Source organism: Anolis sagrei, chromosome 3 (genome assembly GCF_037176765.1).
Source record: "Anolis sagrei isolate rAnoSag1 chromosome 3, rAnoSag1.mat, whole genome shotgun sequence".
In the NCBI taxonomy this organism is placed as follows: domain Eukaryota; kingdom Metazoa; phylum Chordata; class Lepidosauria; order Squamata; family Dactyloidae; genus Anolis; species Anolis sagrei.
The window spans coordinates 185,371,568-185,493,463 of NC_090023.1; the positions used below are offsets into that span (position 1 = coordinate 185,371,568).

At 39.4% G+C, this 121,896-nt stretch overlaps 2 protein-coding genes across 3 annotated transcripts; both read left to right on the forward strand.

The window, feature by feature from the left end:
- The first annotated feature begins 25,355 nt into the window (after positions 1–25,355).
- On the forward strand, positions 25,356–87,410 carry TBC1D12 (TBC1 domain family member 12). 2 transcript variants are annotated; one of them, XM_060768735.2, is made up of 14 exons: positions 25,356–26,241; positions 43,843–43,966; positions 53,428–53,484; positions 61,647–61,762; positions 63,467–63,549; positions 66,824–66,941; positions 68,629–68,735; positions 70,389–70,469; positions 72,576–72,670; positions 77,198–77,269; positions 78,545–78,673; positions 80,900–81,009; positions 82,997–83,255; positions 85,742–87,410. In XM_060768735.2, the coding sequence occupies exons 1-14, from the start codon at positions 25,550–25,552 to the stop codon at positions 85,808–85,810; spliced, it is 2,112 nt and encodes a 703-aa protein (XP_060624718.2). In that variant the 5' UTR covers positions 25,356–25,549; the 3' UTR covers positions 85,811–87,410. The 2 variants fall into 2 exon arrangements, with proteins under 2 accessions (XP_060624718.2, XP_060624719.2); XM_060768736.2 differs by lacking the exon at positions 53,428–53,484.
- Positions 87,411–91,271: 3,861 nt separating this feature from the next.
- NOC3L (NOC3 like DNA replication regulator) lies at positions 91,272–121,480 on the forward strand. Its single transcript, XM_067465730.1, has 21 exons — positions 91,272–91,354; positions 94,583–94,787; positions 95,690–95,813; positions 96,970–97,127; positions 97,207–97,275; positions 99,067–99,194; positions 100,532–100,693; positions 101,775–101,868; positions 103,926–104,101; positions 105,844–105,972; positions 106,737–106,868; positions 108,626–108,706; positions 109,115–109,215; positions 111,260–111,332; positions 111,705–111,768; positions 112,831–112,902; positions 114,582–114,763; positions 115,995–116,123; positions 118,491–118,588; positions 120,008–120,092; positions 121,020–121,480. Exons 1-21 carry the CDS (start codon positions 91,346–91,348, stop codon positions 121,149–121,151), a joined length of 2,403 nt encoding a protein of 800 aa, XP_067321831.1. The 5' UTR covers positions 91,272–91,345; the 3' UTR covers positions 121,152–121,480.
- Positions 121,481–121,896: the final 416 nt, after the last annotated feature.

Here is a 121,896-nt window from a genome sequence, read left to right on the forward strand (position 1 = left end):
GGCGGAGACCTGGGCCTCCATTGTCAGCAGAGGGTCCAAAAGGACTCCCAGACTCTTTACCAATGATGACGGGCGTAACGCCTCGCCATCCAGGGTGGGCATTTGAGTCTAGCCAAGTGATAATATGTGCAGGAGAGGCATTTTTAATCTATCAGACCACATTCACAAGGGCTTGAATCCAGCGTGAAGCCAGGGCCCCCGAAAAGGAGCCTTTAGAGAAATTTCCCTCATTAAACAGTCTTTAGGAGGCTTGAGCTTGAATATAACAGTCTTTTATTGATGAACAAACAGGAATGGTAAAGCTTTCTTGGTAAAGAAACCAGTTCTCTCAAACATGTCCACAGGGAACAGGCACTATCTTCAATAACTTTGTTCAAAGGAAAATTCCCTTTTCTAGCTCCTCCCAGGCTACTGTGAACCTAAACCTGACTGATTTGAATCCACTACCGGCTAAACTGCTTCTCAGAACCGAGCAGACGTACCAGCAGGCCTGTTGTCACTTAGCTGGAGATCTTGACGATTAGAGCTGTTATTCCCTCCTGAATTCCTCAGGGCTATAAGGCTGTTTCCCTGGAACCTTTGGGTATCTTTAGAGGCTCTTAAGACTGTTCTCCCCCAGGGAAGTCTTAAGGGACGAAGCCTTTGTACAGGAGGACGTCTGTATACATCCTCTGCAAAGACTTCCTTTGCTGAGACTAACTGAAAAATGGCCCCTTCCCTCCAAAAAACCAGAGAGGGGCGGGACCAGGGATCCTAACTATTATTGACAGGTGGCTTGCCCTATGAATGCAGCCAAAGGAAGCCACCTATATGGAAAGTCCCTGCAACTTAGGACTATGAACAAACACTCAGTGCAAAGCACAAAATTGGAGCCCCTGGAACAGCCGTTCCAGAACATTTCAATCCTGGTGTATTATTATTATTATTTACAAGATTTCATGAGAGGGGATTTGCTATTTCCTTCTTCAATGGTTGAGGAAATTTGACTTGCCCAAAGTCATCCTGTGGATTTGCCTGAATGAGCAGTGATTTGAACCTTGGTCTCCAGAAGTCTGGGCTGAATAGATCACCCACCAACTATGAAAGGAACTCAGAACATTCATTTGTTCTCTATCGGCCTCTGGTGGCAATTTGGAAAATTACATCGAGTGTACACATTAAAAACAAAGAGAGGCCTGATAGTTTTTAGAAGAAACTTTCTCCACAATTTGGTTTTCCACCCCTGCGTCAAGTTTTCCCCCTCTATGTAATAAACAGGAACTATAATGCAGACTGGACTTGTGAAAAGAAGCAAGAATAGTGGTGAGGGAGAAGAAAAACAGCAATAAATCACTTTCTAGTTTTCCTATTAGGAAATCTAAGCAGTATACGATTTTTACTTCTTCATAGATTTGTATTAAAAAAAACTCTAAAATTATAACTGTAAATAAAGAACAACACTCAAACACAGGGGAACTCCAGACAAGAAACAATCAGGGCCAGCTAATCACCTCTCAACAAAGGATTCTCCCTAAAAACTGTCAGGCTATGAAATGGTAATCAAGGTGGCTAATTGAAACATTCATACCTACCTCCAACAGACAAGAGTTCTTTCTCCCACCCTGGATCTTCCACAATTTTCCTAGTTAAAGGTTTTCCTCTGACATGAAGTCCAGTCGTGTCTGACTCTGAGGTGTGGTGCTCATGTGCATTTCTAAGTCGAAGAGCCGGCGTTGTCCGTAGACACCTCCAAGGTCATGTGGCCGGCATGACTGCATGGAGAGCCGGGGCAGCCTCCCTTGGCTGGCTCACGCTACCCATCAGGCTCGCGTAAAGCATGCGAGGTGCTTTACGCGCGAGTAGGCCGCGCAGATGCTGCCCATCGGGCCTGACAGATAGCGTGAGCCTGCCAAGGGAGGAGCAGCCCCGCGCAGCCTACTCGTGTGTAAAGCACCTCGCGAGGTGCTTTACACATGAGTAGGCCACGTGGAGCAGCTGCCCTTGGCTGATAGCGTGAGCCAGCCAAGGGAGGGGCACTGTGTGGGGGGGCGCTCCTCCTCCACGGGCCAGATAAGTGCCCTTGGCGGGCCAGAAGTGTCCCGCGGGCTGTAGTTTGGGGACCCCTGCTATAGAGGATATTAAGTATGTGAAATTGCATGGGTATCAGGAACCTCCGTGTGATAAGTGATTTAGAGTTTGGATTTAAAAATAAACTTTTATTTCTATTTTCATTGAAAAATATCATTTTTGAAAACTTGTGTGTGGATAGGGTTAGTAGGTGTCTTTTATTACCAAAGATGCCCTCTATTTGAGGATTAGTAAACATTTTATGCTGACTGAACAAAAAGAATAGATAGAAATTTCACTCCAATGGTTATAGGAGCAGGATCAATGTAGAAGTCATGACTTATTATATCATTCCCTTCTAGCCATGCCATGGGCTTAAATGGAAACTTGTGCTCTTTCATGTATGAGATTTCTTGGTTAAGAGGTCAGATGGGGAGAGAATGGAATATTGGGAGGGTGATTGACAGCCCATCGGAAGGGAAGAGAAGGCAGTTGGTGGTCGACAGTTGGTCAAGTTAAACCGTCATTAAAGAACAGGGAGGTGGAGGAAGGAGCGAGTGAACACTGGTCTGTATCACCTGATCCTCCTTTCTTCTGGAATGGCAATTCTGTGAAATGACATTCAAGTGTGATGACTGCCTTTTCTTGATGCTTGAATTACCATTGCAGAACTGTCACCATCTCACACACCAACACAGCGGGAGAAGCTTTGGAAGTAAGTCCTAGACAAGAGGGAAAAACTTAATAATATACAGGAAGTGATTCGACAACTAAAATGCAAGCTGAAAGACCAGCTAATATCGATGCTCACAACTTTGGAGTGGAGGAGAAAAAACCAGAACAACCCCTTAGAAACCCTTTTCACCTGGTGCAGCAAAATAGGTCTGGACATTTAGTTATCACAGAACAACATTGGGACAAATGTCAGAGTTGTAAAGCCATTTAGCTCCTTATTTACCAAGAACTCTGTAAAAGATTGAACTGTCAGATTTGGAAAATTGTCAAAGAAAATACAAATACACTGAACTCTGGATAAAAATCGAAAGTTGACTCACTGGGGAAAAAGTGGTTGAGATCTACGACTTGGGACCTGACCCATTAAAGAAGAAAATAGAGTGAAAGCCAATGGCAAGAGCACAGAGAAGCGGGATGTGGATACAGATGGAGCTTTCCCTTGAAGATTGTGGGACGGAACAGGGATGGGGCTTGGTGGCAACAACGGGACAAGAATTTACTGCCATTTGTGTGAAGATGGGAGTGAAAATCCCTGACTGAGGGAAAAAGGAAAGCACAGAAGTCTGCTGATGTTCCTGCAAGTTGGAGGAGGAAGTGCTAATGGGCAAGGCCACAGAAAAGAAGAAAAGGCCCCATCTTGAAGAAAAACACTGCAGTGGCTGAGGCACCATCAATCAACTATCAACAGGGGAATGTCTAGAAATTAATGAGGACTAAATCTTGTGATAAACAAAGGGATTTAAGGCATTTTTCTTTATTTTTTGGAGGGGTGTGTTTGCTTGTCCTATCATGTCTAGGCAGGGTGTCTATTCTTGCAAATCTATGCCACTGCAGATTTGAGTAGCTTCAGACCAAGATCTTTCATTCACATGTCCAAGTCTTCGGCAGCACAAACAGAAACAATAATCATATTTACAATTCTTTGCAATGCCAGCAAATCTAGCTATGCTTCTTCCATCCAATGCTACCTATCCTGCTCCTTCCTTGTCCTAGCAATGGGCTCTTCCTTCCTTACCTGCTCTTGTGATGGCGCATCTGGCACCACTTGTATGTAAATGCATAGTTGAATTGTTTGGTTATCTACAGCTTTCTATCAATGTTGTTTTGCATCGGCTGAATTGCTCCCCCAGCTCAATTGTTTGGCTCCACCCCTTCCTAGGAAAGAGGTCAGTGCTTTCTTTTCATTCCACCATCAAAAACAACTCAGCAAATGGATGTGAGAAAGGCTTGGCTCTAAGCCCTCAGTCAAGTCATCTCTTACCACCAATTCTTAAGTTTGTACTCTTAAGATTCATACTTCATGCCCAGCTCACCTGTACGATGTTGAGGAATCTTAAGCGCCTTCAAACCAGTCCTTTGGCATCAAGAGGAAGACTTTGTGCCTTCAATATAGGTCATTGGACTGTGGTTGTGAATGTTCCGACTTCATAGCCATTGAGAAAGAGGGAACTTGGAAGCTTCTCAACTGGAAAACTCCTTGGACCCAAGACTCCAGAGACTGTAATGTATATTTTCTTTGCCCCCCTTTGAAACATCAAGTTTAATGTCTTAGAAAGATAACTCCTTGTGAATGATATCGAGCTCTTTTGGGGGGCTCTCCCAGCGGGGAAGATCCCGGAAGACCGCTAAGGGGGTCTTGTGACCTTGGTGAGCTGCCAGCAAAAGCCAATCCAGAGCGCAAAATATTAGGAATTAATCTCACCAGAGGCTGAAGAGGTATCCAGCGACCGAAGCGTTTATTTCTGCGATTCAGCTGAAGAGGATGCGTTACAGGGATAATTCCACCATAAGCATAACATTACAGTGATTTTTTGGTATATTTATACAGACAAAACAAAGGAAAGTCAGTTTGAAAATCCCGCCCGCCCTCTGTCAGCTTGCTTTGTCCTGATTGGCTAGCCCCGGAACAGCTGGGAGGAGGCTTGGCTGCATGTCCCGCCTCTCCTCCAATCGCCGGGTGCTGCCGCCTCCAGGGGGCCAATCGGAGCTCTCCTAGCGCCTCTGAAGATGGTCCAATCAGCAGCCAGGAGGCGGGACATAGTTTGACAGTTCAGGAGGGGCGGAACGCCCGGGAGGCATCCGCCAGCTGATCTGTGAGCTTTTGTTCTTAGCGGCGGGGTGGCAGACGGGAGGAACAAAGAGCTTCCTGATTCCTTGATTGAAGATGTGTGGAAATATGAAAAGGGGCTGTTGATGGCATTTGGATCTCAAAACTCTGTAAACAAGGGGACCCTGAAGACAAAGGAGCTGCACAAATGCCATGGGTTGGGTTAATCAGTCCTTTTTTCCGGGTTTTGATTGACTTATCTCTTGGCCCATTGTCTGGCCTCTGAAAATGAGCCCCGAGATAAGACCAACTCTGGCCCATGCAAATGTTAATATGAATGGACTTATTTTGAGGAAATGGGATTTCCCTCAACAGTAACCTCAGGTCACATTCCTTTTCTGGGGGAGAGTTCAGAGGGGAAAAGGTGGGGAAGAGAGCAAGGGTACATTTCATAGGCTTCATCTTATACACATTACAAGTTTTACCTTCTTCATATATTTCATAAATGAATCCCCATCCCCAACCCAGCAAAGTTTATTAAGGGCAATAACAGTTGATAATAAAAGTATTTCATTCCTGTCAGAATTATAGTCTCCTTGGTGAGGGCACACACACAGGCAGAGGCTGGTGCGCTTCCCAAGAGGAGCCTGGTTCGGAGTCCGTATAGAGGGTCCAAGATGATAGGGCATGAAGTCAATAAGTGAGGGCAAATGAGTCCGAAAAGGGTTTTCAAGCGGTGAAGTGTGGGGCAATGTCCTTCAGAAAACTGCATCTCCCAGCTGAGGCCTGGGACCCGTCTGGCCCCCTCCCCGGGGCTTCTGCGGGCGTCCTCCGCGGGTCCCAGGCTGCCAGGATCAATGTGGAGCAAGCACTGCCGCGGAGAAGCGGAAAACCCAGCCAGACTGACAATCAGCTGTTTCTCTGCAAGATAAAATACTTAAAACAAAACTAATTTTTTCTCGGGTGAAGGAGCCCAAAACGAAGAAAAGGAGATGACAGTCAGTCTTAGAATTAGTCATAGAAAAATATAAAATTAGAATGGCGCCAATCCGCCATCTTAGGTGTTTTCGCGGATAGGGGGGTTTGTAATGGCGGTTTCCGTATCCGCGATCCAGCCGAACGCAGATTTGGGGTCCGGGGGGCGCCTGGAGGCGCCTCCCGCGGGCTCACGGCTCTCCGGAGCCCCAAAAGAGGGTTTATTTCCATGTTATTGAGTTAGAGGCAAGAAAGGATACAAAGTAACATGCGGGAAGATAAAAAGTTGCGAGTTTCAAGTACTTTATTGGGGCAAGATACAAAGTAAAGGGAGGGGAAAAGCTAGTAGAAACTGCAGGCATTCCTGGTCTTTGAGCTAGCGGTTGGGGCGCATTTCATCTGTTGGCCCCAAAGGCTTGGTCCGGGAACTGCGGAACTCTCCGCTGCAACTCATACCAATGTAAAGGCGGGGCTTCCCGCCACGCTCGAGCTCATGAACAATACAGCCTATTTCGAGTTATCTATAGTGTCTTGATCCTTGAGAGTTCCAGTTCTCTAAAGGAAGGCAAGAAGCAAGATGTCACGTCTATGTTTCTTTCACTAAGATCTATAGCCCCCAGGCGCGAAGGCACAGCTCTTGAGGAGGTTGCTGTCGGTTTCTCATTTGTGGTCTCCACCTTTACAACCCAGCCCAGTCTGGGGCTGCAGGGAAGGAAAGGGGGCTTGAATGGCAATGTTGGGTGTCTTATTTGTTGTGAACCGCTGTGAGTCGCCTTCGGGCTGAGAACAGCAGTATATAAGTAAGGTAAATAAATAAATAAATAAATAATTCTGCCTGCTCTTGAGGCAAGGAAGGAAGGCCCCTCTAAAGCTTGGATTGCAAGGAGGAGGAGGCAGCCAAATCCAGCAAGTCAGAGAAAGTGGGGGTTGGGGATAGCTCCATCACATAATCTGGATGGGTCTCTCATTCATGAGTCTGCCATACATTGAAATCGACCTGATGGAAGTTAACAACAATAGCTTTAAAACCTCAAATTGTGGACAAAATAAAATCTATGAAATTTCACATGTCACCACTAGATGGCGGTCTTGGTTTCTTTAAAGGAGACCCCCTTATTTTTAAGGGACAGACTTTGTACTGTATTTTAATAATCACTTTCCCTTCTGTGCAGTTATTCATATATGTTAGGCTTTGACATGTAAAATTTCTCTGTTCCAAACAATTTTGGATCTATGAAAAAGTCAAAGAAGAGGGGAAAATAGTTTTTGTGTTACAATCTCCCAGGCAAGTATTTTGAAAATAATGTTTGAAAAAAGTACAGCAATCAAAGTAACTTTACAATTGCATTGAGTGTCATTTCTGAGGGTCATCTAGGGGATTTTTCTATTGGGATGGGGAACAAAGTCACGTAGATAGGTATGTTGGCACATTTTGCATGCATAGTGTATGTACTGCAGTTAAAACACATGTACATTTTTACATGTGCCCACATTTTGATCATGGCATCACATGCAATTACACTTAGGCCCCATCTATACTGCCATATAATCCAGATTATCAAATCAGATAATCCACATGATATGCTTTGAACCGGATTATATGAGTCTACACTGCCATATAATCCAGTTCAAATAAGATAATCTGGATTTTATATGGCAGTGTAGAAGAGGACTTAGAAAACTTTGTTAAATTGAACAGCAACTTGTAGATGCATATGTGGAGCAAGAGACAAATATTAAAATTTAGAAGAAGATGATGGATGGGAGAAACCACGAGGAATCAACACAGTAATTAATGAACTAGCTATTTTCTAGGTTCACCAGCCTTATTCTACACTGACAACTATGTGATAAAAAGTACTCTTAACGTCTCGAAACAACATGTATATTATGGGACTGGACCACTTTGCAGGACTGGTTAATCCACAGTCACTTAGACACTCTGCTGTCATGCGCTGGGCCTATAATAATTGTCTTTTGAACAGGACGTGCTCTTTGTGCCCAGCGGGAAGCCAGGTTGCCTTGGCTGAGAGGCCCTAAGGATTTTCCTATACAAAAGTCTTTAGATGCTTGAAAAGTTTAACAAAATCCTTTATTATTGCTTAGATCTTCAACAATTTAAACAAACACTTCTCAGATCTTCAACAAGTCAAACAAATGCTTCTTAACTTGCCCAAATGGACAGGTAACTGGCTTCTTGAACTGTTTTTTTTTTCTTTAAAAGGAAAACCCTTTTTAACCCCTCCCAGGCAATCTGCTTTCTATGCTTGCTGGTGTGGGCTCTACTCCCAGCTCCAATTGCTTCTGGTTACCCGAGTAGACCTACCAGCCAAGGCTTGTAGATTCTCCAGCTGGAGTTCTTTTGGATCTTTTCCACGAAAGATGTGGAGCTGTTTCCCCCGGATGCTATGAGAAATGAAGCTTGTCTACAGATGGAGCTGAGCCACGTCCTGTAGCTAAGCTTTCCACTGTAAGACTGAACTAAAAATGGTTCCCTTTCCCTCCCAGAGCCTTGGAAAAGGGGGTGGGACCAAAACTTAACAATGATAGAGAGGTCATTGGCCCTATAATTGCAAACCAAGGGAAGCCACCTTACTGCAAAATGCATGAAACCTTGGAATATATGCAAACACTCAATAGAAACAAAATGAAGCTGAAGCTCCTGGTACAGCCATACCAGCACAGACACAGTCACTTAGCTACTTCAAATCAAGTTCGGTAATGATGGGTTTTACTAGCATATGTCTGGGTGGGATTTGTGGGCCAGCAGACCATAGATGATGGGACTTGCAGTGCGTCCACTCACTTCCTGAAACCATTGCAACCCACATCAATGACTGTTCAAGTCCAAACTTGGCACCCAGAGCCCCCATGACCCATTCTACATCTTGGTGTCGCTTGGAGGAGGATGGACCATGGATGATGGGACTTGCATATGGGAGTTGTAGTTCATCTGCACCCTCTGAACCCAGCTGACATTGGATCTAGACTAAACTAATGAACAAGTCCAGAATTGGAAAGATCTGTGTTGTTGCTGTTTGGAGTGGGGTAAGGGACACATACACTCCTACCCAATCACTGCTGTGTTAGACTCCTAATGTATTTGTGTGTGTGTGTGTGTGTTTGTATACACACACACACACACACACATGAATGGTGGGAGTAACAATTGCTTTCAAGCTGGGAAGAGTGACATGAAGGCTTTTAAATGAACCAGGAAGTTTGTTCTGAAGGAAAAGGGAGTGCCACTTATTGTTGTAATTTAATTTACTAACAAGAACTACAGAAATACTGTTGGAGCTGGTTGCTTACAAAAGAAATGGCCAGAACAGTACATTCAGTTTTGCACATCCTGAGCTTCTGCATCCACAAATTCATTTCTGGCTTGAAAACATTTGGCGGGGGGGGGGGGGGGGGGATCCAAAAAGCAAACAGTGATTGTGCTGTACTGAATTCAATGGCAGTGGGTTAAACCGCTGAGCTGCTGAACTTGTTGTCTGAAAAGCAAACAGTTTGATTCCGGGGAGCGGGGTGAGTTCCTGCTGTTAGCCCTAGCTTCTGCCAGTCTAGCAGTTCAAAAACATGTTAATGTGAGTAGATCAATAGGTACTGCTCCTACGGGAAGGTAATGGTGCTCCATGCAGTCATGCTGACCACATGACTTTGAAAGCTTCTACGGACAACGCCGACTCTTCGGCTTAGAAATGGAGATGAGCTCCAAATTAAAATTAAAGAAAGGCAACAAGTACAAAACAGGCAATGGAAAAAGTTACTGAACTGCATAACATAATCAAATTGCTTTCCTTTAATATTGCAGTAGGTAATGGAAATGAATTATCTTTGAAAAACGAATCTTCTAAACTCCTTGAAGACAAATATTTCGATAGCTGACACTTTCATGACTTTTCTACATATCTCGATCAAGCCAAAATGTTTTCCCCTTGCACTCTTTATTAGAAGTGAATCCATAGTTTTAACATAAAATAATTTCAAAACCATCTGGCCAATATTTTGACTTATAAGAGAGTAATGGAAAAAGCAATAGTAGTGAAATCAGCTTAATAAATTTCTTCTGGGGGCCCTTCCACACAGCCCTATATCCCAGAATATCAAGGCAGAAAATTCCATATTATTTGAACTGGAATATATGACAGTGTGGACTCAGATAACACAGTTCAAAGCAGATGTTGTGGAATTTTCTGTCTTGGTATTCTGGGATATAGGGCTGTTTGGAAGGGCCCTTGGTTAGTGTGTTAATAACATTTATTTTGCTATACATATTTTTGAAATTAGAAGTATAGTCTTGTAAGCTGCCTCTAAAGGGCTATGGCAACATTGTGGTTTGGTTTTTAAAGGTGTTCTGCATATGACTATACCTTTGTTCTAAGTAATTAAGTGTCCTGTTAAACCCAGTTTCACATCATCTCTAAACGGCAGCCGTTTCGGAAAATGGACAGCATACCGGGATTATCTGTTCTTGTCTTGCTGGGAAACACTATAAGATAAGAGGCAATAACTTAAGTTGACTAACCATAAGATAATGTGATGCTATGGTCGAGGCCCCTTTCGACACAGCTGAATAAAATCCCACATTATCTGCTTTGAACTGGAATATATGGCAGTGTGGACTCAGGTAACCCAGTTCAAAGCATACATTGTGGGATTTTCTGCCTTGATATTCTGGTATAGAGGGCTCTGTGGAAGGGTCCTGAGATGTTTCTCTCTCTCAGCTTGGAGATGTTAAATTCAGAAGTGTTTTATTTAGGGAGGGGAAGAAAAGATTTCATATGGTTTGAGAAGGTTTTCTTATGATCGGTCATAGTGGTAATTTCTGTCTTTTTCTTTTAAAAAATTAGCTTTAAAAGAAATGTATAAAATCACACTGAAATCACCAGTGGCACCCTAAAAATATACTTGAATATATATATATATATATATATATATATAATTTTTTTAGAAGGAAAACAATTACTTCTCATTACCGTAGTAAGTAAATAACTTCTATTATGTTATTTTGAACTGTTTATCTTGTTACTTGTATACTTTAGTGGTAATTTCTGTCTTTTTCTTTTAAAAAATTAGCTTTAAAAGAAATGTATAAAATCACACTGAAATCACCAGTGGCACCCTAAAAATATACTTGAATATATATATATATATATATATATATATAATTTTTTTAGAAGGAAAACAATTACTTCTCATTACCGTAGTAAGTAAATAACTTCTATTATGTTATTTTGAACTGTTTATCTTGTTACTTGTATACTTTATGTATTTTGTTGTGATGTAATTTTTTGTTGTTTTGAATTTTATTTTGCAGTATTGTATTTTCAAGCTTGGCCTCATGTTAGCCACCCCAAGTCCCCGCTGGGGAGATGGTGGAGGGATATAAATAAATAAATAAATAAATAATAATAATATTATCCCATTTCCCAGAATCATAAAGTCTTCTCTTTGAATTTTCAAGTCCTTCAGCCTTGCAGTTCCATTCCTGCTACTGTTACGTTTGCTATTACACAGCCCAATATTTTTTTCTCTGTGTCTTGCATTTTAGGCCTGTTCCTGGGGTTATTTGGGGTGCCGATTCAGAAAATTGCATTGGATAGACCACATCAGCTTTAGTTTCTTAGATGTGGCTATCATGGTTTTCTATAGGCGAGCAGATGAAAACTGATATGGTATATGTTCTGTATCTCAAAATCTAGACCTGATAGGTGGAGACTAGTGCCATTTGTGGAACCAGCAGATCAAATATACCGAGAAACAGAGCTAACATTTCAAGTACCGAAATGTGTGTTGGCCAGTGCTATTAATCTTAACAATTTCACAATTTAGTAATTCAAAGAAATAACTGAAGGCTTCTCTGCTCTCTCTAATTTTCCAAGGCCCCTTCCACACTGCCCTTTATCCCAGGATCTGATCCCAGATTATCTGATTTAAACGGAATTATATAAGGCACCTTCCACACACCTGTATAAAATCTACACTGAACTGGATTATATGGCAGTGTGGACTCAGATAACAGTTCAAATTGTGGGTTATCTGCCTTGATATTCTGGATTATATGACTGTGTGGGCCCTGGGGATCCTTCCACACAGCTGAATAAAATCTCACATTTTCTCCTTTGAACTGGGATATACTTAGTGTTGATTCAGATAACGCAGTTCAAAGCGGATATTGTGGGCTATTCTGCCTTGATATTCTGGGTTATATGACTGTGCGGAAGGGTCCTATGTTAGCTTCTATATAGAGGAAGAGTAAGGGTGCCATTTTTTTCTCAACTCTGGGCAATCAAATATTATGGACTGGCTTTGTAATGCTCCTTCTTCCCTTGAGTGACCTGACTCACACTGCCACGAGCAATGTTTGGGATGGACACAGAACAGGCAGTGAGGCTGATGAATCAGCAAGCACAAATTACTCCTTGCTGCCATATGAACACAGTTTAGAGGAGTCTCAACATTCCTCTCCTGTTGAACGGAGGAAGCTCATCCTGTTCCTTAGTGCTCTAGCTGATGTTGAACACGAATTTGGGAGGCCCTGCTTAAGCAGAGACTGGCCAGACCCAAAAGGAGGATCCGGATCACCTGGTGAGACAGCAATCACCAAGAAAGATTTCCCCCTAAATTTCCCGAAATAAAGTCTCGCCAAGTTGAAGGAAAGCCACCGAGATTTATTTCATTCCAGCTGGAACAGATGACAACCACAGTCCTCTTCCAAACAAGCCAACATCACTACTGGGCCGAGAAATACAATATTTATAGAGCTATCAAATTCAAATCTCCTGGGTTGCCTTCTCGCTGATTGGTTGAAGCATCAGTTGGCTGGGAGGAGCTCCAATGGGGGCCCTGGCCATGCTTGGGCTGCTCAGTCAATGAGGTGGGAGGGAGGCAGGCAACAGGGAAACAATGAAGAAATGTCTAATTGACTGGATTACAAATGACCGGTGTTTGCCAAGCGACCAAGCGATAGCTTTAGGCTCTCAACCCTGGTCAGGTTTATTATCCTGATCCTTGAATTGACATCTTTGTCTAACCCCGAATGGCCAGTTCCTTTGTTTTATTTTCCTGCGATACTGATTTCATTTATGAAGTTGAGATTGGTTTCGGAAATCAGGATGTGGCACAGCAGGGAGGGGGTGACAAATCCCCGGTTCCTCGCAGAGGGGACTCATATAATCCAGATAATATTGATTTCTCAAATTGCTGACAAAAGAAATAAAAATGTGTTATGCCAATTCTTTGGAGTGCTTTCTCCACTGACATTTTCTCTGGCCATTGAGAAAAGCCTCTGCTTTTGCCTTCTACCCATCTGTGTCTAATTTGACACACCGGGGCCCCAAAACCTGTGGCTTTAGCAGAGCTGAAATCACTCAACACAAGGATAAAATGGGAAGGAGAAAATCTTGGATGCAACCCCATACAGAAAGAATTTGGAAAAAACGTTTTAAAAGCCTTATTTTCACAGGGCTTTCTAATATATATATATATATATATATATATATTCCAAGCACATTATTTTCTCCTATGAATGAATAATTGCTGTCCTGTTCCCAGAGCCCAGAAGAGGATAGTGCAGTTGACACTGAGACAAGCATAGTTTTTCTAAAGCCCCTGATCAGTTAGTTAATACTCAATCCTTTAAGAAGGAACTTCTGATTCATAAATCATGTGCTCAGACCTCAGCCACTGCACTGCCCTCCAACCTTTGTGTGTTCAGAGGGCTGTTTTCAGTTGGGAAATCCAGCTGTTTTCTACCTCTCAGAATGGAATTAATGCTCTGGGCCCATAGTCCCAAACACACAGCCTCCAAAAACATCTGCTTCTCCAGGGTGCCTTTGAGGCTTGAAATTCCACATTGTGGAGCAATTGTTTTCTTTGAACAAAGCCAGAATTGAGTGACCCTATCTGCAAACAATTTTATCTCCTTTTATTACTTGGCACCGACAATGTGGTTCATATAGGAAAGGCTGCACTAAATCTAAAGATAAAAGGGGAATGAATTGGCAACATTTGAAGACTAACATTTTGACAAATTATTTTGTGATTTGTAGGTCAAAGTCTTTTTATTCTGTTTAGAAATAGGAAACCAGTATTAGATTTAATCCCTTCAGTTTTTTTTACCTTTAAAGGGCAATTATTTTTCCCCATTATACCAAGGTCTGGTACCATAATTGTACCCATTGGCAACAATTCTTTTTTTCCTTTTCTGGAAACTTTCCATGGAGTAGAGGCTGAGGTTTGTGGATAGGCACTGAACCTTGGTCTGCTACTGTAAGTGGTACATTTATAGGAGAACAGCGTGAGAAGACAAAACAGTAAGGAATTTAAAATTCATGTGAGAACTTAATACTGCTGCTTTACCAGCCTTGAAATAGGATCTGTACACACTGAGGCATTGTAGCATAAGACACACTAGATCCTATCAAGAGACCATAGTGATTAACAAAATCAATAATGAATGAGTTGCATACGTATTGGTTATTCAAGGCTGACACCAAAAAAGATCTCTAGTGTCCCAATTGAAATGCTGTTCTGTGGATCATAGGAAGAAGAGGGGAACAGTCATAAACAGGCCATTATAGGGAGGAGTAAAATGAAGGTGCAATAGTTAGAATAGTATTTGAATGACAGAATATGTTGGTCCTCATCCAACATTTCATACTTTTCGACATTTACGGAATGGGGGACGTGTGGCTCGAGAGCAGTATGTGTGAAAAAGATCTTGGAGTCCTCGTGGACAACAACTTAAACATGAGCCAACAATGTGATGTGGCGGCAAAAAACAACAACAATGGGATTTTAGCCTGCATCAATCGGAGTATAGTGTCTAGATCCAGGGAAGTAATGCTACACATCTATTCTGCCTTAGTTAGACCACATCTGGAATATTGTGTCCAATTCTGAGCACCACAATTGAAGAGAGATATTGACAAGCTGGAACGTGTCCAGAGGAGGGCAATTAAAATAATGAAGGATCTGGAGAACAAGCCCTATGAGGAGCGGCTTAGAGAGCTAGGCATGTTTAGCCTGAAGAAGAGAAGGCTAAGAGGAGACATGATAGCAATGTATAAATATGTGAGAGGAAGTCACAGGGAGGAGGGAGCAGGAACAATGGCTTCAAACTACAAGAAAGGAGATTCCATCTGAACATTAGGAAGAACTTCCTGGCTGTGAGAGCTGTTCAGCAGGGGAACTCTTTGCCTGAGAGTGTGGTGGAGGCTCCTTCTTTGGAAGCTTTTAAACAGAGGCTGGATGGCCATCTGTTGGGGGTGCTTTGAATGCAATTTTCCTGCTTCTTGGCAGGGGGCTTGGACTGGATGGCCCATGAGGTCTCTTCCAACTCTATGATTCTATAATTTCACAGATGAAAACTGGTGCACGTATGGCCAAGTTATATGTAGAGGAGAGGATCATCAAGATGACAAAAGTTATCAATGAGGAAGCATACATAAGTTAGAGGCTTCAGCAGTTTGCTTTTGTCTGAGTCTATTGGGAAGGACAAGCTTCTACTCCATCTTATCGTCTCCTTTTAGCTGCAGTAATTGAGTGCGAACTTCTTTCACACTTTGAATTCAGCTGCAGCAATTGAAATACACTGAAAATGAAGGGGGAAAGTGAGACAAAGGAAGAGAAACTGAGACATTTTAAGAGCAGCTCCGAAAATGGGAGAATAGAGGATTAATTCTGACTGTCCCTGTGAATTCAGAGCTGTTGAAGGATATTATATTTGTCCTGCACAACTGCAGGTCTTAAGGGAAGTGTGCTGTCACCTTTTTGCCTCAAGTAAGGTCTACTTTGAAGATCTGCAAATGAGCTGTACAATGGTAAGTGTGCATCACAGACTGGACTGGCAGGTGAGTGAAGAGCTGGGGTGAGGTGACAATCAATGCTACCATAGACATGTCTTACGCACAAGTAACTCCTACTAGCAGCCTGCCAAGTTCATGCCCTACCTGAAGGTAGCCTTTCCAAATGATATTTTTCCATTCAGCATAAATATGCAGTTGTTACAGATCTGTTAAATAGAATCCAGACATTTGTTGCAGGGATATTGCATTTTCCTGGCACTCAAGCTAAAATATTTCATCATTGGAAAATATTTTTAAAATCCTTTGCTAGCTTGATCATTATGATTATGATTGTGAATACTATCCAACCAGGGCTATCCATTCCATTAGGCCAAGTGAGGCAGTTGCTCCAGGCAACAAATCTGGATTGTTATAAAAAGACAGAAAAATTGTTTTCATAATATCTTTATTGCCTGGAATCGGAAGAATCGCTTGTGAGATTTGCTGCTCTAAGTGCCAAAATACCTTCAGTTAATATACACCTTACTCGGTTGAACAGGCATGTGGCACAGGGTGATCTTTGCTACTTATGGTCGTTTATTCTCACAACAACTTTTATCTCATAGGGTTGTTGTGGCATGATTGTTTTGGGTTATAATTGGATGTTGCTCTACATTTTCCCAACCCAATGGATTGTTTGTTAAAGCATGTTGAGGAGGAAGTCTCACACTGAGTATGGCTGATTACAGTAATGAGATAGAGTTGTTGTGGCAGGTTTGTTTCTGAAGGAAAATGAATGAGTAGTTTAAGGTCATCCATTTAGTGTAACTTAATCTGGGGCACGTCTTTGTTAAGGCAGCCTTGTCCCAGGTTAAGCCAGACCAGCACCATGCAGTGTGTCGCTGCCACTAGACTAATCTAATTGCACACCGACATAAGTGGACAGTGCTTCCCAACCTTTTTTTGACCAGGGACCACTTTCCAACATTAGTACCAAAGGATTACAAATCAGTTTTTGGTCAACTTAAGTTTCGGATTGTTATTTGGGGTGCTAATTCAGAAAATTGCATTGGATAGCCCACATTGGATAGCTCTAGTTTCTGATACAGAATATATGCCATCCAGTAATCACCATTGTTCACCCACAGAAAGCCATATTTAATAATCTAGAGCAGATGTGGTCTATACAATGCAATTTTCTGAATCAGCACCCTAAATTACTCCAAGAACAGGCCTAAAAACAAAGACACCAAGGTGCCCCCGCTTCCAGGCACCACATGAAAAGGCTCCACTCAGGGGGAGAGAAGAGGAGGAGAAGCAACAGCCAGGAGGCTGAGAACTGGGAAGCCCTGGCCTGTGAGCGTTCCAGCTGGAGGTCAGCTGTGACCAGCAGTGCTGTAGAATTTGAAGAGGCACGAATGGCTGACGAAAGAGAGAAACATGCCAAGAGGAAGGCGCGTCAAGCCAACTCCGACTGGGACCACCTTCCACTTGGAAACCAATGGGAGAAGATGTAGATCAATAATTGGGCTCCACAGTCACCTACGGACCCACCAACAGAACACCGACCTTGGAGGACCATCATCCTCGGACTACGAGGGATTGCCTAAGTAAGTAAGTAAGTAAGTAAGTCCTAACAGGGACCTCTATAACTGAGTCAAGGTGAATTAAAAAGAGCATAACAATGGAAAAAATTAACTCTTGAGAACTGTTTTCTTTGAAAGGAACTGAATGCTTCCAGCTGTGAAATATTTAACTTCCAGACTCTGATATTTTATGCCAAGTTCCACTCTGGAATGCACTTTTATGGTTGAGTTATAAACCAGTGGAAACAGAACTCAGTAAAATTAAATGACACCATTCAAAAATGACAAGGTAAGAGATCCAATGAAGGATAAAAAGGTTCTTAGGTAGAGTGTGTACAAAATAATAAGGGTGACATTGAGTTTGTCATACAAGATTGACTTTAGACAGGATAAACTTGTTTTGCCCTCTACAGCAAAGTACTCTCTGCAATGTAAAAATTGTATGAGGAAAATATTCAGTTGGCTTGACAGCTTGAACAAAATATCCTTTGATCCAAAGCATTTGTTTTTATTCTCTCTCACTCTCAAGATATTTTAGAAAATCATATAAAATAGGACAGGATTTAAAGTTGTAAGTCTGCAATCTTCCGTAGGCTCTTTTAGAATAAGTCTTTCTTACCCCTAAATAACCAGGAGCAACAGTGGTGCAATGGGTTAAACCCTTGTGCCGGTTGAACTGCTGACCTGAAGGGTGGCGGTTTGAATCCTCAAGACACAGTGAGCTTCCATCTGTCAGCTCCAACTTCTCATGCAGAGACATGAGAGAAGCCTCCTACAGGATGGTAACACATCTGGGCACTCCCTGGGCAATGTCTCTGCAGACCCCCAATTCTCTTACACCAGAAGCGACTTGCAGTTTCTCAAGCCACTCCTGATACGAAAAAAACCAAACCCTAAATAATATATATAATGTGATACTCTAAGGTTCCTATGGCAATGAACTTACTTTTCTAAACAAAATTCAAATAATTTTTAAAATGTCTGATGGTGGTGCAACAAGTTAAACTATTGAGCTACTCACTTGCTGACCAAAAGGTTGGTGGTTCGAATCCAGGGAGCAGAGTGAGCTGATAGCCCCAGCTTCTGCCAAACTAGCAGATCGAAAACATGCAAATGTTATTAGATCAATAGGTACCACTTCGCAGGAAGGTAACAAGTTCCATCTTGTCTCCTGCATATGTCATCAGTTGGAGACCCCTCTCCCCAGCGCCAACCGCCGCTCTGAGCCAGAGTGAAGACAGGGGAGGCCAGGGGACAGTTCCACCTTGTCTTCTGTGCTATGATAATATATAATATAATATAATATAATATAATATAATATAATATAATAATATATTGTATATACATATAATATTTATATTATAATTTAATACAGTATAATACTAATACTATAATTATATATTTTATATTAAATGTAATATTACTAATAATATTACAATATAATTGCATAGTACAATATAGTGATGTATAGCCCTGATATTATACTGTTCTAATGGTATAATGTATTGTATATATGTGTGTGTATATTGTAAGCTGCTCTGAGTCCCCTTCGGGGTGAGAAGGGTGGCATATAAATGTCACAAATGTCGCAAAATAACAGCACTCCATGCAGTCATGCCAGCCACTTGACCTTGGAGGTGTCTATGGACAACACTGTTTTTTTTGGCTTAGAAATGGAGATGAGTACCACCTCCCAGAGTTTGACCTTTACCTTCATTATCAGTTGACTGTAATAAATGCTATTACTGTTGTTGTCATCTAAACAACAATTTATCAATATTTGTTTTCCCCAGTTTAAAAACTGTACCCCCTCCCCAAATCAATGAACTTGGGATTCTCAATTTCACCTACTCTTGTTCAAAAACCAAAAAATCCTCCTCAAAAGCATTCATGGGTTGCTCTACATCCCAGTATGCATCCAACCAAATATAAGTCAAGATAAAGGGTTTGCTATTATTTGCGGTTTTAGGTATCCACTTGGAGTTTTGGAACATATCTCCCATGGATATAGGGGTCCAGCTATACTTCTGCACCATATTATCACTCTTTTTCTTTTATTTTCTCTTTTTAAACCAATGTCAAGGTTGCAAGTTGCAAATCAAAGACAGGTTGAGGGGAAGTTCTCAGGTCCTTTCTCTTTTAAATATATTTGTGAAAGAAAGTGAGACAGTAAGTAAATGATGGTATGTGAGTTTCCCCATCTCGATCAATCCTTGATTTCTTTCACAAAGGCTTCATCATTTAACATTCCATTACTGAGACTTGTACCTTAACAATTACAAATGTCCCTTTAATATTCCATGACATCACAACAATTCAGCCAGTGACCTGTGGGAAATGAAAGGAGAGGTTGCCTGTGCATGGGAAACAAAACAACTTGGTGTTTACAAGCACAGACTGGCTGTCGTTTTATACTTACTCTTCCCAATGGACTGTTAAAGGTTAGGAAGGAGGACACCTCACAATAGTTTCTGATTGCTTACTCTGAGCAGATTTCAATTGTGCATGTGAGAGTTAATGTAATATCATTGGTCTTGGACTTGAACTATTCCATCTCAAGTCCCCACTATGTCATGCCACTTATGACCTTGTCACACGGCCACTGGAGTTGCTCTGCTTAGTTGGAGCCCACACTCCGCATTGTCCAGCTCCTCTTACAATTGATCCCATGCAGGGAAGCATGGAGCATGCATGCAGCGCACCGTTTCCTCCCATGAACTCCAATGGCAACACGGGAAGTGTCCTGTGTTGCTGTGGCGGCGGCATGCACTGGCTCTGCTCTCCTTTACCCACAGATTTGCGCCAGCATCATATGATGAAAGCTGATGGTCTCCATAGGTGACCTGGGCTAAACCGGTACATGCCACTGAATTTAGTCCTTTGTAATGAGGTAAAATGCTTATTGCACATGTGTCAAATTCAAGGCCTGCTGGACGAATCTGGATCGCCATGTGATTTTATGTGGCTCTCCAGATGCTGGACTACAACTCCTATATTCTGCATCATTAGACATCATGACTAAAGCTGATGGGAGTTGTGATACAGTAAGTTCTAGAAGGCTGAAGTTTTTTTCTGTTTGGTCAGGATAGTAGGGTTTGAATTTAGATACAAGGCTTGTGGATAAGATTACTTTAAAATGTCCTTTCACCTTTCCCCAACCACAGAGCCACAAGTGCTGTTGAGTTGCAATTCCCATTATCGCCAACCTGCATGACAGATAATCAGAAGTGATGGGAGTTGTTGTTCAATAACATCTGAAGACCCAAACTGGGTTTATTTATCGTTTCAAAAGCAAATTGAGAATATAGCTATAATGTATAAAAAACCATAAGCAAAGTTTAAAATTTGGCATTATGTTAGATTTCCTTTGACCAGAAGCTGGCCACTTCAAGTCCCTCTGGTGTCACTGTAAGAAGGTCCTCCATTATGCATGTGGCAGGGCTCAGACTGCACTGTAGTAAGTGGTCAGTGGTTTGCTCTTCTCCACACTCGCATGTTGTGGATTCCACTTTGTAGCCACATTTCCTAAGAATGGCTCTGCATCTTTGGTGCCAGAGCACAGCCTTTTCAGCGCCTTCAAAGTTGCCCAGTCTTCTGTGTTCCCAGGAGTGAATTTCTCATTGGGTATCAACCACTGATTGAGACTCCGGGTTTGAGCCTGCCACTTTTGGACTGTCGCTTGCTGAGGTGTTCCTGCGAATATCTCTGTAGATCTTAGGAAGCTGTTTCTTGATTTAAGTCATTGGCATGATATCAAAACAGAGGATGGGCCAGGATTGTCAATGCCTTGGTCCTTTCATGGTTGGCTGCTACTTCCCGGTGGATATCAGGTGGTGCAATACCATCTAAACCAGTGGTTCTCAACCTGGGGTTCCCAGATGGTTTTGGCCTTCAACTCCCAGAAATCCTAACAGCTGATAAACTGGCTGGGATTTCTGGGAGTTGTAGGCCAGAAACATCTGGGGACCCCAGGTTGAGAACCACTGATCTAAACAGTATAATTTCTCCAGCGGTGTTGGGCATAGACATCCTGTGATGATGTGGGATGTTTCATTAAGGGCCACATCAATTGTTTTAATTATGCCTTCCCCACTGGGCATGTGTACGCAGCAGCAGAGTAGCCAAGCGCAAGGGCAGATGTCTTCACTGTGTCTGGTTGTGATCCCCAGGTTGTGCCAGTCAGCTTTTGCATATTATTTCTAGCACTAACTTTTTGCTTGATAATCAAGCAGTATTTCTTGTAAGTCAGAGCATGGTCCAGAGTAACTCCTAGGTTTTTGGTATGCTGCAATGCTGCAGTGGGATTCCTTCCCAGGTAATCCTCAGAGCTCTAGATGCTTGTCTGTTCTTAAGATAAAAAGCACATGTCTGCATTTTAGATGGATTAGGAATCAGCTGGGGTTTTTTTTGTAATAGGCAGTAAGACCACCTAAAGCTTCAGAAGCTTCTGTTCAACTGTTTCAAAATGTGTAAAAGCTAAAGAGCACCAATGACTATGTATAAAAATTATAGTTATAGCATTGTGATATGGTGCAATAATGCTATATTTTTTCTGGTCATAGTTCTAAATGCTAATGTGTTACACAGGAGGGAGGGAGGTTCAGTGTGTGGTAACTGCAAATGTAATCAGGGAAAATCCCAGTGGGCCTAACATTGCAGGAGAAACTCAAACAATGGATACGAATGTAGAATAAATATCAGAATAGATTATATCCAGAGATGTCACTATGGGGTTCTCCAGATGAACCATTGTTTAAAAGAGAAATCTCTTTGGAGAACTGTTTGACTTACAAGGATTTATTACTATTGCATAATGAACAACAAAAGTTAAAGGCAAGAGAGGAATTTATGACAGGTGGTTTTATAATACAATGGTTTGCTCATAGTCACATTACAGAGTGGTTTAAAATGGATAAATATTACTTTGGAATCGAGACAGAAAGCATGTCATACAGATATTTTTGAAAACTCCAGCATATACAGAATACAATCTCTACCAATCCCAAGGATTTTGGCCAGCCTGGACAAGCTCTCCATTGAGAATAGGTATGATATAAATGGAACTCAAAATCCTCAATAAAATATAAACATGTTTAATTTAATGTATTGTCGAAGGCTTTCATGGCTGGAATCACTAGGTTCTTGTGGGTTTTTTCGGGCTATAGAGCCATGTTCTAGAGGCATTTCTCCTGACGTTTCGCCTGCATCTATGGCAAGCATCCTCAGAGGTGTGAGGTCTGTTGGAAGTAGGAAAAATGGGTTTATATATCTGTGGAATGGCTGGGGTGGGGCAAGGAGCTCTTCCCTGCTGCACTTAGGTGTGAATGTTTAGCTGATCACCTTCATTAGCATTTGAAGGCCTGCCTGAGTCTGGGAAAATCTGTTGCTGGGAAGTGTTAATCTGTGCCTGGTTTTTTCCTCTCTGTTGTTTAGCTGTTATAATTTTAGAGTTTTTTAATACTGGTAGCCAGATTTTGTTCATTTTCATGGTCTCTTCCTTTCTGTTGAAATTGTCCACATGCTTGTGGATTTCAATGGCTTCTCTGTGTAGTCTGACATGGTGGTTGCTGGTGTGGTCCAGCATTTCTGTGTTCTCAAATAATATGCTGTGTCCAGGCTGGTTCATCAGGTGCTCTGCTATGGCTGACTTCTCTGGTTGAAGTAGTCTGCAGTGCCTTTCATGTTCCTTGATGCGTGTCTGGGCGCTGCGTTTGGTGGTCCCTATGTAGACTTGTCGACAGCTGCATGGTACACGGTAGACTCCTGCAGAGGTGAGAGGATCCCTCTTGTCCTTTGCTGAACGTAGCATTTGTTGGATTTTCTTGGTGGGTTTGTAGATTGTTTGTATGTTGTGTTCTTTCATCAGCTTCCCTATGCGATCAGTGGTTCCCTTGATGTATGGCAAGAACACTTTTCCTCTGGGTGGATCTTCATCTTTACTCTCGTGGCTTGTTCTTGGTCTTGCAGCTCTTCTGATGTCTGAGGTGGAGTATCCATTGGCCTGGAGAGCCCAGTTGAGGTGGTTCAGTTCATCCTGGAGGAGGTGGGGTTCGCAGATTCTTTCTGCACGGTCCGCCAAGGCTTTAATGGTGCTTCTTTTTTGACTTGGAAGAGCTCTTTGCCCCACCCCAGCCATTCCACAGATATATAAACCCATTTTTCCTACTTCCAACAGACCTCACACCTCTGAGGATGCTTGCCATAGATGCAGGCGAAACGTCAGGAGAAATGCCTCTAGAACAAAAAAAACCCCACAAGAACTTATGTTTAATTTAATCTATAGTGATGCATTATAAGGTGGTCACATTTTGAGAGAAAGAGGTGGAGAATTTTCAGAATTTTCTTAAGTCTGGAAGAGGAAACAAGATTAGGGCTATAGAATCTAGACAGGCTAAAGAAGAAAGAATGTTCTGGAGAGCTGAGGTTCCTACAGTGAGATAATCATAAATAAAGTGGAAACTGTACAGGGCTTCTTTTAATCCTTGGTAACAAGGAAAGATACCAGAACTCAGTTTGAGAGTACAAAACTACAAGGGATCAAAGGATCTCTGGCGATGTTCATTATTTCCTAACACTAAGAATGCCATAGCATTCTTTTGAATATCTGGAATAGAAAATAACCACAAGTCTCTTAGAGCTGTTCCATTAATACAAACAGAATCAAACTGAGTGAAGACATTGGTTTGGAAGAAACAAAAAATGATAGTTCAGGAGAGGTGTTTCTTTACTCAAAGGAAACATGGGAGAGACAATGGGCATAAGCAACTCTCTACAATGTGATAACAAATCTCAGATTGGTTACTACAATGCACTCTACTTGGGGCATCCTTTTTCTCTTCCTTTCTTCTTAATTCTATTTCTTTCCCTCCTTTTTTTCTTTCACTTTCTTTTTTTCCTTCTTTCTCTTTCCTCCCTCCCTATCTTCCTTCTTTCCTTCATCTTTCCTTCCTTCACTTCCTTTATTCTTTCCCCTCTTCCTTCTTGCTCTCCTTCCTTTCTTTTTATTTCCCCTCTCCCTTCTCTTTGTCTTTTTCTCTCCTTCCTTCCTTTTCTTCCTTTCTTCATCATTCCTCTTTATTCCCTTCTTCCTTCCTTCTTTCCCTTTCTTCATTCTTCCTTTCTCTTTTTCTCTCCTTCCTTCTTTTTCTTTCTTTATTCTTTCTTTTTTATTTATTTCCCCTCTTCCTTTCTTCTCTTTCCTTCCTTCTCTTCCTTTCTTCATTCTTCCTCTTTATTTCCTCCCTTCCTTCTCTTCTTTCTTCCCCCTTTCCTTCTCTTTCCTTCTCTTTCTTTCCTTCTTTCTCTTCCTTTCATCATTCTTCCTTTTTCTTTAATTCTCCTCTTCCTTCCTTCTTTCATTCTCTTTATTTCCCCTTCCTTCTTTCTCTTCCTTTCTTCATTCTTTCATTCTCTTTCTTTCCCTCTTTCCTTCTTTCTTTTCCATCTTTCTCTTATATTCTTTCTTTCCTTCCTTCTCTTCCTTTCTTCGTTCTTTCATTCTCTTTCCTTCCTTTCTTCTCTTCCTTTCTTCGTTCTTTCATTCTCTTTCTTTCCCACCTTCCTTTCTTTTCCTTGTTTTTCTTTCATTCTTTCTTTCCTTCTTTCTCTTCCTTTCTTCATTCTTCCTTTTTCTTTCATTCTCTGTATTTCCCGTTCTTTCTCTTTCATTCTCTTTCCTTCCTTCTTTTCCTTTTGTCATTCTTCCTTTTTCTTTAATTCTCTTCATTCTTTCTTTCCCCTTTTTCTTCTTTCTCTTTCATTCTCTTTCCTTCCTACTTTCTCTTCCTTTCTTCATGCTTTCATTCTCTTTCTTTCCCGCCTTCCTTTCTTTTCCTTGTTTTTCTTTCATTCTCTATCATTCCTTTCCTTTCGTCATTCCTCCTTTTTAATTCTCCTCTTCCTTTTCTTCCTTTCATTCTCTTTATTTCCTCCTTTCTCTTTCCCTCCTTCCTTCTCTTCCTTTTTCCTTCTTTCTTTCTTTCTCTTCTTTTCCCAGAGCGACCTGGGGAGGCCGCTGCACCCGAAGGAGGCCGCCTGAGTCTTCCTGGAGGGCCGCAGTTTGCCCGTGCCTGGGCTCGGGTAACGAGAGGGAAGCAAGCCCCGCCCAGAACGGCCTTCCGGGCGGAGGTGTGGGCGCGGCGGCGGTCACAGCGCCGGACCGGATGTTTACAAGGCTGCACTTCCGCCTGCCCTGCTCGGCTGCCGTCTCTATGGTGGCGCTAGGCCCCGCGATGGCAGCGTAGGCGCCTGCGCGAGCCGGGCCCCCTCAGGCCGCTCCTGTCGCAGCGAGAAGGCGAGAGCCGGGCTTCCCCTTCCCCTCCTCTGCCGGCTCCCGCCCGCGCCGCTGGCTCCCTTGGGTTCGGCAAATGGTGGGGCCGGAGGATGCCGGAGCCCCGGGAGGCGGCGGGGCCTTGCTCCCTTCGGGCCAGGAGGAGTCGGCGGAGGAGGAGGAGGAGGAAGAGGAGGGCGAGCCCAGGCCTCGGCTGAGGCGCTACTGGCCCGGGAAGAGCTCGCCCAACGGGGAGGCCCGCGGCCCAGGCCGGATGACCAACGGCGACGCCGGCTTCCTCCTCAGGCCTCCGGCTCAGGAGGCGCCACCAACCCTGGCGCTCCCTCCACCACCTTCCGAGCGCGGCGAGGAGAAGCTCCACAACGGAGGCTGCCTCTTCTTCCTCCCGGAGGAAGCCTCCGCCTCCTCCTCCTCTTCCTCCTCCTCCTCCGAAGGAGAAGAGGAGGAGGGGGTCGGGAGCCTGTCCTCCTCGGCGAGGGCCCTCCCTTGCCTGCCCGCCCTGGCCTTCATGGACATTAACCTCCACTCCCGCAACACCTTCGAGGTGAGCCGCCGACAGAGCGCCCCCGAGCACTTGCAGCAGGCGGCGACAGCGCAGCAGCAGCAACTCCCTCCGCCTCCTCCACCGCCTCCTCCTCCTTCTCCTCTGCCGCAGCAGCCCAGCCTCCCTTCCGCAAGCAGCGCCAATGCAGTCGCCTCCCAGGACGGGGACCGGCTCCGGAGGCTAGGAGGCCTCGCCGGGTCCAGCTTCGCCGACTTCTTCACCAGGTAACGAAGCGGCCTCTCCTCGCTCTCCCTTCCTCCCACGCTGACCTTGAACTTGGACAAAGTCTGGTGTTTTCATCGCATTTTTAAGGGGGCGGGTTTGGGGAGGAAAATAATTAAAAGAATTTACAGGTAATGTTATGTACAGTAGGCCACTAAGTTTGTTCTTAAGTTGAATTTGTATGTAAGTTGGAACCAGTATATATATATATATATATATATATATGTGTATGTATGTGTGTGTGTGTGTGTGTGTACTTGTTCCTGTATCTATATATATATGCAAGTCGGGTTTCAATTAAACAGGTTAACTGAAACTCCATATATATATGTGTGTTGGAACCAGTATATATATATATGTATATATATATGTGTGTGTGTGTGTGTGTGTACTTGTTCCTGTACCTGTATATATGCAAGTCGGGTTTCAGTTAAACAGGTTAACTGAAACTCCATATATATATGTGTGTGTGTGTGTGTGTGTGTATATACACACACACATATGGAGTTTCAGTTAAATTGTACCAGTTTCACTGAAACCCAACTTGCATATATACCAGTACAGGAACAAGTACATATATACAGGAGCACACACACACATACATCTTCTTCTTACTATTACGTTTATTTATATCCTGGTTTTTCTCTCCATATGAAAACTCAAAGCAGCTCCCGACTAAATTAGTGGCCTCTCACCATTGGGAGGGGGAAGCAGCAGGGAGCTATAATATATATGTGTGTGATATGTATATATGTATGTATGTTTGTATTATTATGTTTACTTCTGATTTTTCATTCCATACTGAGACTCAAAGTGGCTCACAACTAAGTTAGTGGCCTCTTACCATTAGGAGGGGGAAGCAGTAGGAAACTCTTCCTCTATATGTATACATATATTAGTATTATTATGTTTACTTATATATATTCTGCTTTTTCATTCCATACTGAGATTCAAAGTGGTTCACAACTAAGTTAGTGGCCTCTTGCCATTAGGAGGGGGAAGCAGCAGGGAACTCACTCTCTCTCTCTCTCTCTCTATATATATATATATATTAGTCTTATTATGTTTACTTATATTCTGCTTTTTCATTCCATACTAAGACTCAAAGTTAGTGGCCTCTTGCCATTAGGAGGGGGAAGCAGTAGGGAACTCTCTCTCTCTCTCTATATATATATTAGTCTTATTATGTTTACTTATATTCTGCTTTTTCATTCCATACTAAGACTCAAAGTGGCTTGCATCTAAGTTAGTGGCCTCTTGCCATTAGGAGGGGGAAGCAGCAGGGAACTCTCTCTCTCTCTCTCTCTCTATATATATATATATTATTATTATGTTTACTTATATTCTGCTTTTTCATTCCATACTGAGACTCAAAGTGGCTCACAACTAAATTAGTGGCCTCTTGCCATTAGGAGGGGGAAGCAGCTTCTTCTTCTTATTATTATTATTTTTATGTTTATTTGTATCCTGCTTTTTCTCTCCATTTGGAGACTCAAAGCGGCTCACAACTAAGTTAGCGACCTCTTGCCATTAAAAGGGGGAAGCAGCTTCTTATTATGTTTATTTATATTCCGCTTTTTCTCTTCATATGGAGACTCAAAGCAGCTCACAAATAAGTTAGTGGCCTCTCGCCTTTAAGAGACGGAAGCACCAGTGAGATTCTTATTGTTAGTAGTATGTTTATTTATATCTTGCTTTTTCTCTCCATACTGAAACTCAGAGAGGCTCACAAATAAATTAATGGCCTCTTGTGGTTAGGAAGGAGAAACAGCAGGGAAAATCTTGTTCATACCTATTGAGGTGGGATTGAGAGAAGTGTCTCTCCTGAAGATATCAGGGCCTGGGCAGATTCCTACAGTCGGCCAAATAACTTGGGACTGAACCGGCTAAATAGCTTGGGACTGAACTGTCTAGGGAAGGGTTAACACCTCTGTAGTGTTTGTTTTGCTGTCTGTGCCCCTGTTCAGAAGGTTTCACTTCACTTTCTGTCCCTGTGAGAATTGGATTTTGAAAAAAATGGCTTGTTGTGGAAACAAGGATTGGTGAGAAAGTTTCAGTGAAGACCTCTTTTCCCCATGATAATTCTTCCAGGAGTTCATTTCCCTCCCAAAGAGTTGATTTTTCTCACTTTCTGTTGTCTCACCTCCAATTCTTAACTATGAATCATTTGCAAAGTCGGATGTTTGTAACTCAGGGGCTGTTTGTAATTGTATTTTCTATATATACTGTATGTGATACAGTGGTATTGTAAATTAAAAATGTAAAGGATTTATTAAATGTCGAAATGCCTTTGTGACTTTTGGCCCACTTGGTAGAATTAGTTGATTTCGGCACCACTTTAATTGTTATGATTAAATGTGATGCAGTCTTGGGAGTTGTAGTATTAGATTGTCTTTTGGCTTCTCTCACAAATAGTGCCAGTACTCACCAAACTGCAAATTCCATGACTATCGTGGCTGAATGCTATGGAATCACATGAGCCCTACTTTCACAAGGTCTTTCACCTTTTCTAACAAGGATGCCAGTACCTCACCAAACTACAAATCTCATGACTGTTGTAACTGCAATGTAGCCCCGGGAGTTTTAGTTTTACAATGTCTTTTGCCTACTCTAACAAAGAATGCCAGTCCCTCACCAAACTATAAATCTTATAACTGACATGGCTCAATGCTGTAGAATCATGCATACTGTACTTTTATAAGGTCTTTGCCTTTTCTAACAAAGAGTGCTGGTACTTAAACTACAAATCTCATGACTGTCATGGTTCAGTGCTATTATTTTCACAAGATCTTTTGCCTTCTCTGTCAAATAGTGCAAGTACCTCACCAAACTATAAATCTCTGTCATGGTTCAGTGTTAAGGAATCATGCAAACTGTACTTTCACAAGGTTTTTTGCTTTCTCTAGCAAAAAGTGCTGGTGCCTTACCAAACTGCCAATCTCATGACAGTCATGGCTCAGTGCTATTGAATTACGCAAACTGTACTTTCACAAGGTCTTTTGCGTTTTCTAACAGAGAGAGCTGGTACCTCACCAAACTATCAATACTGTAGCTAATGACTCAGTGCTATGGAATCCTGTGGTTTGTCATTTGGTGAGGTACCAGCACTTTTTGGGAAGAGAAGGTGACAGCTTGTGAAACTACAGCTACTCCATTCAGCTATGGCAGTTCAAGCATTAATTCCACAGTGTAGTTGCACCCTTTGTGCTCAATTCTAATTCATATTGCAATGATGCAAATTAGGAAAAATTCTCTGATGGATAAGAGCTATTTGATAGTGGAATAGGTTGCCTCAGAGTGTGGTGGAGTCGCCTCCTTTGAAAGTTTTGAAAGAGAAACAGGATTCAAATTGCAGGAAAAGAAATCCCACCTAAACATTTGAAAGAACTTCCTGATGGTAAGAGGTGATTGGTCCTGGAATACGCTGCCTCGGAGTGTTATGAAGTCATCTTTTTAAAGGTTTTGAAACAGGCTGGATTGCCATCTGTCAGAGTGCTTTGGTTTTGTCGTTTTTCAAGATGAAGGATTGGACAGGGTGGCACATGGGTCTCTTCCAACTCTATGATTCTTTGCATTGCTGACTGGAAACAGTCATCATAGGTATACAAGGATGGAGGAAATCTTTTCCACCATAACAAAAAAGACATTTCTGTCGTTCAGAAGTGGCAAGAGGTTAAGAGACATTGATAATACATACCAACAATTCCCGCTTGCATTGTAATTTGCTGCTGCCTCAGTGTAGTGGAGTCTCCTCTGGAAGTTTTTAAACAGACTGGATGGCCATCTGTCAAGGATGTTTGATTGTGTGTTCCTGCATGACAGGAGGTTGGACTGAATGGCTGTTGGGGTCTCTTGCAGTTCTATGATTCTGTGCAGGGGAAGTGTTTCGGTATAGCTTTCCTGGTAGTATATTGCAGTTAAGTAAAGCAAAGCAAAGCATTCTTCAGCCTTGGAGAAATGGAATCTAAAAATTAAAAGGGTAAAGGGACTTCGTGAAAGAAGGAAATGACTTGTACAAGTCGTATTGTTGTAGATTTTTCTCTGCAAAGATCCTTAAGGCATAGAAAGTTTCTTCATATATCTCAGTTTGTTGTTTAATGTATTTATATCTCACTTTTCCTTCCAAGTCTGGGCTCTAATATTTGTAAAGGAACATTAGAGAAGAAGTATTTTTGTCTTGTAGTTAGAGTAGAGTCACTGCTGTTCTTCTTAAACATTTATGCATATTGAATTCTTTCCTTTCAGGGAAGGGTTTTTATTAGGCTCTATTCTTTTAACTCAGTTGTGTCCTATATTGGAGAATATTTGTCTCTAAATATGAGTATTCAGTAATGTCTTAAGGTGTGAGGTGGTGCTGATCTCTTAAGTGAATATGGTCATGTGAACAGGAGATAGGGTTCTATACCAGAAGATCCCTTTAATGGTAGTCTAGTATTCACTGCAGCACTTTGAAAGACATGCCATCATTTCTTCGACCCAGTGGATCCACTGGCTAAGTTTAGTTGAAAATTTTAACTGGAAACTATACAAAATATTATTTTCTCAATGGCAATGTGAGCATTAATATATTGCTCTACTGAGATACTTCTGTAAAATATTGTTGCTATACAGGTAGGTATGATATACTTGTTTAAGCGTAGGCTGATTCTGTCACATCTTGAAGAACACACCTTGATTAAAAACTAGTTTTTATTTGATTGGACTTATCCAGTCTGTCTGCATTTTTCTAGATTGACTACAGTTGAGAGTAGTCATAGAAACAAAGAGTCATTTAACTAGTTGAATGGCAATACATTCAAATAAATTCCTATCTCACGTTTCAGTATTGTGATAGTTCACATACCATTAATGTTAACAGCTTTTGAGACTAAAAACTTTAAATTAGGAATTTCTAAACTTTGGAAGAAAAGATTCCAATCATTGTTTGATTCTTCATTGGGTGTTGTGTTGTCATTTTATGCTATTTGAAAGAAAGTAATTCAGTATTTGGAATTGAAAATTGTTAGAAGCAAACCCTTCCAATTTCCTTGACTATGTCATTGACTAGATTTGAAGGACAAGGTTTTTTTTTATAGAATTCAAAGATACAGCTGTATTGGTCTGGAATATCAATATGCAAACGAATCTTGTAGCACCTTAGAGAACAAAGTTGGTAGCATAAGGTTTTGTAGGCAAGTCTATGAAAGTTTATGCTACCAGTTTCATTCTCTCTGTTTCGAAGATGTTACAAGGCCCCTTTGCAAACTTATTTGTGTAAAGTCTCGCTAGACATACTGTTGGAATGCTTAATGGGCATTGACATTGCTGAAATACAAAGCAAGTAATACATCATTTTAAATTATTCATTTCCTGAACGGGTTTAGTTTCCTCCTCTATCAGTTTTCAAAAAATCATTTGCTACTTGGACAAGAATGTCTTACAGATCTGTCACAATGTCTTCCAGTCAAGTAGTTTGAGGCTGATCTTAGAATTTTTGTGTTACGTGAAGTAATGGGCTAAGATTAGTCTTTTTTCTGTTTCTTCGATTATATATCATGTTTTAGTACACCGTTTATTACATACTTTTAGCCAAAACCTCCTAAATGTCTCATCCGGTCTTTTGCTCAGGCCTAACTTGACTGAAAGAGAACAATAAAGGAATGGGGAAGTGAAATATAATGTGTCCAAATATCCCAGAAATCTTTGCAGTCTGATTATAGCATTGTAATGTCATTTCCCTAAGAGAAGTATTGTTTTAAGTGCTCTGAATTTGACATATTGAGTGAGGTCAATGTTTCTGATACCTGTTGGATGCCACCCATAATTTGGTGCTGATTTTCTTTTGTTTGCCACATTTCAAGTGCTTTTTAAACAGCTGGTCTGGTGCCAGTTGTTGCTTTGACAGGTCTCCAGAAACTCTTCTCTATTACAGCTGAAATGTAGTGTAACTTTCTGTGATAGAAGAAAGTCTGAGTGGTAACTGAGAAAACCACACTTTATCTTTTAAATACAGAAGGTTGTGGGGTTGTATTACTATTTCTAAGTGATGATCTGGGTTCATCTTTGTTTTTGTGCTTCTTTCAGTATTCACCATTGAAACTTTTCCTAAGTATCAACAGAGCCACAAAGAGTAGAATTATATTAGATAACTTACTTGTTTACAAGAAGCTTGTGTAAATGTTCTGAGTTCTTAGAATATAAAGAGCTAGTTGTAATGTGACAATGCTACAAAAGACTGTGCTTATTGCACTTCTGATTTATGTGCAGTAGATTTGTCATGTCCTGCCCATTTTAATATGAAAACTTCATTTATATAAAAGTTTTATTATAACTACAGGTGATGGTGTCAAGTATACGCTTTCAAAACTTATTCATAAAACAGAAGGAAGTGCCACCTTCTGTTGAATTGCCAAAAGTGATTTTTGAATGCTGCTCATACTTCTTTTGGTTTCCTCTCATGCTTTGTAGACATACATGGCTGGAAGAAAATCTCATGGGACTGATTTGCTTAAGCTGTAAATATGTGAATGCTTCTCAGTGTACCTCCAGTTCACAAGTGTTCCATTTAATATGATGATGATAAGCAACAGGTGCAAAGTCATCACAGCATAAATATTCCTGCACCTAATGATGCCTCTTGAAAGAAAGAAATAAGGAATGATAGTTCTGTCTTTTTGCTGACAGGTGGCTGTCTATTCTGATAGGAACACTGAGGAAGAGGAGTAGTTCAGAATTGGTTGTATGTCTTTATTTATTTTATATGCTACCTATTTTCCATTACTGAGAAACGAAACTCAAAGGAAGTGGTATATTATTAAACTCAAAGTAAGTGGCAATGTTTTAAAAATCATACCGCTATCATGGTAAAATAACATAATTTAAAGTCTCATGGAGGAAATGCTGCATCCTGTTCCTCATTAAAAGCCCTCTCTCAGTGATCAGTCAATTACCATAAAGCTACCTGAATAAAATGTTCTTTGCCTGATGGTGGAAGGACAGTAAAGAGATGGGCCAGGCTAAGATAATAGGAGGGAATTCTGCAACCTAGATTCATTAGGGAAATTATTTACAGATGTATGCCAGTAGTACTTACTGAGGGTTTTTCTTGAGCCAGGATTCAAATTCATGACACATGAAATATGACATTAATACATCTGTTGTACTATCACCTAAAATTTACATTGATTTTGCTTCTGGGCAAGTACAGCTTACTGCACACTGCTGCAATTTGAAGTACTTCTTTTCAAGATTACAACCAACTTAGCTTTCAAACTCCATGTCTTCGCAGCCCCCTGTGATATTTCTGTTGAAAATAGTTTTTGTCTTTTGATTTGGGGTTCCCTGCACTTGCTTTTTTTGTTTATTTTGTTTTGGTATCTCTGCAGAATCTTGGGATCTTTTTCTTGTTTGCTGGCATTTCTCTCTGGTGTTTTGAGTGGTGCTGTTTTGGTTGTATGATCTTTGCACATCAGAAATAGATTGGAGTTATTGAAATGTTAAAAGCCAGATTATTTCTACTCATTGAATTTTTACTGTCCTGAGCAAAAGACAGAATGAGATCTAGCACAATTAGGGGAAATAATATATTTGGGTTGTCCTCATGGATGACCTTTATTGGAAGGGAAATGGAAGGAGAGTGACTGAAATGTCCCTACTTGATTTCTTGGTGGCTTTTGTTATTGTTTAGCCTGGTATCTATCTGGCTCAGTTTTATGGGTTGGGGTACTGTTTGGTTCCATTCGTATCTGCAAGGGAGATCCAACAAATATTAGTGTGGCACTGTGCATCAAAGTCCTTTCAGTCTTGCTGTAGGAGACTCGGAACCATTTTCTCTAATATTTAATTAATATCTATATGAAGCCTCCAAGTGTAGCAGTTTGGAATGAATTCCTACCAATATGGAGATGATATGTGGTTTATTTTTCTGTATCTAAATAGAGAATGTTGAATTTGGTGAAGACTGATATTTGGTTGTAATGGTAGGCTTGGTGAATATCAGTAAGCATAATTTCAGTACAGGTTGAGTGTCCCTTATCCAGAATGCTTGGGAACAGAAGTGTTTTACATTTTGAATTTTTTGGGTGGGGTTTTGGAATACCTGTGCTTCCATATATTTACGTAATGAGATATATTGGAGATGGGAACCAAGTCTAAATTTGTGTTTTGTATATCCCTTATACACATTCATATATTCCTGAAGGTTATGTGTATAAGGTATATATGAAGCATAAATAAATTTCATATTTAGACTTGGTTCCCATATTTTTAATAATTTCAGGTATGAAACAGCTTGTGTACACAAAGGCATCAGAAAGCAAAAGTATCATTATTTTAGCCATTGGTGTGGAGAATTTTGGATTTTGAAGTCTTTTGGATTTTGGAGTTTCTGATAAGGGATACTCACCTTTGTTGTTCCCACTTTATAGGATACATTCCTATTTGTTGTCACTGTTTTTTGTTTCTTAAAAAACTTTTTCCTTTGGCTTTTGTCTCCCTTCTGATCTGTTTGGCACTTTCTCATATGTCATATTATTGTGTTTTTATTGGATTGTTTTACAGCACTGTAAATCAGTTTGGTAGTTGTGTGAATGAAAATTAACTCAGAAGTTCAAAAAATGAATTAATCAATAAATAAAATAATGACTACATTGTGATTTTCTGAATTACAATACCTGTCACACATCACACAGTGATTGTGGTTCTCTTTTTAAGGTAGTTTACAGAGCAGTGTTTCTCAACTTGGGGGCTGGGACCCCTGGAGGGGGCGGGGGTCATGAGGGATGTCAGAGAGGTTGCCAGAGACCATCAGAGAACACAGTATTTTCTGTTGGTCATGGGGGTTCTGTGTAGAAAGCCTGGCCCCATTCTGTCATTGGTGGGGTTCAGAATGCTCTTTGTTTGTAGGTGAACTAGAAATCCCAGCAACTACAACTCCCAAAGGTTAAGATCGATTTTCTACCAGTATTCACATTTGGGCATGTTGGGTATTCATACCAAATTTGGTCCAGATTCATCATTGTATGAGTCCACAGTGCTCTCTGAATGTAGGTGAACTACAACTCCAAAACTCAAGGTCAATGGCCACTAAACTCTTCCAGTATTTTTTGTTGGTCACGGGAGTTCTGTGTGCCAAGTTTGATTTAATTCCATTGTTGGTAGAGTTCAGTATGCTCTTTGATTGTAGGTGAACTATAAATTCCTGCCACTACAACTCCCAAAGGACAAAATCAATCCACCCCCCCCCCCCCAACCTCACTAGTATTCACATTTGGGTGTATTGGGTATTTGTGCCAAATTTGGTCCAGTGAATGAAAATCCATCCTGCATATCAGATATTTACATTATGATTCATAGCAGTTCTGAAGTAGCAACAAAAATAATTTTATGGTTGGGGGTCAGCACAACATGAAGAACTGTATTAAGGGATCGCGGCATTAGGAAGGTTGAGAAACACTGGTTTAGAGCTTAGTGTTACAGTTATTTTATAAAAAGAAAACATAGGGGTACTGATACTTTGGATAAATCTAGAACTCATGAATGCAGACAAGATTTTATCATTTGAAACTTTTAATATTTTAAAAAGGCTGTGGCAAACAGTGTTAATTTGGAAGTTTAAATCTAAATATAATTTAGCAGGGCATTTGAAGTATTATTCAAATGCCCTGCAGACACCGAGGACAACTAATTTTACAATAGTAACAGTGTTGCTAAAGTTTATACAGTGTTTAGTATGGAGGGTTGGAAATAGGATTTGGAGCATATAGAAAACATGCCGAGTGATTATACAGAATTAGCTAAAAATCATTGTCAGCACCTAATTGTTCTTTTTTTGAGTTTTTATGAAATTGTTCTAAACCAAAATAATGTACAATATTTCCTTATATTTCATATATGCTCAGTTCTTGTGGGTTTTTTCGGGCTATATGGCCATGTTCTAGAGGCATTTCTCCTGACGTTTCGCCTGCATCTATGGCAAGCATCCTCAGAGGTCTGCTGGAGCTGGGAAAAAAGGGGTTCATATATGTTTTCTTTGTTGTTATTATTTATATATTTTCTGGATTATTTTGAACCAGTAACTAAATCTTCAATTCTAAACATTTGGCACTATAGTATATCCTTTTGAAGATGGTGGAACATCTGAGTAAACCTGGGAATGATACCACTGTAACATGACATTTGAAGGTATTAGATGTTTTATATGTCTAGACCTGCCAACATTGTACTGCAATAAACACACAGAAATCTTTAAAAACCGAATAGTAGTGATTATTAAAATTCACTTTCTCCTACAATTACAGGCCTGTGCGAGAATGGGACCTCCCATAACTTATTTCAAAAGTTGTTAGACCTGAATGTTGGATGTGCAGTTTTACATGTTTTACTGTGCTCCAGCTTACAATTGTGGTTTTTCAGAAATTTTACTGACACAAAGGTGGGCCAAGAGCTGCAGTTAAGCAACTTGGTGGTCTTGTGTCATTGTATTTTATTACAGTAATTCCAATAAACTTAAGCTCCAAATGTATGTTGATTATAAGTGCGCCTTTTCCCTGCTTTTGTTTTAACTTGTTCCAGATTGCTGAAAAATGCTCTGGCTTATCAAAGTCCCAGATCCCTGTACATATGTAAACGTGTGAAAACCGTCCTGTGTATGTAGATGGACAGTAGTAGTAGTAGTAGTAGTAATTATGATGATGACGACAACGAATTTATTGCTTGCCTCACCCTGCAGCTTGAGGAAGAATACAACATCATAAAACAAGAGATAAAATACTACTTCAAAACAGACAAGATACATATAGTTAAAATCCAAGTTAAAATCCAGTGATGAAATACAGATTAAAATACACAATTTAAAATTGACAAGGAATTATATGCTATTAGCTGGGCAAAGCTGAACTTCGAAGTATATACACACACACATGAATGGGAGAGAGGTGTTTATTTATACCTTATTTTTTCTCTCCACAAAGGGGACACATACAGTGTTTATGATGATTATGTATTTTTAGCTATGTTATAACCCTCCTTCAACCATGAAGAGAGGAGGATAAGAAATTATTATTATTACATTATTGTAAGGCTCTGGGATAGGTAGTATAGAAGAGAACCTACCATATATAGTCATGCATAAGTCAGCTTATAATCATGTAGAAGTTGACTTCATGCATAAATCTAGGGCAGGTTTGGGATCCAAAATTATGGTATTTATACAACCCATGGATAAACTGAGAATTATTCCATAGAGAGGGGAAAGCATGAGTATAACCTCAGGGGCCAGCCACCCCTGGTTGTCATAATCATTTCCCTGCCCACACATTAATAAAGTCGAGGTGCTATGGCACAGAGGGTATTGATGCTTCTTTTAAGTTCTTCCAGAACGGGCTAAGCTCTTGTCTTTTGCCACACTACTCAGAGAATGAAATGATTCTTTTTTTGAAAAAAAAAACCCATATTGACCTGTAGATAAGTTGATCCAGATTTTTGGGGTTGATTTTTTGACAAAATTTTTGGACTTATACATGAGTGTATAAGGTTAATAACTTTAGTTAGCAATCTACAGCTATAAGGAATGTTGCCACTAAATAGCCAGGGACAAGTAGCCCGTGGCCTATTGTGCAATACTGTTTCGGTAGGAACCATTTGTTACCACTGATATAACAGCCTAGTGCAGTGGTTCTCAACCTGGGGTCCCCAGATGTTTTTGGCCTACAACACCCAGAAATCTCAGCCAGTTTATCAGCTGTTAGGATTTCTGGGAGTTGTAGGCCAAAAACATCTGGGGACCCCAGATCGAGAACCACTGGCCTAGTGATTAAATGTATTGCTTGTAGGTAGTGGTTAACAGCAGAGGAATTGGGGTTGTGTTCTTGACTCTGAAAAGCACAATGTGGTAGTGAACAGTGGATTGGGAGTTGCCTGCTGATTGTAGGGAGCAGAGCTTCTGATGTACATGTCCCGTGGATGTACATGTCCCGTGGATGTACATGTCCCGTGGATGTACATACATGCACGAACAACTGCAATTAGTGGAATATTGTTCGCAAGAAAAGTTAGAGAAGTACGGTATCCAGAAGAAAATGCCCGTTGATGAGAATTTGGAGAGGTGGCCATGGCACTGACTCTGCAGGACAGACTCATAAGTTTGTCTGTGGGCTATGCATTGCCTGCATGCAGTTTATTACTCTTGTACACTGTTCCTTAAACTGTGAATCCCAACCTCAAATAAGGTCCCCTTAACTTAATGTTGAGGTCACAAAAAAATTGGCAACAGTGAAAGGTTTCTGATTGCCACCCATTTACACAAATCTTTTAGCAACAGCATGCAGTGTTTACAGTGCAGAAAATGATTCAGCTGTACTCCACAAAAAGAAAAATAAACCTGTTTAGCAAGCCTAGCAAATGTTTATTTGTTATCAGTAAATGTGTGGTTTCTATATCTGTTTTATATACCTATATACCTTGGGTCACATAAAAAATTATTGGGTAGAAAGGAGTCGCAAGTTGAAAAGTTTAAGAAGCCCTGCTCTAGTAGAACCAAAGTATGTAAGATGCAGAACTATTTGACAATCACACTCCCTTAATGGCAAGAGTTGAAAAATCTGAATACTTGTCAGTAGTTTAAAATAAAAAACCTTTCTGATTAATGCCAGTTTTAAAATATCCTTTACTGTTTGATGTATGAAGTTAGAAGTATTTTTAGTTGCGGTACATGTTATATCCTTTTCTTTGCTCTCTGGTGACAGCAGTAATTAAGTTTGCATAAGGTATAGATAAACTTCTGAACCTTCTGAAGCAAATCACCAAGGAGTTCCATGTAACCATACGACTTACAACAAACATATAGTTCTGGTAGTTTTGTACTCTCTTTGGTCTTTTGGCTTTTTCTGTGGGTCAGATGCTGTAATTCATTCATGGTGAAATATGATACAAGAAGCTTATGAAGCACTGTAATGGGCAGTATTTTATCTAGCCCAAGTGCAATTGAATAACAAGGGCATTCTTCCTTTGTTACATGTTTGTGTGTATTGATACAGAAGTACCTCATCCTTAACTAATTTAAAATGCATAAGCTGAATGTTTAAAAGTTTTATATCAGTTAAAACTTTGAAGGCCATAATATATAAGTCACCTTGTGGATTTTATATGAAAGCAAAGAAAAAGAGAATTTGGTAATGTTCTTCCTTTTTATGGGACTTCTTTTTATATTTCTGATATTCAAAAGAAGGAACATGGACAACATCTGTGATATGTACCCCTTAAGTCAACAGGGAGTAAACTAATTTATGTTCTATCCAGTGCCGATACCATTAAAATGTTACATTCATATTTAGAGCAGATTACTTTGTAATTCTGTTAGGATTATAATTGGCGTGTAGAGCCAGGGAAGAAGAAATGAAGCCGATGATGATGATGATGATAGAGACATGCATCAACTTCTGATTTTTAAAAATTTCCCATGGAACTTGTCCTTCCTGTTTTACCATGTAAAACAGCCTCACTGCCAGTATGCCCATACATGGGATCGGATTTCTGTAAACATTTTATATTGAAAAATGTGGGTATCAGGCTACATTGACGTTGTTAACTGTTTCAGTGATGTGATTTTTTTAAAGAAAAAGTTGAACTGAAAAAATTCCAGAAAGCATCAAGTTCTCTGAACAATATTTGATTGAATACATTTAGTTTAAATATTATATTGAAGCACATTTGAACATTTATACAGAAATTATTTTATTGGAATATTTGTAAAATAAAAAAGGAAATGAATAAACAAAAAATAACTACATCTGGAAAAAAATGATCTAAAGAGAGCTGCATCCGATATACCTTATATCAACAGCTTTGTTTTGCTGTTGTAGTACTCACTTTAGTATAACCAGAATATTTTATTTCACTAAAGAATTTATTTATAAATAGGCAAGCAATTACATTTTCAAGACACCTGTGTATAAAAACAAGTTTAGCTGCATCTTCATTTGCTAGCACTATGGTTTGACTATGATAGTCTACTTTGAAAAATAATGTGGACATAATATTCCATATTTAGCCCATCTAACATGGCTGATTGCAGTCAGATAGTCTAAGCTCCCAATATAGTTTTTTGATTAATGTTCCCTTGGTGCTTTCTTCTGAAAAGTTGCTGATTTTTCAGGTGGTCATGCTGATGCTGAAAGTTCCCCGTTGGCCCTGACAATATGTGAATCAGAGGCAACTCTGTTCCATAAATGTTGAGAAACATGGTGCAGTATTTTCCTAAGTAGCATGGATTAAGACCCTCATATATGTGTGAAATTTGTTCCCAGTTGGACTGCATTTATCTGAAACTGGAGATATGACTTAACATCATTAAATTAGCTTACATCACATCCAAGCATACTAGAACAGTGTTCCTCTCTAGGAATCTCTAGGGTCCCCCAAAGTAATTCTGTGGTAACACCCAGAAAAAAAACATACCATATTAGGCACAGATGTGTTAAACAACAAATATGGATTATGAGTTTACAAAGTTTTAACTACATACCAATTAAGTTACCGTAAATTAGTATGATAGTCGAATCCTAAAATTATTTAGTGGTCTGTAGCCTATGGAGCTTTCTAGAAACAAATTGTGCTAAAAGGGTGCTTTCATTAGGTTTTGTTTGTGGGTTGTTTTTGTTTTTGCTGAATTTCTGCATTCTTTCTGAGCCCACTGTTTCTCTGAAAGATTCCTCCATGGAGGTTATATGGGACTGCAGAGGAGAATGGAATGGGTAAACATTCTCCCAGTAGTCAAACACATCTCTAGATTGGCACTCTTTCTGCTATAGAAGGAATCCCTCTGTTCAAGAAGGGACTGTTTGGATATAACTTCATGCAGATAGATTTTTAATTGTTTTACTTCATTGGTAGGCTGCCTTAATTCTTTCATGGTTTACAGTACATTACTGTAGTGGTGGTGATGGGATTAAAGAAAATAAATAAATAAATAAATAACCATATATGAAATACAAAAATTTGAAATTTTGACTAAAAGCAGCACGTGACGAAATTGTGACAAAGCTAGTACAAACAACTATGCAGTGACCTAGAAGAACAGTTACTTAAAAAGACTTTGAAAATAAAAGGATCTTCATCTAGCAGTGAAAACATTATAATACAGAGGCCAGGTAAGCCTCGGGCGGGCATTTCACGGAGACGATGCCCCTATGAGTATGGCACAAAATTTTGCTGACATTACTTCCTCTTGCTGTCTTAAATCTTAAATCTTGCTGTCTTAGGTTGTGGGATCAGAGCCATCCTATAGTAGTTTCGCCAATACTTCTGCTAGTAAAACATTTGTGAAAATCAAAAACATTTATTTCCTAGAAAACAAAAGTAATTATGAAAGGTTTAGTTGGAGGAAGTTTCTTTCAGGGCTAGCATTTTGTATGCATTGTGCAATATTTGATGACCCAAGGGAAAAGAGAATACCCAATCAGAAAGGAAATGTAGTTGAACTTACATATCAGTCATGTAAAAATCTAGGCCTTTGTTCTCCTTTTTGGTCTGTATTCTCGTCTTTGTCAGTGCTACTATTAGCTTTGTTCATGCTATCTCTTTAGTGCTAAATTTGTTCCCACACCCCATTTATCTTAAATGTGGAGACGCAGTGTTGAGGTTGTGTACATACATATACTACTAGTAGTCCTTCACTATTGAAAGCATGATTTCTTCAAAACACATCAGCACTGAGGGCAACAGTTGCAGAGCACTATAATTTTGTTGTAATGCATTTATTGTTTAAAAGGACAAAACAAGAATGTGTGTATAGCTTGTATGGTATTCATGTATTCAATAAACAAAGCTGAAGCTGAGCTTGCAGAACAGCCTCTTTGCTGTTAAATATGTATCTAACAGCATATAAGAGACTTTTTTGGTAGCCATCAGACTGTTGTGCAAAATATGGACAAGGAGACTTTGTCATGACTGATTTTCAGAAGAAGCATGTTAATCTTGCAACAGAGAGAATAGTGAATTGCACAACTGGCATAAATGCTTGCAAAACCATATAGGCAATTGCAGATGCATAACCATACTAATTGCACAAAATCAGTTTCATGTTACTTCAGAAGTAACATGAAGTAACATGTTCATACAAGTTGTAGGTATCAAATTTTAGATACTATTTGCTCTCTGGAAGCTTATGCATGTGTTTTTAATATGTATGAGTTAAATGTTAAATGTGAGTGCACCTGAAACTTTTAGGGACTGTTTTCAAATTTCAGGAACCAACATGAGTTAAAACTAGACTACTACATAGTTAATTAACCCTTATATAGCTCATACATATGTATATGGGTAAACACTTATACAAGTACACCGAAGCATTGGTATTTTGCCAAGTGGGACAGCTCTTATTTGCATTTAGTGATAATTGTACTCATACTCAAGTGATAGACTAAGTTCAGTGAAAGTTATCTTTAATGTGTATGATTTATTTATGTTAATTTAACCATGATTAAAACACAACTCTCTGTCATCAACTAGTAAAACTAGAAAATGGGCATTTTTCATTTAGTTCTAGAATGAATAGATTAGAGTTGGATAGACTGTCATTTGTTTTGCTACTATATTAGTAGTTCAGTTTATTGTTTTGTATAGACCATTCACATACAAAAACAAATTCATTCAATTAAAAAGTATAGCACGGAATGAATAGCATATAAATCAAGACTACAGGCAGTCCACAGGTTATGAACTAGATCGATTCTGTAGGTTGGTTTTTAAGTTGAATTTGTTTTTAAGTTGGAAAAGGTACATTTTTTAAGTGTAACTCCATCCAGATGTATGTGTGTGTGTAAGTGTGAGCTTTGAATATCATAGGAAAGGGTTAACATCTCTGTGGTGTTAGTTTTACTATCTGGTCCTTGTTCTGAAGATTTCACCTCACTTTCTGTCCTTGTGATAATTGGATTTTAAAAAACTTAACTTGTAGAAACAAGGATGAAAGTCTCAGTGGAGATACCTTTTCCCATGATAACTCTTTCAGGGGTGAATTTCCCTTCCTAGTGGTAGATTTCTATCACTTCGTGTTGTCTTGCTCCTGTTCTTAACTATGAATCATTTGTAAATTGGATGTTTGTAACTCAAGGACTGCCTGTACTTTAAAACATTGAAAAAGTTTGAAACACTTAGACATGAAAGCAATGCTGTGGTTAGATTTGAACAATTATCTATAACAGGGGTCCTCAAACTAAGGCCCAGGGGCTGGATGCAGCCCTCCAAGGTCATTTACCCGGCCCTCGCTCAGGGTCAACCTAAGTCTGAAACTACTTGAAAGCACACAATAACAACAATCCTATCTCATCAGCCAAAAGCAGGCTCACACTTTCCATTGAAATACTTATAAGTTTATATTTGTTAAAATTGTTCTTCTGTATTGTTTTTAAGTATTTTTTGCACTACAAATACGATATGTGTGGTGTGCATAGGAATTCATTCATGCTTTTTAAAAAATTATAATCCAGCCGTCCAACAGTTTTAGGGACTGTGACCTGGCCCTCTGTTTAAAAAGTTTGAGGACACCTGATTTGTAATATCAACAAATTGTTTGAATAGCAGAGCAGATATGTCTAAAATGTCTTTAAAACCCTTTTTTCTTACAGGAACTTCTTTACCAAGAGGACAAAGGAACTCAAACCTGCTGTCCACAGTGCTCCTGGCTGGAAGTTGTTTGGAAAAGTCCCACCAAAAGAGAACTTGCAGAAGGACTCCAAAATAATTCAACAGGTGAATATGTGTAGTGTGAAATTTCAGAAGTGCATGTCTTACTATGTCCCTCAAATTTTGGGAAGCAGATTTCTTGAGGTAAACAATTTTTATTCATTTAAGCCATTTATATCTTCAAAGAATTCTCAGAGTGACTAATAATAACTGCAACCTATTATAACTGTGATAAATAATAGTTTGGGCTATGCTTTTTGCTTTCAATTATTGCAGAAGCAAAGAAAATCCTGACTAATTCTTTATAGTGGCAGTGCCATCAAAATGCTGGAAGTCCTTTCTTTGACAACACGAACAATAATATAACTTGCATGTCTCTGCCAGTGGAAATTTTGGGAAAACAAAACATATTGTTTTGTATCCAAACAGAACCTTGGTACAATTTAGAAATGTTATCTGATCTTACAGTTCACAAGATATTTGCAATACATAAAATTATATTGAGAGAATAAATTTTTGTGCTTGCTGTACATGTGCATATTAAACAAAACCACACATTTGAATCTCAAAGATGCTATTTACATTTCTCACGAATTCCTGTTATACAAAGTGGGATTTACTTCTGCATAAACATGCATGAGATTGGCCTGTAAATATGTGGAACAGGGTGGGGAATTTCTGACTGGATTTGCCTTGTGGCTCCCCCCCCCCCAATCCCCTTATCCTCCCATTTTGTAACCTGTCCTTAGTAGATAGACTTTGACGGGACGTCCCCTTTCCACAAAGGGGAACTCCTGAAACCAAATTGCTGCATGAGGACATGTTGGAGGAGAATCAGAGCTGAAAAGACAATATGTAATCCTTGCTGTGCCCAGCTTCCATTGCCTTCTCTGTGGTATTGCTACTCTGGGTATATAATATCAACCTAAGATAGATATTGCCTGATTTTGCTATGGTCCTGGTTAATTATTAGATGGGAGGTCAGTGAGAGTCTCATCAGAATCCTATGTGAAACCCTGGAGAACCTCGAAAGTCACAGTTCTTGGGCTAGTTGAGCTTGTGGTTAGTCTAAGACAGCTTCCTAAAGATCTAAAGGTCTAAAGATGCTTAAATAAATATATCAAAGGGAATATATTCTCCAAATGATGCTATGTTTATGATTACATTACCCTCAAATTTCACAAAGGAAAACTGGAAAGAAATCATAATACATAAACAATGAAAATGTGCTCTTCTATGGCAAATGAGAAGTGATTAATTAAGAAACTATCCCACAATAACAGTATTGAGCTGCTGAACAGGAAAGTGTAATTGGAGCCAAACAAGAAAGGAGGTAAACTGTGGGGAATCTCTTCTGAAGCGGAGTGGGGAAAGTGGAAGGGAAATGAGTGGATGGGTGGTGACAGGGTTGTGGCTTCAGTGCCCAGGAGACACTCCCAAAGTAGCTTCTAAAATAATACTGGTGTATCTTAAAACAATGAAACAAAATAGCAATGTTGTGGTTAAATCTGTAGTTGGCAAGATGCTACATATAGCAAGGCATACAAATATAGTACTAATGAATCCCATCTGTAGATCATTCAGGTGACCCTCGTCACATTTTCCACCAGGTCAGTGACAATTTGCTAATTCCTCAGTCTAATAGAATACCTATAGAATGACATTGTCACTTTTACAGTGCTTAAACTCGGACACGTTCCACCCTGAAATTTGATGAGTGTCTGCAAAAAATGGTCATGATTGTTTCAAAACTTTTATATAGGTATTTAACTACTTGGGAATCCAGTTTCTTTTCTTAAAAATTGCCCTTTGGTGTTTTAAACGTTTTCATTCCCTTTACATGCTATGGCCCATTCTCAGAAACAAGCAGTTTCTCAGGCAAGATCATAAAATGGTGAATGAACTTGGCTGTGTGGACTAGGCTCCAAAGATTACAGAACTGCAATATTGGCTAAAATAATTTTCAAGATGCAGATTGAGAAGAAATCTTAGTTATTCAACCATCAAAGTTGCTATAATTTATTTTAGAAGAACAAAATAAAAAGTTTTAGTCATGCAAAAGCACAGAACAAAATATTGTGTACTTCAATTGTTTGATTGTTTTTAATAATTAATTTTCATTTAGACAAGTTAATAAAAAACCTATATATAAACATACAAAAAAGGTAAAAATATTTTTTCTATAATAAAAAAACCATACCACTACATTCTAAACACCAAAAAAAAAAAAACACCATTAACTAGATTCAATCTATATTATTTAATCTAAGGGTTTTATATTCTCTGTCTGATGGTTATATTCTCTTATTTTCTATACCCATTAAGTGAAAAGGAACCATTTTTACATCCCTTTCCCACATAACAGCACTGTTCTAATCAAAAAAAAAAACTAGCGATAGAAGTTTAACCCCATCTTTGCTGGAGGAACAGTTGGTCCTATGTATGTGTTCAACACATGCAGTATCTGTAAATCACTGGAAACCAATGCTAATTCATTTCTGAGTAATCATATATTACAGATCATTTGTATACTACATCAAGGTATTAGCATCTCCTATATGTAATGGGGCACATCTATTGATTAACTGTGTTAGAGAAGTCCAGAAATGAATCATTTATGAGATAAAAAATGGTTGAAGTGTGTTCAGTTCTTGCTGATATTGTTGTTATCAGTTCTTGGGGATATTCATTTCTAAATTAGCTAGTAGAGAAGGCTTCCTACTAATGGCTTTTGTGCAATTTCTGATTGTGATATTTGTTAAGTAGTGCTGTCATGAACTTTGATGTCATCCCTTGTAGTCCTTGTTGGATCCTGAGCTGGTGTGCCAAATTTCTCCTCTCAATTAGCTATGACAGTGGATAATGTCAGATTTAGCGGTCAATATAACTTTTTGTATACGATTTCTCAATAGAAATGTAATTTATTATTGTATTCTAGTGCATCTCTTACCTTCACTGGTATTTGTTAAAGCAATGAATACAATCTATGTTCTTGATCTATTCTGTGGCACATAGAGCTGCATCACTTTTAGATCTGTGTCACCTTCATAATACTCTAGGAAAACTGTAAATTGGACAAAAATATTAAAGGGGCAACAATAAAGCATGCAGCTTGTTTTATATAGTGAGGCCAGGAAAAAAAAACCTGATTGATACAAGTACTTGTTCATTATGAACAGCTTGATAAGGCTAACATGTTTTTGAACCTTATTTTAAATTTATGGTTCTCCTTTCCCTGATCCAATTGCTTTTGAAATCACAACCTTTTCTGTTTCTACTTACATTCAAAGAATCATAGAGTTGTAAGAGATCTTTCTATCCAACCCCCTGCCAAGAAGCAGGAAAATCACATTCAAAGTACCCCTGACAGATGGCCATCCAGCCTCTATTTAAAGGCCTCCAAAGAAGGAGCCTCCACCACATTCCAGGACAGAGAGAGAGTTTCACTGCCAAACAGCTCTCACAGTTAGGAAATTCTTCCTAATGTTCAGGCGGAATCTCCTTTTCTATAGTTTGAAGCCATTGTTCCGCCTCCTAGTCTCTAGGGCAGCAGAAAACATACTTGTTCCCTCCTCCCTATGACTTCCCCGCACATATTTATACATGGCCATTATGTCTCCTCTCAGCCTCCTCTTCTGCAAGGCTAAACATGCCCAGCTCTTTAAGCCACTCCTCATAGGGCTTGTTCTCCAAACCCTTGATCATTTTAGTTGCCCTTCTCTGGTCACATTCCAGCTTGTCAACTTCTCCCTTCAATCGTGGTGTCCGGAATTAGATGTGGTCTAACCAAGGCGGAATAGAGGGGTAGCATGACTTCCCTTGATCTAGACTCCAGTTTATGCAGGCCAAAATCTAATTGGCTTTTTAAGCTGGCGCATCACATTGTTGGATCATGTTTAACTTGTTGTGCATGAGGACTCCAAGATCTTTTTCACACATACTGCTGTCGAGCTAGGCATCCCTTATTCTGTATCTTTGTAATTCAAATATATTCCTTAGTCATTACTCTTGAAACAATTAGTAAGTAGATCCTACAACTGATAGATTTAGACTATAGTATTTTAGGATAAAAACTGAAACTGAATGTGGTTGATACAAAATCAATTTAAGTGCATTGTCGATATTAAATATAACTTTCTTGGTTACGGATTTGTAAACAAATGCGTTTAGGGGACCCAGGGTACTCCTGCCCATAGTGCTCACCTGTTGAAAGTATAGGAAGGGGGTGGTTTTTGTTAATTTGCCCATGTCCATATCCCTGACAGGTGTTTTTGGAACTATGAAGCCTGGAAAATTCTGTTGGAGGCTGCAAGAAGAGGAATCTGTTGAACTTTGCTCTCCTTCCTTTTCTCAGTGTATCTTGATCCTTTCATAAAAGTCCAAGTTTGGATCCTGAGTTTTAATTCATTGGACCACTACATATAGTCTTTGTACTAACTGTCATCAGTTCCATGATAAAAAGTAATAGTGTTTTAAGAACCTTACAGTTTGTGTATTTATGCGGTGGCTCCGTTTTTAATCATTGGTGTTTTTGTTACATTGTCCTCTTTTTGTGATGACTCTTCTATTTGTTTTTCATCTTCTGTATGGAAGATCTCTAGTGCCATATGCATGTGAAGGGTTTAAACTGCTCAGCCAGATGACAGGTCAGGTTTTAGGAGAGACATTGCTCTTACTCAATCTTTCCCCTTTTAGCACACACTAATTGAGGTTTCTGTAGCTTTAGAGGCTGGACTGCTAGCAGCTATCTGGACTATACCTGTCCAGTGGAACTCTCCATCAGCAAAGGGGCCTCTACCCTATTCTAACCTTCTTGGAATAACTAAGTGGTCATGGCTGCAGTTTAAGTCATTTTGATTCTGTATTCCACAGAATGCCATCTGGTAGTAATTGGTGTTTTGCCCTCTGGAACCGTCATAGCTGAATGTACAAAATGCAATATTTGATTGCTTAGCAAAATGTTACTTTTCTTTGATAATTTTGCTCTATGGGTGCCCTCTCACCACTCAAACACTCACTGTTTCATTTCATCAACCATTTAATGGCTGGTAAAGAGCGTAGGCTGGATCTCACCAGACTCCCAATCAATGGCATCTGCCAGGATTCACTGGGGTTGGGGGGCAGCACAACAAAACAGGAAAGGGGTGGATGGCTTGGTTATTGCTAATCATGGAACCGGTATCTGTATCATTTGTTTGATTTGTGTTTTCATTTTGTCCATCCATTTGGATAGCATGGAATGGGAAGGCCCCTCCTGGAATGAAAATAAACTCAATATGAAAGGTAGGCAGGAGCGGGTACTGGCTCCAAGCCTGCTTTTTGAATCAATTGCCACATGTGTAGGCTCAAAGCACACGGGCCTGCAGTCAAGTGCCAAGTAAAGAGTGCTGCTTATTCAGCACTTGGGTACAGGCCCTTGCAGGCCCGGGTACTTTAGGCCTATGCACCTGAGCCTGCCAGGGCCTGCAGCCGAGTACTGAGCAAGGAGCACTACTTACTTGGCTCTTAGGTGTAGGCCCTTGCCGGCCTGGGTGCTCTAGGCCTATGCTCCAGGGCCTGCAGCCCTGGCGCATACTTGGCACACAGGTGCAGGCCCTTGTAGGCTGGGGCACTTCGGGCCTATGCGCCAGGGCCTTCAGCTGAACGCCCAGTAGGGAGCGCTTCTTATTCAGCGCTCAGGTGCAGGCCCTTGCAATCCCCGGTGCTTTGAGCCTATTCACTCGGGGCTGCCAGGGCCTGCACCCGAGTGTCAAGTAAGCAACGGTCCTTACTCGGTGCTCGACTGCAGGCCCAGGGGTTTTGGGTTGCATTGCAAGACCACTGGTAGCAAACACGATGGGTCTTCAGCCCCAGGCAGAGAGCCCTTTGACTCCCCAGATGAAGGTGAGGCAAATCAAAAAAGCGCATTCTGGGAAGGGAAGCTTGGGTGGGAAGACCCCCCCCTCCCAATTTTGGGAAGCTCAGTAGAAATGGATGAGGAGCCCTACCGAAAGCCGAGACATGAAACGAATCAAGGTTTATCCCGAATACACACAACTAGTAATTGCTGAGTGAGGAAGAGAAGTTCTATCTCTGTAAAAGCAAGAAAGGACATACACAGGCATGCCTTTGATGTTCACTTATATATGTAATTAGCATAATATCTGATTTAGTGTATTCGTACTCTCCCTTTTTGATGTTGACTGGACCTATCGTCTGGTGAATTCTGAGTATCCCCTCAAAAAAAACCCTAATCTTTCAACCTTTGAAATATAATTACCACAGTTGCCAGTAGTGAGGGATTACCTTCTAATCGTCATGATGAATTCTTTCCCACCCTTCTCCACTAAAATGTCCCACCCTTCTCCACTATTTTTTTAATTAATTTCAGCTAAATCACTTTATATATATCCTGACCTTTGCACTGAGAGTCAGACACAAGGCAGTTTTGCCCCAATTGGAATGTGAAATTAGACAGTTGTTCAGGTTCAACCTAATAAGCACTGCTAATAGTAGTCAACTTCCTTTTGGAAGAGAAGCAGAGCAGTGATGGCAACCATAGCAACATAGCAAAATTCCTAGGTTGAAAAAAAATCTAAATGAAATCACAATGGATAGGATTACAATAGCACAATTAGGGGAAATGATGTTACTTTAAACATTTTATTTTGTTTTGCTCTAGAAATGCAGGTGGATGAGGGTATTCATCAGCACATACATCTGACACGTTCTCTTTATGTGGAAGTTAGTTGCAATTCTTAAAGTCAGCAATTTAACTTCTTCTTTTAAAAAAAAACTGTTCAATTTTTCCCCACTGTCATCTCTTCTTTATTTTATTTTCCATAGTGGGGCATACATCTCTACACATGCATACAATTTGAGGATCTTTGGCAATCACTAGATAATTGTATAAGTTGCTCAATATTGAGAACCAGTTTAATTGCAGCTAAATGGCATTAGTCATGGGAATATGGGGCAAGATAATTAGATGAGGATATCCAAGGAGGCTTTGTGGTTGAGGTCTTTGTCTAGTATCTCTCACTAAACCAGCAAAGACAAATGGAAAGCAAAAAAAAAAAAAAAAAACATTCTTGGGCTCTGCTGTGTCTTTTCCTAGAACAGGCATTCTCAAACCTTTTCAGCTATGGAGCCCTTTTTGAAGCAATAGTTTCTTGTGGAACCCCAAGAAATGTTTATATAATATATATTATAGTATGTGTAATATGAGTCTCCTTCAGGAGATATAAAATGGGGTATAAATAAACATAATAATATATAATGTATATATATCAGGCATGAGCCGGGCCACTCACAGATCAATGGTTTGTATAAACTAATTAACACAGTGCAAAGAAAGAAAGAAAGAAAGAAAGAAAGAAAGAAAGAATAATACAATATTTAAAACAAAAAACAATTTGGGTTGTTGTAGGTTTTTTGAAACTTAACAGTATTTCAGTGGAAGACCCCAGGGGCTATCCAGCACCCCCAACAGATGGCCATCTGTACTAGTAATAGTCATCGTCATTGTCGTCATCATCATCATAGCAGCAACTCCAGAGGGCATCCAGTTCAACCCCCTTCTGGCATGCAGGAAAAACACAATCAAAGCACCCCCTGAGTCGTGGAAGGGAAAAAGGCTTTTGATGGCAACCGGGGGGGGGGGGGGGCTTTTGGTAGCAAGGGGACCGAGGGGAAAAGACTTTAGGCAGCAGAGGGGAAGCCTTTGGGGGCAAGGGGAAAAGGCTTTTGGTGACAAGGGAAGGAGAAGGCTTTTGGTAGCAAGGCGAGGGAAAAAAGTTTTGGCAGTAAGGGGGGGGGGAGAAAGGCTTTTGTGGCAAGGAAGTGGGGGGAGGGGGAGGAGCAAGAAAGAGGAGGGAAAGCTGGGAGGGAGGGAGGAGGAGGAGGGATGCTGCGATGGAGTAAAGAAGAATAGAGAATGAGATAGAAGGAAATAAGGTGGTTCTAGGCCTGGATGGTGGCCACAGATGGACAATACTTTATGCAAAGACAAGTGAGCAGGCAGGTAGAGTGGGGGTGCATGCACAATGGTCAGGCTGGACTAGCGCGGTGGGGGGGGGGAGTACAGACCCCCTCCGTAGGCTTTCCAGAGCCCCAAGGACTCAATGGAGGACACTTTGAGAACTGCTGTGCTCAGGTTGATGCTGTGATATTGACTGCCTGTATTGCAGGGAGCCTTAAAGCTGCTAATTTGCAGGCCTGCTGTCTGGTCTATTGAAATGAGCACACTAAGACCTATCAGATGTTGAATTATAGCTTCCAGTAGTCCTGCCCTCTATAGCCTATGGTGAGAAATTTTAGGAATTGCAGTCTAATAACAACTGGAGGCCACACTTCTTGCTTCTTGTTTTCATCAGTATTCTTTTTGTGTCCCTTCACCTGATATGCAAGTCTTGGATTTAATTATTTAAAGTGCTTCCTCAATACTATTTCCAGGATTTCAAGGGTTGTTTCAAGGCAAGGTTTGTGTGTGTGTTCTGTATTTGTGATAAATTCTATATGCTGCTTGGTTTTGACACTAATACATCATTACTGCAATGCTAATTACTTAAGAAAAAAGCCCTGTAAATTAAACTTGAATTCAAAGAAATTTCTCCTCTGTTAATTTAGTTTCCTAGTTGCTTGTAATGAAGCCTTCATGAATTATGTGAACTGTGTGTAGAGTAAAAAAATTCCATGGAATTACCCACTAAGTAGATTTCAGTGCAGAAATTCAACTGTAAATTTAGTGAAATTCCAGCAGTTCTTTAATAGAGGATGTTTTAGCTGTGAAACCTGACACTGTTATCTTTTTCTGCAGTTGATCTCTACTTGAATGAGAGACTGTGTGTATGTGCATGTGTATATAGAGGGACAGAGAGATAATTACTTGTGAATGGAAGATTACTCTCAATAGAATCCTTAAGGGACAGCTTTTCATAGATGATTACAAGTATAAGTCTTTTGCAAGTTTTAAATTCCATTACTACCGGTAATCACATGTTGGTTACTAGTTTAGATTATAGTGACCACCAGGTTTTTGTCAAAGAACGCAAAAAATAGGGTTATTGATGAATGAGTAGCAGACACTATGAACAAAATAAGAGTAATGCAGTGGTCTAGAAAATTTCCACATATGAAAACCCTGATAAAAATGTAGATTATCCTTTGCATATGATTTATCCTTTGCAGTGAAGTTTATGCACACATCTTTTCTAGGCACACACACTCTCTGGCATAAACTCCTGATATACTGTGACTTCTCTGAACATCCAGAAGGTTGGAAATAGAATTCAGCTGTTATATTCCATTTGTTTCATTTATTTTCTAACAATAGCTTTGGAATTTGGGCTTCTGTCTTGACATAATTTGCCTTTATGGTAGTGATGGGGAATTGCAGGATATCTAATGCCTCAGTCTTAACTCAGGTCTGATGTGCCAGTGTTATATCCAAACTATTAAACAGACTCTTAAGATTTGCATGAAAATTGCTTTGTATTAATGTCTATCAAATGTATGCTCTAAGGATTTACTTTTGTTTTTCTCATTAGGATGAAAGTTCTGGCAGTGTTGCATCAGTATCTACACCCAATCTATTAAGCACAGGGGTATGCAATTTAATATTTTTCTATCACATTCTATGCCATGCATGGGATATTTTTAGCAATCGTTGAAATAGAAGGCACATCATATAATGGTAGCATGAGGTAATAGTACTAACTCATAAACCATTGATGCCATTACTAAAAGGCAGATTTTACTCATTTCCCTTGTTCAGTTTATAATATTGCTGTTTTCTTCATTTTGAATTTAGTCAGATTTTCTGTTGTACTTAAGATATACTTAGTCCTGCTAAACTTTCTCCTTTAACATTCTGATCTCCAAGCCTTTTAAACATCCTGATAAACTTACAGCTTATACATTTTTCATTGGGTTCACTGTCTCTGGCTGCTCTGTGAAGTCTGATAATTTTAATGCAATTTTACCAGATGTTATAAATGAAGTTGTGAAAGAAAACCAGCTTGAAATTCAGTTGGCCATCAGAAATACTAATCTAAGGAAAACTACTGAAAACCAAGGGCAGGTGCTTTCTTGACCAGATGGAACTGTGAAAACATTTTTTTCTTCTTCATAAAACATTTCCCTTTTATGCCAATTGCTGTCTCATTCTGCCATGGAAAATGGCATATTATCTTGGAAATGCAGTGTGCAATGACTTGCTGGCAAAATTAAAGTGTGTGTGTGTGTGTGTGTATGGATTAATTACCCGTGAACTACAAATTATGTAGTCTATAGTTATTCAGAAATGATGTTAAGTGCTTTGCATACCTATAAACAGGTGCTTCTAGGTATATTTCCAAAACGGTCTAACAAATCTCAGCACATCTTAGCTGAAGCGTCATTTAGTTAATATTGCCTCCTAGAAACATTTACGTAATTCTCCAAATTGTATTTATTCTTTTGTTGACAGCAGCTTTATAGAGAGCAATGTCAGATGAGAATAAGACTTTTATTTTATATTACTCTCTTCAAAATGTGGGGACATCTGCCCTGCTAGTAGCAGAATTGGGAATCTTCTAGGTTAATAGTGAAGAATATTGGCAGATGCAGGCAAGTACAAGTTTCTGCAGTTACTTCATTTACCTTTTAAATCCCTATTCCAGCTATGTTTAACTTGTATTTCCACCATGCAAATATTAGTGTTGTCTTTGATATTTTGCCCTGCTTAAAGCCTTATTCAAGCGTTGAACAAAAGCTAATATAAACAGATACTCATGTCAGCATAAATGGAAAAAAAATCAAGCTCCGCAATGTAGGACAGAGGGCCAGGGTGAGATAACAGTTGCAATTCTGTAAGATACTAACATTTGAGTCTCTTAGAACTTAGTTATTGGGGCATTGAAATCATACTGTTTATTTAGAGAAAATTGAATATGGTAATGGGTTTACTTCTGCAACTGTCTTTTAAATTCCAATTTATTGAGATAAATATGTTACCTTATCAAACTACAATTCAAATTATGCTTTTTAAAATAGCTTTGAACCACTTTGTCAGGTATGCCATTTAATATTTATTGGGTCGCCGTTCCTAAAATGTCAGGGATTCCTAATTCTTCCGTTTGGAGTTCTCACTTGTTTATGTCCGTGCAGAATTTCATTTCTGATGTCTTGTCTTAGAAACAATGAATGATTTTGCTATATTTGATAGAGGACACAATGAACACCAGACCTGTACTCCAATTACTTTGTGTCAGGGAAGAATGAGACACTGAGGACCCTGTAATGATGGATGCAGCACTGATTGTCCTAACTGTATATTGGTTGCACTGATGACATGCCATTGCTTTTTCTTCTTTCTGTGGATTTTTTTTTAAAAAATCTTAAAATATCTCCTTAGGGGTGGTAACATATTTAGTAGATAAGTAAAATTATTGACTAAGCCAGACAGAGGTGGAAAATTGATCTGATTGACAGGGCATCTCCTAGTGCAGTGGTTCTCAACCTGAGGTCCCCAGATGTTTTTGGCCTTCAACTCCCAGAAATCCTAACAGCTGGTAAACTGGCTGGGATTTCTGGGAGTTGTAGGCCAAAAACATCTGGGGATACCAGGTTGAGAACCACTGTCCTAGTGCATTTGCCAAGAGCCTAAACATGTTTAGCAAAAATTACAATGGAAACTAAGACAGCCTCTTGTTGCATGCTTACAGTTGAATACACACACAGACTGGATCTACACTGCCATATAATCCAGTTTCTGAATCCATATGTCCTGCATTGAATTGGATTATATGAATCTATAGTGCCACATAATCCAGTTTAAAGCAGATAATTTGGATTCAGAAACTGGATTATGTGGCAGTGTAGATGGGGCCACAAAATGGGAGGAAAAACTATTGGAGGAGGAAGAGGAGTATGTAGAACAGTCAAATATTACAGTTATAGCAAATTTTTAAAAATCCCAACCCAACTAGATCTGGTAGGAGTCGGGGAGATCTAGGATGCTGCTACATGTTGAGGATGATGGAGAATGTTATTCAACATATCTGGTGGAGTCAATGATGAAAAGGGCTTCCCCAAGGAGTGCTAAAGGTATAGATAATTATGTTTTGCCATCCTCACCATGAGATACAGTTACTTTCAGTTGCCTGTTATTTCTCTCACATATAACAGAAATGGACAGTTGGGGCACTCTGGGTGTTCTTAACTAACTCTCAGTGTCTCTTGTAACTAGGTGTGCTGGCACCGGCTGATAGGAGTTGCAGTCCACCAATATCTGGTTGCCTGCATTCTCAATGGCATGTTAAATAAGCTTTGGCAGCTGGATATCTAGTCTAGAAAGCCAGTATTTCATACTGCCTGGAAGTATGTGTGCTTGTTCATTTCCTTTTTGTTTGCATGTACAGTATGGTCCCATATCCACGGAAGATATGTTCCTGGATTTTTCCTGGATGAGCCAGAAATGAGACTTCTGGCTCAAGAATACCATAGAATCATACCAAAGGACCTAGAAAATGCCCAGAGTGGACATATTTTGTCAGGCAAGGATAAATGAAATAATGGATATTGCTCCCACAAATATGGGGGTTGTACTACACATTATGATCCCCCCCCACCCCCAAGTTCAATATCCACAATTTCACTACCATGTTCCAAAAATATACCTCCCTGGAAGTGTTTGTGGGCCTCTCTAGGTCCTCCAGTATCATTCACTGGTATATTTCTGGCTTAAGTACAATCAGATGATAAGAGTTTGTTGTATGTCTTATTCTTTTTGCTTTGTTGTAACTGTTGGCCTTGGCCTTGTGTTAGCTACCCCAAGTCCTCTTGGAGAGATGGAGGCAGGGTATAAATAAAGGTTTGTTGTTGTTGTTATCCATGGTTTTACGTTTACATGAAACGTCTTAGAACATACCCTCCATAGATACAGGTAATGTACGGTATTATCTAGCTTCTTAAAATGAAGCCACATTCGCACCAAAGCTCCTAAACATTATTCATTGTTTTCTTGCATCATAGAGAAATCATGAGATAATGATGTTAGTTGAAAGCTTTACGTTGTACAAAATAGATGCTTTTGCTCAGTTGTAAAGCATTCAAATGAGCTGTCTTTCGGTTTGTCACATGTGCCACAGAATAAACAAGACATTTGTTGTTCACTTTCCTATTCCTCTCCTTCCCTTTATGCATACTAATACTGACAAAATCCCACTCCTGTTTGATTTTATGTCTTGATGACAGTGGCAATTATTGAAAATGAGATACCTTCTCAAATAGCTTTGAAGTGCATACTTAACATTGCTTCAGGGAAACTGTGTTGTACAGATCCTTGTCCCTATTATGAATTGCAAATAATTTCAAGCAGGATAAGCACATGAAATTCACGCAAAGGGCAGGAGGAGTTTAGTTATAAAACTTTCTTTTCTTAACAGTATGAATATACATAGTCATGACTACAGCTGACAAACCTGCCAAGGATCTACCATTATCTGTTCAGTGGCTCATTTGTTTTTCATTTTTCTCACATCCTGCTTCTCAATTTGAATAAAAAAGTGCTGAATGTTTGTAATGTTCTCTGAGTAGACAGTTTTCATATTCTGCTAGTTTGATCTTTTGAAAATGTCTTGGTATCTATCTGTTGGGGATAATTGTTATACAAAGTTCTTTATTTTGCAGTATATTATTGATGAAGTACTGGAATTTCTAACATAGACTTGATATATAAGCATTTGTTAGACAATCTTCTGTGGAGTTAAGTTCAACATTAATTCAAGCCAGTTATAAAAATTCCGCTGAGCGCCATAATTTATGGCTTTTGACCTCAGTTTTAAAAACTGTCTTACTTCTAAGAGGGGAAAAGGAGGAAAGACCTGTTCCAGCGACTCTGCCAGGCCCCCATCATTTTGTGTTTAACCTAAGCCAGACAGCTGTTTGCCATCTGGGGCCCCTTCTACATTGCCAGATAATCCAGGTTATCTATGCAGAAAATCCACATTATCTGATTTGAACTGGATTATCTTAGTTTACACTGCTGTATAATCCAGTTCAAAGCAGATAATGTGGTGTGTAGAAGGGGCCTGACTGAACTAAGCACTGCTTCTGCTGCCTCCTCAACAGGCCCATAGACTTAATAAAATAATCTCTGCAGACAAGATGGCTTCTGGGGTTTCTTTGCACTTCCTTTTCATTCTACAGGAAAAATTGCAGTGCAAATAATAGTAATAATAATAATTTATTTATTTATTTATACCCCACTCCATCTCCCACAGGGGGACTCGGTGCAGCTTACATGAGGCCACGCCCAACAGTACAGTATACACATTATCATACAAAAACATAACAATACCAGGAAACAAAATACATAAAATGCAAAAATCAATATAATAAGCGAACAACAGTATAAAATAATTCAAAGCCACGTTAAAAAAAAAAAAGGTTATTGAACATGCAGAGGAAAATTTTTAAAATATTCAAAGAAAATTGTTTTTTCCTCAAATTGAAGCTTCAAAAAATGGAGTGTGCTTTACATTCATTAGTGTCTTCAATTAGACTTACAATACATGCAATAGATTATTTACTTAGTGCAGTTGTTAGTCTTTCTTGTTTGCCAAAAAATCTAAACAACACAAACGCAATAGATATGCTGGAATAAAGTTTCTCCTAGCTACTTTTTGTCTGTGAAAAGGGAAAAAGTTGCATGGTAGGTGGCCAAAACTTGAGCCATGGTTTCCACATCTCAGGGGATGACTGAAAATGTTAGACGATTACTGTATTGTATGCCTATTTCTCTGAGTTCTGCAACCAAATGTGATCCTGAGGGATTAAACTGTCCCATCCGCCTGGACAAGGATTAAATTAAATGTATTGTAGAACTAAATCTCATTCATTCAACCAAGACACTAGCCCCCGGTGGCACAGTGGGTTAAACCCCTGTGTCGGCAGGACTGAAGACCGACAGGTCGCAGGTTCGAAACCAGGGAGAGGCAGATGAGCTCCCTCTAATAGCTCCAGCTCCTCATGCGGGGACATGAGAAAAGCCTCCCACAAGGATGATAAAAACATCAAATCATCCGGGCGTCCCCGGGCAATGTCCTTGCAGACGGCCAATTCTCTCACACCAGAAGTGACTTGCAGTTTCTCAAGTAGCTCCTGACACACACAAAAATAAACAAATAAAAAAAAAAACCCAAGACACTAACTTCCAAGTAATTGAGGTGAGGATATTCTCTATAGATGTAATGTGCAAATTGTATTTCTGGACATTTGTTTTAGAATCAAAATGTAAGTGCAATTAAATGGATTTGGGTATCAGTGATATGGACGCGATGGTAATATTAACATTTGAAAGTTGGCTCATAATGTGAGCTTTTTCATTTAACTGTCCCAATAGCCTTCTCTAAAGCAACAGTAATGTTTTGATGGCTCAAAGCCAAATAAATACTGCAGTCTCTGTATTACTGCCACTGCAAAAGGGAAGGAGCCTCTATTTGTTTTAGGTGGTCACATTATAACTAATGAATTTGAAGCCACAATAGCAGTTCATGAATGGATGCATTAAATCAGTCCTCAAACTTTATAAATAGAGAAGTGGTTCATAGTCACCCAGACTGTTTTGGGGGGGGGGGGGGGGCTGTAGTTTGAAAAAACTACACTGCACATATCTTATTTCTAGTGCAAAATATGAAAGAATAGTACAATATTCATTATGGAGAACAATTTTAACCAACATAAACTTACCAGCATTTTAATGGAAAGTATGGGCCTGGTTTTGGCTGATGAGATTGTTGTTTTGTGCCTACGTGTGTTTTCAGACTTAGGGTGACCATAAGTCTAAAGTGTAGGGCAGGGGATGGGTAAATGACCTAGCAGGGTTGTATCAGGACCCCAGGCCATAGTTTGGAGATCCCTTCATTAAACGAAATATCCCTTTCCCCCAAGACTAGCATGCAGCATGCTTTGTTGTTGCCACCAATCTTCTATGTTTTATTCTGAATCTCTGAACATTTGCACACCATAATTATATCCAAAATAGATATCAGTTTTGCTATAACGCTTTTAAAAAGCTGTACCAGAATTTAATTATTTTGTGAAATATATTTTGGCCAAAAGTATTTCTTCTGAATAAAAAGTTTCGTAATGTTTTGAGTTGTTACAATTTAAAGCTGCAATCTTAAATCAATTTGACTGGCAATAAGCCTAATGGAACTCAGTGGGAGTTACTTCTTCACAGACTGCAAATTTCTGAAAGTAAGACGCTTTAGAAAAGAAAAAAAAACAAGGCTTCATGAGAAAATTAGTGTTCTTCTGGGTGTAATTGAGTCTGTAGTAGGAACAAATCCAGTCATTTTGTAAAAAGCTTTTCAGTTGCAAGCTAACTAGGTTCTTCACACTTCAAATACCGTAAATGTCTGCAAAATCTAGTGGGGCATTTGAAGTGTCTTCATTGGGGAACTGTATTTGGTAGACAGTAAAGCACCCTGATCTCCTTACTCTAGAGATTGGCCAGATATCTAGTACAGAGGTTAATGCAAAACCACTGGAATGCAGTTCTTTGAGACAAAGCTTTCAAAGTATGTTTTTAAGTTACAGTGAATATTTCACCTCATTTTAATATTTTAAGCAATGGGATGTGTATGTATACAGATGGGGTAAGACACTGAGCTTATCATTCTTAGTTATATTTAGTGAATCCTTTGGTCATACTCACCTGGAATACTGTGTCCAATTCTGGGCACCACAATTTAATAGAGAAATTGAAAAACTGGTGTCCAGAGGAGGGCGACCAAAATGATCAAAGGTCTAGAGACCATGCCTTATGAGGAGCAGCTTAAAGAGCTGGATATGTTTAGTCTGTAGAAGAGAAGGTTGAGAGGAGACATGATTTCCATATTTAAATATTTGAAAGGATGTCATAAGGAAGAGGGAGCACGCTTGTTTTCCACTGCCCTGCAAACTAGGACTCGGAGAAGTGGGTTCAAATGACAGGAAAGGAGATTCCACCCGAACATTAGGAAGAGCTTCTAACAGTGGAACTCATTGCCTCGGAGTGTGGTGGAAGCTCCTTCCTTGGAGGCTTTCTAACAGACTGAGTTTGTGACATTTCTGGCCAATGAGATACTCAAATCAGGAGCTCCATTCATATATAACAGTGAAGAGGCAGCATGTAAACCAGAGCCTAAGCCTGTTACAGTCAGCCTTCCACATTTGTAAATTTAACTTTGGCAGACTTGATTCATACTGTATTTCATTGCGTAATAGTTGCCATCACATAATAGTTGCACCCCCATTTTGGGGGTGGCAAAATTGGATTTCCTTGCATGATAGCCATATCCTTAGTTCACTTGCCCAGGGGAGTGAATGAAGGGTGCAACTCCCCTACATGCTTTGTGTACCTAACTCTAGCAAATGAGGAAGGCTGACTACATATGTAACAGCATACCATTGTTAAAACCAAATGAGGCAGATATCCCAGTCAATAGCAGTTTATTTCATTTGTGCTTTTCCTTTGGATTTTCAAAGAGGTCTAACTTGTGTACTGTTACTCTGTGGCTTGTTCTAATCACAACTGCACATGCATGGCACCTACTCACACAATTATCAGAAGCCTATCTCACTCCATATCTTAGAAACTGGCACTGCATGATTGCTGGCAGTAGTTATCTGATGTTGCAGTTGACATTACCTGAGTGACTCACCTTGTAACTAGTTGCCTTGATAGAAGCCTGAACTGTGCTGCAGACATTCTAAACATGAATCACTTAATTTTGTTTAGGAATATGAAGCAAGAACTGGAAAAATGTGTAAACCTGCGCCGCACACAATGAGACGTAGAAACTTTGAATTTGAGCCACTTTCAACAACTGCTCTTATTTTGGAAGATCGACCATCGTAAGTTTTCATGGAATCTTTATATGTAGAATATCAATTTCATGTTAGAGAGTAAGATAATACTTCAAATATATTCTAGGTATTGTGCATACTTAAATGTCTTTCTGAGGTAATGATATAAATTTGGTGCTTATGCCACTGGAGTTGTTGAATATGTTTACAATATATATATTTACAACAATACTCATCGTGCTGCTGGGTATGGGGCACTCAAATCTTTCATGTGTTGTTTTGTATACATCTGCTTTGGGATTGTTGAGTATCACTGTGTTTATTTAGAAAATGAATATGTGCTGGGTAGTGTGTGGGTTAAATGCCTGTGTGGAAGCAACTGAATTTCTTAAACTATATCATTGAACTCTCACATCTGTGGTGTTCATTAATATGTGCTGGCTGAAGACTGCAGTCAGGAAATCAGGAGACGTTTAGTTCTTGGGAGGAGAGCAATGTCCAATCTCAATAAAATAGTGAAGAGTAGAGACATCACACTGGCAACGAAGATACGCATAGTTAAGCAATGGTATTCCCCATAGTCACCTATGGATGTGAAAGCTGGGCCTTAGGGAAGGCTGAGCGAAGGAAGATAGATGCTTTTAAACTGTGGTGTTGGAGGAAAGTTCTGAAAATTTCTGGCCTTGGACCGCCAGAAGATCCAACCAGTCCATACTTCAGGAAATAAAGCCCGACTGCTCATTGGAGGGAAGGATAGTAGAGGCAAAGATGAAGTACTTTGGCCACATCATGAGAAGAATTGAAAGCTTCGAGAAGACAATTATGCTGGCGAAAACGGAAGGAAAAAGGAAAAGGGGCCGACCAAGGGCAAGATGGATGGATGGCATCCTTGAAGTAACTGGATTGACTTTGAAAGAGCTGGGGGTGGTGACAGCTGACAGGGAGCTCTGGCGTGGGCTGGTCCATGAGTCACGAAGAGTCGGAAACAACTGAATAAATGAACAACAACAAAAATGTGCTGGCTTTGAACCGATGGAAAATGAGGTCTCAAAATTACAGCCGCTTGTAGTTAAGTAAAGTAGATTAAGTAAAGCAGGAAGTAGACATACATTTCTTAAAACTAATTTCTGCTATGTTAATTCTGGTAACCAATGTTTGCCAACAGTTTTATAAATACCAGGATCACTAAATATACAAGTTTCTGCTTGTTTAAAGCAAGTGGTAGTTGCCACCAAGGAAGCATCTCTATGACAAATCACAGTGTTGTTGCAGTTTCATGTAGACTGTTGTTACCCTTCTAACTTTAGAGAAATACTTGTTTTAAGATTTCCTGTCTTGAAAATGCCACACAGGTTCCATACAATGCTCAAACTTCAGACAAGGGAAAGCAGACAAGGATGGTTGAACTGATAAAATTTTGTTTGGTGTTCTTTTAAGTTCCTTCATTTATTCACATAGTCCTTCAGATATCCTTGTCTTCAGGGTATATAGAACTTTTCAGGTCAAAACCAGCACCATGAATTGTGCACAGAAGCAAATTGTAAGGATTTGGTATATTCTGGTCAGTGTGCTTTCTATTCCCCATATTTATAATTTGCCTGCATCTTGAAAAGTTCTTCTTTTGCAAAACTGGTTATGGAGTAACCTGTCTGACTCAGAAGTGAACATTGTTGGGAATAAATAGGCTACGCATATTATTTCCCGTTACTTGGGAAATCAGCTACATTTGTATTTATTGCAGTTTCTTTTTAGGAATCTTCCTGCTAAATCTGTAGAAGAGGCTTTACGTCATAGACAAGAATATGATGAAATGGTGGCAGAAGCCAAAAAGAGAGGTATGGCAACCCTTAACAGTCATAATAATATTATGTTTAGGCATATTATTTGGGACATGTCTGAGAACATAACAGTAGAATAGAGATGATCCTGGGCTAAAGGGATTGTTTCACAAATATTAAAGTTGATTTTAAATTCAGCGTTTTCCAGATATTACCTCAATTTTTACATTTTTCTAATGTCATGAACTGAAAAGGAAAATGAGGAAATAGTGTTTGCACTGGTCAAAGAAACTGCAAGAGAAGCGTGCTAGTTTGTATTTCCTAGGAAGAACCACAATTTAGGCGTACACTTTTTTCTGGAACCAGTAAGTATTCTACGTGAAAAAGGCGATCATTTCCTCCTAACCTTTTAGCAGCTTTTCTCGGGGCAGCCAAATACTTCAGTGGATTCTTTCGCCAACTGAACAGTAGTAACCTCCTTACATCAAGATTATGTGAGAGTTCATAGACCTAAATTTTAGATCTTATAACGGATTTATTTATTTGCCTGCTCCAAAGCCTGTTAGCAGTTGGTAACAATATTTAGCTGTGAATATTGAATTGCTTAATGTTTTTGAACTCCACTCAGCCTACCTTGTATCATGTGAAGATGTCAAACTCTGTAACCAAACTCTGAGCAGCTTAGTTCAACACAATTTTATTCTCTGCCTGAGTAGTGTTCTTCCTGTAATAAAAAAATTATGAGATGATATACACATTTTTCAGGAATGATCTACTTAGGTTTAGTCATTTCCTCCTCTATTATTCCTTCACAGTTCACGACAAGCAGTGCCAAATGCACTCCACTTAGCATATATTTTGTTGGCATTTTAGATAAACTATTATTTATTTGTTTTAGTAGTCCAGGGTACTGAAATGCTGGTGGGCTGCATTCAGTTCATTGGATGCCCATGATACATAAAAGAGATAATTGTGTACAAAGCCAGTTGCATTTGAAACAACCTTGAAACTTATAGTAATGCAGTTTTCTGTGAAGCAAACATTTCCATAGTTAGATAAGAGATCAGAGAATGTGTTTGACTGCAGCTTGAGTGTTACACCTTGTGCATCTGTGCACTGATGTGTTTGAAAGTATAGACTTTTCCATAATTGTATAATGTTCTGATGGAATAGCACATTGTATGTTTTTAAGCTAGCTCTCTCTCTCTCTCTCTCTCTCTCTCTCTCTCTCTCTCTCTCTATATATATATATATCGTAACAAATAGAAACAGATTTTTGAAATGGAATTAGCTTTTATGGACTGAAGTAAATTTCATCCGCCATATTATTTAGTATTATTCTCAGTTGGCAAGTATATACATACGACTGTAGAGAAGAAATAATAAAGACGATATGAAATGCAAACATAATTCTAGAATCATAGAGTTGGAAGAGACCTCATGGGCCATCCAGTTCAAGAAACAGGAAAATTGCACTCAAAGCATCCCTGACAGATGGCCATCCAGCCTCTGTTTTTATACATGGAAATCATGTTTCCTCGCAGCCTTCTCTTCTGCAGGCTAAACATGCCCAGCTCTTTTAACCACTCCTCATAGTTGTTCTCCAGATTCTTGATCATTTTAGTCGCCCTCCTCTGGACACATTAAAGTTTGTCAACATCTCCCTTCAATTGCGATGCTCAGAATTGGACACAGTATTCCAGGTGTGGTCTGACCAAGGCAGAATAGAGGGTAGCATGACTTCCCTGGATCTAGATACTTGACCCCTATTTATGCAGGACAAAATCCCATTGGATTTTGTAGCTGCTGCATCACATTGTTGGCTCATGTTTAACTTGTTGTCCACAAGATCTTTTTCACATGTACTGCTATCGAGCCAGGCAGCTCCCATTCTGTATCTTTGCATTTCATTTTTTTCTGAGTAAGTGGAGTATCTTGCATTTGTCCCTTTTGAACTTCATTTTGTTAATTTTGCCCAATCATCTCTCTAATCTGTTAAGATAGTTTTGAATTCTGCTCCTGCCTTCTGAAGTATTGGCTATCCCTCTCAATTTGGTGTCATCTGCAAACTTGATGATCATGCCTTCTAACCCTTCATCGAAGTCATTAATAAAGATGTTGAACAGAACCAGGCCCAGGATGGAACCCTGCGGCACTCCACTCGCATACCACTAGTCACTTCTTTATAGTCTTTATTCATTTTTTAATTTTAAAATCTGTGATTCAAAAATTTGGCCTTTACATGTCAGATTTTATTGCCATCTAACCTCATTTAATTCCCTCCCTTGCCCCACTATAAAGACTTGCCAGACTCAGAAATGGACTCTATTTCATGCAAGTTTATGCTGTAATAAATGTGCTAGTTTTTAAAAAGCCTCAAAACATTTTATTTATGTAGTTGGGCCTAGCACAATTATATATCCCGGTGTCATTGATTGAATGTTGGATGATGATGATAATAATAATAATAATAACAATAATAATAATAATTTATTTTAACCCACCCTCTCTCCCCGAAGGGACTAAGGGTGGCTCCAGGAGATTAGGGTCTGAATATCTATGTGGCCTATAGGGTGACTTTAGTCAAGTCACACTCTCTTGGCCTCAGAGAAAGATAAGGGGTTCCCATAGCTCATTTTAGGACTGTCGTAATTATGAAATGACTTGTAGGCATGTAACAACAACTATACCCTCTATTTTGTAACACTCTTTATTGTAAATGAAATCAGTTTTCAGCTTCCTGCTGCAATGAATCATTGATTCTCTTTTACTTACTGAAAATCCTCTATGATTGAATGACACTCATCAGTGTTTTGAAATCTCTTTGACTTCCAGTGGAATTTAATCTAATGTGTTTTGTTGTGGTTCATGCTCTAAGTAGATTCTTATGAAAGCCTTCAACAAAATCCTGTTCAAAGAACATGTTTTCCCGTAACTATGTATATTATACTATTTCTTTTCTTCAAAGTTTCTATAAAGCAATTTCAGGAATTTAGTAAGCATTCTGGGGAAAAATAAACTGAGACTGTGGTGATTTAATTAGTTTTCATTGCTGTAAACAGTCATTATGTCTTTCAAAAGTGGTAGTACAAAGAGATTATAACACTGCAACAAATATATAATTAGCTGGAATAAGGGGTGGTGGGGGTGGTGGATATAGCTGTAGAGGGAGCCGAATATTCTTTTTAAGACTAACCTTCACAGTGTGAGATGTAAATACATTTGCAAGTGACTTGCATTCAATAATCCCTACTCTATAATGATATAACTTTTGCTGCATCAGTGCAAAGTTTTAGAAGTCACATTGCATTTAAACTTCTGATTTTAATAGAAATTAAAGAAGCACACAGAAGAAAGAAAATAATGAAAGAACGCTTCAAACAAGAAGAGAATATTGCTAGTGCAATGGTGATTTGGGTCAATGAAATCCTGCCTAATTGGGAGAGCATGTAAGTATAGAAGACTTAGTAATATAAGCTTAACACAATCTTTTGTTTCCCCCAAAAGTGTTGTGTGTCTCCATTTTGGTGAAGTCTTTGGGATGATTGTGGTCTAGAATTACTCCCCCCACCCCCCAAAGTACTGTGTTGTTTGGAAATACCATGTGGTGGGGCACTATTGTTACTGCTTACCCTATTGGCAACCCTATGCTTGCTGTCCTGAATTCAGGCTCAATAGGAAGCATTTAGTTTTAATCCTATAGGAAAGACGCTAGCTTCCGATGACATGTAGTCAATGTCTGCTGATATTCTGTATTTTTAAAACTGCATAGTCAACTAAAACAGGAATGACAACTAAAATGTTGGTGTTACATAGGCCCATCTAAGCTGGCCCCACAGTTCCTGGCCTATGGTCCTCACGTCAGTCCCTCTTTGGATTTGAGTTGTATACTTCAAGATGACCTTGGTGTAGACAAAATGATTTTACAATTACAATCAGTGATTCGAGTATGCTGGGATTAGGAGCTCAAGCCCTCTGCAAAAATGGAAAAAAAAACCTGTGAATTAAAAAATGCACACAAGAAAACATTTCTCTAGGAATCTCTTGCTTCTCCAGTGCAACTCGGTGGTTGAAGTTGACCATATAGCTGTGCTAAAGGATGTAGACATTCCAAATTAGTGGCTAACCAAATCCACAAAAGTGAAATCCACACATTTGAAGGGTCAGCTATAGTTCCTTTGATGCTAAGCATCAGGAGCTGCTGTGGCACAATGGATTAAACCAGGGGTCCTCAAAATAAAGCCCGGGGACCAGATATGGCCCTCCAAGGTCATTTACCCGGCCCTCGCTCAGGGTCAACCTAAGTCTGAAATGACTTGAAAGCACTCAACAACAACAACAATCCTATCTCATCAGCCAAAAGGAGGCCTGCACTTCCCACTGAAATACTAATAAGTTTATATTTGTTAAAATTGTTCTTCATTTTAATTATTGTATTGTTTTAAGTGTTTTTGCACTACAAATAAGATATGTGCAGTGTGCATAGGAATTCATTCTTTTATTTTATTTTCAAATTATAATCCGGCCCTCCAACAGTTTGACAGACTGTGACCTGGCCCTCTGTTTAAAAAGTTTGATGACCCCTGGGTTAAACCCTTGTGCAGGCTGGAGTGCTGACCTGAAGATCGGCTGCTCGACTCCAGGAGATGGGGTGAGCTCCCATCTGTCCGCTCCAGCTTCCCTTATCGGGACATGAGAGAAACCTCCCACAGGATGGTAAAACATCCAGGCATTGCTCTGTCATATTCCAGTGCTTAGTTCCAAGCATATCATCATAATATTTAATCCAAGTTGTGTCAGACCTTTTCCTTCATTCTGTTCAGTCACCCAGTACACATTACTTCCCCTCCAACTCCCACAACTGAATCCTTTAACTGTCACCTTGAATTCCTTCTTAAAAACTTATTCTACTGTACTCACAGAAGTGCCTCCCATCACAAAGTTTTCTTTGCTGGGATTGGCTGCTTTCAGTCATTCAGAGAGAATTAAATGTAGCTAGAACATGGCCATACAGACCACACAACACCCCAATTCAGACATTGCTTAGCAACTACTTAGTGCTAGATTGGCTAGTTTTCCTCTACAACAATAGCACAGTTGGGTTGACAGAAATACACTTCTTCCCCTTCTTTGTAGGCGTTCCACAAGAAGAGTTCGAGAGCTTTGGTGGCAAGGGTTGCCTCCCAGTGTTCGAGGAAAAGTTTGGAGTCTCGCCGTAGGAAATGAACTGAATATCACTCCTGGTAGGTGTGGAAACATTCAAATTTTATTTGAGAGGAATGGTGTTCTGTGAATATGAAGCAATCTGTGCTGGTTTGTGTGTTGGTTTTCCTGTTAATGAAGCAAGGTTGTTTTGGGTTTCAAAACTGCAATAACAATACTTTCATTTCATTTCATGAGACACGAAGAAGCAATCCTTAATGCACATCTTAAAATAAAGCTATTAAATAATTTGTATCCTGATTTTTTACTGTATTTTATCTGCCTGTCTCTCCTTCCATGAACCCCATGTATATATGAATAAGCAAACCATGCATATGCAGTAGATGTTGCTTTCTGAAAATTTTAATTCAAGTATTCTATTGATCTCTCTTTTTCTCACACTTACACACAGATATATAAAGAGATAGTCTTTAATCATAAAATTAGTCCATTGTATTTTCAGTTCCTCCATTTTCAGTAAAAATCACAATAGGCTGATGAACTAGAAAACCATGTGAATTATAAGAATGTGTTCTATGTATTTTCTATATCATTATGCATATATAGAATTTGCTATGTGCTCAGATAAAATAACAGCACATTTTTGTTGTACTGTCTGCTATCCAAAACCGTTGGGGAATCTGAGCTGTTAGGTTAAAAAATAACCCTCACTTAGGGTAGTTCCATCAAAATATAGCCTTGTAATCTTTAAGATGGTATAGGATTGCAGATTCAGAACTTTAGGTTCAAAAAATATTAAAGTAAAAAAATACATCCTTGTTAGAAAAGTCTTGGAGCTAACTATCTTGCTAAATCTAATCTTCTAAAAAAGGTAAAAGGTAAAAAGTCCATGCAGCTACATTTTGCCTACAGAGAGGCAAAATGCATATTCGCTATTAGGCTGTTAGGCTAAAAAATAACCCTCAGTTAGGGTAAGTCCATCAAAATATACCAGAGTACCAGGAGTAAATTCCATAACCTGCAGAAACATACGTGTGGGGAGGAGGAATAGCCTTTTAATCTTTAGGATAGCAGAGGATTGCAGAGTCAGAACTTTAGGTTCAAAAAAATTGATTAAAGTAAAAAAAAATACATCCTTGTTAGAAAAGTCTTGGAGCTAACTATCTTGCTAAATCTAATCTTCTAAAGCAGATAAAATATAAAAAGTTCATGCAGCTACATTTTTCCTACAGAGAGGCAAAATGCATATTCGCAGGAAGAAAAGCAGAAGAAACAATGGCGTCCTTTCCGGAGCGGTTTAAACTTAAAAGGAAGTTACCTCACAGAATTCTATTACTATGTCATCACAGGGGAGGAGACAGTGACTAGCATTAAAGACAAAGACAAAGCCCTTTAGAAAAACATGCATAGGAATGTGGGAAAGGGAATCCCTGAGCTTGGTCCTACCTCTAGGCTAGTGACTCATTGAGGACTGGAAATCTGATGACACAAAGATTTGTGCAATCCAGGGAAGAAACCCAACAAACACTCTCCCTCCTAGTTTTGAAATCACCACTTAATTTCATTGTTTCCTAACAAGTGGATTGAAAATTGGACCAATTATGATGGTTTCAGCTTTTAAGTTTAAATTGGAATTTGTACACTCAAAATCAGTTATGCTGTGAAAACCACAGGATTCTACTACAGCACATTATAAGTTTGCCTTTTTGTCTTCTACCTTCTGTGTTTTGCAGAACTCTATGAAATTTTCTTATCTAGAGCTAAGGAGCGATGGAAGACATTTGGAGGGACTGCTGCTGAGAATGATACAGAAGGTATGTTGCAGTGACAGCTATCATTTCATGTCTGTTTTACATTACTTAAAAGAATTTTCAGCTACTAAAGTAAAAGTAAAGGTTCCCCCTGACATTAAGTCTGGTCGTGTCTGACTCTGGGGAGTAGTGCTCATCTCTATTTCTAAGCCGAAAAGCCGCCGTTGTCTGTAGACACCTCCAAGGTCATGTGGCCAGCATGACTGCATGGACTGTCGTTAACTTCCCGCAGAAGCAGTACCTATTGATCTACTCACATTTGCATGTTTTCTTTTTAAAAAAATATTTTTTATTGATATAAAGTAAAAATATAGTAACCAAGTAAAGAGGGGGAACATAGTGTTTTCAAGAAAAGTAGGAACATAGAGAGATAGAAATGTTTATCTAAAAAAAGGAAAAATCTAAAAAAACTAAGGTGTAGAAAAAGATGTATATGTCCAAAAAAAAGGGGGGGGGGGAGGTAAAAAGGTTAGTGACTTCCTTTTAATTCTGTACGGGTTTCAGTTTTGTTGTCTATATAATCTTCCTGATGTCTAATTGACCACTTCAATAATTCATAATTATATAATATTCCCAGTTATAGTTCTTTATGTCTCTTTTCTATATATTCATCCACCTGTATCCAGTTAGTTAGTTTGTTTGTCATGTCTTTCATTTCATTTAACTTTTTTATCCATTGATCCTTCTCCGGTACTTCCTTCTGCTTCCAATATTTCGCATAGTTTATTCTAGCGGCAGTTGTCATGTACATGAATAGAATAGAACTGGACACGAATGAAGATATTCTATTCATGTACATTTGCATGTTTTCAAACTGCTAAGTTGGCAGAAGCTGGGTCTAACAGCAGGAGCTCACCCCGCTCCCCGGATTTGAACCAGCAACCTTCCAGTCAGCAAGTACAGCAACTTAGTGGTTTAACCCGCTGCGACACCAGGGGGGCCCTTTTCAGCTACTATTAATGTGTTTTTCCAACCAGAATCCAATGTAAAATTTTATATTTTCCTGATATAGGGTATAGTCCTGTAGCTTAAATAATATAGAAGTGATCAAAGTGAAAGGATTAGACTTTTGAGTTCTTTTTATCCCAAGCTCAACGGGTGTGTTAAATATTAGCTTACATAGCTGCATAGAAACAATGCCATTTTTGGATATTGCAAATGAAACTAGACAGAACAGTCTGGCTAGTGTGATTAAAATGAGGGAAAACATAAAAATGATGGAAAACATAGCCTCTCCCAGTATAAACCTCTGTCATGATTCTCAGCTACCCTGTTCACTTGGAATGTACATGTCTGCATAACAGACCTGTTTGCGTTTTCAGGAACAGTGAGAAAAATTGGGAAGAAGCATCCTCGCTGGCAGGATAATGCTAAGAATGCATGAGACTAGCCATTACCAATCCATAAGTCAGCTCCTCTTTATAGGCAGGGATGGAGGAGTGTTAAGATTGTCTAACTAAGCTGGTGCAAATCAGTCTTGAGTATCTACAGAACTGCTCTTATAAAGTTAACTTTGACTTGGGTTTTAAAAGTAGCCATACACTTAATACATAAATATTCAGTGTCTGCTGAATCCGGTTCTACAGAGGAACACAAAAAAATAAGTAGATTTTCTGTAAGAGAGAATGGCTGAGTTTGCTTTTCGTGCTAGCCAAAAGGTTGCAAAAAGGATTCACGGGGTTTTGCAATGTGAAATAGTGTGTGGGTGGGTGGGTGTAGTCTCGATTAAATGAGGATGCAGAGTGGAGAAAGGGAAGGGCAAGCTGGGAAATCCAGTAACTCTTTTCCATACTAGTAAGGGTGACATTGCCTTTGCTTGCTACCTCTTGTCCTATAAATAAGCATGGATATGTAGGGGAAACAAAACAGAAGCATGAGGAAACAAAATAAGATCCTACTGGCGACACAGCCTTGCTCTTTTGAGCTTGTCACTGCCGACTTATAGAATATATTGCTTTGCTTTTAGTAAATTAGCCTTCACTGTGGAATGAACCCAAGATTGATTTGAAATACCTCATCAAACTGTGTATGAGATTGACTCAGCCTTAAGATATTGAATTAACCGGTCTACAAAAATATCTGTCAATCTGTATGCTTTAATCTCTGCAGATGCTGGCGTATCAGTTTCTGATCGTGAGGCTAGTTTGGAACTAATAAAATTGGATATATCCCGCACATTTCCATCCCTCTACATTTTCCAGAAGGTATTTTTTTGCTGCATTAAGAGATAAACATGTTTAAAACATTAAGCTATTTTGCCACAATAATCGCTATAACCAAATGGGTCCCTTAAAGCTTTTCCAGAAATACAAATTGTCAATGATGCTTTCATATATATGTGTGTGTGTATATGTATATATACAGAAATATATACAGAAAGTAAAGACTTTCTGTATATATTTCAGATTTCAATATTAATGTCAAAAATATGTAGTATGATTTTACATAGGATTTGTGCTACATTCGAACAGTAAAGACAAATATCACTTAAGTAAAATAAACATGAAATATTAAATAACCAGAAAAATTAAATAAGGTGTAAACACTAAACTAACCTGGGAATCTGCTCCTTTGGCTGATGTTTACTTAAAAAATAAAAAAGACTGCTGCATAGCCTGTATGAACACAGCTACATAATTTTATATTGTCCTGCTTTTTGAAATAAGTTATTTCTATGACACATTCTTAGTCATCGTTCTGGGAACGGTGTCAGGTTTGGCATATTGTTAAACAGGAGACGTACCTCCCCCTTTTAAGCAATTCAGCACAGAACAGATGACACTGCAGTAGATTAATTAGCTCTTTGTCTTTTGCTCTGGGCTGGATCTGTTGGGGGGACCAGCAGATGATACTAGTAGTTTCCAGGCTGGTGAGTTGGGTTTGATTTATGTGTTTCCCTGCAAAGAAGAAGGGGAGATATGTAAAGCAGCTACCGTAGGCAACGTCATTGCATTCCCACACTGAGCAAGTGCAGCATGTTTTGTCCTGAGCTATTCTTTCTGGGGTGTGGCATGACTGCAACCCAAGATCACCTGTTTAGCTGGAAAGGATTCTGGCTCTGAGTTGGCAGCAGGGAAAGGGGTTTTCTGCAAGTCAGCTGTTTGGTGGCTTGAGCAAAAAGGAGAACTTTTATACAAGGCAACAATTGTTAGGTGTTTGCTTTCTCAAAAGAAAACATTTTTAAAACTCAGATATTGGGATACCATTAAACAGAATTCAAGGAAGTAATTTAAAGTGCAAGAGTATGCCTTTAGTTAAGGACAGTACAAACACATGATCAAATATGTGAGATAATTAAACACCTGTTTACATAAGTTGAAAGGAAAACTTCATTCAAGCTTGAATGGCTCTATAGTTGGGTTTGGAACTGTATAATGACATAACATAAAGTCTCAGAGCTTGTGCAAAGTAATCAGTAGCAATTCCCACCCCAAAGAAACTCCCGCTTTTTAGGATGGTGAAGGGATTGGTTACAAGGAAGCATAATAGAAGCCCCCCCCCCCCGGCACTCATCCCGGTACCAGAGTGGTCCAGAGTGAAGATAGAGGGGAGCAGAAGACAGTTCCATCTTGTCTTCTGTCTATGTCATCGGTTGGGAGCCCCCCCCTTCCCCCGGCACCAACTGCTTCTCTGGTCCAGAGTGAAGAGAGAGGGAGGCAGAAGACAGTTCTATCTTGTCTTCTGTCTATGTCATTGGTTGGGAGCCCCCCCCTTCCCCCAGCACCAACTGCTTCTCTGGTCCAGAGTGAAGAGAGAGGGGGGCAGAAGACAGTTCCATCTTGTCTTCTGTCTATGTCATCGGTTGGGACCGCCCCCCTTCCCTGGCACCAACTGCTTCTCTGGTCCAGAGTGAAGATAGAGGGGGGCAGAAGACAGTTCCACCTTGTCTCCTGTGCTTTACAAATAATATATAATATAATATATTGTATATACATATAATATCTATAATATTATAATGTAATACAATATAATACTAGTAATAATAATACAATATTATAATTATATATTTTATCTATATATATAAATCTGTTAGGTTGGTTCAACGGGACAGCAAAACTCTAAAAACCCCCAACGAAACTTAACCAAAATTCCCATGCCCATAACACAACCCACAAGGTACAAACATATCTACTCAAAATGAAAAACAACACAACAACACACTCACAAAACGGCAAAACAACAAAACTAAAAAAAACCAACGAAACTTAACCAAAATTCCCATGCCCATAACACAACCCACAAGGTACAAACATATCTACTCAAAATGAAAAACAACACACTCACAAAACGGCAAAACAACTGAGCATGCGCATTGGCGCCCAGACGCAAGTTCCCTGGCGCGCGCACACAGCCTTCCGCCCAATGTTCCCTCTGCGGAAGCCATGCCCACTCCAAGCCCCGCTGCGCCGCTTCCCGCACACACACACACCCTGCCGCACGCACACACACAACCCCACGCTCCATCACTCCCCCCGCCGCCGCACGCACACTCGCAACCCCACGCTCCATCACTCCCCGCCGCTGCACACACAGACGCAACCCCACGCTCCATCACTCCCCCCGCTGCCGCACACACACACGCAACCCCACTCCCCCGCTGCCGCACACACACACGCAACCCCATGCTCCATCACTCCCCCCGTTGCCGCACACACACACGCAACCCCACTCTCCATCACTCCCCCCGCCGCCGCACACACACACGCAACCCCACTCCCCCGCCGCCACACGCACGCACACAACCCCACGCTCCATCATTCCCCCGCCGCCGCACACACACATGCAACCCCAAGCTCCATCACTCCCCTGCCGCTGCACACACACACGCAACCCCACGCTCCATCACTCCCCCCGCCGCCGCACACACACACGCAACCTCACGCTCCATCACTCCCCCGCCGCCGCACACACGCAACCCCACGCTCCATCACCCCCCCCCCCCCCCCCGCCGCCGCACACACACACAACCCCACTCCCCCCGCCGCCGCACAAAAAGGAAGGAGAGAAGAAAAAAGGGAATGAAGGAAGGAAAGAGGGAGTGAAGGAAGGGGGAAGATGTAGAGAAAGAGGGAGAGAAGGAAAGAAGGAAAGAGAGAAGGAAGAAAAGACACCAGAAGAGAAAGAAAAAGGGGGAAGGAAGGAAAGAGATAGAGAAGGAAGAGGAGAAGGAAAGATGGGAGGAAAGGAAGGAGGGAAAGAAGGAGAGAAAGAGGGAAGGTTGGCCACAGCAACACGTGGTGGGTAAAGGTTGTTATTTCTATTATTATTATGCTATTATTCCTATTAGACCCTGAAAGGAGGAAGCAAACAGGGAGGGAAGAAAGGCAAAGAAAGAAAGGGGGAGGGAATGAAGGAAAGAGAGAAGGATGAAACCAAGTAGTGAAAGAAGGAAAGAAAGAAAGAGGTAGAGAAGGAAGAAAGGAGAGAAAGGGGGAGGAAAAGGGGGAAGGAATAGGTAGGTACCTCTCTTTCATAATAGTCCAGATATCTACCTCAACTTTGATAAGTTTTACTATAGGCCACAGCAACGCGTGGCAGGGCACAGCTAGTATTATATGTAAATGGTTTAGTACAATATATTGTATGTATATATATCCGAGTCCCCTTCAGGGTAAGAAGGGCGGCTATAAATGCCATAAATAAATAAATAAATAAATAACCTTCCCCTTATGTCTGTAGTAAAACTGAAAGTCCTGGGTGTTTTATATTTATTCAGATTAGGACAAGGGACAACCTGGATGCACAACTAGTGTGCTATTTCCCCTCTTTGTGTATCTAGCCAATAGAGTTTTGGAAGTTTCAGTTATTTGTGGGTAAGACACAGACGCTCAGGTTTGAGAGGATTTTGTCATTCGAAATAATGGATCCTATGACTGGATTTCTCTTATTAATATGTGTGACAACCTGGTGTCTTCATTTGCTGCAGTAAATGCAAAATGAGATTGTGCTATAGTAAAAGGTAAAGGTTTTCCCTGACATTAAATCTTGTCAAGTCAGACACTGTATGGTTGTGCTCATCTCCATTTCTAAGCCGAAGAGCCAGCTTGTCTGTAATAATAATAATAATAATCATCATCATCATCATCATCTTTATTTAATACCCCGCCACCATCTCCCCAATGGGGACTCGGGGCGGCTTACATGAGGCCAAGCCCACCAGCATATTACAATAAAGTAAAACCAGAACACAATAACAACACAGTAAAATACATGCAACATATCAGTACAAAAACGATAAAGCAAAATCATACACAGTAAAATAACATAACATAACAATGAGCGGGCCGCATGTGCAAGATAAAACTAAGATACTAAAAATACTAGACACCTCTAGGGTCATGAGGCCAGCATGACTGCATAGAGTGTTGTTACCTTCCCACCAAAGCTATTGCTCTATTATTTATTTACTATATTTATCTACCACCCCTCTCAGCCCAGAGGTGACCCGGAGCGGTTTTACTCACATTTGCATTGGCTAACTTTGTCTGAATTGGGTCTGTTATTTTCCTTGGCGATACCAATTGGTATTTATGGTAACTCACACAAAAATGCTATTAAATAGTTATTACAACTTTTGAAATTTAGCATTTGCATAATTCAGCACTAAAGGGTTGTAGTAAGATTAGAAATGCCAGTACATGCTAAGTCTTTGTGGGAGCATCCTTCTGGTTTTAAAACCACATTTCTTTCTCTGGTATTAAAATACGCTTCTGTTATCCACTGTCTTCTAGGGAGGCCCTTATCATGATCTTTTGCACAGTGTCCTGGGAGCATATACATGTTACAGACCTGATGTAGGATATGTAAGTATACTTTGATGTTGCATTATTATCTTAATACCAACAACACATATAGAACTTCTATAAATGTTATATCAAGCCACATGCTTATAAGTTATTACTTGGCCATTAAATACTGGGAGAAGAATAGGAAGAATAGTCTGGTACATCTAATGGTAGTGTATTACTAGATGGTAATACTAGTATCTGTAGTATTAAGAATAATCCATCTTGAAGGGAGGGCAGAGTTCTAATGATGTACTATTATAAACACTTGCTTTGGGATGAGGTATACTGCTTCGTAATAATATTTTCTCCAGAGAAGAAAAAGGAGAGAGTCCCTGAGTACTGCTATATTCTAAAATCATGCACATCCTATCTTTGTTACTTCTGTATATCTTTATGAACACAGTAGGCTTTCCACTTTTGCAGAGATTGAGAGCATAGTCAAAGTGGGAAAACTGAATTAAAAACTTATTTTTACCCAGGAGAACACCTCTATCTCTATAAATCTTTGAGTTTTCTGGGATTACTTTATGGTTAACCTTTCTATGTATCACTAGTGTTTTCTAGGGATATCTAAGGCCACTGCTACACTGCCATATAAAATCCACAGTATCTGCTTTGATAATATGGATTATATGGCATTGTAGAAGTCATCCAGTCTGAGCTTTCAGAATCACTCTAGAGGACCTTGAGATTCTTAGACAGAACGTATTAATCAAATCTGTGAATAATCAAAATTTGTAAAATAATAATAATAACTTTATTTTTATACTCCGCCACCGTCTCCCCTAAGGACTCAGGATGGCTTACAAGGGACAAGCCCAAAAATTACAGATAAAAACAGAAACACAATGAAACCAATCAAATAAAATATAAAACAAACACAGTCAAAACAACATCATAAAACAATATGGCTGAGATAAATGGAATGAGTTCAGGCTCAATAAGTACATTAATTCCTGATCTGCAGCTTCACAGAACTGGCTGTATTCTCAATCATTCCTAATGTAGCTGTTAAAAAAAGAGATGGGCTCTTTTCACTCGTGACAATATACATCTTTCCCTAAACACACGAGTGGAAACCTCGCCCTTCTTCAATCAGTAATTTTGGTCATGTCAATGATTCCTGTGAATGTGCCGAGTGTGGAACTAATATTTCAATATATCATTGCTCTGACTATTAAATTATCAGTGTTAATATATACCAGATGGAGTAGTATCATTGCTGATATTCAGTTGCCTTATCAGACAATGTTTTCTTGGTTTGTTTAACCACTGTTTTGTTTTATAAAGGTCCAGGGAATGTCCTTCATTGCTGCAGTCCTTATTCTCAACCTGGAAGAGGCAGATGCTTTTATTGCCTTCGCGAATCTCCTGAACAAGCCATGTCAGCTGGCCTTTTTCCGTGTGGATCACAGCATGGTACATGTCCCCTCTCTGATTTACCATCACTGTTTCACTTAAAATATGTCCTTACTACAAAAAACCCCCCAAAACAAACACATTTTACATGGGCAACAGGTGGATATTAGTCTAGCAGTATAATTCTATGAAAAACAGTGCTTTATATCCATACCCACCATAAGTGCATGGGTGACTCTGGAATTATACAATCAACAAATATACTAGTAGAATTATGATATCCTTTAACAGAATGCATGTTTTAATTAGTATAGTATGTGTTATTTTTACATTCCTTTTCCTGTGGACTGATGACCAACCTACAGCAAACCTTTTTCTGAAAGGGAGTCAGCTGTGTCTGCACAGTAGCATATGTTTTGATATTGGATTCCTCTAATTCCAATTTTTAAAAAAAGAATCCTTGGAAGCTGTATTTGCTGAGGCAGAATAGTCCTCCAGGGAGGCTGGTGGATATGTGCCAATGGCATTATGATTCATGTATCTTGTAGCATCTGTACAGTTGGCCAGTTGCTGCTAGAAGCAGTCGAAAAAGCTGGTGAAAATCTTTATATCCCTAAATGGCCTTGGTTGAGGATATTGGAAGGAATTACATTTTCAAGCTGAATAGTTTCTAAAATTAGAAGAAGCCCCTTTCTGTGTCCCATTTGGAAAGGTGGAGGCTCCAAAAATGATGGTAAGGGCAAGAGATAGAGGCTATTCAGTGTTACTATTCAGTGTTACTATTCAGCATTATTATGGCCATGAAGCACTGCCCCTCCTTCCCAGCGTTTTTTTTTGTTGCTAAGTGCTTGCTCTGTTGAAAGGATGTTCTAGATCTCGGTTCTCTCTATTTGTCTTTATTATTTATTTATTTCATTTATATACCGCTTTTCTCAACCCCTGGGGGGACTCAAAGCAGTTCACAACAGAGTAAATGGCAAAACTCAATCTTTATGTCACCATTTGACTTATGGTGATCCCACAAATTTTATGTTTTCTTTTGGCTACGAAATGCTCAGAGGTGGTTTTGTCATTTCCTTCCTCTGCCTCTGAAGTATTTTTGACATTTGTATTTTTACTCTTATTTTCAACTGACTGTATTATGTATTTTTAAATAGACCATTGTTGGATCTGCTGCATTGGCAGCTGGAGAAGGATACACCTCTTTATGTACATCTTGGCGGTGAAGTGGCTTAAGTTTTGAGCTCAGATTCTAAATAACAGGGTTCAAATGTACACTCAGCTGTAAAAAACAAAACAAAAACCACACACTATTTTACCTTGGCTGACAGCCTCAGAGGATGGCAAATGCAAATCCCCTCCAAACAAACCTTGCTGAGAAAGTCCCATAGGATTGCCATAAAACTACTTGAATGCTCACAACACCAAGACACAAAAATATTGCTGCTGTCATTCTTGCATGATAAGTTGTGTGTTGAAATTAATAGTATTCTCTGGAGGCTGCAGAGGCGCAATCTACAAACACATGGGCTATATCCCCTCATTCTATCAAAATTTGTTGCTACAATAACCTTTGTTATCAGTTCGGGCCCAGCCTACTTGAGGGAACGCATCTACTTCTATCACCCCACATGAGCCCTGAGATTGTCATGAGAGGCTCTCCTCTCGGTGTCACCACCATTACAAGTATGGTTGGTGGGAACGAGAGAGAGGGCCTTTTTGCTGGTGGCCCCACAGCTCTGGAACTCCCTCCCCAAATTGGTACATTCAGCCTCCTTACTTCCACTCCAAGGTGAAAACCTTTTTATGGAAGCAGGACTTCCCCGACAACACATAACAGTTACTATTTTGGTCTCATAGGGCCAAAGACTTGGAGCTCTGAGGTGTTTAGTTTAACGTTTTAACATATGAAGTTAACCTCAGTGGCCTGAGGTGTAGAGATTTTAATGAAATATATATATGTGATTATTTTTATGCTTATTTATATTTATGTAATTTGTGACTTATGAAATGTGTCAGGTTGTGGGATGATGGTTTTATGTATTATTTTGTTTGCTGCTTTGAGTCCTGTTCGTAGAGAAAAGCAGGATAATAGTAAATAAATAATAGTAATAATAACTTGTGATATAGGCCTATAATAAAGACTTGCTTTTCCATTCCTGTGACATATGTAGCTATTTTTACTTAAAGCGCCAAAACATGTTCATCAATTTCCTGAAAGCATTAAAACTGTATCATTTAATTTCCCCACTGAATTATTTTTGTTTTTTTCTTTCTCTTTTATAGATGTTGAAATACTTTGCAGCGTTTGAAGTATTTTTTGAAGAAAACCTACCCAAATTGTTTCATCACTTCAAATCCTATAATCTTACGCCAGATATTTACTTGATAGATTGGTAAGGACTACTTGCAGTAAATCAGGATTTACACCAGGAGATCAGGACTTACAGACAGAGATCTATAAGCGATTCTAATTTTATCAGGAACTGGTAGAATACTTCCCTAACCCTTCTAAAGTAGCCTGCTGATGTAGAAGCAAGGTGGGTGGGAGAGAAGTAGTTGTGAATTTTTATGCAGATCACTGCTTCTTCAACGGTGGGTTCCGACTCCAAATAGGATCCCCTTAGGTAAGGGTTGGGATAGCAAAAAATGTGGCCACAGTGAAAGATTTTTCGAACACACTTAGTGGCTGTTTTAGACATTACATGAATCTGTTATGCAGCATTTACTATGGATGCTTCATCTGTACTCCATTAGAAGATGCTTCATCTCTATAAGAAGGGGAAATCTGTATAAGAAGGGGAAATCAGCCTGTTTAGCAAGCCTTGCAAATGCCGATTTATCAGTAAATGTTTAATTTTTTGTCTGTTTTATACATATACCTGGGACCATGTCAAAATTTCTGGGGTGGAAAAGGGTCATGAGTTTAAGTTGCCCCGATGCAGAATAAAGCTTTGTTTTGGTAGTGGAAACAAGTTCTTGTCTTCATCACATGTTAAGAAAAACAATTGCTCTTTTATTTTAAAAATGTCCCAGGCTACTATTTTGTATTTACTTGTATATATGCATTTATAAATTGACCTTGTGTATAAGTCAAGGGTAGACCAAAATTATGGATTTGCTACGACCTGTGGAGAAATGCAACTGAAGGGTTTACTTCTCTAAAACAGTTTTAAGGCATCATTACCTAAAGTGGGCACAAAATCAGCTCCATCAGCATAGTAGCATAGGAACGTACCGGAATAACATGACCTCAGTTTTATTGAGCCTGAGAGGAAAATGTAGGGGCATACAATAAACACATTTATTTACAACATTTATGTACTGCCCTTCTCACCCCGAAGGGGATTCAGAGCGGCTTACAAGATATATATACATACAATATATTATATAATTAGCATAGTACAATATCAGTATTAAATATTACTATATTGTACTATAGAATTATATTGTAATATTATTAGTAATATTACATGTAATATTAATATATAATTACAATATATTATTATTATCAATATTATATTGCATTACATTATAATATTATAATTATATTATATTATAAATCTATTCCTCTCCTTTTAAAAATATATAGAGGAAACCTATTAAAAAAAACTAAAGATCAATTTGAGAGATTGCAATTACTGTGCTTGTAAATTGCATTGTTCATCTTAAAATATCAGTATCTATACAAGTATTGATAGCGAAAGGAATACGGTTGAGGAAAAAGAATAAAAAGGGGGAGGGGCAGAGGTGAGATGAGCAAGGAAAGCAACCTGTCTCAATTAAGGACCCAGTGCAAAGGCAGAGGCAAGATGGAGAAAAGGATGCAACCCTTCCTCTCTCTTCACCTTTTTCTGCCTGAGCAGCAGTGTTCAGCAACAATGTTAGATTAACCCAAAGTATGTTGCATGTCCATCATTTTGAGTGTTTGAGGCTGAGCTGTGGCAGCCATTTCCCTTAAAAATAATTTAAGGGAAATAGCAAAGTGGAACAGTCTTGAAATACAAATACGAAGACAACAAGTACAAATATAAAAAAAATCATAATAATAGTAAAAAAAGAGAGAGAAAAACAAAAAACAAACAAAAAAACCAAAAAGAAATAGTGGCCTACTGTAGTCTTTCTGGATATTAAACACCCAAATTGGCAGGGAACACAGAATATTTCCAGCACAGTGACCCATGGAGAAGTCAACCCAATTGGGTCAATTTTATGTCAATTTGTTTTGACTTTGCATGTATTGAGGGGCCACTCTATTGGAAAGGAGAAATCAGCTAAAATCAGACCAAGATAGCTTGTGTGAATGAGATGCTTGCTTGTGTGTGTTTCCCAGGCCGAAAGAGTTCATTCTCTTATGCCTCTGCTTATTCTTTCAAAATGCAGGATCTTCACTTTGTACAGCAAATCACTACCCCTTGATCTGGCTTGTCGAGTCTGGGATGTCTTTTGTAGAGATGGAGAGGAATTTTTGTTTAGAACTGCGTTAGGAATTCTAAGGTTATATGAAGATATCCTCCTGCAGATGGACTTCATTCATATAGCACAATTTCTAACAAAGCTGCCTGAGGACATCACATCGGAGAAGCTGTTCACATGTATTACATCCATACAGATGCAGAATAGTAACAAAAAATGGGCTCAGGTAAGTTTTATATATTTTTGACTGCATGTATTTAATTTTATCATAAGTAAAATGGGGTTGTCTCCATATTCAGTGTTATTATACATAACATTAGGACAGTGGTTCTCAACCTGGGGTCCCCAGATGTTGTTTGCCTACAACTCCCAGAAATCCCAGCCAGTTCACCAGCTGTTAGGATTTCTGGGAGTTGAAGGCCCAAAACATCTGGGGACCCCAGGTTGAGAACCACTGCATTAGGATATGAATGAATTACTCTATATACTCAAGTATAAGCCTAGTTTTTCCAACCCTTTTTTAAGCTGAAAAATCCCCCCTCGGCTTATACTTGGGTGAGGATCCCGACGGAAAGGTGTGGGGCTGAAAGAAGGTAACATGTTAAATAATTTTACCACCAACCTAAGGCAGTGAAAGGAGCCTTTGGTGTAAAATGTGGATCAGTGAAGATGTTTTGTTTAGTAGTACAAGACAGATGCCTCTATCCAAGCAGATGTGTCCATTTCACTATGTAGCACGATTTTTGTTCCTGGATTATAAATGTCATTTCCTAATTGGTTCTGTCATTAAAACATGGGAAAAGTTTATTAAACTGCAAAAACTTTGTTTTGGCGGGCCATCCTGCAGCACATTTTGCTATAGTTTTTCAATGAATATCTCAGAGAGTCTCAACCAATTCAACATAGTTTGTGGCAGCCACAACAATGAAGTTTCTGGAGTAGAACAATTACTTTCAAAATAAATACCACACAATTAAACAGGAAATAACACTTTCAAACCAGGAACTGATTATTTTTCAAATTTTGTTACATAGTGTTTCCAGTAACACATTCTTTGTTTCTGGAATGAGTTTGTTAACCCTCAACCTGATCCATTATTGGCAGTGATTTAACATGTTTGCTTCATTTCCAAAGGCAGTTGTAAATGGAGCAGGGCCTAACGCCAGCAACATTTATAACTGTCTTTAGAAATGCATATGACCCAGTTTATCTCATTTAGCATGGCGTCCTCAGTGGCACAATGGGGTAAACCCTTGTGCCGGCAGGACTGCTGACCAAAAGGTCTGTGGTTCGAATCCGGAGAGTGGGCTGAGCTCCCATCTCTCAGCTCCAGCTTCTCATGTGGGGACATGAGAGAAGCCTCCTACAGGATGGTAAAACATCCGGGCTTCCCCTGGGCAATGTCCTTGCAGACAGCCAATTCTCTCACACCAGAAGCAACTTGCAGTTTCTCAAGTCTCTCCTGACACACACACACACAAAATTCTCATTTAGCAATTACCATATATACTCGTGTATAAGCCGACCCAAATGTAAGCTGAGGAACCTAATTTTACCACAAAAAACTGAGGAAATGGATTGACTCAAATATAAGCCAAGGGTGGGAAATGCAGCATTTTCGGGTGAATTTCAAAATAAAAATAGATACCAATAAAATTACATTAATTGAGGCATCAGTTGGTTAAATGTTTTTGAATATTTACATAAAACTGTAATTCAACATAAGACTGTCCAACTCTGATTCAACCATTATTCTAACCTTCTTCAATGTAAATATGCTTACGTATCCTTCTAATAATAATAAATAGAGTAAAATAGTAGTAGTAGTAGTAGTAGTAGTAGTAATAATAATAATAATAATAATGGAATAAAATAATAAATGTAATAATAACAATAATAGAGTAAAATAATAAATATAACAATAACAATAATAGAGTAAAATAATAAATGTAACAATAACAGTAATAAATAGAGTAAAATAATAAATGTAATAACAACAATAATAAAGTAAAACAATAACAACAATAAAGTAAACTAATAAATAACCTTGACTCGAGTATAAGCCGGGGGAGACTTTTTCAGCCTAAAAAAAGGACTGAAAAACAGGCTTATACTCGAGAATATACAGTATTTAGTGAGAGGTGGAAAAAAAAAAGACAGGAGATCAGAGAGAACTTTGTGCTTCAATGCCAGAGACCCAACCATAGTTCCTGGTTAATTCAGCTATCCAGGAAGGGCCAGAATTAACATGATGCAGATGAATGGATGAATGGCATCCTTGAAGTGACTGGACTGACCTTGAAGGAGCTGGGGGTGGTGACGGCCGACAGGGAGCTCTGGTGTGGGCTGGTCTATGAGGTCACGAAGAGTCGGAGACGACTGAACGAATGAACAACAACAGAATGGTACTACCCATTGATTACACTGCGGACCTCTATCTAGAAAAAAATGGGATGCATTTCTGAAAAGTACATCAAAACAGTTTTATGAGTTTTACAATCATACTAGACAAATCATTATTTTAAATTATATTAATGGATAGTTTCATGCTCCTTTTTTGCATTTTATAAGTCCTAAGTCATTTTATTTTTATTCCTTTTAACATCTTTGTGGGAAAGAGTGTCTAAATTATGTTATTGGTGGACTGAATGTTAAAGAAAGAATACATTGGGATTCATTTTAACTCTTCTCTTTTTAAAAACAACTTTTCAGGTGTTTGCCTCGTTAATGAAGGATAGTAAAGAAGGAGACAAGAACCATAGTCCAGCACTAAAAAGTTAACTTCACCTTTAATTGGAATACTAAGGAAACCACTTGATTGTCAAAGGATTGTAGACATCTTCTCAATGAAAAAACCACTAAGGAGAAACAGCTTGGGAGAGTTAAGGAAGAGACAGTATTTGACTGAATGCAGTGGTGGAATTTGACCGCCTTCGCCCTGCTGCCAGTATTAAAGCGCTTTTTGTGGAAGGTTCCTTTTCACAGGAAGCGAAACAATAAACGTGTGAACCTGAGAAAATGGCTAATGCATATTTAATATTTAAAGATGAATGCAATAAAATTTGTAATAACTTTTGTTGGTACTTAAAATCTCGAGGGATATCTTTTTTTAATGATTACCGCAGAGGCACTTTTGGGAGGAGGGCTGGTGTTGAAAGGAAGGCCCAAAAACTGCTACCTGAACCAAACATTTTTTGGTACATATACCTCCAAAATGAACCAGTGAAATCCTTAGGACCAAATAAGTTTCTGCTTTGTTATGTTTCGGTAGACATCCTTGCCAGATCATAGGAGGTTTTATGTCTTGTCTTACTAAGCTCCTTTTAAACTGCAGTGTCATTCTTCAGCTAAGTGAATGTATCTGATCCAGAACGGATGAAGCCGCACCCAAGTCATTGGCAAACGTCTAACGGTGCCAGTAGTCAAGCAAACTCTTTAGGTAGTGTGCTTGTATATACAAATTATGGTTTTCCAGAACTTTTTTTAAGTACTCGGTGGGCAGCTTGGTTACAGGAAAATTTGGATTTATACTCCATGAAAATCAAATGATTTTTTTAAAAAATCAAAGTGACTTATACTTGATTATAAACACTAGTATAATTAATAAGCTAGTGGCAAGTCCTTTTGCACATTTTAAGCAATGTTAATATTGAACGTTTAGTCCCTGTATAGGAAATAAAAAAGCTTTTTTCACTTAAATTCAAAGCTGAGTAGTTTTGAACCACGGCGTCTACAATAATGGATACCTGCAAATGCATACCGTCAATCCATTATCTGTTATTATCAGCATCATACTGTAAAGGCAACACATGGAAGTTTGCCAGCTTCCTTTTACACTCCAAGACATTTTAAAATGGCTTTTGGACTGAAGGGAGATTGGTGAGGATACCTCCTAAACTCTCTGAACAGCTCATGCTTGTTCTTTCTAAGTCCATTTTGATAGTATTAATGTAAATAAATTTGCATTATGGTTTTTTTGTATTTGGTCCCTATATGTGCAAATGAAGTTGACATCATCATTGCATTAAAATAAAGGAAAGAGGCTGAACCTGCTTCAGCCATGTAATGTGTTCAAAGAAGTTGCAGAACCTGTTTGAAAGATTTGGCTTGCCGTACATTGTAATACTTATGTTACTATCAGATTTAAAACTACACTTTAATATTACTTACAGCATACAATTTGAAGTTAAACGTGTCTGTTTTTTCCATATGTATTTACTTACTCGGTTCCAGTGTATGTCCTCTGTTTTGGGTTCTCTTGTACAGTTTTCTTACTTTCCAAGTATAAACGTGTATATACATTGTAAATAGAAGGGATTTAGCCTTCATCCACGACCACTAGTAACAATTCCTATGTAAATAAAACTTGTAAGCAGAAAGAGTACTGTCGTCTTTTGGTTTTTCGCCATCAAATACAAAGGATCGCTGCATGGTCTTCAATCATTGTTAAGGGTCATTTGTGAATTCTCTAAAACGGAAGCAGAGGGTCTGAGGTGTGAACATTAAAGATTACTCGTGATTGTAACTCCAGAGAATTACTTCCCTTCAGCCAATAACAACTCCATTTAGACCAGTGGTTCTCAGCCTGTGGGTCTCCAAATGTTTTGGCCTTCAACTCCCAGAAATACTAACAGCTGGTAAACTGGCTGGGATTTCTCGGAGTTGTCGACCAAAACACCTGGGGACCCATCACTGATTTAGACTTACAGAGCATCTACATACAGAATTTTTTATTATTATTATTATTATTATTATTATTATTATTATTCACTGCATTTTTATACCGCTTTTCTCACCCCTGGGGAGACTCAAAGCGGTTTACAATATGATAAATGGCAAATTCAATGCCTCACATATATACAAAAAGATCACATATCCAAATCAATAACATAACTAGAAAACAACATTTAAAACTATAAAAACATCAAGCATAGACATAAGCATGGAACATATTATTGCTACAATTAACAATGTAGACCCCTTCTCTCCCCCCTCCCCAACTCTCCATAGCGTTTCAGCCCTTCTTTTCATACCCTTCCTGCTTCCCAGCCATCCCACCAGACGCAAAGTTATTTAGGTACAGACTGAATACAAAATGGGAAGGGTAAGAAAAAAAAACCTGAGCTTTCTTGGGGGGTGGTAAATGTGATATGAGGTCCTTGGGGCATGCGGAGGGAGAGTCCTATCTGATGATGGTATTAGGCGACTAATCAGTTAATGCATCTTTACACCAGTTGAACTGCCATGGCTCAATGCTTTAGAGCAGGGGTCCTCAAGCTAGAGCCCGCGGGCCAGATACGGCCCTCCAAGGTCATTTACCTGGCCCTCACTCAGGGTCAACCTAAGTCTGAATTGACTTGGAAGCACACAACAACAACAATCCTATCTCATCAGCCAAAAGCAGGCCCACACTTCCCATTGAAATACTGATAAGTTTATATTTGTTAAAATTGTTCTTCATTTTAATCATTGTACTGTTTTTAAGTGTTTTTGCACAACAAATAAGATATGTGCAGTGTGCATTGGAATTCATTCGTGTGTTTTTTTCAAATTATAATCCTGTCCTCCAGCAGTTTGTGGTACTGTGACCTGGCCCTCTGTTTAAAAAAATTGAGGACCCTTGCTTTAGAGCTTGAGGTGGTAATATCCATATTATGGGGTTTTACCAAAGTTTTGGTGCCTCGACAAACTACATCTCTCATGATTCCATAGCATTAAGCCATAGCAGTTCAAGTGGAGTCAAACTGCATTAATTCCACAGTGTAGATGATCCCTAAATCTGTATAGAGCTATTGTCTCAAACAGAGGGAAATACTTAAAGGATTATTTTTGGCAGAAAACTAGAACTTGGACCACTGCATGTAAAATTGAGCAGGGCCAGGGAAACTGCAAATACTATTTTTTATTTAGTTACTTAAGTTGGTGCTTTGGCATAAACCTAAAGGCTAAAGATTAAGTGTATGGAGTGGAAAGTGGAATGTTTAATCTGTTTAAACATACAGTAGGCTCTCAGTTAACTGGCATCTCTGGGGATTGGTAGATGGCGGATTAATGTTGTTTTCTGGTTGCTTCAGAGTTACCATTTAAAGTAGGCCAAACTAATGCTATACCTTATACTATAGGTAAAGGTATCCGCTGACATTAAGTCTAGTGTCCAACTCTGGGGGGTGGTGCTCATTTCCATTTCTAAACCAAAGACCTGGCGTTGTCCGTAGACGCCTCCAAGGTCATTCGAGACCGTCAGGTTGGAGGTTTAGGACTCAAGACCGTCAGGTTGAAGGTTCAAATTTGGGGAGAGTGCGGATGAGCTCCCTCTGTCAGCTCCATGAGAGAAGTCTCCCACAGGGATGGAAAAACATCAAAACATTCAGTCGTCCCCTGGGCAACGTCCTTGCAGACAGCCAATTCTCTCACACCAGAAGTGACTTGCAGTTTATCAAGTTGCTCCTGACACAATCACCGGAAGAGCGATCTTCTGCACAAATGCATCTATCATTTGACCTGTGAATTTTTGGGAGAGTCTTATCTATGGAGGCATTGGGAAGAAAGGAATATGTCCATCCACACTTTGTTTTTAGCATCTTGCAAATAGCAACTAAAATGGCCTGGCCTGGCCCCTATTTGTGGTTCCATACTCATGCCCCCATTACACTATGGGCCCTTCCACACAGCCCTATATCCTAGAATATCTGCTTTGAACTGGGTTATCTGAGTGTAGACTCAGATCAGGGATTTTCTGCCTTGATATTCTGGGATATAGGGCTGTGTGGAAGGGCCCCCAGTAACATGGTTTTTGTTTCTGGGTTTTAACTATTTCCTAATTTGTTCTGTCATAAAACATGGACAAAGTTTATTAAACTGCAAAAACTTTGTTTTCGAGGGACATCCCGCAGCACATTTTGCTGTGGTTTTCCAACGAATACCTTGAGTCTCAAACAAATTCAACCACCATGTCAGACTATACAGAGAAGCCATTTCAACAGAAAGGAGGAAACCATGAAAATGAACAAAATCTAGCTACCAGTATTAAAAATCTCTAAAATTACAACAGCACAACAACAGAGGGGAAACAATCAGGGACAGCTAATCACCTCTCAACAAAAGTTTGCTCCAGGCAGTAAGGCCACTATATGCTAATCAAGGTGGTCAGTTGAAACATTCACACCTAGCTCCAGCAGACAAGAGTCCTTTGTCCCACCCTGGTCATTCCACAGATATATAAACCCTTTTCCCTAGTTCCAACAGACCTCACTACCTCTGAGGATGTGTCGGGATGTGGCCTTCATGCTATGAAAACACGGCCGGAACCATGAAGACTCCCTCCTGACAATAGAATAGTTTATGGCTTGATAGGGAGCCATCTGGTTGCAGAGACTGCTTTGTAGATGTGGGAATGGAATGTAGTCACAACTTGAGATAAGGAGGGGAGAAGGGAGGAGGCGCCCAGGGGGAATGTGTTACTGGCCGTTGGCGGGAAAACTTCAGCTCTCTCTTTGCATGACTCCTGTATGGACTGAATAAACCGATATCCAAAGGATTTGCTTTGTGAGTGCGTGTTTCATTCTGAGATCCCCCAGGATCTGACAGGATGCTTGCCATAGATGCAGGCGAAACGTCAGGAGAGAGTGCCTCTAGTCTAGACCATGGCCATATAGCCCGAAAAAACCCTACAAAACCCAATTCAACATAGTTTGTGGCAGACACAGAAAACGAAGTTTCTGGAGTAGAACAACTACTTTCAAAGTTAAGCGCTGCACAATTAAACAAGAAATAACACTTTGAAATCAGAACAGATTCTTTTCCCCCCAAATTTTGTTACATAGTGTGATATTTTTAAAAAACAAAGCACTAACACTATGAAGATCTGGAAGAAGAGATGTTTAGGGCCCCTTCTACACTGCCATATAAAATCCAGATTATCTGCTTTGAACTGGAGCATATGGCAGTGTGGACTGAGATAATCCAGTTCAAAGCAGATATTGTGGATGATCTGCCTTGACATTCTGGGTTATATGGCTGTGTGCCAGCAGGACCCTTCTTACTGGCCACTAAGGCACTGAAATTCCAAAAGGGCCCCTCCCAAGGAGAAAAGGGAGCATGCGCAGAAAGAATCCTCCGTTCCATGCAGAGTTCTATAGAGCGCCCTCTGCAACTGAATCGGCGTCTGCTGCCTTTCTTACTCCCGCCGAAAGGGGCCGCTGTGGCGCAACGCAAGGGCCAACTTTCGTTTCCGGCCCTTCTGGCGCCGAGGAACTACTTCCGCTTGGTGTGTCTGAAGCGTGTTGCTGGAGAAGGAGTCTAGGTTTTCTCTTCGCCATGAAGCCGGTGAGAGGGAGCGTTTGAGGGCAGGGCTGGGTGGATTATGAGGGGCTGGAGGCCTAGCTGATTGTAATGAGCCCTGCGCGTTGGCTTCTCTCTTGAACTGAGAGGGGTCTGGAGAACAAGCCCTATGAGGAGCGGCTTAAAGAGCTGGGCATGTTTAGCCTGAAGAAGAGAAGGCTGAGAGGAGATATACATGGCTATAATATCTCCTCTCAGCCTTCTCTTCTTCAGGCTAAACATGCCCAGCATTTTAAGCCACTCCTCATAGGGCTTGTTCTCCAGACCCCTCTCAGTTCAAGAGTATGTGAGAGGAAGTAATAGGGAGGAGGGAGGGAGCTTCTTTTCTGCTGCCCTGGAGACTAGGACGCAATAGAGGAATGGCTTCAGACTACAAGAAAGGAGATTCCACCTGAACATTAGGAAGAACTTCCTAACTGTGAGAGTTGTTTAGCAGTGGAACTCTCTGCCCTGGAGTGTGGTGGAAGCTCCTTCTTTGGAAGTTTTTAAACAGAGGCTGGATGGCCATCTGTCGGGAGTGCATTGAATGCAATTTTCCTGCTTCTTGGCAGGCTGCATCTTCACGAACACATCTTCCCCTATGAACCAATGCGTACCTTGAGATATTCTGGGGAGTCACTACTCTCTCCCCCCGCCGTCACATGCACGGTTGGTGGGGACGAGGGAGAGAGCCTTCTCGGTGGTGGCCCCCCAGCTCTGGAACTCCCTCTCTAGGGAGATCAGACACTTTATTCTCCTTTCGAAGTCAACTAAAAACCTGGATGTTCCAGTGCGCTTTTGACTAAGCAGCTCGCCAGTCATTTCCTTGTCCCTACTTGTAGTTCCGCACTTTACACTGGGATACGTTCTACCTCAATATGTGTTATGACAGTATTTCCTGCCCAGTTTACCCTATTCATAGAATCATAGAATCACAGAGTTGGAAGAGACCTCATGGGCGATCCAGTCCAACACCCTGCCAAGAAGCAGGAAGCATTCAAAGCATCCCTGACAGATGGCCATCCAGCCTCTGTTTAAAAGCTTCCAAAGAAGGAGCCTCCACCACTCTCCGAAGCAGAGAGTTCCACTGCTGAACGGCTCTCACAGTCAGGAAGTTCTTCCTCATGTTCAGATGGAATCCCCTTTCTTGTAGTTTGAAGCCATTGTTCCATGTCCTAGTCTCCAGGGCAGCAGAAAGCAAGCTTGCTCCCTCCTCCTTGTGACTTCCTCTCACATATTTATACATGGCTCTTCTTCAAGCTAAACATGCCCAGCTCTTTAAGCCGCTTCTCATAGGGCTTGTTCTCCAGACCCTTGATCATTTTAGTCGCCCTCCTCTGGACACACCATCTGGGCCTCAAACTGGTTCCGGTATTCCCAGTGTAATCTGCACAGCACTTTCATCAGTGCTATTTTGGACCTGCATTAAATAATTTTAGTCAAGCTCAAACTATATTGTGGTATAGTAGTTTGAGCATTGGATCATGACTCTGGAGACCAGGGTTTGGTTCTCCACTCAGCCATAGAAACTCACTGGGAATCCTTGAACAAATCACACTTTCTCGGCCTCAAAAAACAACATGATTCACCATAAGTCAGAAACAAAGGAATACAAAGGAAGCCGCTGGGGGAGATCATCCGGAGTTTCGGGGTACGGTGTCATCTGTACGCGGATGATGTCCAACTCTGTCACTCCTTTCCACCTGCTACTAAGGAGGCTGTCGAGGTCCTGAACCGGTGCCTGGCCGCTGTAACGGTCTGGATGAGGGCGAACAAATTGAAATTGAATCCAGACAAGACAGAGGTACTCCTGGTCAGTCGCAAGGCCAAACAGGGTATAGGGTTACAGCCTGTGCTGGATGGGGTCGCATTCCCCTTGAAGGCGCAGGTTCGCAGCTTGGGTGTGATCCTGGATTCATCGTTGAGCCTGGATCCCCAGGTCTCAGCGGTGACCAGGGGAGCATTTGCACAGCTCAGGCTCGTGCGCCAGCTGCGCCCGTACCTCGGGAAGTCTGACTTGGCCACGGTAGTACACGCTCTGGACACATCCCGCCTTGACTACTGCAACGCTCTCTACATGGGGCTGCCCTTGAAGACGGCCCGGAAGCTCCAACTAGTCCAGCACGCGGCAGCCATGTTACTAACAGGAGCGGGACGCAGGGAGCATACAACGCCCTTGTTGTACCAGCTCCACTGGCTGCCGATCTGCTACCGGGCCCAATTCAAGGTGCTGGTGTTGGCCTACAAAGCCCTAAACGGTTCCGGCCCAAGCTACCTATCTGACCGCATCTCTGCCTATGAGCCCACGAGGACTTTGAGATCTTCCGGGGAGGCCCTACTCTCGATCCCGCCTGCTTCTCAAGCACGGTTGGTGGGGACGAGAGATAGGGCCTTCTCGGTGGTGGCCCCTCGGCTGTGGAACGCTCTTCCCACGGACATTAGGCTAGCACCATCTCTAATGGTAGTCCATAAAAAAGACCTGGCTGTTTGAGCAGACGTTCGAATAATTAGTGCAATAACTGGTAATGAACATAGAAATGGAAAATGGTTGACGAGTCTGGATTATGTTTTTGTGGATGAGACGATAGTGAATAGTTATTGTAGTAAGTGTTTATTAATTGTATGTTGCGCGGGGTTGTTAACTGTTTTATATTGTGGCATTGAATTTTTGCTGTTCTTGTTTGTTGTGAACCTCTGTGAGTCGCCTTCGGGCTGAGAACAGCGGTATATAAGTACAGTAAGTAAGTAAGTAAATAAATAAATACAACAGCAGCAATAGGAAATGGCAAGTTTTTTCCTCCTCCACTCCAGTCAGTTTGCAGCAAGTGATGTGAGACAAAGGTAAAGAGAGAAAGTGAGGGCAGGGGAGTAGACAGACATTTTAAACTGGAAAAAAATGGTTTGGCAGAGAATGATTTGGAACTGGCCCTGTGAAATCAGGATAGTTGGGGGGCATAAAAGATGCAGAAACCATCTCTTTCAGGAATTATCTTCATTCACATTTATGGGCTGTCTTATTTAAAATTTGGTTTAATAAAAGTGCATTTTCCATCTACCTTTACCATACTGTCTTCTGCAACACTTAAAATTGCTTACTGTTGAATTCTTAAATGTTACAACAATATTTTCATTCATAATTATTTATTGTTCTTCTTGACATTAGTAACTTTGTTGTAAAACACAGTAATGCAATAGATGTGAAAGGCCAACTAACTTTGCCCTTACTGTCTTCAGAGAAAAAATACCAAACGCGTCCCAAGCTTCCGCAAGTTGCTGAAAACAAGCAAAATAAAACTTGACAACAAATTGAAAAACAAGCAGTTGAAGCAGCAGAGCACTGCTAAGAAATACCGAAAGGAACAGAGGAAACTCAGACAAGCCGTCAAAGATGTTGTATCCAAGACGCCATTGCCTTTGGAAGATAAGAAAAAACGTCCAGGTAAGATCTACATAGATATATATGTGGAAAAGTATGCCACGAGTACCAGGATTGTCAGAGGCAATAATTTTATTATCTGAACATTGTGTCACATTTTTCTTTAAAAGTCAAATAGTCCAGACATAGCACTAAATTATGGTAAGGCATTACATGATTGAGTATGAAAGGCATAGTTATTGCCATTTGCTCCTTCTGATCCTGGCCTGGAGGAAACCATAGCTTTTACTGTTGTTCAAACTGCCAGAGTATGGCTTGTACTAATCCAGATAGTCAGAATTGGAAAACAATATTTGTTTGTGCAAACCTGAGCTTTGGAGAAGGACCAAATTTAGAAAATCATCAAATTGCACCAAATACTTTTTTTTTCAGAGTTATATAGAGCTGTGAAAACAGAGTAGAGTTTTGCATAATTCACACTATAGGAATAGGAAATAACACTTTCAAACATTATGTAATACAATTTGAAAAAAAATCTTTTTCTGGTTTGAATGTGTTATTTCCTGTTTAACTGTACATTATTCATTTTAAAAGTAGTTGTCATACTCCCGAAACTTGGTTTTGTGTCTGCCACAAACTATGTTGAATTGGTTGAGACTCTGAGATATTAATTGAAAAACTATAGCAAAATGTGCTGCAAGATGTCCCTTAAAAACAAAGTTTTTGCAGTTTAATAAACTTTTTCCATGTTTTTATGATAGAGCCAATTAGGAAATGATATTTCTAACCCAGGAGTAAAAATCATGTTCCATAGTGTTATAGTTCACAGATTTAAAGAGACACTCTTGAATTGACAAAATTAGAATTAATTAACAAAAGTAGAAGTAAAAGAACTGTTCAATTGCTTTTTACCGTAATGTGTGTACATATACCTCAGTGCTTCTGATTTTTTGGCATTATTGCAGCACAAAAGCAAGAGGAAGAAGAAGAGGATGCCCTCCCTCTTGATATGATGGATGAAGATGATCTGAAATTAATGGAGGAGCTTTCTCAAAAGGCATCTTTTATAACCAGGGACATATCTTCTGAGTAAGTGCTGAATGCTTGCAAATGCTGAATGCTGATTTATTTAACTATGTAACAAAATTTGAAAAAAACATGTTTCTGGTTTCCTGTTTAATTGTGCAGTACTTACTTTGAAATTAGTTGTTATACTCCAGAAACTTTTTTTGTTTTTTACTCTTCTGTTACCAAAAAACTCAAAATTTTTATTTTCCTTAATGAAAATATGCCATTTTAAACCTTTCAAAAGTTTTTGCAGTTTAATAAACTTCTTTCCATGTTTTTATGATAAAACAAATTAGGAAATAACCCAGGAACAATAATTGTATTATATAGTGTTATCAGACAATATTTGATTTTATCTCTATTTTATAGGCTGTATGGCCATGTTCCAGAAGCATTCTCTCCTGATGTTTCACCCACATCTATGGCAGACATCCTCAGAGGTTGAGGGGTCTGTGGACCACTCTTAACAACCACCATGTCAGACTACACAGAGAAACCATTGAAATCCAAAAGCTTGTGGACAGTTTCAGCAGAAAGGAGAAAATCATGAAAATGAACAAAATCTGACTACCAGTATTAAAAACTGGTATTAAAAACCCTAATAAGTAAATAAAGAGTGACAATCAAAAAGCAGGAACATTCCAGACAAGAATCAATAGGGGCCAGCTCCCAACAAAGGATTCCCCCAGGCAGCAACAAGCCAGGATTTGAAGCTACAAGGCCACTCAGTGCTAATCAAGGTGGCCAATTGCAACATTCACACTTGCCTCAAGAGAATTCTTTCTCCAACCTCTAGTTTCCAACAGACCTCCTCAAAATCTGAGGATGCCTGCCATAGATGTGGGCAAAAGGTGAGGAGAGAATGCTTCTGGAACATGGCCATACAGCCCAAAAAGCTCACAGCAACCCAAAGTACACTATATAGGAGATGGCAAAACTCGAGAATATTGTTTTACAACTGTTTCGTTGTCAATGTCATAAAATGTCTTATCTTGTGGCTCTAATTCTGTTTGAAATCTACAGTGTAGTGTGATTCTGGAGGACTAAAATAATGGTCTGCTTTGGAAGGATTAAAGTTTCATGCATCATCATTACATAGAAGTTATGGTTATATGCTGTGAATAAGTAGTTACTCACATTTCAGTGAATCCATTTATTTTCTTTATTTGCGGTGTAGTGAACCTGTTCATGCCAAGAAGCGCAAGAATGAGAATGTGATTGAGCGATATGAGAAGATGCCAAGGCGCATGCAAACTGAGCCTGAAAAAGAACTTATTCATCTGCTTCCCATCAAAGACAAACGTGGAATTATTCCACAGACTATGGAAAAGCCAGGTGAGTCTTTGATTTATGTGGTTTAAGGCCTGAAATATTTGTACTACTAAGTCTTAAAAGGGTGTGCTTTTCCTTTTAGTTGTCAAGGTGGAAGATGAAGAAGAAGAGGGAGTGGAGGGTGCTGCTGAGGAAATGGAAACGGCACAAGGTAGCTATTTGAAAGCAACCATTTGGACTCTTTGATTTATTCAAATAATAATATGTTTCTTGGAGCCCTGTTATGTACATTTCTTAAGTGGTCCAGAGAACACTTTGTGGCTTGGAGTCCCTGTAGAATTACTTGGATACAGAAAGATTTTAAAAAATATAATTCTGCCAAGGGAATGGATGGATTCTCTTTGACTGCTCCCAGATGTTGCATTCAGGAAGACAAACTAAATCTGAAAAGAAAATTAATTCAGGCTGTTCTTAAGAGTAAAGCCACAACTTGAAGTAGTATTTGAAAAGTTTTGATAACTACAGTTGAACCAATCAAATAAAACCTAACCAATTCCCCAAATATTACCATACTGCTATTCTTTTTTATTATCATACTAGCCATCCGCTGCCACGCGTTTCTGTGGCCCAGTGTGTGCATATGTGTTTTGTGTGTATATATGTGTGTGTATATGTGTGTGTGCGTATATATTTGTGGTTTTGTGCATGCATTGTAATGTGATATTTGTTTTTTGGCTTTTAAAGTCTCTTCTGCTGTTTTTTTCAGTGTTTTTATGAGTGACGGTCACTTGTTGGCCTGATACGTGCATTGTGTCCAAATTTGATGTCAATTTGTCCAGTGGTTTTTGAGTTATGTTAATCCCACAAATGAACAATACATTTTTATTTATATAGATTTTTATAAATGTAATCTCTATGTGTATCCACCACCCATGGGACATTTATTCATCCTTAATACATATTAATAATTCTTATATTGACCTCCAAAATGTTTATGTATTTTGGTTTTATCCCTTCTTTGATATATTCTAAGAATTTGCCCCATATTGCCTCAAAATTATTTCTTTTATTTCATCCCTTTTTGCATTTTATTTCACCTGAGGGCTGAGAAGAGCAGTATACAAATATGATAAATAAATAAATTATTGTTTATTGTGATGTTACACTCCTCTTTGTACCAATCATCAATCTTGTATTCATAATTTTCTTTCCATTTTTTGGCTATAACTAATCTTTAAGTAGTAACAAAAATTACTATTAATTCTTTCTTTTGCCATTTTAATCTTATATCTCCAAAATTTAATAGTTCTGAATTTTTTGCATATTAGTTGGAAATATGTCATTAATTTCAGCTAATACTTTTCCCCATTTTTTATCTTTTCACATTCCCACCATAAATGTATATAAGTCCCAGTTTCTTTATTACACCTCCAATTTTGTGGATAGATTCTATTATAATAACTTAATGCTATTGGAGTCATGTATCATCTCCAAATTGTTTTGTATCAATTCTCTTTTAATACCCACAGACATATTTTTCATATTTTTTTGTTTTTAATTTTTTAACCATTCCTCCCCTGTAATATTGATTCCTAAGTCCCTTTCCCATTTATTTTTGCTTCTATTCTAAGACACATACAAATTCCAGTACTGCCAACACGAAAAAGACTTTATTTCTATGTGAGGAAAGCATCCCATTTTTAGAGTTGTTTATATGGGAAACAAGATGTGTCTTAGAATTGAAGAAATAGGATAGTTTACTAAATGGAAGGAGCAGGTTGGCAAAAGGCCGGCTGGGGTTACTAATGAAAACTTGCCTGCTCTTTCACATTCCACATTTCTATGTAGTTGTGTGGAAGAATGCCCAAGTGGACATAGACTCTGGAAGGGCCAGCCAGTCCAATCTCCTGCCCTGCGTAAAGACCCAATAAGAACACCCCTAACAGATAACCATCCAGCCTATATATTATCTAGAAGTTCAACTGTTTTCCCTCACCAACAGCTCCCGCCGAACCTTTGCCAGTTCTCTCTGCTGAAGAGCTGTTAATTTATAGAAAAAAGAAGCTACAAGAGAAGAAGGTGCACATTGCTGCCTTAGCATCTGCTGTCCTGTCTGACCCAGAAAGTAATGTAAGTAACATTATGATTGCTTTGAAATTTGACAGTTAAAAATAAGTGTGTCAAAAGAGTCTGAAGTAGAATATAATATCACAACTGTAGAAATCAATATTGGATCATGAGGCTTAGCAGAGTTAGTTTGATCTAGAGCACGGCTTCTTAAACTATATCAATTTGCGACTCCTTTTTATTAAATCCTTCCTCATCCTGGACCCCCCTTCCCAATAATTTACATTCCCCAATATCCCAGTGTTTTAAATTTTTATCCTTGAATTTGGCCCTGCCCAGTGTAATCTTGTGTGTTTAATGTTTGATTTTATATTGCTGTGTTGCTTATTATATCGGTTTTATTTTATGTTTTTTATTTTCTAGTTTTGTTATGCTTTTGTGTTATATTGTGTTTACTGTACTGATGGGCGTGACCTCATCTAAGCTGGCACGAGTCCCCCTGCAGGAGATAGAGCGGGGTATAAATAAAGTTTTATTATTATATTATTATTTTTGCCCGGTAAATTTTCATATAACCTCAGGTGTATAAGTATATAGGTAGAAATACAAATGAAACTTTTTTTGAATATCAGATTGTTAAATCTGTAGATAAGGAAGACTAGTTGTATCACTGCAATTATAGGGCATGTCTACCTTTCAGGTACATAAAAATCAATCTCGTTAAGTCAAATACAGTGGCCCAGTAGATACAAAGACATGAGATTAGCTTTGCACCTCACAAACAGTAATAACACAATAGCACTTAAAATAGACATAATTTATTTATTTATCGTGTCAGGAGCAACCAGACATTTGTATTACATTTTTAACAAAACAAGCAAACAAACAAACACATAGACAAAACACAAAGTTTGCAAGCTTGGTAGTTGATTAAATGTCCTTTGACCACTTGGAGTGCCTCTGGTGTTGCTGCAAGGAGGTCCTCCATTGTGCATGTGGCAGGGCTCAGGTTGTATTGCAGCAGGTGGTCAGTGGTTTGCTCTTCTCCACATTCGCATGTCGTGGATTCCACTTTGTAGCCCCATTTCTTAAGGTTGGCTCTGCATCTTGTGGTGCCAGAGCGCAGTCTGTTCAGCGCCTTCCAAGTCGCCCAGTTTTCTGTGTGCCCAGGGGGGAGTCTCTCATTTGGTATCAGCCATTGATTGAGGTTCTGGGTTTGAGCCTGCCACTTTTGGACTCTCGCTTGCTGAGGTGTTCCAGCGAGTGTCTCTGTAGATCTTAGAAAACTATTTCTTGATTTAAGTCGTTGATATGCTGGCTGATACCCAAACAAGGGATGAGCTGGAGAATAGACATAATTACCAGTATGATGTACATGGTTATGGCTTCCCTTAAATCAGATGAAGAAGTTGAAAGAATTGCGGGCAATGCTGATGGAACAAGACCCCAATGTGGCCGTGACTGTGCGAAAACTAGTGATGATTTCTCTTATGGAGCTGTTCAAAGATATTACTCCATCTTACAAAATCAGGCCTTTAACTGAGAGAGAGAAAAATACCAAGGTGAGATTGCACTCTTTGTTGACCGTGACTTGATAAATAACTTCCTCATTCAGATAGGTGTAAAATAGTACTTATGAAATTATGTTCTGCTGGCTTTATTGTTGAAATTTATTTCACAGTGACAATTTTGCAGCTTAAGGTATATATCAGCACTACATATCACTTTTATACCTCTTTAATTATCATGGTTCCATCCTAAGAAATCCAGGCATTTGTAATTTAATGGGCTCTAAGGGACATCCTTGAGGTATCATTCTCAAGGTGCCTAGAAGAATGTACTACGCACTTACTTATAAAGCACTGTTCTGTCACTTATCTCTCTTCTAAATTGAGAAGATCTAGCTGTATTCCCCTGAGAGGAAACTTTCACATTGTACGAGTTGGGGGCCTCTTATTTGTACTGTATATAGTGCAGGGATATATTGAAAATAAGGATCAGTGAGTTTTGGGGATATCTGCAGCTGATTGGCTCCGGCCCAGCTTACCTGTCCAAATGTATCTCCCTCTATAAACCACCAAGGACCTTAAGATCATCCGGTGAGACCCTGCTCTCGGTCCCACCGCCATCGCAGTCGCGTTTGGTGGTAGCAAGAAACAGGGCCTTCTCCGTGGTGACCCTTCGGCTGTGGGACTCCCTTCCTAATGAAGTCAGATCTGCCCCCTCCTTCCTGACCTTCTGGAAGAAACTTAAATCCTGGTTATGGGATTTTATTTGACCGCTTTTGGACTAATTTGGATGACAATTTTAATCAGGTGAACTGTTTTTAATGGCTATTTATAATTATTTTAATGTACATGGTTGTTTTTTATTAAGTATTTACATTGTATTGGCATTGAATTGTTGCCGGTTGGAAGCCGTCCTGAGTCTCTCCTCATAGATTGAGAAGGATGGGATATAAATGCTATAAATAAATAAATAAATAAATAAATAAATAAAATCCCTCTTGGATGTTTTAGCTTTGGATTTGTACAGTTAGATTTTATGGTAGAATGCCTTGGTTAGAATTCCATCTTCTGGACTTTAAAATGTTTCCAGTTATCCGACAGTGCATTTATCTAGTTTCTCTTTGTCTACTAACAGGTTAAGAAAGAAACTCAGAAGTTAAGAGAATTTGAAGAAGGCCTTGTGAGCCAGTACAAGTTTTACTTAGAAAACCTAGAGCAGACTGTGAAAGGTATGATGAGCCTTGTTAATGCTAATGGACATAATCCACATAAAATTTCATATTATGCATATTTTCCAGGGCAGGATGTTGGGTTTTGTGTCACTTCAGTCGTTCTGTTTTCAGTTCTTTAAGAGTATTATTAAAGTTAATGACTGGAGTTGATTCATGAGTAGAAAATGCAAGAAAGACAACCAAATTTCTTCAAAAGTTATTAGGAGTAAGACAAATCCTTTCCTAACTACCTAAAGTAGAATTGTCATAAACATGAATTGACTAATGGTTGATGTATACAAACTGGATTGTAGTATGTAGAGAACAGGGTAATTCTCACTGAAACAGGTACACCTAGACAATTGCTGCTTTATAAGCAATCTGGCAACCTCTGTATGATGGAGTGTATATTTTTGTGTGTAAAAAATGCATAATTATGTTGGAGGTTGTAAATGTAAATAAACAGAAGCTTTACCACAGTTTCTGAACCAAAATATATCCTGCGGTATAATAAATTGTCACTCGGCCTTGTTTAACAAGTAACAGTATCTTTACATCTGTTCAAAAAGATCAAACAGGGCAACAATATATACAGCAGTCTCTCTGAATTCACACAGAGAACAGAGGGAATAAACAGTCCCTTTAAACAGTCTTTAAATATGCCTCATTTGCTTTATAAATAATCAGGCTTCGGAGAGTTGGCAGCCATTTCCTTCCCGACTATTTTCAGTCAGCGCTCTCTTCACTCTCCGAGGTGAAAGAGTGGCAGTTAAAATCGTTTCAGCAGCAAACCAGAGACAGTAGCCAATCAGAATTCTGGTTCCTGGTATGTTCAGCCAATCAGCTGCCGACACATGCCTTTCCAGTCAACCCATTTCATCATGGTGCCTTTTTACAAATCCCCACAACTTAATCTATGTTTTAGTGTAGGTAAATTGTGGTGTATATGTGATCCTGTCCTGGCATATGATTCAGTAAAGAAAATTGTTAGTGTTTGAGCCTAGCTTTTGAACATTAATACAATCTATGAGAAATAAGATTAAGTCTTCTTTCGAATGACAGGGTGAATATTGCCCAGGATTCAGAGGGGCACTTTCTCAACAGAATCAGGCCTCTTTTACACTGCCAAATAAAATCCATGTTCTGCTTTGAACTGGATTATATGGCAGTGTGGACTCATATAATCCAGTTCACAGCAGATAATGTGGATTATGTGATTTGATGGGTTATATGGCAGTGTAGATGGGGCCTCAGAAGGGTATGAACTTCCATCCCCACTGCAACCGAAAAGCTGCCCCAGAGGGTTGGGAAATCTCCTAGATTTAGTTTTGAAGTTACAATGAAAATTGCATAAGACAAAGGAAGAAAAGCTGGGCCATGTTGTATCCCCGGGTTGTTGAATTTGGCCATTAGGAAGGGAAGCCTGTGGATTGCATCCTCTGTTGTCATTCTGATAGAAGGTAAAGCACACTCTGATGGAAGGACCGTCCATCCGATATTCAGGGATTCTCTTTTTTCTCTCTCAGCCTGCTCCCTCTCTCTGTACCATAGTTCACTCACTGCAGGAGGGAAGTTTCAGGAGGCTCTAGGACAGCGATCCCCAAACTCTGGTCCTCCATGTATTCTGGGCTTCACCTCCCAGTAGCCTCAGCCAATTTGGTCAATGGTCAGAGATTCTGGAAATGAATGTCCAAAACACCTAGGGCCCTTCCACAAAGCCATATAACTCACAATATCAAGGCAGATAATGTGGGATTTTATACAGCACTGTGGAAGGGGCCCTAGAGGACTACAATTTGGGAATCACTGCTCTAGGGGGATTTCTGGGGAAAGTAAATATAAAATATTGCTTTAGATATAATCCAATGAGTACTTAAAAGGATATAACTATGTCTGCCTCTCTTAATAGCAAGCCCTTTGATGTATTACCATGACAGATAGTTGTACAAAAAACATTACTAACTAGAAAATTTGGCAGCCCTTTGATGTATTACCATGACAGATAGTTGTACAAAATAGTAACTAGAACATTTAGCAAGAAGAAATACTGATGCTTTGCATAACGTTTCATTTAGACTGGAAACAAAGGAAACTGAAGAAAAGTAATGTTGTATCGCTAAAGGCATACAAAGGCCTGGCAGAGATTGCTGTGAAGTGCCTCTGTGAGCTGCTCGTAGCCTTGCCTCACTTCAACTTCCACAACAACATTATTGTTTTGATTGTTCCACTCATGAATGATCCTTCAAAGCAGGTAGGTGTCTCTTACTGGCCTTGGTGAAAGCAGCTGTGACTGTGTGATGAGTGGATTTGAATCAAATATTTAACCTGAAGAAGAGAAGGCTAAGAGGAGACATGATAGCCATGCATAAGTATGTGGGAGGAAGTCATAGAGAGGAGGGAGCAAGCTTGTTTTCTGCTACCCTGGTTTTAACTAGTTTGTAAATTTTCAGTTCTACATGCTTTACCCATCCACTCATGATTTTTTAATTCCAGCATTTTAATTCCTTTTCTCTGTTCAGCTGTTAAAATGCTGATAGATATCAAACTACAAGAAAGGAGATTCCATCTGAACATTAGGAAGAACTTCCTGACTGTGAGAGCTGTTCAGTAGCGGAACTCTCTGCCCCAGAATGTGGTGGAGGCTCCTTCTCTGGAGACTTTCAAACAAAGGCTGGTTTGCCATCTGTCGGGGGTGCTTTGAATGCAGTTTTCCTGCTTCTTGGCAGGGGGTTGGACTGGATGGCCCACGAGGTCTCTGCCAAATCTATGATTCTATGAAATTGTATGATTGGGGTCTAGATAATGGTATATTATTTATTATTATTATTTACAGTATATATATTCTGCCCTTCTCACCCCGCAGGGGACTCTGGGCGGATTACAATGTACACATATATGGCAAGCATTCAATGCCAAAGACACACAACACATATAGACAGACAGTCAGAGGCTATTTAACTTTTCTGGCCACCAGGGGAGCTGTCGCTTTCATCATCCATCTGCGACACTGATGAAGTACTTCCGCATTCCCTACATGCTTTTGCTGGAGTGCTTTGCTGGAGTCTTTTTTTATGGCCCCATAAATGAGTTAAATTAGCCTCCACACACATAGGTGGTACCTAATTTTCCTGCAACTGTCTTTCGGGTTGCAAAAGTTGACAACAAGCTACACAATTGGTTGGAAGCTCACTCCAACCCGGGTTGGCTTCGAACTCGTGACCTTTTGGTCAGAAGTGATCTTAATGCAGCTGACACTCAGCCACCTGTGCCACAGTCCTGGTGGCGCAGCTGGCCGAAGTCTTGCCAAGGCCAAAGACACCATCCTAAGGAATTTGGAACCTGGAAAACAGTGTTATGGAGAAACAAAAGAGATGAAGATTATATGAAAAGTGTGGATGAAGAAAAACTGCTAAACCGCTGAACTGACATAACTTACTTGAGAACTTTTGGTGTAAACAGCACATGTTTACATGGTCAGAGATAAGAATTCTTTAAGTCAAGATAGTCAGAAACAATGGCTCCTTATGTTAAGGAAAACAACATCTGTTATGGAATTTTTGACACGTCAGCAAGTCATAGCTGAATGATAGGTAGTCAAACAATAATTTAAAAAAACAGCAAAAATGTTCTACATAAGGAGACCATTTTCCTCTTGGAAAGTGTGGCAGATCTGTGAGGAATGCAGCCTGCCTTCCTGCCTGCTTCCAAGATGGACTGAATGAAGAAGAGACAGTGAGTATGAATGTGTTGAATGTATGTGAGTGAATTCTGAGTAATTGTGATGTTCTCCTGTGTAATCAATATGGCTATTATAAAACCAGTACTGGAGCCTGTGTGTTTATTTCTTTCCCTGAAAGTACCTGATACAATCTGTCCCACAGAAAATGGATTTTAAACCATTTTTAAGGTTCAAAAGGTATTCATGACAATCATTTCACTGAAAAGTTTGCCTTTCAGAGCAAAAACTTATACTAAGGCTTTGACATTTCCTAGATTTCTGAAATGTGCAGTGATGCAGTAAAGACCCTCTTCAAGCAGGATAAGCTAGGCTTTGCGTCCCTTGGTGTGGTGAAGGTCATTTCTGGTCTTGTGAAAAGCCAGAACTACGACGTTAGACCAGAGGTAAGTTATTGGATGTGGGTTTGAAGGGTTTGGTTGCCTCCTTGCCCAAAATTTATTTATTTATTTATTATTTACTGTATTTTGTATACCGCTTTTCTCAGCCTGTAGGCAACTCAAGGCGGTTAACAGGGCAAAATTCAATGCTTACAATGTCATAAATATAATAAAAACTAAACAAATCAATAAAATAAAACAAAATCTATTAGTCCTTTTGAAATACCAGCAAACCACCAGAGAAGCAAGAACTTTTAGCTGTGTCTATTTATCATTATTTATTTATTTGCGGCATTTATATGCCACCCTTCTCACCCTGATGGGAACTCAGAGCGGCTTACAAGATATATTTTCATACAATATATTATATTATTAGCATAGTACAATATCAGTATTATATATTACTATATTGCACTATACCATTATATTGTAATATTATTAGTAATATTACATGTAATGTAAATATATAATTATAATTATAAATATATAATCAATATATAAAAATAATAAATATATAAAAATAATAAATAATAAATATATAAAATATAATGTAAATATATAATTATAATTATGAATATATGATTATAATGTCTAGAATATTTGAGCTCTTTTCCCTTCAAAGTGGCTCTTCCCATATCTTTCTCAGGCAGGCTATCCTATCTATCAAGCTTAAACCAGTTCCACCCTTCCCGGTTCCATTCCGTCTTTTTCTGGTTTTAATAAATACGCTTTTAACAGCTTGAGAAATCAATGCATTTTCTTAATTTTAGGTGTTAATGTCACTCCTTCATCTAAGAATTAAGGAAGTAGAAGTAAAGAAAGATGCAGAAGATATCGCACCAAAGAAGAAATTTATGTCTTATAAAGAAAAAAGGAAAAATCTCTCAAGGATGCAAAGAAAGGTATTTTTATGCCGTGTTGAGCGACATCATTGGAGGTTTCTAAGCAAATGAATTTGTGGCTAGTTCTGTTCATTTGGACTGTGGTCAGAATTCAAGGAGTTTTTCCTTGCAGCAGATCCTTTTTGACACCAAGGAGACTTCCAGAAACCACTATTCTTACAATCTAGTGCAGTGGTTCTCAATCTTTCTACTTCTATGACCCCTTTATACTTCATATTGTGGTGACTCCCAACCATAATTTTTTTCTTGTTGCTACTTCATAATTGTAATTTTGCTACTGTTACGAATTGTAATGTAAATATTTGATATGCAGGATGTATTTTCATTCACTGGATGAAATTTGGCACGAATACCCAATACGCCCAAATTTTGTGAAGTTGGGGGGGGGGGGGATGATTTTGTCATTTGGGAATTGTAGTTGCTAGGATTTGTAGTTAACCTACAATCAAAGAACATTCTGAACTCCTCCACAATGGAATTGAACCAAACTTGGCACACAGAACTCCCACGAGCAATAGAAAATACTGGAAGGGTTTGGTGGGCATTGAACCTTGGGTTTGGGTGTTGTAGGTCATCTACATCCAGATAGCACTGTGGACTCAAACAATGATGGATCTGGACCAAACTTGGCACGAATCCTCAATATGTCTTAATGTGAACATAGGTGGAGTTTGGGAAAAAGAGACCTTGACATTTGGGAGTTGTAGTCGCTGGGATTTATAGTTCACCTACAATCAAAGAGCATTCTGAACCTCACCAATGATAGAACTAGGCCAAACTTCCCACACAGAGCCCCCATGACCAATGGAAAATACTGTGTTTTCTGACCGTTTTTGGCGACCCCTCTGACACCTCTCTCGCCCCCCACTCGGGGTCCTGACCCCCAGGTAGAGAAACACTGATCTAGTGAGAAAGTAACTGTCTTTGAGGACACTTTCTTTAAAAAAAAATCCACTGATTTCCTGAAGTTCTTGTATGTATCTTGGTTAGATCGTTCCATTATGTATTTAATTCTTTTTCTGTCCCCTTATATAGAACTTTTGAGAAAATCTACCAGTTTTGTTTATTGAATTGACACCTGTTAGCCCTCATTTGTGTGTTTTGGGTGGATCTTTTAACCTGAACTAATTATTGAAATTGTTTCAGTGTAGCTGAAAATAGTTCTTGGTATCTTGTTTTTGTTCTCTGAAATAGAAATAGTCAAAAGGTAGTCTTAGGATCACATGAGGCTTTCAAGACTCTATTTGTGTCCTTGGATACAAATTTCTGGCAAAAAAAGGGGTAGAAATTGCTTTTTCTGGAAACCTGCCGGAGCAATGATTTACTTTTGAATAAATTTAATTGTACTTTTAAATGGCCCTCCTGATACTGTTTAAAAATTTCAGAAAAAAAGCATCAGTTCTAAACTGGCGACTTTGTAAGTAAGTAAAGTTTATTACGGTCGATGACCAGATCACAACATGGGGACCCAGTCCCGTACATTCACATCAAAACCAAGGGGTTATACACTTCAAAATTCAACAAATTTTAAAATCTAAGCTAAAAACCACTTTGTAGTATTCTTTGTTTTGGAAGGTACCCATGTAGGAATATCGACCCCTGTATCTCGATAGCCAGGACACAGTGAAAATGACCACCGCTGGTTTACAGTGGATAGGAAACGTTTCGTGTGAACTGGCCCTATGGTTCAAAATGTAAATTTTGTTAACATTGTCAGGATGTTAATTGCCTTATCGAAAAAAATTGTGCATTTTTAGTGGAAGAAAGCAGAAGAGAAACTGGAGCGCGAACTCTTAGAAGCAGAAGCCTCCGAAAGTACAGAGAAAAAACTGAAATTGGTAAGCTTTTTCTTTGCTTATACCTAAAGTAGTGTTGGATTTTGTTTTCCTCCCATAAATAAAATAAGAGCCAATACTCCAGAACTTAGCCTTTGTTCTTTAACACTTTGTTTTTAAAACAATTATGGATGTGGGTGAAAATCTATTGTTCATGGCTTATGCAGATTATAGTAGTTTGAAGTAGTGGCTTGTGCACTCTGAACAATTCAATAATTATTGTTTTTTGACGTTATGAATTATTGCAGTGCTGGTTGTCTCACCACATTTGTTGCTGGTTATACTGAAAGCAATTCAGAGTGGATATTATTATAAATGACTGAATTACTGGGGTGGGGGGTGTTAAATTTGAACACATAAACAAAGAGTCATTGTTCCATGCATTTTCATTTCTCTGGCTTTTCCTTTCAGCACACAGAAACCTTGAATATTGTATTTTTAACTTACTTCAGAATACTGAAGAAAGCACAGAAGTCTCCTCTCTTGCCTGCTGTGTTAGAAGGGCTTGCGAAGTAAGAATTTCATTTATCAAAACAGTTGGATTTCATCTTCATTAGAATTTTAGTAGCTCTAGTATCTTGACCAAGTCTCTCAGGGCTCTATGGTCAAAGAACCTAGTGCTTTACCTAGAAGGGCTTCTTAAAACCTTTTCCACTCGCTAAACCATTCCTGTCCCATCTTCCCATCTTTTTAAGAGAAATTTTTAAGAGATCCCAGGAATATAGGCATGTAAAATAAGTATAACAATCAAACATTTGCTGTTAATAAACCAGCATTTGTAAGGCATGAAAAAAAGCATCCTACCTCTGAGGATGCTTGCCATAGATGCAGGCGAAACATCAGGAGAGAATGCCTCTAGAACATGGCCATATAGCCCGAAAAAACCTACGACAACCCATGATAAAAAGTCTAATTTTTGTTTTGTTGAAAGCTTTCATGGCCCGAATCACTGGGTTGCTGTGAGTTTTCTGGGCTATATGACAATGTTCCAGAAGCATTCTCTCCCAACATTTTGCCCACATATATGGCAGGCATTCTCAGAGGTTGAAAGGTCTGTTGGAAGCTAGGCAAGTGAGGTTTATATATCTGTCAAATGTCCAGGGTGGAAGAAAGAACTCTTGTTTGTTTGAGGCAAGTGTGAATGTTGCAGTGAATTGCCTTGCAGCTTCAAAGCCTGGCTGCTTCCTGCCTCAGAGAATTCTTTGTTGGAAGGTGTTAGCTGGCCCTGATTTTTTCATGCCAGCTCTGCCCACTATGATTAATTCTCTGTTCAAATACTGTGATTTTTTATGGTCTGATGTGTTTATTTATAATGTTTCTTGTATTTTATTTCATTTTTTATAGTCTATTGTTGTATTCTTACGTTGTATATTTGCATTGTTGTATTGCTGGGCTTGGCTTCATGTAAGCCGCCACGAGTCCCCTTGGGGAGATGGTGGCGGGGTATAAATAAAGATGATGATGATGATTATTATTATTATTATGATGTCAGGAATTCCCCTGTTTTTTGAGTGTTGCTCTTTAAATACTGTCCTGATTTTAGAGGGTTTTTTAAATACTGAATGCCAGATTTTGTTCATTTTTATGGTTTTCTTCTTTCTGTTGAAATTATCCACATGCTTGTGGATTTCAATGGCTTCTCTGTGTAGTCTGACATGGTGGTTGTTAGAGGGGTCCAATTTCTGTGTTCTCAAATAATATGCTGTGTCCAGGTTGGTTCATCAGGTGCTCTGCTGTGGTTCAGTTTACCTCCTCCAAGTTGAACTGAACCACTTAAACTGGCTCTACAGGCCAACGGATCAAAAGAGTGACAAGACCAAGAACAAGCCATGAGAGTAAAGACAAAGATCCACCCAGAGGAAAAGAGTTCTTACTATACGTCAAGGAAACCACGGACCGCATAGGGAAGCTGATGAAGAAATACAATCAACAAATGATCTACAGACCCACTAAGAAAATACAACAAATGCTACGTTCAGCAAAATACTAGGGGTATCCTCTTTCACCTCTGCCGGAGTTTACCATATACAATGCAGCTGTGGACAATCAAGCTGGCCAATTGCAACATTCACACTCGCCTCAAGCAGGCAAGAGTTCTTTCTCCCACCCTGGATATTCCACAGATACATAAACCTCACTTGCGTAGTTTCCAACAGACCTCACAACCTCTGAGAATGCCTGCCATAGATGTGGGTGAAACATCAGGAGAGAATGCTTCTGGAACATGGCCAGACCGGGAAATTCATGGCAACCCAGGCTGATTTTTCTTTTCATGAAGTACAGCTGTAGAGACACTGCATGTTATTGCTAATAGATTTGTGTAATGTCTAAATCAGCCATTAGGTGGCATGCAGAAACTATTTTTGGAGTGGGAGGTCTGGTAGGAAGTATTAGTTTAAAAATTATAAATGGAGGAGGAAAAGGATCTTGGGGTTCTGGGGGCGACAAATAGTGAAACCTACTGCAAGATACTTGAAAATGGTTGTAAATTGGAACAAAATATTTTGCCCCCCCCCCCCAATTGAAAATCATGACTTTAATTATTTTTGTTTTTAGGTTTGCCCATCTCATAAACCTGGAATTTTTCGATGATCTCTTGCTCGTTTTGCATTCACTCATTGCGTCAGGAGTAAGTTTGCATGCTTTCTAATGAGTAAAATGACTTTTGATCAATTCTGGGGTGGACAACTTCCAGTCATTGAGATGTTGTTGGAATATAATTCATATCCTTCATTGTCCTGGCTGGGGAAGGTGGAAGTTTCAGTCCAGAAATATCTATTACAGATTGATAGAAAAATTGTACTTGTACATGTTGGTGATACTTTTTCTCGTCTGGATGGACAGCCCAATCTCTCCTTAAAATGTAGAGTGTCTTTTCTTTACTGCTAGCAGCGATAGGAAAACAACAGTGTGTATGAATTTTCAGGAAATTGGCAATGGGATATGTGCAAGTCAGGCATCTAGAAATGGCAGACTTTTTATTTATTTCTTGTACTTCTAGGCATTAAGCCACAGAGAGAGCCTGCACTGTATTCTTTCCGCTTTTCACATTTTATCTGGCCAAGGTAAGAAGATTTGATTTTCTTGTTAAGACATGTGTATAATTCATGTGAATGCTATTGTTTTGGTGGAAGGGTTTGATATCTATGAAGGCCATAGGGAAAAATAATTTTTGGTAACACCTTGGTACGTCTCCCCAGATATAATGGGATAGATGTTTGGGGATTTTTCGGTTTATTACTGGGTTAGGAAAGTCCAGTAAGTGGTGCAGCAGGTTAAACTGCTGAGCTGTTGAACTTGCTGACCAAAAGGTCAGCGGTTCGAATCCTGGGGGCAGAGTGAGCTCCCGCTGTTATCCCCAGCTTCTGACAACATAGCAGTTCAAAAACATGCAAATGTGAGTAGAGCAATAGGTACTGCTCCGGTGGGAAGGTAACAGCACTTCATGCAGTCATGCCTGCTACATGACCTTGGAGGCGTCTGTGGACAATGCCGGCTCTTTGGCTTAGAAATGGAGATAAACGCCACCCCCCAGAGTCAGACATGACTAGACTTAATGTCAAGGGAAAACCTTTACCTTTACTGGATTAGGCTTGTATCCATTTACTTTCTTTGTACTTCGCATCAGCATTCCTTGAATGTTCACAACACATAAAACATTTTGCAAAGAAATATACTATAAAGACTCTTTATCAGTCCCTGGTATTCTCACCTTCAGCAGAAATTAGATCACACAGAATATTGCCATTTGTTTAATAACGGAATGGAACAAATTTGAAATAGTTTCTGTTCCTGATTTGAAAGTTATTTCTTATTTAATTGTGCAGTACTTACTTTGAAAGTAGTTGTAATACTCCAGAAACTTAGTTTTTGTGGTTGCTACAAATTCTGTTGACTTGGTTGATACTCTATGAGATATTCATTGAAAAACTATAGCAAAATGTGCTGCAGGATGTCCCGCAAAAACAAAAGGGTTTGCAGTTTAGCAAACTTTTTCAATTTTTTTAATGATCAAGCCAATTAGGAAATGACATTTATAACGTAGGAACAAAATCATGTTACAGAGTGTAATCATTTGTAGCTATAAAACAAACTGATTTAACTGATTACTTGATTATTTTGGCCAGGTGATGTCCTTAACATTGACCCCTTGAAGTTCTACACACACCTTTACAAGACATTGTTTATGCTCCATGCAGGTAATTGTTGTTTTCAATATGTTATTAATGCACTTGATGATTATGGGAGATGTTTTTGGAGTAATGTAAGTTATTGAAATAGTTTTATTGTGCAATACTACAGTTCGTTATGACTTTAGTTATGGCAGCTCTTTAATATTTTTTTCTTTTCTTTTTCTTTTGTAGCAGACGGGATAGAAATGCATCCCCTTAGTGTCTCTAGGAACTAAGAAAGCATGTGTTTTTCAACCCATCTAAACTTCATTATACTAGAGAAAACATCCACTTAAAATCCAGTTTCTGCCTCCTGCAGAATTCTGGGGTTTGTAGTTTAGTGAGGCTGTTAAAGGCTCCTCCCAAAACTACAAACCCCAGAATTCTGCAGGATGCAGAAGCCAGATTTTAAGTAGATTTTTTTTCTCTAATGTGAGGTGGCCCATATAGAAAGCCAGTTTCAAGGGTTGTTTTCTTTAGGTCCTAGTAATATGTGGCTTGTATCATTCTAGCCTATCAGCAGGCTAGTACATTTGAAGGAAATCCTCACTGTGATTCCTTTTAGTGGAATTTTGCAATATATCTTCATTTGCAAGGCAACACAGCCTAACCAAGAAATATTTGTTTCTTGGTGTCTTGGTTTCTAGGCCTGTTCCTGAGGTTTTTTGAGGTGCTGATTCAGAAAAGTGCATTGGATAGACTGCATCTCTAGTTTCTTAAATATGGTAATCATCAACCAGAATGATTTTATTATGGTCCATAGACCCATCAATAAAACCAACAGTCATTATAAATTCCCCCATCTCAGGATGTTATTTATTTATTTACGACATTTATATGCTGCCCTTCTCATCCCGAACGGGACTCAGAGCAGCTTACAAGATATATATATATATATATATATATATATATATATATATACACACACACACACATACATACATACATACAATATATTAAATTAGCATAGTACAATATCAGTATTATATATTACTATATTGTACCACACCATTATATTGTAATATTATTAGTAATATTACATGTAATATTAAATATATAATTATAATATTGTGTTGGTATTATATTGTATTACATTATAATATTATAAATATTATATGTATATACAATGTATTATATTATATTATTAGTAAAGCACAGGAGACAAGATGGAACTGTCTTCAACTGTAGGCCCCTCTCTCTTCACTCTGGCCAGAGCAGCAGTTGGTGCCAGGAGGGGGGGGGGGGGGCTCCCAACTGATGATATAGGCAGGAGACAAGATGGAACTGTCTTCTGCCCCCCTCTCTCTTCACTCTGGCCAGAGCAGCAGTTGGTGCCGGGGGGGGGGGGGGGGTACCCAACTGATGATAGGCAGGGGACAAGATGGAACTGTTGTTGTTTGGTCATCATGATTTTCCATGGACACACAGATGAACATGGTTGATGGCATATGTTCTATATCTCAAAAGCCAGAACTTATGGGAGAAACTGGCACATTTTTTGGAATCGGCAAGTCAGCTATACCCAGAAATAGGTCTAACATATGAGGCACTAAAATGTGTGTTGGCCCGTGTCATGTGTTTGATTCTTAATTGGTGATTCTTACTTGAGTAAATTAAAGGGACAGTAGCAAGACTTGAAGATGCCTTATACATAAACACACTCATATACACTTTAATGTTCAAAATGGTTTTTATTTATGTATCAGGTGCCACAAACGAAGATGTAGCCATTGTGTTGCAGTGCTTGGATGCGATGCTCATAAAACGCCGGAAACAGGTCTCCCAGCAGAGGGCTCTTGCTTTCATAAAGCGCCTTTCTTCACTCGCTCTCCATGTCCTTCCGAATTCCAGTGTTGGGATCTTGGCAATCAATAGATCATTAATGCATGTATGTTCCCAGTTGTAGCGTGGTTAATATCTGTACAAGAGTTGTGAATTGTAGAGCTACGCATTGTATTTTAACATTGAATGCTTCATGTTATCATTAGGGAAACCTGTTGCCCTATATGAAAAAGAATTGAAAAAAAAATTTTTTTACTCCTGCAGAACCCAGGATGTCTCCAAAATCCACAGGAATTTATTTATTTATTTACTATATTTGTATACCACCCTTCTCAGCCCTCAGGGGACTCAGGGCTCTTTACAGAGGCAATGATTTGATGCCCAAGAACAGCATAAAACATTTAAAACATTAATACATAGTATAAAACCTAACAAAAGTAATAGGATGCCCTTCACACACCCAAGAGACTATTTTGGGACATTCCTGTGTAAAATACATTATTTATTTATTTTGAAAAATACTCGATCCATGTGGGTCTGCATGTGACTCAGATACCACACTTGCCCATTTGTTTTAGGCAATGATTCCTACAGGGTCTGCACATAAAATATTCCTATCATGTTTTGACAATTGGTAAAGCATCTATGGAGACTAGTAAGTTGCAGTTTACTTTGTTCTAGATGAAATAAAGGTGTGTTAGACATTTAACAGGTACCATGCCCCATCACTTTTTCGCCCATGTCCAGCATTATTTTTAATTTTAATTACATTTGGCCTACCCATAGATTTTAAAGTGTGTTGTCCTATTGATAATGCTTATGTTATTGTTTTATTGCTTTGTTGTTTTTAAATTGCTGTTTTGTTGTTATTGCTTGTATTGTTGTATTTTGGGCTCGGCCTCATGTAAGCCGCACCGAGTCCCCTGGGGAGATGGTAGCGGGGTATAAATAAAGTGTTGTTGTTATTATTATTATTATTATTATTATTATTATATACTGCAATAGTAATAATAATAGCAACAACAAAATGACAATCATTGTCATCATCTAAGATGCACTTTCCCCCTTATAAACATTTCTAGAAATGGTGTACATCTTAGAATTGTGGATGCTTTTAAAAATATACAAAATATACTGTAATTAGTGTATATCTTAGAATCAATGGCGTCTTAGACTCAATGAAATATGGTATGTTTAGGGACCTTAGTTTTCCTGAACTGATCTTTTTTTCCCCCCTTTTATCTTGTAAACAAGGCATAGCGAAACGCATGTGATTATTGTCTCATTTTCTGTGCATTTTGTTCTCTTTTTAATGAACCCCTTCGTGGATATTGAAGACATTTCCAAAGTCCGACCTCCTCCTAGACAACGAGTCCCAAGGAAGTGGCCTTTACCTCCCTGAGCTGGATGAGCCAGAATACTGTAATGCTCAGAACACTGCTCTGTGGGAACTGCATGCTCTGAAGGTAAGTCGTGTCATGAATAACTTTTCAAAGACTGAAGCATAGGTTCTTTTTATTGCAATTTAGGTTCTTTTTATTGCAATTTCCAGTGTGAGAGGGTCTATCAGATTATAGAAAAACATTTAGACAGAGAATGACATTGGACATATAGATTCTGTGTAACTACATTGGATTTACAATTACATGGCTAACAAACAAAGGGGAATTATATTTTCATTCAACATTCACACCACATGTACACGCATTCATCCTCAGGCATTCAAATATTACCATATCATTTTCTCCCTCCTTGGAGAAGCACCTGTTAGGCCAGACCCTGCTTTCATGCAGCCTGTCAAAATGCATAGTTCCAAAACTGCCATAACACCAAAACTTATTTCCCTAAGCACAATGCCAAGGACCAGATCTCTTTTCCATATGGCAGAACCTGACTCCCTGCACAAAACCAAGTCTCCAAAAGCATACTTCTTCCTCTTCCCTTGAGAAAGAAGCCCCAAAGTGACCAGATTGCTCCTTTGCAAATCTGCCACTCTCCATAGGTACATTATCTCTCGCCTTCCCATGGAGCAGAGCATAGCGGGTGGAACAGACTCCTCAGTCTGCCACACTTTGAGCATTATTAGACTGAGTCTTTATTAGGAATGTTATGTTGATGTAGTCCCAACATTGTAAATTAATGATAGACTTCTTCCATCCTGGCTCTATCTGGGTTTCCTGGCCAGATGTTAATCTTCTTGATTGGTGTTGATCTTATGTTGACTTCCTTAACCTTGTAAACATTTCTGTTATCACTGTCCCAATTCTTGTCAGAGTTTTCTTTCAGTTCTAATTAGCAAGTTTTAATCACAGTCCAACAAGCAGGTGTCATTGCAGGCCTTAGTATATTACTGGTGTTTGCAAAATTATTAACTCCACTCATACAATTCCATTAATTGCCACACATTATTAAATTCACATTTATCAAATCTGCCAGGCTAGCAGTATTAAAAAAAACTCTAAAATTACAACAGCACAACAACAGAGAGGAAACAAACAAGGACATCTAATCACCTCTCAACAAAAGATTGCTCCTGGCACTGTCAGGCCATCAAATGCTAATCAAGGTGCTCAGTTGAAACATTCACACCTAGCTCCAGCAGGCAAGAGTCCTTTGTCCCACCCTGGTCATTCCACAGATATATAAACCCTTTTTCCTAGTTCCAACACACTTCACTACCTCTGAGGATACTTGCCATAGATGCAGGTGAAACGTCGGGAGAGAATGCCTCTAGACCATGGCCATACAGCCCGAAAAAACCTACAGCAACCTCAAGATGTGTAGTATTTATGGCCATAAATATTTAGACGGACATTCTTGAGTAAAAAGTTTGAGTTATATAAGATTTAACTGAACTGAATCCTTTATAGATTGGTTGCCAATGTTTGTTTACCAATACAGTATGACCCCCATATCTGTGGAGAGAAACACTCCCAGATTGCATGGAAATACATTAAACTTCAAATAATACTGAGTTTCTTCCATTCTAAGATGCACTTGTTTTCCTATATAAACATTTCTAAAACGGGATGCATCTTAGAATCAGTTGTATTTTAAGTATTTTTGTTGGTGGTGATGGTACTAAAATTAGGGTGCTTCTTACAATCAGTGGCGTCTTACAGTCAAAGCAATATGGTAGTGAACTTTACTAAAATGAAGGACTTTTGGCTGAGGAATACCATAGAATCACGCAGGAGAACCTAGAAAATGCCGAGCAAGGATGTAGATAAATGAAATCTCGAAGGGAAGTTTTGGAATATTTACAAGGAAACTAGAAAATTAGCATTAAAAATATGGAAAAATGGCAATCAAAATGGATGCCAGAAATATCTAAATGGGTGCCTGTAAAATGTTTACAGCTTCTGTTGTTAGCTCCAGCTTCTGCCAACCTAGCAGTTTGAAAACATGCAAATGTGAGCCGATCAATAGGTATCACTTCAGTGGGAAGGTAACAGCACTCCATGCAGTCATGGCAGCCACTTGACCTTGAAGGTGTCTATGGACAACACCAGCTCTTTGGCTTAGAAATGGAGATGAACACCAACCCCCAGAGTCAGACACTCTAGTTAGACTTAATGTCAGGGGAAACCTTTACTTTATATACAATATAGCCGTGCAATCTTAGTAGCTGGTCATGCCTAAAATGTCTGTTTATGTACTTTGTAGTTTTTGGTATCTCTTAAATAAAAAAATTAATTAAAAATGAAATCTCGATACCATTTCCTCAAATACTGAACAAATTTGTGGGGAATGTTTTGGTCAAACAGGAAAACATACATGGTTTTTTTTAAAGTACAGGTCTTCTTATCTGGCTCATATGCTCTTCCTTTCAGCGGCACTATCATCCAATTGTTCAGAAATTTGCATCTCATCTTCTTGCTGGTGCTCCGGGTGAAGGATCGGAAGCTCTTGCACATGAATTTAGCCGGAGGTGAGAAAAATGAACATTTAAGTGGGCCTGCTGTTTGGGGCAGTGATGGAAAGGTAGTTAATTTATTCCTAAAATGTACTCTTCAGAATATAAAAATAGCTTTCCTGCATAGTCTAAATCCAACTATCACCTTTCTGTTGGTGGATCAGACCATGGGTTTTACGTAGACAACAAAAAGGCAGGGAGACAATAATTGCTGCTTTGCTATCTTTCAGCCTCTATCTACCAACTTCATTTAGTAAACATGGCTGCCGAGAATAAACTGACCCAAATATAAGCCAAGGTAGTTTTACCACAAAAAACTGAGAAAACTTACTGACTCGAGTATAAGATAAGGGTGAAATGCAGCAGCGACTGGTACATTTAAAAATAAAAATAGATACCAATAAAATTACATTAATTGAAGCATCAGTAGGTTAAATGTTTTTGAATCATTAATATTACGGATATTAAAACTGTAATTTAAGATAAGACTGTCCAACTCTGATTATCTATATATTTGACTATAAGCAGACCCAAATAGAAGCCGACCAGGACCCTCCCTCAAGTATAAACCGAAAGGGGCTTTTCAGCCCTAAAAAACTCAGCTTATACTTGAATATATACGGGAATTCAAATTGATGAGATAAATCCAATTCCAATGCTCTTGGGTGGAAAGTCTCTTTTTAAATTCAGCATTATCCCTGGGTGAGAGGGGGAAAGGGATCCGGTTGCCAAAAGCCTTCCTCAGGATTTTGTAGGACAATCCTGGCTTACTGATAACAAATCAGCATTTACAATTATTTATTATTTATTTACTGTATTTGTATACCGCCTTTCTCAGCCAATCGGTGGCTCAAGGCGATTTGCAAGGCTTGTTGAAGACGTTGATTTTCCTTTTAGTGGAGTTTATTTCCCTGTCTATGAGTTCTCCCTTACAAATAATTCTGCTCCTTTATCTCACCCTGAGTTTTTAAATCATTTTATGTACATGCGGCCCGCTCATTGACATTGTGTTTGGTTTACTGCTTCTTCTTCTTCTTTATGTTTTGTGTATATTGTTTATATGCTTATATGCTTTATACTTTATGTTGTTTATTTTATTGCAATTTGTATCTTATTTTATTGTAATCTGTTGTTCGGGCTTGACCTCATGTAAGCCGCCTCGAGTCCCCGTTGGGGGAGATGGTGGCGGGGTATAAATTAATTTTATTATTATTATTACAACTGAAGCATTTTTCTGCAGAGTCCACTGTGAACGCTGCAGGCTGTTGCTAACAGATTTGTGTAAATGGGTGACATTCAGACAACATTTACTCTTGTCCAATTTTCCATGATCCCAACATTGAGACAAGTTTTAGAAGCCATGGTTTAGAGCACAAATATTCCATTGAAAATGTTACCTGAAGATGAAACGTTTGTGGCTTCCCACCATCACAGGTCGCCTGCAGAACTTTTTGAGTCCTACAGTATGAAAGGAATGACTTTCAATCCTCGCGTCCCATCAGTTCCTCCCAGGAAAAAGGTACTTTTTTAAAACATCTTTTAAAATACTATAATGCTACATATGAACTGTAGTAACTTATTTTACTTTTATAGTTGTACATTTTTACTCCCTTTAGAGCAGTGGTTCCCAACCTAGTTTTCAACATGAGTACCAAAAGGGTTACCTATCAGTTTTTGGCCAACTTTAGATTTGGTTTGGTTATTTGGGGTGCTGATTCAAAAAAATGCATTGGATAGACCACATCAGCTCTAGTTTCTGATACAGAACATATGCCATCCAGTAGTTGCCATCTGCTCACCCACAGAAAACCATATTGAATAAGCCTCAGCATTATTAGAGAGCTTCACAAGACCAGTCGCTCTTGTTGCAATGGTGTAATGGTCAAGCCACGGACCATATTTTAGTTTTTGTGGACCACTGGTGGTCCACGGACCACAGGTTGGGGACAACTGCTTTAGAGTTATAACCATTGTTCATGTTATATTTGTTGGGCTGCAGTGGTGCAGCGGGTTAAACTGTTGAATCTGCTGACCAAAAGGTTGGCAGTTTGAAACCGCAGGTCAGGGTGAGTTCCCACTGTTAGCCCTAGTTCCTGCCAACCTCTAAGTTCAAAAACATGCAAATGTAAGTAGATCAATAGGTACTGCTTTGATAGGAAGGTAATAAAGGCGCCCATGCAGCCATGCTGGCAACACAACCAGAAGATGTCTACGAACAACAGGCTCCTTGGCTTAGAAATGGAATAAGAGCACCTCCCCATGGCCCATTGAGTACCGTCTCCAGAAAGCCAGAGATGAAAGGGGAAGCCTTTACCTTTGTTCTGTGTATTTGTATGTCATTGTTATTTCACTGTATTAAAGACATTGAATGTTTGTGTATATCCCCTCGGGGCGATGGAGCGGAATATTAATAAAGTGTTATTATTTTTATTATTATTCATTTCAGGGTAAATCGTTATCGGGGGAGTCATTTCTCAGCGAAGACTTGAACAAACTGGTTAAAGTTCATCTCGCAGAGTCTGCCATCCAAAACACCGTAGATTTTGCTGAACACTTAAAGGCATTGCCAATGTCATAGATGTCTTACAATGCAGACTCAGAAAGAAGAAAATATATGAAAGAAACGACGGTATTTTCAACAGAAATTCAAGTATTTTCACCCTCTGGTGGATGCTGGATTTTGGACATACATTCGAGTTGTATTTTAGACAGTTCAAGAATTCAGACTATTAACGTCATTGAAGCTTGTAAAGTTGCTCAGTTTAATTTAAGTTGTTTCTGCTTAATGTATAATATTGTACAATTCTCTCAATGCAAATTTATATTTTTTTTCTAAGAGAGAATGTTAAAAAGTTCCTAGATAACTCTTTAAACTGTAAATATTTATAAAGCCTTTTTAAAAAATGATTTTGGGCGAATGATTTTGTTTGTATCTCTTACTAGAACCAATTCCAACCCAGCCTTCCCCTGAAGAGGGCACTGTTTTCATATATGTAAGTCAACTCCCACACTACAGCTGTGTTTCTTTTCCAGCAGCTCCAGTAAATATCCTTCCTCCTTTCTGGCAAGAAACTATTTCTCGACCATTTCCTGGGGCGAAATATAAACAAACAATGATCTTTTCTGGATTTATTTCTTGACTTCCCTTCCCCTTCAACTAAAAAAAATGATCTCTGTTTAAAATAATTAGCAGCATTTGTTTTCTTCCTTTGATGATGGCCTCCTACGGCTCCCTCTTTGACGTGGAGGGTCTTTTTTATATGCAAAGTGGACAGTACGTTTTGTTAAGCAGTGAGAATTACGCTTTGTAGGTTCTCCAATCT

Excerpts from the sequence above, each read along its gene's own strand:
- NOC3L (XM_067465730.1), top strand. Across the intron at positions 94,788-95,689 it reads AGATAAGAAAAAACGTCCAG|CACAAAAGCAAGAGGAAGAA; the intron begins GTAAGATCTACA and ends GCATTATTGCAG. Across the intron at positions 120,093-121,019 it reads CAGTTCCTCCCAGGAAAAAG|GGTAAATCGTTATCGGGGGA; the intron begins GTACTTTTTTAA and ends TATTCATTTCAG.
- TBC1D12 (XM_060768735.2), top strand. The coding sequence starts at position 25,550 with ATGGTGGGGCCGGAGGATGCCGGAGCCCCGGGAGGCGGCGGGGCCTTG. Across the intron at positions 26,242-43,842 it reads TTCGCCGACTTCTTCACCAG|GAACTTCTTTACCAAGAGGA; the intron begins GTAACGAAGCGG and ends TTTTTCTTACAG. Across the intron at positions 63,550-66,823 it reads GGCAGAAGCCAAAAAGAGAG|AAATTAAAGAAGCACACAGA; the intron begins GTATGGCAACCC and ends TGATTTTAATAG.